This window comes from Liolophura sinensis, chromosome 3 (assembly GCF_032854445.1).
Source record: "Liolophura sinensis isolate JHLJ2023 chromosome 3, CUHK_Ljap_v2, whole genome shotgun sequence".
Lineage (NCBI taxonomy): Eukaryota > Metazoa > Mollusca > Polyplacophora > Chitonida > Chitonidae > Liolophura > Liolophura sinensis.
The window spans coordinates 4,871,399-5,015,577 of record NC_088297.1 but is presented as its reverse complement, the minus strand read 5'-3'; the positions used below and the strand labels follow the sequence as shown (position 1 = coordinate 5,015,577).

Here is a 144,179-nt window from a genome sequence, read left to right as displayed (position 1 = left end):
CTTGTTAATTACATTAACGATGTGTTTTTTTTTTTTGGAAACTTGCAGTCATGTTTTTTATTTTACCTGGAAATTATTCGCGGGCTGCCAGTTTGAAATTTGATTTAGATGTTGTGTCTCGAATATAATAATATAATAACTTGCAACATATAGAATAAAATCAGAGCAGCGACGATATTGTGATCATTTTCAATTGGTCCCACGTAACAGGTAAAAGACGGCTTCCGGTCAACTACCTCAAAACGAATTACCTTCGTTTTGTTTTCTTTGTATCTGTCGTCTTCACAGTTTCAGTCGTACGTGTTGCCAGTTTTATTTACACTATATAAGTATAGAATCACGACTATGTATATTCCTTAAAGAACCGGTGTTTGAATGTTGTTTATGAAAAGAGTTCTGTGATTATATGTTTGGAACGACATTACCATTATGATATATAAAAAAAGCACTTTTTATTGTTGTATTTTTGCAACAATATGGACATCAGACATGGATGATATGTAGTGATCGTGGTTTTATGTCTCACTAAGGAAAGGCAGTATTTGAAGTGACCATGCATTATTTGACAGATAACTGGAAGTGAGCGACAAGCTCAACAAAACAAATTGTAATGATTTAGTCAATACATAAAGACAATTAAAACGACGATTGTTGCTTTTGATGTCAATGAGGCATATATTGTATCTCTTAACGATTCTTCAATATTACTCATATTTTCTATCAATATAGTGAGAAGTTTTTGAAAACGAATTTTCTGGGATCACAAAATCAGCTTAGCGCCCCAATTCAGGCTCATATATATTATATTTTTAGTTGTTTTGACAGCTATTACCTTTGATGGTCAAATAAATCTGCTTAATATCCGCACTGACCGCTGGGGCCTTAAGGAACGTGTAGCTTAAAACCATTTTTGCTTCGCAAGGAGAAAGCTTAAACGCTTTCGTGCACTTTTATATGTTGGGATGCATCTTAAACGGCATCTGAGGGATCAAAAGGCAAACGTTTCCTATATCCTTTACGTGCAGGTGAAATGAACCTGTTCTACAAATGCTAGGCCTATATCTAGCTCATGTACTCATCCACTGACGATTTGTACCGGGGATGGATATATATGAATTCGACATGGGATATACCCGTTCATTTTTACTGGGATTACAGACATATTTTAAAGTTTTAAGTTGCACAACACAAGCTTTAAAAAAAAAGTTCGTTTTTTCCTAGATCCAAAGCTTTGCAGTTACGAGTGTCTTACCAAAATAATTCGGAGAGACTGGTGGTTATTTTAGATGGATTTTGTCCGAGATCCGAAAAGGGAATGGCTGCTGTCGGTTTGCCAATGGCACACTTGTTTCAGTGGGAAGAGACTCCAAGCTACTCATTTCCACGGGCATATAATAAAGTATTTTATCCCACGCCTTTTGCGTGGCGTCAAGTTTGACTCCTCGTTTACGGCATCTTGAGAATCCTTTACGGCGATCGGGTTATGCGCATACACCTCTTTGTGACGTCAGCGAATGACGAAGGAATTACGTGAAACAACTGGCTCAAAAAGGGTGCGTGGAATTTTGAGAACAGCTTTCACAGGCGAGAACGGATCAGCTAAAGATATCAAAGGATGAACTTTTCAATATGGACATAAAGCGGTGTAAGCTGAAAAGAGAGGAGGTTTTTACAGAATTACAGCTAAAAGCTCTTATGTCATTTCTTCACATGAGAAAAAAAAAGAGTCGCACACAGAAAGGCTATTCTTCTCCGCTGTGCTTAAATGTACCAGCCATTTTATGGAAACGTTTTGACGCAAGCATTGGAAATCTCGTTGAATCCGCTTTCATTTGTCTTTGAAGGTTATATATCGAGATAACCACACCGTATTTGTCTTTTTGACATTTTTGTAAATATCTGATTATAATTTTTCAAAAAAGAATGCGATTTGTAAATCACGAATATGATTCTCTTACATCTTTTTATCACAAACATTTACATTGAAGCATGTGACAATTTGCTTAAAAAAATCCAGTTTAAAAAATGGCTCAGTTTGTGGTTAATACTCCGCCCTTTCAATAATCCTGATCCTCTTTTAAGCTTTAGGAAGATTATAGGATTAACAAACGTCTAAGCTGAGTATTTGAAGTTTTCCTGAAAGTAAAGTCCCTCACCGCTGTTAGTTCAAGTCTGTGTCTTGGACATTTGTTTGTCATGTCGTAGCTTATGGCTGTTAGGGTGTGGCTTAATTGGTTATGACAAATACACATGTCGGATAGTCAACAACAACAACGTTGAAGGTCATAATTCTTACAGCCTGTACACTGGAAGCTTGAGCTGTTTTAGGGCACATATGTCCGACTCTTCTATCAAAAGTTGGTTTTTGGAGATGCTGAAAAACGTATATCTGAAGATTTTTTGCGTACACTTCAACTGAATTTACGGGATTTAAAAAACATAAATGCATAACCCAAGCTTTTTAAAATAATTTCCAAAGCGGAAAACATTTGGGATAAACTGTTTCGGACAGATTTATCATGTCACACGGAGAATTGACACCATGATTTATCATCAACACCCGCGAATTTCTCTTCATTGAAGAATGGATTATGTGATAGGTGTCTGGTTAAGGACACAGTCTCACATTTTTTTCTATTAGCATGGTATCTGTCCTTAGGCCGACAAGAAACCGTAAAATTATCTTCAAAGTTGTAGTTAAGTTTTTAAATGCATGTCGCCGGTTTTAATCCTGCATGCTTAGTTGATTGCATGAGCCTGAACCATTTGTACCTTTATATGTCTCCCTATATTATGTGACATGTAGCATGTATATGTATGTATTCCCCATGCCAATGCTTTGTGAACTCTGTTACGTTATATGAGTAACAATCTTGCATGTTTTTTACAGCATGTATGTGGTACCCATGAGGGTTTTTCAGTTAAGTCTTTATTTTCATGCTTGGAAATTTTGGATGGTTTATTGATTGCATGTACCTAAACATTCTGTATATGATTGCTTACATATCTACTGCATTTGACTGCTTCTTACCTTGCATGCATTGTTCCACTCCTGCCCTTGTATTGTTTGTGGCGCAAACAGTTCAGCTGAATGGAGACGCCAACAACTTCAACCAGCCAATCAACCAAACATGTGTCTTGTGTTAATAAATTTATTTAGTTATTTGCTTGGTGTTTTACGCCGTACTCAAGAATATTTCTTTTATACGACGGCGGCCAGCATTATGGTGGGTGGAAACAGGGCAGAGCCCGGGGGAAACCCACGACTATCCGCAGGGTGCTGCAAACCTTCCCACGTACGGCCGGAGAGGAAGCCAGCATGAGCTGGACTTGAACTCACAGCGACCGCACTGGTGAAAGACTTCTGGGTCATTACGCTGCGCTAACGTGCTAACCAACTGAGCCACAGAGGCCCCTCCTGCCCTAGTATTGTTTGTGGCGCCCACCATTCAGCTGAAAGGAGACGCCAATAACCAGCTAAGCAACCAAACATGCGTCTTGTATTAATAAACTGTTAACTTCAAACTCTGTATTAATAAGTTCGGTAAGATTGACGCGGTATTTTGTAGAAAGATCGATTCATGATACCTACGATTCATTTAAAAACATGGAGGACAAAGTTAAAAAATAAATATAAACAACGTTGTTTTTTTCAAGAAAAGCAATGAAAAAAAAATGATTTCGTTGAATTCTTACCTATTTTTCGTTAGCACAAGAAATACAGCGTTATATCATGCTATTTGCCGTCTTCGCGGAAAACGTTTAAAACTTGAGAGTTTTTTTCCAGTAAACACTTTCACAAATCGCGAGAATTCACGCGGCATGGCAAGATGACGTTACCGCTAACATTCGGTGTATGGCAGCGGGGTTTTAGATACGTAATTGCGGAGAGGTGTGAAATACTTTCGATTGATGACACCAGAAAAGAAATGGATGAAAAAAGCAGACGGGTTCATTTACGTTCTACTGGGATGTAAGAATCCTACACCAAATGCATGTGGACAGGGTGAGACGAGGGTGTTTCAAACGAAACATTGCACTGACAATGTTGATGCCATGTTATAGCAAACGTGACGGTGGCATGCACAGGGCTTCAAAGCGCTTCCTTATCTCGGCAAATGATACCGATGTTTGCAATGGCCCAAATAGCTTCTGTTGCCCTATGGGCCTCTGTGCGGATACCCTGACCGGCCAAAGGAGTTTCAGTCTTAGGGAAAGCCTGGGACGACGCTGCAGAAACTTCAAATATACAACACCTCGAGTGAGAGACAATGCTGTGTGTACAGCTTTTACTGATCATCAACGCTGGCGTTAAAGGCAGGGATTAAGTCTTGGTGAAATCAGATACACGTGTCACGCGATTGGAGGTCCAAAGAAGTGTAGTTAAAACGGTTAAAATTTTTCAAGGTGTCTGCGGTCAAGCGGGATCAACTCCCCCTTTTCCTACACCCATTTCCCTCCAACAAGAACTTTTGAAATATCGTCATGCACCGATGCGGCAAATTCCACATAAAATACGATATAAATTCAAAGGATACAGCTGGAAGTTTAAGACCAGAGCAGCGACAACAGTGTGATAGCTGGCAAATGTTCACACGTATCAGCGGTGAAATACGGACTACTATCAATTTACTTAACTTGTTATGTAAATGTTCAGATAGAAGCAACACACACGACATCGAGCACCGAGGCATATGTAGAATTAGGTAAAAAAAAATCAGTGAGTTTAATAGTAATGAAATAGACTTCACTGGTCTAGAATTACTCAAAATGCTCTGTTGTCATCACATTTAGCAAAGAAATGACAAGCGACCAAGAACACTTCGGTTAAAATGTCCAAAGGGATGAGCGCAAGGTTCATTTCCAGCACAACTATACATTGTCACCAATTACAATACTCACAAAAATACGCAGAGACATAACTGATTATTCTGATAGGGTATAAAAGAAAAGGCGTTATCGTTGTTCATAAATGTGAGGAAGTCGTGACTCCTACTGACAATTCTGGGCCAATGACCTCTAATGAATTGCACTTAACATCGTTGCGCATTCTTTGCCTAATTCTGCTTAAGTCATGGTGGTAGGGCTCGTGTACTTTAATATTATTTAGCAATTACCAAAAATGACCATAAATATCATCCATGACTAACTTGCCCATTTTTCCTGATTCTGAGAGTTCTATTGATTTTAGAAAGGTGTTTTGGGGTTTGCTTGGAACATGGGATGATAATCTGCAGGAAAATTGTAAGCTTCAGCGCCAAAAATAGTATTTTGTGACATTTATTTGCCTCAAAAGTACACTTTTGTAGGCGTAATTTTGGGTACGCGAACAAATGGGATAAAACCCACACGAGACCGTTTTTCACCGTGTGACTATTTGCCAACTATCTGTCGTCAATGCTCTGGATTCCGTTTCTCTGTTGTAGACCCTGAGTCCTTTATATTCCAGAAAGTGCATATTTCAGACTCGATATGCGCATAATATGTCAAAATGTGAGATTTCTAAACCACCCAACTCCGGGTTAGGCTTGTGTATTCATCGTGTTGAACAAGATTCTTTTTGGTAGTTTGTGTTGAACGTTGTTTTGGAAATTGGTCTTGCGATTGTTGATCCTGATAATCCGTTATGCTTGACGGCTGCATGCTGTTCGAATGTCTGTTTAGCTAATTGAATTCCTGGTATATTTAAGAGATACAGCTCACGTGGAGTCTTTTGGGGCATTTTGGAAAACAGCCTTCTCTGTTTTAATCCAAACCGTGAGGACTATGACAGATGAAGACTCGAAAAAAAATCTATACCAGCAAAAGTTCAGAGAAATTCTGTCACATGCAGAAAAAAAGATTTTTTCATTCACCTCCAATCCTAATCGTTTGTCAAAACGACTTCCACATACGAACCTGGTGTACGATTTGGATACTGTTTTCATTCATTTACACAAACCATTCCTTGCGCCTTTCCCTCATCACTGAAAACTGTTCAGTGCTTTCTTTATATTTTTAATACATTTTCTTAGTTCCTTTGATGGTTTGTGTGAAACGTCGTTTTTTAAGTTGGCTATTCGATTATTGACCTGGAACGTCCACTTTGGTGGACGGCTTTTATACAGATGTCTGTTTCGATGCTTAGCTTCTGATAGATCATAACGGCATAATTAGCGTCTGTAAAAGGCATACCAAAGCAATGAAACGTCAGACATCACAAGGAGATTTAATGAAGATGGTCACGCTCTTACGCAGGGCATCGATTAACAGGAAGTGACGTATAATCGCCTGCCAGATGGCTTTCTTAGCTGATTACTGCGTTCGTGCCAAAGTAACAAAGCTGTGATGAATGTGGCATTCAAAAGTTAGGCGGCCACAAAGCGGAACACAGAGCTTTCCTTTGTAAATATTTAGCTGTTGTATATATATGTTACAGCTTTTGATGTAATGCGCTCATGTCTCGTAAAATCTCGAGTTAGCGTGACCACCAACTTGGCAGATAAAGTCAACTAATCAAGAGCATGGTATCAAAACACCGAAGCCTTAACATTCCCACATCAACATTTTCTTCTGCATTTGCCTTATACTGGCAAACAGTATCCGCCAGACAAGCTGAACGACAGCTTTCAAACTCTTTCTCAAAACGCCACTATTAAACCAATTCCAAGCTCGAGCAATGCATCACTGAACGTTTCGCTATTCCTTCGTGTCGACGGTAATACTCGGTAATACTCGGTAATCTTCGACACTTCTCGATAATCATCGGTGATATGAGTATATTCTCTTTAAAGACACAATCACAACAGGATGCTACTCTTAACTAGGAAATAAAATCGCCGTTTCCGTTACCGATAAATACTGAATTCTTTGACATGCAGACCATGTTTTCGGTCATAAACCAAAAGTTTTAGTGCCAATAACGTTTGGGTGTGATATATTCCATGGCCCCTCTCCCTCCTCTTCCAAAATAGTTGTATTGGGGAAATAAGTGGCATCCAGCTTCTTTAAACCCATGTTATGTCAATGGCAAGCAGATAATACCTGCAGCTTGGTACCAATACCTATCCCAAGGTGTTAACATACGCCTGACATTTAACTTTTACTGGAATAGCATATATGAACTCTCAACATTTTAGATTTGGTAGAAGTTCTGTGTTGATAATACACTAGGGATACATTATATAGTTATGCGGGGATTTAACTGGAATTTGAAATCAAGATAAAATCAATTTTGATGCGTAGATGACTAAGTTGATGTGGACTAAGTCCAATTGAAAAAGAAAGATGTCTATCTGGTATCTGCCCCGAAAGGCTGCCGTTTAAACGGTTGCCTTTATGAACAGTTGCAATCAAAGCGCGACTGAGATACCTTGTTTAATTGTTATTTGACACGGAACTCATTCACGGACTACGAATTTGAACTTTGATATGGAATTCATGCCTGGAATATTCATTGTCTGCCCGGCATCATTGAAAACTGATGACCGCTTCTCTCTTATGTGTTACCGGTTTTGTTTCTTATTTGTATAATTTCCTTACATACCTTTGTCTTTGGGAGTTAGTGTTAAACGTTGTTTTGTAAATGGATCTTGCGATTATCGACTAGGAACGCCTTTTACGGACTACGAATGGTATATGGCTGTCGGACTTGACGCTTATAATCATTTGTTCAACACATAACTCAGTGCTTCACATTCTGCAGACATATTTACAGTTGTTGAGAATTTGTTGTGTAAATTTCTGTGGCGATGATTAGCGAAAGCGTGAGCCGTAGGGAATTTGTATACATTGGAAATAAAGTATCCGTATGGGCCGTGATAAGTGCCTTCTACTTTCTAAATTTAAAACCTTTGTATTAAGCTACTCTCACCGCCGTATTCTGGATACAATCCTGATTTTACTGTCTCCCAGCAAACCTGTTCGAGTGCTGGATGTAGCCTAGAAGCGCAAGGTGTTGCACACACACACACAAGTCGTTTGTGATAGGTTTATGCAGGTTGTTAGCGGCGTCATGCGGGAATAAAACAACGCCTTCAAGGGATTAAGGGAGTCTCATCGCTCTCATCAACGCTGCGAAATCCTCCTGTAAGACACAAAGCCACACGGGCGGGTAATAGCACAAGGGTAAATCTCGCGATTTCACGTTTGTAAACAACGATATTACACGATGAAAGACGTCGTATATGGGCAGAAGAGTAAATCGGTAAGCATCCCTTGCCGTCCCTTGCCATTAGGCAATTTCACGCGTAAAGACAAAAGCAAAAAACAAGTGTAACCCACAAAACATTCTTGAGTTTCTGCCAAGGCTTTTGAACCGGATAATACGGATTAAATTAAGGAAAACAAAGAAAAAATAACATTTTTCTCAATACACTTGTCCTTGTAGGCTCCTATAGAAGATATATAAACACAAAGTGACTTTTTGCTAATTTGCCATATTACAAGTTCTTTATTTGCTGTGCAGCAGTGACATTTTGTTGAAGTTATACTTCCGATATACACACATAATGTTCTTATTTTTCATGTATACTTCCGATATACACACATAATGTTCTTATTTTTCATGTATACTTCCGATATACACACATAATGTTCTTATTTTTCATGTATACTTCCGATATACACACATAATGTTCTTATTTTTCATGTATACTTCCGATATACACACATAATGTTCTTATTTTTCATGTATACTTCCGATATACACACATAAATGTTCTTATTTTTCATGTATACTTCCGATATACACACATAATCTTCTTTTTTTTCTTGTATACTTCCGATATACATACATAATGTTCTTATTATGATGGGAGGAAACCGGGTAGAGCCCTGGGGAAACCCGCGACCATCCGTAGGCTGCTGCCAGACCTTCCCACGTACGGCCAGAGAGGAAGCCAGCATGAGTTAGACTTGAACTCACAGCGACCGCATAAGTGAGAGACTCCTGGGTCATTACGCTGCTCTAGCGCTGAATACCACTGAGGCTGATCAGTTGAAAAATCGGATATATTTGCTAAAGCACTGCACATAAGCAAGGTCTTGACAAAAGAGACATTAGGGTCACTTGTTACTGACATAGACGACTCCGGATGACGGGGTTATGAATAACCTTTGCTGCCGAGAATCATAAAGGAAGACATCCTGTGGCTGCGATGTGAAAATTTTATCCAAAATCTTCTGTGGATAGATCAGTGAGCTTTCCATAAGGAAGTCAGTTTGTCTATCAATGCAAACAAACCTCCACCCACTCGTTATATCATTCAAAAGGCTAAATCCTCAATAGATATGAGAAAGGTAAAAACCTTATTCCATATGAAAATCCATTTGTTCTTTTATCAAAGCAAACAGATTGCTGTATCCAGAGTTGTTATCTAAGATATATGTCATTCGAAAGCCTAAATCCTGTGTATATATGTAAAGATAAATTTTTTCTTTCGAGTCACTTTGTCAATGAAAGCAAACAAAATACCACCCACGGTTTGATATGTAAAATCATTTCAGAAAATTTGCTATACAGGAAGACATCGAAGATGCGCTTTGTTTTTTTTTGTACAAAATTCACGATGAAACGTTTTGATTCGGAAGTGTCGGTTCGTACAGGGGCATCTCCCCTACTCCCTTACGGGAAAATACGTGGTCTTTTCGTCTACTAGAGGTTGGATTTTCGTCAGATCTGCCAAAGTTCACATCTGTGGCCTTGGGTTACACTCCCGCCAGGTGGTCACGTGACCCGGAAGTCAATGAGAATTCAAAACATAGCACGTGGTCAGGTCGTAATCCGAGATCAAACGCGAACTGAGAAGAAAGCATCACTCACTCACGGCGAGCATGCGTACTCTGAACATCAAAGACTAAACCGATGTGGATGATACAAGTATGTATGGCAAGAAAGTTAACATGCTTGTAAGCTTTGAACAGCAGCAGTGTGACCAATCGCTTGCCAGATCTGTCCAAAACTATTGCACATATTCTGAAGTAAGCCTACATGTGTTATATAACCAAGCGTCGTAGACTTGTTGATAATCAAGCGTCGTAGACTTGTTGATAACCAAGCGTCGTAGACTTGTTGATAATCAAGCGTCGTAGACTTGTTGATAATCAAGCGTCATAGACTTGTTGATAACCAAGCGTCGTAGACTTGTTGATAATCAAGCGTCGTAGACTTGTTGATAATCAAGCGTCGTAGACTCACAGTTGATCATTAGGCCAGCATGGAATTTTTTTTTTCACCTCTTAAAAACAAACCCCTGATCCGCCTATATTTATTTCTTGAATTGTTGAACGTCATACTCAAAAATTTTTCCCTTATACGACGGAGGTTGGGGAAACCAGTGACCCCTGGGTAAACGACCCCATTTGTTACGCGCAGATATATGTTTCTTGCCATTGGTAGAAGACAAGTCTGCTATTAAACAGTTGTAAACGAATGCCGTCGACTGCTTAAAAGTTGTTGATTTATATGATTGGTGCTTACCGTCAGTCTCAAGAATTTGTTAATACGAAGAATATACTATGGCGGTCAGATTTATGGGCTGAAGACACCAGAGTGCGCAGCGTAAACCACCAACAAAGTTAGTGCAAAACTTTTCCACACGTGACGTACATGATACCCCCATCATATTGGTGGAAGATAAATGGTCTGCAACGAACGTTAGACTGCACTTATTGTCACCAAGACTCCCCGTGCAGCGAAGGCGTCCAAGCCCGGTTTTGAACTCGTATGTCGTGTGTGCTAAGTGTCTTTAACCATGTATGAAAGAGTGAGAGAATCTACAAATTCCCTGTGCACGCAAGGCGGAATTGAACCCCCACTTCATGAGTCCTATCCATTGAAAGGCAAGTGTCTTTACCACTTTGCCACGGCTCTATTCCTGAAGCATATAATCGTGGCCTGTAAATATGTATAAGTTTATATACAGCGTAAGGCTCATAGTTGTACGTGGGTTCAATAACAATAATGACGACGAGACATCAACACGTAAATGCTACAAAGCTTTCCCAAGCTTTCGCTCCACATGCCAGGATCACTGATCCCAGCCTTTGTTACATTTACGTGGTCATGCCTTGACTTCATTGTTATGCATAACTTTACCAATCCAAGCTGAAAACTGGATACGAAAGGCGGCTAAATATATATAACGTAAATACGTAAAAAGGAATTGCAATGTTGTCCGTACTGCTTTTTCCCCAGATGACGACTTCCCGAAGAATCCTAGCTTACAAAGGATATGGCTCCTCCCTATTTATCTGACGTGCTTAAATAAATTCAAGGACTGCACGAAACAAACTAAAAATAAAGTTAAAATGTCATGTCATATAGATGAAATTCTCAAATTACGCAACCTCGCAGCGGATATATAAAGGATGTGCAATGCGGAAAATGTCACATTTGGTGGAGTGCGTCTTCATAAATATTTCAACAAGCAGCGAAGAGAGGAAGAAAAATACTCGGATAGCATACTGTTTCGCTTTGACGGCGTTAGGTATCAGGCATGAATTAAATCTAGGATGTTCGTATACAAATTCATCTATCATCGTCTTTCATCTATCAAATTGCATACCATGACGTCACAGACATTGCTACAACAATTCTTATATCATGACGTAACAGACATTTGTATACCAAATTGCATACCATGGCGTAACAGACATTGCTACAACAATTCTTGTATCATGACGTAACAGACATTTGTATACCAAATCGCATACCATGACGTAACAGACATTCGTATAACAATTCTTGTATCATGACGTAACAGACATTTGTATACCAAATCGCATACCATGGCGTAACAGACATTCGTACAGCAATTCTTGTATCATGACGTAACAGACATTTGTATACAAACTCGCATACCATAACGTAATAGACATTCGTATATCAATTCCTCTACCATAACGTGACAGAGATTTATATACCAATTCGTCTACTATGAATTAACAGACATTTGTATACCAATTTCTATACCATGGCTTTTCCGGACATTCGCGTACAAATTCGTCTACAGTAATTGACGTCCCAAATCAATTTTGGCACGACCATCTTTCAAATCAACCACAATACAATCCACCAAATAACTTATGTACGTGAGGCCCATGCTGCATGTATTTAATCACTTTTCAAATCGTCGATCATGCAACCTTATACATTTATCCAAAATATGTATTTCAATTGAACCTTCTGTTGCTATATGGAACGTCGCGATTTTAGTTTACAGCGTGCGTATACAGCCCCTAGTCCAAATGATTTCGTGATTTAGCACAGGCGTTAAGGGTTTTTTCTATAAATCGTGGCCATTTTTGTAAGTTTTCGTATATGAGGTGGCTTTATGAGACTACAACCTAAACAAAATATCTTTCGAAAAACATGTTACGAAAAAAATAATTTACGAAGTTTAGTGAAGGTGGCCTCTGCCGTATAAGAGAAATATTCTTGAGTACGGCATAAGACACCAATCAAATAAATATTTTCATCTAGAAATGCAAATATAGTTTGTATCATATAAGACTATATGCGCAGAAGCCACGAAGGGCTTTCGGGTCAGTAATCGGGAAACCAATTTTCAAAACAACGTCCGACACAAACCAACAAAGAGCTATTATTAAAGGAAGTACATAAGGTTTGAAATTAGGACGGATTTATGCAACACAAAGGATATGAGCATAGAACCAGAGCACTGACGGTAGGATGATAGTTGGCAAATGGTCACACGTAACCGGTGAAATACAGCCTCGTGTCAGTTTACGCCTCATGTTGTCAGTATATTGTTGGGGTTTCATTCTAGCTGTTAATGTAAATCGTGAGGTGGTAGAAAATCAACCTCCCACCCCATAGGACCAGAAGTAGGTAAAATATGGACCCCCCCCCCCCCACCGGGGTGATACCATTTGCAACTTATTGCACGTCACTGGTGTAGAGTTTCTCAAAATGTTGTGTTGCAATGTGTTTAATAAGCAATAACATGAAAACATCGCAAATAGATCAAACCTCGCGGGTGCTGAGTCCACTGACCGAAAGCCTGGCTTTTTGTGCCGTGCTGTATGACCGGGCCTGCACTGAGCCTTCTCTAGACTTCATGCTCTTTGTTTATTACGGCTGGTTACATACACCGAGCACGGCTCAAGCCGATGTCTTGGCGGGAAAATATTTCTCTCCGTCAACACTCAAATGCGGCCAACAAGTCAGTTTACCATTCGAACAATTTCTCTCCCTTGTTGAAAACAATACGGGGCCTGTATATCGCAGAGATATTTGTAAATCCCGCTCTGTTTTTTCACCAGGTTCGTTAGATGTCACCGTAGTTTGCAAAGAGAGACAGCTTTCGGCGTGTGTTTAAATCACTGGATTGGAATTCATCAAACCATGCATTCTCTGCCCAGTAGAAGACCGAAAAAAAAAAGAAAAAAAAAAAAGAAAAAGAAATCGCGGTAGCTGTAGATCTAAGTTACATATAAGAAAGTGTAAGGCCCCAACTTTGAGGTGATTGATGTTTATACGGTGTTAGCTCGCCTTTGTCTTCAGATAATACGGATTTGGCTAGGATCAGACGAGTGCTTTTACTTCGCTCTGTGTTTTGTTTGACGAATAAACAGAGCAATTTTGGGATCGTTCAAACGCGGACCCACTTTAGACACAAACTGTGCGCTTGCGCAGAGCCGCGATCAGCACGTGGTGAAACTGATGCGGATCAATATACGTTTTGTGTTCCCAGGGAAACACTCGCGCTGCTTTTTCAGGCCATCGAACCAATCAAATGTGGTCTTTCCAAAACCTGAGTGATTGAGGCTATATAAACTTGTGGGTGAACAGCAGGCACAATGATACTTGAGGGTTGTGCTTTGTGGAAAAGATCGAAGTGAAATTTTCGTGTGAATTGTGTTGGCGTTATTTAGGCACGCCATAAAAGTCGGCCTGGAGGGACAAGAAACCCTGTACATTGAGACTGGGATCTAGCAACATAAAGTGTTCTTTGAAGTCATGTGGTTGCGGTGGTTTGGGGTGTTTAGCGTGTTATCAATACTTGCGGTTACCGCTCAGGACATCGAGGAAGACGAAGGTAAGCGGGCTTTCTTACCTGTTAATGCCTCGTTATACATCTCCGTTTGTAGATGAAGTGAAATGCATTGATAAAAGTTGACATATTTTAAGATGTATGGTCAAGTGTTCCGTGTGCATATAGAAGAGGTGGAAACTGGTTTCGTGCGCAAAAATAATAGCTATAATTATTAATACGTCATATTTTCTTAATAATAATGTCTTTTAAGATTAGGGCATTTAAACAATAGATACGATGTAATACACAAATGAGGAGGAAGCTTAAAAATCTTTCATCAGTCGCATTGCGCTAATTGGAATAACAACACCTTGATTGCATTGATTTGAAGGACTTCAATGTATCTTGTAGAATGTAGGATGTTTTCTGCCTTTGTGGTGTTTTGTGCTGCGTTTGAGTGTATTGTTGGTTGCGATAGTATAATGTACTTTTTCCAATGCAGAGGCTATTTTCTAAAATAAGGATTATCTTTAGTTCAAATACTTTGAAGCCATTCAAGAGAAATAAACATTGGTTACAACGGTAAAATATACCGTGTCCTTCCTAAGCATTACCTGCGCTATTAAAACAGTGAATACCTTTACACTGACGTAGACTTCATTTCCACGCCAAATCTTGTTGTTTCGCTGGCAATATACGAGAGTAATATATGTTAACGTAATTGACTTATAGACATTCGTTTCCGTGATTGCACGGCAGGGTGTCGTCTCTAGCTTTTGAACCCACCCATCGTACCTCCGCCTCTTTGACCAGATAACGTTAGCAATAGATCGTAACACCACTGACGGCGCATGTATGGATCATGTAAAGAGAAAGGATAATTGTATCAAACTACAATTCCAGTGTGTTAATAATGTCCAGAAAATAACATTACTTTAAATTTATTGGACTGCTTAACAGAACAGAGCGGTAACACATGCTTTGGTTAAATGCTTTAAATACAAAAGAGATATTTTCTGGTTTCTTCTGAAGCGCTGAACTCTCGAATGCTTAAGGGGGACAATAATCATAAACTCGAAGTCAGCTTTAACGTGGAATCGAATCGAAGAAAAACTATTTAGCATCCGGTCTGACTTGACGAAAACTAGCATACTACAGAAGGGTGTGTTTCTGGTCATCCACGTTACTGTTTAAGTTCTTTCTTTTCAATATCGGCAAAGATTTTAATTTTTTTGGGATAAATATTGGATCCCTTAATATTAGTGGGCTTTGTCCGATTCCTTTCTACATGACACAGACATCTGGGTATAATTCTGGATGACGTTTCTCATCAATCAAGTTTTAGGTATTACGTGTGAAACCGCGAAATTCCGAAGGTTGTGTAGTTTGAGTAATTGATTAAGAGATTTATTTATTTGATTGGTGTTTTACGCAGTACTCAAGAACATTTCACTTATACGACAGCGGGCAGCATTATGGTGGGAGGAAACCTGGCAGAGCCCGGGGGAAACCCATGACCATCTACTGGTTGCTGGAAGACCTCTCCATGCACGGTAGGATAGGAAGCCAGCATGAGCTGGACTTAAACTCACAGCGACCGCATTGGTGAGAGGCTTCTGGGTTATTACGCTGCGCTAGCGCGCTAACCAACCGAGAAACGGAGGTCCCTTGACTAAGGCAGCTATGTAATAAATTTCCTTCTTCCGTGTATATCTTGGCATCAGGGATAAGCTATATAGGATCGCATCGAATATAGTATTGAGCTACAGTGAGAGTGCCCTGCGGAGCTGTCTCTATTATGATATTTGAAGGACTACACAGAGTAAACTGTTACAAAACCAGTCAAGAAAAGGGTTTGTTTCTGGCAAAGCATCATGTTCTTCTCCTGATCTTGACGGCCAAGTAGACCTGAAACCGAATTAGCCCAGAACCTAGTAGAATAAACTTGCCCCTCAAATTGTAAGGATATCACTGTTTGTAATTAGGGCTGATCGCTTGTAATTTATTTTACTGCCACATTAAAGACATACTAAACGATAGTTAGTGTTCCGACTTGTGGAAACACAGTTGTAAACTCGACTGAAACGTCTCAGATGAGAAGCTTTCCGAACTTTACACAGGTCTGAATTTCCGTAGACACCGCGGGTCTGCAGCTAAGGAGTCTATATGCATCTGACAAAGATTAAACAAAAAAACGAAGCGGACTTGTGGTAATTTTCACAGGGGGACTTCGGCGCTATGTGTATAACCGCTCGGTCAACAGAGTTGTCAGAAAAACCCGGACATGTATAATAGGCATCCATACACCATTAAAAGTCGAAAGCGTCCAAATTTAAGTGTATGTAAATTAATTTGTTTTGAAACAACGCAATCACGTGCCAGATCCTTGTTCTTCATAACACGGATTGCTTTTGATTTCCTGTGTTACGACTTTAAATGCTTCCCTCACGTAACGCCTTTGTTCACAGGGGACTAATTGTGTCTGAGTATAGAGTTACTTAATTCTGCACTAAGGTGCAGAAAAAACCTTTCGAGCATTAGAACACATATGACGCGGGTTCAAAACCGGTGATGCTCAATTTATAAATTCTCACACTATCACTGCTTATACGTCCATAGTGTCGACAAGTGGTAGACGTCACTTGTGTGGCTGTTTGGGTAGTTTAATGTTCGTTGAATATTACTCGTCTTCCACCAATACAGTGTCCATATCTGTACGTCACATGTGGGAAAGTTCGTCGGTGGCATGCCAAAGGTTGGTGGTTTACTCCGCCAAGGTCGAAGTGAAAATTTCTTGAGCAACACCAATCAACGAATCGATCCGACTATCTCTCCATATCTCTTTGCAATCATGGTGCCCACATCATGTTTGGCCATTGTAGCATTGCTAAAGATCAGAATACACAGAAGTAACTGTGTCATTGTGATTGTTTTTCACATATGCGAGCTATATCCGTGTTAAAACTAATGTCATCCATCTTGTGGGCACTTTGTTAGGCTTTTCCTCTTTGCCCCTTTAGTTCCCCCTCCAAATTTGTAAACCTACGAAAGTTCAATGTACCTAAGCTGTTTAGTTTTGCCGAAATCTTCTTAAATGAAAGGCCTTTCATATTGTTAAAACATTTCAACATCCGTTACCCACTTGAAACTCCCAAATGTCCCCCTAAAAAGCGAGATAACAGACTGTGACAATCGAAAAACCTCATCTATTTGGAGTAAACCGTGCAATCTGTCAGAGAATATACTTGTTATGGTCGCTCGTTATCTTGTTTTATGACTTTAATTGTCACTCGCATGTTAGCCATTCAAGCCCTATATTGTAGTTATATCACATTCTACTGAAGGATTCGGGTGGGAGTGTACTTGCCCTTTGGTGGGGAACCGCGGGGTTCTTCATTTAGCCCACTTTTCCCTCAAATAAGGGTTACAAGCCTGCGTTGAGAAAATAAATAAGGTAGAAGACATTTAACATGGTTATCTTAATCCAATAATCTCCTTCGCACTGTAGTGGTTGGTGTAAATTTAAAATAGGAGCACGGGATTGGAATCAAATATGAACCATAATAGCCCAAAAGCACGGCATCGTTTTGGATGAAAGAGGCAGGAGATAATTATTGATGAAAATACTCAGTGGATTCCGCAGTGGAGATAAAATTTGAATAATTTTAAAATCATTATCAATCACACGAAATCTGGCTTACCCTTGTGGTCAAATTCATCTGATCCGCGTTTTAATGTATCTGTGTCGATTTTAGCAATCGCCGTCTGCTCAATGAAATAAAATGCACGGTGTACGACTCTCATGAAGGAAAAAATCAGCCCCTTTAAGTCTGCTGAGGCCCAGTTTGTTCACTTGAGCAGCGCAGACGTGAGAATGTTTGTCGTCGATATGTCTTGGTTAGACAACGTGTGTGGATCGTACCTTGTCTGCGTGAACGCTTCGATCTTCTGTCGCATCTGATCAATCTCTGTATACAAGGCCAACCCATACAGTATTTACTGTTGACGTTAACCGTTTTCCCAACCAGAGTATTTTTTGCCAATTTTACAGTAATTCCTTTGCTCGGAAACAAACAAGATAATTCGAGGCAATAAATGCAATTGATTAGAAGGGAACAGTATGTTATGATACCGACAATGTTGCACTTTACACGCAATGGGGATCGTTAGCGTACGAAATCTAAGCTTCCAGGCGCATTTTCAAAATTTGTGCAATGCAATGCACACGTCAGCTTATTGAAAATGACTTTCCAGTTTCAAAAGAGCCACTCAGTGTCTATACTGTATCGCAGTAGACAAAGTGATGACGCATTCGTGAACGTTTTGTGGATTACTTTTATTTTTTTTAAAATTCAGATTAAATTTTAACAGTTAATAATTGATATGCAACTAATGCCAATTGTAATATTAAATGTTTTTAACATATACATGCAATTATACTGAAACTTTAGAATCGAAGATATCGAATTGCTGTATAGTAGTAGGTGGAGTAAAGGTATGAACGTTCTGCGGAGTAAACGCCCTTTTTAAAAATGTGGAGCAACTTTTAGCTGGTAATTTCCCGCTTAAAATAATTCTGATCCAAGCTTTGTAGTCTGTTGTTCATCCAAGTTTGTGCACTGAGGTTTGTGCTCTCCCTAACCGTTAACGTAGTACTCTTGTATTACTAGAAAACTATGGTAAATCCAGCTTGGACCCGAGTCGCCATTTCGCTGGAAATTGTATCCTATTGTCAAATTAAATGTTTTAATGTATACATGCATGGTTACTGACATCCTAGAATTGAAGATATAAAATCGCTTCCATCATGGTACGTGCTTGTTGTTTCCAGGAAACTTTAGGGCGATTAAATATCCTGGAATCAAGGAGTCTTATGTTTCTTGTTGCTGTTACTTTTCCTACGGACATTAACAGTTTACTCACCTAATTTGCTAGTTGTTGTTGCATTTTGCTGAAGATATTTGCGACCAGCTCGTTTAATTTGATTTGTCAGTGTTGTTAGCGGTGGACAAACGCTAACATTCCTGAAGTACCTCCGAGTTTGTGACGTACTACTGACGTTGGATGTCCGGCCCTCCGTTCTCCTCGTGGACACTGGACTCTTGGGCAGGATTGAAATGTTATTATGTTTACATGTTCAGGGAGACGCAAATTACTAGTAACACCTTTGTTCAAGTTTTCACAGTTTACCAGTTATTCTATACCATGTACCATCCAAAACGCCAGGTGAATGTCGCTCACATCATTCACATCGATATATAAATACCATGATCACAAAGATACAAAGCAAGTTCTATGATTGTTTTACAAATGATGTTCTACATTGTTTTACTTGAAAAGGTGATCAATTTGTCCTCCATCTTCTCGGTAGACGGCGCGCAAACGTTTCTTCCATGAACTGATTGAGTCCCGAATCTCTTTAAGAGTAATTTTTTCCCAGCAGTCCTTGATACGTGCTTTTAGTTCATCCTCAAGTAAATTTTCCCGTGCGACCCTCCTAACACCTGACAGGTGATGCAATGTTGGTCACCGGAACGTACGTTTTTGAGGCTATGTTTTCATTTTAACCCTGTGAACAGACCATTCAAGCTATGACCTTGAAAATTGGTCAGTATTAACAAAATCATGCCATTTGAATGTCTAAAGTTTGAAACGGTTGGAACAAAGGATTAGGGAGCAATGCAGCATCAAAGCACGGGCCATTTTTTATGCCCACCCGATATATAGTATGAAAAATACACTCATACTAAGGCACTGGGGCCCGTTTAACAAAGCTTTCATAATATTACGTCGAATTTAAATTTCCCGGTGACGTATACCTTCGATATGAATTGTCATGGACGTTGTGTCTGGCCCAACTTATGAGTGCTTTGTAAAATAATGTAAGACGTGCACAAAAGGGATTCAAACCCGAGCAGCGCCGGCGGTGAGATATTTGGCAAATGTAAGCGGTGAAATACGGTCTCCTGCTAACCTCATTTACGGTTTTATTCTAACTGTTTATGTGAATGCTTAAATAGTAAAAATGCCCCTTGATGAACAAGTGACTCAAGAATTCTACGTCTTGTTTCAATCGTTTGGAAACTTCATTTTTGTAAACCTTCATTAAAGCCAACCAGGCATGCCAAGACGATTGTCCACAGGAATTCACAGCATTGCGTAAAGTTTGGTTTGAAATACTTGGCGTTCTGCAAGGCGGTCCACTTGTTTGTCGACTTTTGAACAGAACCCTGCCTTTTGTGAGCGCACCATCCCCTTACGCGACAATCCACGCGTGCTGCAAATTGAAGGCTGCTGCTTGTTTTAATTGCCTCAAAGCTTCTCTCAAACATTTCCAAAGATCACGTTTAACAGAAGTTCTAAAGTCGAGACAAGTTTTTTTCTTGCCACAAGAGAAACCCCATTGTCTAGACGTACCTCGAACAATACAATTTGTGTCCAAAGAGAACGTCAGGGATTGTCGCGAAATGCATCAACTTCCTGTGAAAGCAGATGTCATTCGGCGTGGTCAGACGTGAAGACGTGTATGTCCACAGTGGCTATTTGCCCTGTATCTAGGTACAGATAGACTGGCATTAGTTTTCTCTGCACGGTAAAATAATAACATCTGGAGACAAATGTTAAAATAATAATAGCGAAAACAAGTGAGAGTAAAGGTTATGCGTGGTCAAAGTTGCATCTCATAGCCAAGTTTCTACGAGCTATTGCTGAGCTGAACGTTGAGTGTATGCCATCGTAATACTTTATTTGTTCAAAGTCTTGCGTCAATATTAACATATCAGGGAATTAAATGTAATACTAGGCTTGATGTGGGGCAGCGTTTAAATACTGTCATAAGCATTAAAGGGAGTTCGAAACAACAGTATGCGCAGACACATAAAAGCAACCCGAATCTAAGCTGTTATTCTAGTATTTAATCTCAAACAGACGTCATTGTTCAGCAGTTTGCTGAAGTTATGTAACAATATCACGCGCAGGTAAAATTGGTTAATGTAATTCTTTGCTAGCCAAATGAAACACACAAGTTGTTGATCATGTGGTAGCCACAGTCTGTAGATTTGTCACTTACAAACGTCAGTAATGAGGCCCAATACAGTTGAGATTTTAACGTAAACATCTTGCAGGTTAAATGCCCCACACCTTATCACCTTATCCCCATCCACAATTGCACGTACGTGCTCAAACGTTACATGTAGTAGGCCATATACGTTGTCTTCCATCCCTTTGTTTTAAATACATCCCATCTTGGAACATTTCACTGTTCATTTACCCAGCAATGTTCTGAACTGCAATTTCATTAAAATTTTCAGAACAAGGATCGTTTATCAAACTGTTGGGTTTTTCAAAAAAAAAAAAAAAAAAGAAATCAGTACTGTAATTTGGTATTTGAGCTAGTAACGAATTGTGGAACTCCGTTGTGACATATGCCATTTATCATGTGTGCATGGCCATTTTTTGTGTGATGGATTTGTTTAAATGCCCTCGCCCCGAGCATTTAGAACAAGACGTTGTCATTTTGCATCTCACAGGGGGTTAGATCGCCAAGATGGATAGATTCATAGCGTCTGTCCAACATCACAGAAAGCTGTGGCTTGTTATATGAATTCTCATTATATGAATCCGTCTTAATTTCGTATACTTATATAAATATTTTATACTTTGTTCGTTCTACTGTTGGTTTGTTTTGAGTGAAGTTTTGGGAATTGGCCTTGTGATTGTTTTCATTTGAAGGCTGGTATAAGAGTGTCTGTTTAAACGCCTAGATTAGTAATGTTCAAACACATCTTACAAGTTTTTTCCCATTTTTGGGACAACATACCGTCTTGCCCGTGTTGAATCTTGAAAAACATGCGCCACTATTATCTTTACACTGAAAAAATTAATTTGCTAAATTTAATTAGCATCACTCAGACAACAATTTTTTTGTTAAAAATAACAGATTAATTTTTTTTAGTGTATCATGTTACCTGGCGTAATCTGTTATTTTGCAACCTCCAGTTTCATTAAGGTCACGTTGCCTAATAATGCATCTTGAAGGTTTTTGTCAAAGGTTTAAGTGTTTCAAAAATACAGACATTTTCAGGCACGCTTGATTTCCTTAACCCGAAAGCAAAAGATATATTTAGGTCGCGAATATGTTTCACCCATAGAATTTAGAAACACCACAGAAGAAAACAAGCAGGTTTTGTTTGATTAGTATAGATGTGCAGTGAGAAATCACTGTGTGCATTTGTCCAGATATGTTCCGAATTGCAACTTTTGCTTTCCAAACAAGAATTTGTTTATCTATCCTGTCCTCTGTAACCACGATGGTTTGCGGAATAGACCCTAGATGTGTAACACGCAGGGATAGATGTGACATCCAGGCTATATGTATCATTTTTACGCATATGCCATGAGAAATATGATTTATTTCCTATCCACGATGGCTTGCAGAGCAGACTATATATGTGTAACGCACAAAGGGTGTATACCGTATGCATTATCCGAATATCATATACGCGGTGTGAAATGTTGATTCCCACGCATCATGTAGAGCGATTAAATTTTTAAATCTATCACGTGTTATGCTGCCTCACTAATCTATGGGTTACTAGGCCAAGTGGTAAGCTGAAGTCCTCATCCACTGACTTAATAAGGGATTGATGGGACAGTAGTTCAGAACTGTGGTGACAGGCTTATCGAGTGATGCGGTTAAATGACCCACAAACAAGTCCTTCATGGGAAACAAATTTCTGTGGTAAGGCGCCGCAGCCACGTGAAAGGCCATAACGAGTTTTATCCTGGGCTCTTGTGTGAAGAAAGCTGGCGGAGAGTGTGTGTGTTGCTTGCGGGTGCGTGGGGGGGGGGGGGGGCGTAGTGCACCGAGCGGTCATTTGTTGTATCTTTTGTTAGTTTCTGATGTCCAGCGCCTGTGGTCAGTCCACATGTCCAGCGTTGCCACTGCCGAAAGGGCCAAGGATTATCGGCTTTCCCGTGGGGCATCCTTTAGCCAACAATGCATGCGGATTAACCCGGATTGAAGCACTTAATGCTGATATGCCTGAGAAGAGTCACCTTTGTGTAGAAGATGATGGTTAGACCGAATGAGACAATGACGGTTCCAGTGCAAGGAAACATGTGTGCTACGTTAAAACAATACTGAAACAAAATGCAATGCTATGTGTTCAAAAATTGTTTAAAAATGTTTATGTTCTGGCTTTACTTTCCATGCCGCAGTCTATTGTCGCTTCCCTGTTTTTACTCTCCACGCTGTGGCCTCTTGTTACAGGTTTACTCTCCACGCTGTAATCTGTTTTCGCTGATCTGGTATTACTCTCCATGCTGTACTCTATTGTCGCTGCTCTGGTTTACTCTCCACGCTGTAATCTGTTTTTGCTGCTCTGGTATTACTCTCCATGCTGTAGTCTATTGTCGCTGCTCTGGTTTACTCTCCACGCTGTAATCTGTTTTCGCTGCTCTGGTATTACTCTCCATGCTGTACTCTGTTGTCGCTGCTCTGGTTTATTCTCCACGCTGTAGTCTATTGTCGCTGCTATGTTTTTACTCTCCATGCTGTAGTCTATTGTCGCTGCTCTGTTTTTACTCTCCATGCTGTACTCTATTGTCGCTGCTCTGGTTTACTCTCCACGCTGTAATCTGTTTTCGCTGCTCTGGTATTACTCTCCATGCTGTACTCTTTTGTCGCTGCTCTGGTTTATTCTCCACGCTGTAGTCTATTGTCGCTGCTATGTTTTTACTCTCCACGCTGTAGTCTATTGTCGCTGCTCTGGTTTACTCTCCACGCTGTAATCTGTTTTCGCTACTCTGGTTTTACTCTCCATGCTATACTCTGTTGTTGCTGCTCTGGCTTTACTCCCCATGCTGTCATCTCTTTTTGCTGCTCTGGTTCTACTCTCCATGCTACAATCTGTTGTCACTTCTCTGATTTTACTCTCCATACTGTAGTCTGTTGTCGCTACCCTGGCTTTACTCTCTATGCTGTTGTTGTTTATATATTAAAGGGCTTTGTTTGTATTGCATATCTGATAATTATCTGAAATATTTTGTTGTGTTTTTTTTTTTATCGGGATATCAAATATTGTCCATGGTGTGTAAATTCTACGTAGCTTTACGTGAGAGTAAAAGGTGCTTTATCAAAGGCGGCCCAGTAACCATAGCTTTGTCGTAAATGTTCCAGTGGACACTGCTCTATACTAAAGTCGATCGAGAGAGAGAGAGAGAGAGAGAGAGAGCGAGAGAGAGAGAAAGTTTAAGGATTTTAAAACATGTTTTATGTTTTAAATCAAATCTTTTACAAGGTCGCTGTACACTTTCACTGGAAATGCCAGCATATCTTTCTGAGTTTCAAAGGTTTCCCCTTAGTAGGAGGAGCATTTTTTGTGGACAGCAGCTTGGATTTTGCTGACTGGCCTTTCCTGAACATCGTGTTCAGGTGTCTTTAAAAAACGCGTAAACGTCAATGCAAAGTTATCCACGGATTTAACGCCGCGGTTACAGACCAGGTGTGAAAAATTGGTCCGCATTTCCGAAGAAGAACTTTAAAACCGTTATCTATAGACTTGGCAAAGGGCGTAATGACAAGGTATTAAGGCACTTTGAGAGGAGGGAAGGTCCTCAGAATCCGGCTTATACACCTTCTGAAGAAATGAGGTTGGGGCGTATACGGAGAGAGAAACCATTACTTGAGTGGGCAGTCGGACCTTGAACCATGTCAGTGAGGCTTGCCAAGTTTTCTCTAAGCATGTGTTCATGGGACAGGATGGTCAGAAAAAACAGCCTCGGTATTTTTTTCAGGTCTTGGCAGAAGAAAAATGTGAGAGCCTCTGCCCTTCGCGAGGGTTTTGTACAGATTTAGGCACGTTAAAGAGAAGGTAAACATAGTGATATAGGATAGTTCAATGGTACACGTATATACGAAGGAGTTTTTCTTTTACGGGCAAGATGTTTGTCTTTGTTTGTTCATTAAAGAAGAGATGGGACTGCCAACTCAGTTCTGTATGAATCACGTTGATCAACGACGGGCCAGTTTTGGTCATTTTCATAAATCACCGCCTTTTGGCAGGTTCACAATCCCTCTCACCATGACGAAAGCTGTAGGTCATATTGGTTAAAGGTACGTGATCTCAAATGGACTGCATGTAAAACCTGGCAATGCTGTCTACCCCTTACTGACACCAAAACGTCTAGAACATTGTCGGCATCAAAACAGACATTCGTATACCAGCCCTTAATCAAAATAAACGTTCTGGGTCAATAATCCCAAGAACAATTTCCAGAACAATGTTGAATTTGATTTATTTATTTATTTCATTGGATGTTCTACGCCGTAATGAAGAATATTTCACTTATACGACGGAGGCCAACATTATGGTGGGAGGAAACCAGGCAAAGCCCGGGGGAAACCCACGACCATCCGCAGGTTGCAAGAATATTGAACATAAACCATCAAAGAACCAACAAAGTATATAAAGTAAGGAAGAGCAGGAATCTCAGATATTCTCTGTTTGAGGCTGCAATTTAACCAACACCCGCATAGTATGTCCTGGCGATTGAAAAGCAAGCATCTTAACCACGGCTCCATGTCATTTAATCAAATTGCTAAAGTTAATTTGCTATGTCAACCTCCCCGAGTCTGCCATTGCAATGATTTCTATTTGACACGGCCTTGGGCAATTTAATTTTTCGATCAGCGCCACTTTTTTTGTATTTTATCAAGTGTCAAAAGTCAACATCTGCGTATCGATTATATGCGCTCTAGATCATTGTTTAAATTTTACATTATTTAAAAACGAAAAACTTCGTTATAATTCACCGGAATAAATATTCAACTTGATAAACCCTGACCTTCGGTTACCTCAAATCACAACGTCAATAAAGAGGTCAAAGGTCGAAGCCCAATTGGTCATATATAAGAGCATAACATTGATTAAGAATTTATTAACAGGTTGCCGGTATTCCTATTCAACTTTTGGCTGGAATGATTATTATTCCTGGTTAATAACCACGAGGATTATTTGTAAACCGAGACGCTAAATATATGTGATAATAAATTGTGTATAATTGCTGACAACTCTATACCGAAACTTCCACATTAGTGGTTACCCTCGTTCAATATTAGGACGAAAGTTCGTATATGTGGAGAAGAATATGGGAACATCTTAAAGTGAAAATTTCCTATTTTGTGGTTAGGTCAACCTTATCAGTGATCAGCCAATCAGATTTGATCTGGGACCGATTGTTCAAAGTGTGAAACTTATAGGCTTAGTCATGTCCACTTAAATCTTAAAATTAGTCTGCTCCCAAGAACAAACGATGCTTGAGTTCAGATTTACGTCAGTTATACCACGCTTAAATCCTGACACACTGTTGAACAACTGAGTATATTTGATTTGTAAGAGTCCATTTGATTGGTAAGAGTCCATTTGATTTGTAAGAGTCCATTTGATTCGTGTAAATAAAACTACTTTTCTCTCCGACTTTTACTCAGATAGACAAGAACTGGAACTTAGATCAAAGGCTGTCCCAGTTATGTACAATGTCTAAGCAAATAATAAACGATTTGCGATTTTCTCGTTTGCTCGAGATTTCCTGATGTCACGTACTTCTACAGAATTGGGTTTTATCCAGAAAAAAACGCGTGAAGGAGACGCCCATGGGGAAGTGCTTCATTTCGAGTCGTCGATCTGAAAACAGACAGATTTTGTTGATTAATTTCTTTGGCAGTTTTCTCTCGGCAAAGATACAAATATTTAGATGTGGATGTCCCTCGGTTTGTTCTCTGTACAAACAGAAATGGGGACTCAATTAAGGGGATCTCCCGTCAAAATAAAGGACGATTAAAACGTTTCCCTCAGAACTCCCAGCTCTTCAGGTCTCGGGGAAACCCGATGTCTCTCATTGACTGTTAGGGTTAACATTATGGACTCTACTATATCGTGTTGTCCTTGTCATCTTAAGCCGTTAATCCGCACTCTGCAAATTTACCGTTTATGGGTGGGTCAGAGTCAATTCTTTACTTCGGTAGCTGAACACATCAGTGTGTCCCATATAGCCAAACGTCAGTGTAGACATCAGGGAGTTACTGCTGGTATTGCTTAGCCTTGGTTTGTTTTTCGCAGTTGCTTAAGAAGTTGCTAAATATACAGTCTATGGGCGGAACGGAGTTAAAAGATTTTGTCCTCGATGATGCACGTTATCTCATCTATCTTATGTTATACTCATCACCTCGAATAGTCACGACAGGCTGACATACTGCCAGTGTGCCTTTAACTACATATCCGTTCACACATTTACAATATATAGGCTACATCCTTGTTCATGGACTCTGAACTGGATCGTTACAAATGGCTGAAGAAAGGCCGATGTGGCGTTAAACCATTTATTCAGTTATTCTTTCATAATGTTGCAAGCGATGCTTTGAAATTTTGGGATACAGCGGTGTGCAATAATCAAGACCTTGGTATCTAAATTTAGCAATGTTTGTGATGCTGTCATATATACGGCACTTTAAAGAATGATCTAGCGCCACTGTCATAAAGCCAGGTTTGACTTACTGGGTGAAACTTTGTCTTAAGCGCATATCTGAAACTGAGACTGAAACTGTCACAATGGTAACATATGGTACTGCAAATCTTTGATCATGTTTCTGTGCTTCTGTTGAAATGATAAAATGTAAATTAAAGTTGAAATTTGAAAGTTTAAGTTTTAAACTTCAGAAGATGGGATATGTGGACAAATCTGTAAAAACATTTTTTATGTAAATGAGGAGATATATGGTGACTGTGAACCATGATGAATAAAACTGGGTAGTTTTCGAATGACAAACTTGAAATTACAAAAGTCTCCTAGCTATCTCCGTTAAGGATATCCTCAAGCAGTGAAATGTGAATATTGCTCTCATCAGCGCTATTACTTTAGCCTTGGATTTCTACGTGAAAAGACCAAAGTACCGGTAAGGTATTTCCAGCAAGCTTGCCCTGGGAGGATAGACAGATCCGAAACAGCGGCTTACATCCGTCATAATAGCTTTCCTACCGCTGCGGACAGGAACACCGGCTTAGACAGAAGCGTGTTAAACGAATTAGTGCTCGGAAAAGTGATGAACGAGTAAATCAGCTAAAGTCTGAACAAGAATTAGAGCATGGAATTGACCCGACCCCATTGTAATGTCTGTTAATCTTAGCAGGGATTTTTTGTTGTTTACGACCTGTTGTGGAGGCCGACTAATGCTCTAATCTTTACACAACTATGTCGTTCGGCAACCCAGACTAGCCATGAGAATTACGTGTAACGGATGGAGATCGTCTCTATTATCTCTCACCTATTTCCTGGCGCAGGCATTTCTGAAACTGTGTCAATATCAGAAGCGATGACCAGATATCCGGATAAATCGTGTGAATATGCTCGTTTATATATTCACTTCTGTTAATCCAAACTCAACGCCTCGCATGCCTGCCGGAAGTGTGAAGACGCCAGGAAATACCTTTCCTTCGCGCCATTTTATATACGTTAACATGCTCGTGCAACTAAACGCCGTGCGTTTAAGACCATTTTCGCGCTTGGAATTTAACAATGTGTTCACTTCTCGGAGTAGAAGTATTTACGAAGTTTATATTACAGTCTGATATTAAGACTTACGAGTCTAAGACAATTGTTTTTACCGCTAACACATAATAGTTCAATCTTCAAACAAACAACTATTAAATACGTAATAGTTACCCTATGCTATGAATATGACAAGTATACCTTTAAATGTACTTGTATCCGAACACAATAACAAAAGAAAGTTTGTTTTGCGCAGGCACTGACAATTCTCAAATGGAACAGATGAGCAAGAACTTTAATTGGCACGTGAAATTTCCCTGAATATCATACAGAAAATTTATCTGGAATAAAACAACAATATCAAACGTATTTAACCAATTGCACATTTTAGTCAATTTAATTACATTACTGGAATAACGATCAGCTGCTCACGTGCTGGTCGGCGAGGGCAAAGAATCGAGCAACTATGGAGCTGAACGTTACAAGTGTCTGTAAGTTTAGGCTGAATTCAGAGTACACACTGAGCCACGTGGTAAAATCAATGAGCAGAGAAACCTTTTAAAATGACTTAAGTATCGACGACGTGTTAAAATAAATAATAATAATAAAGAAAGGCACGGACTTTTAATGGTGGTTGAAATGTCGACCACGTGTTATATTTAAATTAAAAGAAACGTATAAGGACTTAAGAGTCTTCTGTTGTGGTTAATGTGTCGATCACGTGTTAAAGAAGGGTCTTGTACAGTGCTTGAATGGAGAGTTGAACACGTGTTAAACGTGTTAAACTTTATACCGTTTTAAGTGTCCAGCACATGATAAACGCAAAGGACGAATTGATCTTTGTAATGGTTAAATACAAAGAACGGAGAGACCTTTATAATGGTGTAAATGTCGACAACGTGTTAAAAACAAAGTACAGCAAGGGGAACTTTTCTAGTTAGTGGCTGAACTGTGTACCACGTGTTATATAAATTCGAAGAATGGAGGCACCTTCTCAGTGGTTGGAATGTCGTCTGTGGTTTAATTACCAGCTTGTCGGGATTTATTGTGGCGCTGATCCTCACCCTTTTGCTCTGGTTTGTTTTCAAATCGGGGACCCAACTCTTTCCAAGCCGCATACAGGCATGACCTCAGTGGAACGCGCCAATCACGCAATGGATATACGCTATCGCAATCGGGTTTTTGCAAACACTCGCCGTCAAACAACTGAGCAGCGCTTTTGCAGAAACGGCAAACAAACGGCTTTCAACACCAGTGCTGGAAATCTGCCGTGGGAAAGGATTGCATCAAACGTAAACAAAGCGCCTGTTTTGCAATTCAGCGTGTGTGGGGCAACACCTGGGATTTGATCCGGTGACCCTTCATGGATTGGGTGAATATACTTTCGCCACGTGGTACTACTAAATGAGCGCTACTACAAACTTGGTTAACAAATACGTGATAAACAAACTTGAAGCTCCAAAAACGTGGAGATTCATAATAATAATCAAAACTACAGCATAGAGAGTAAATCCAGAGAAGCGACGACAGGGTGATCGCTTCGTCACTGGTGAATTAAGGCCTCCGGCCAATTACCTCATTCTGGGTTTTGTTGCAACTGTTCATGTCGATGCTTAAATAGTATTTCAACTTGCTCGTTCACATGCACGCACATGTTCAAAACAAGCAGATTAAATCATTGCCATAAAGTTAAATTTGAACTCAATTTAAATTTGAAATAGTTTGCAAAGACAAAGGAGCATTGTTTTCATTTCACCAAGTTTATTTATCATTTAAATACGAACAAACATCTCTTTTTAACCAGTGACGTTCGGTGATCTGTGGTGACAGTGTTTCATTCACAACTCAACCCGGTGCTATTTTAACAATTCAAGTTTTGGACAGGGCAGCTATTTTGCGTCCAAGTCATGAAGTCAAAGCTTTTTAGAAGAAAACTACAAAAATAAATATATGCCTCCCTAGACCATCCTACCGTACCTGGCAGTGATGGAAGAGGGAGAAAGACATAAGCAGGGGAGAAAAACATCTCCTGGTGGAATTCCGGAACTCCTACATGTAGAGGCCACAAGCATTTTTTTTCGACCCTTGTAGGCAAAATGCTCTCTGTCCTCATGGCTGTTTTGGAAGACGATCCTGAACAGCTTACCTGTAGATACCTGGAGATAATTAAGGAAATCCACAGGTGCTCAGCGTTAACAGGGGCAGGTGTGTGAAGAAGATCACCCCAGACACGACGGGCGGCTGGGATTATGTCATGAAGAAACTCATAGTTCATTTGGGATTTGGGATTTTTCAAGGTTAAATCTGGTGACCTTTCAAACAACTTTGGTTTGATCTGGCTAGACTTTGTGGCGGTTCCTGTGGCAGCTTATGCTAATCACTAGTAGACACAAAGGAAAGCCCAGAGTAACGAAAAATGAATACTCTGGAGGGACATGAAACAAAAATGGAGATCATTTATGTAAATCTTTTCATTGTTACTTTTCAATGTTTATCACGTTCATGATGGTTTTAGTTTACCGAAACCAGCGACGAGGATGCTGTCATTTCCCATATGTATACATAAGATACTGACTCTTTCGTATTCTAGCAACGTCAACAATCTCCTTCAAAACTTTGTCTGAAAAGACGCATAAGAAGCTTTGTCTCACAGCGAAATAACTGTTATTGAGAACTGATGCTAACACAAATGTTATTCACGTTTTTCTGTGCAATACACTGATCGGTACTTTAATTATTAAAAGTAATTATTTATTTAATTAATTAATTAAAATTAAAGAACGTTTCCCTCTAGTATACGATGGTAGTCAGTTTTATGTGTGGAGGAATCGGAGTGACCACAGAAACCACCGAAGGTTACTGTGTGACGAAATTTCCTAAACATGACACAGGGCCTGTATGTATGTGATATTGACAGAAAGCAAGAAGTCCACGTAGAGCTTGGTGTAAGGCCTCTAAAAAGTTTTCCACCGCCCTCGTATTGTCCCTGGTATGGCATAGAGAACAAATAAAACCAGGGTGATTTTGAAAAATTCCTGGTGCCCGAGATCGAAATTGAACCCTCGTCCCTGTGACCCAGCGATTGGAATATAATTAAGAAGTCAATATCATAATTAAGAATATAATAAATAAAAAGAAGCTCAGTCAGGGTTTTATTCTAACTGTTTATGTAATTTTATAAACAGTAGCCATTTACACGCCCCCTAGGACCATGACTTAAGCAGAATTAGGTAAAAAAAAGCAGTGATGGTAATTGTAATATATTAGACGTCACTGGTGTAGAAGTACTCAAAATGCTGGGTTGTCATCACATTTAACATTTACAATAACATTAAAATAATGCAAAGGGACCAGGCCTCGGGGATGTTTATTCCACCAGCAGAATATATAGTTAAAGACGTACGGCATAGACAGTAAAACGAGAGCGGCGATGACTGTGATGCAGTGATGTTAATTGCTATTTATTAGACGTCACTGGTGTAGAAGTACTCAAAATGCTGTGTTGTCATCACATTTAACATTTACAATCACATTAAAACAGCTCCCTCGCTGTCACCTGTAGCACAAATATGTAATGAAATTATCGATAAGGTAGCCTGGTCTAGAATGAAACATTCCAGTTTGTGTGATGTTTTGTGTAATAAACATTGTGTCATAGGTTCATGGCAACCATTTGACGATAGTTTCCGCTTACATTATACATTGAGCAAACTTTGCCCTTAGCAGCTCAATATTTAACCAGCATTAAGAATCGGTTAAATTCCCCATCCTTCCGAAACATGTTACAGATATTGTAAGGATTAAAAACGATCTACAATAATCCTGACAATGTTACAAAAAAATCAGTTTTATTTAGCGTGATAAATACCAATCACACGAAAGTCTAACAGGAACATCACGTAACGATAGACGACCTTGGTTGGTTTGACACGTAAGGTCATCTTCATCAATAACTGATTTTTGCCTGCCTTTTTTTTCTATCAGCTCCACTTAGTGACCTTTGTCGGGGCCGGACACATTATTTTTGTGCTTAAAACACAGAACCAGACGACATCAGTAAACAAATATGGAAGCCATAAATCCTGATTCGAATGAACCCTGTTTTGAACGAGTTCTACTTTTGTAAATCTTCTCCGGGTGTTTTCTCACTTCTTCTCGCCGATGTGTTAATCCAAACCTAAAGCGCAGTGTTATCCCAGGTCGATGTCCAATCTACGTATCCATTAAGAGAAGCGTAGAGCAACAACAACACTTCGAAAATTCATACGGATCGGGGCGTAGGCGTAGTAACATACACTGGTGTTTCAGTCCCTAAAAATAATGAACGGTTGAAGATCAGTAATCGCAGGGCCAGTTTCTAAAACGCTCTAGGTCTGTCGGCAACCTGCGGATGGTCGTGGGTTTCCCCCGGGCTGTGCCCGGTTTCCACCCACCATAATGCTGACCGCCGTCGTATAAGTGAAATATTCTTGAGTACGGCGTAAAACACCAATCAAAAAAAAAAAAATAAATAAAACGCTCTACATAAATCACCAAAGAACTGAGACAGAAATGAGGATGCTGTTTTTTAACCGTTGACATGAACAGTCGGAATAAAACTGAGGTAAACTGACAAAGGGCCGTGAATATCAACATTCAGACCGTCGTCAATTCTCTGGATTTTACTCTCTATACTGTAGTCTTTAATGCTTTATTATTAAACGTTTTCAATACTGTTGGCAAGGAATATTCTAAGTGTGTAGATATAATCAATATGGAAATCATCATATACCGGTACCAGGTTAGTTTGTAAGTTTTGGTTCATGAAATATTGTAAAGGCTGAGTAACAAAAACTGTCTCCGCAAATAAAAGCGTTCAGCGTAGAATATGAAAGGAATATAAAAGTCTTATAGGATAGGGAGTGAAACCAGAGCAGCGACGACAGTGTGATAGGCGCACAGCATAGAGAGGGAAACCAGAGCATCGACGACAGTGTGATAGACGTACAGCATAGAGAGGGAAACCAGAGCATCGACGACCGTTTGGTAGCTGGCAAACTGATGTTACATGAAATTTATTAGATGCCACTGGTCTAGAATTACTCAAAATGCTGTACTCTGTTCACATTTAAAAGACTATATCACGGAAAAATAACAAAGGGGCCAATTCTCGATGATTAGTTCATCAACAGAATCCTGGTCTATGTCGCAAAATAATATGAAAGATTTACAGCACAGATAGTGTGATAGAAGTACAGCGTAGAGAGTAAAACCAGAATAGCGATATTTAACTGGCAAATCCCTACTGCAATTTTGGAATGGCAACTGACCTAGATAATTCCTTCTGGAGCACCGTTTTATTACTTGACTTTATGTCATGCAATTTGTCTGTTCAAAGAACTCGAAATGATAATTGAGTTGAGCTTTAAACAGCTAATTGCTCATCTGACGGCTAAAGTGGTTCACTTGTAAACAAATACCGAAGAAAAACTTTAAGAAGATTTAAATTTACTTTAAACTTTTCCTAAAATTCAAACACCGCAGGACAAACATACAGCAGAGCTGCATTCATGGGATATGTCTCAATTGTCTTAGAGCGGAACATGCCGAATTCTTTAACGGTCTTATGCAAATGTTTACATATATTTTTAAGACATTCAGGTGAGGCTTGTTTAACCCAGAATGATTCCGCTCTCATTATACGTGCCAACTGCATATACCCAGTATCGTAGTGCTTTCTTCAAGGTCAAATCTAAGTTGTCCTTGAGGAAACTCTTATTCTCTCCATTCATTAATCACTTCACCAGTCCAAGAGGGATTACTATGGAAATCTTTGGCATGAGAACTTAAATTAGAATCCGAATACGTTCTTATTTAAGTGAATTGATCTGATTTTCCACAGAACAAGGGATATGTTGGCAATATTTCAGCCATATCGTGGGAGTCAAGCTAACGTACTGTAAGCCCTCGCAGCCAAAACCAGTTTGATTCTAGCCCGTTCCGTGTAGTTTACTGTGAAGTCTTCTGTTTCTTTTTTTTGTACTGTGTCTTTTGTATGTCATTTCCTATTGGATAAAGCAACATGGCCCCAGTTACGTACAGTCTTCCACTTAAGAAAATATTTTAAATTAAATTGAAATTAACATTATCCAACTCATCTAGTCCTCATAGAAGTGAAAGTTGAAAACCTGAAAAATGAATGTGTCCCGTTTTCAGGAGCAATTTTATGTTTGAACTATTTTACTTCTCAGTTTAGGGGTTGTTTGGACAATCAATTTGTCTTTTTTCGTTGTTCTCAGAATTTATTCTTTGAGGCTGGGCATTACATATCACAGTGTCGTTGGGTCATTTCAATACATTGTTTCGTACACAGGTATTCATTTCATAACCATATCGATTTTATCCAATAATATCGCATACCGCACGCAATCTTTTTTATATTTAGACTGACAGCCAATTTGTTGTTGTTTTTTATTTGTTTAGTAAGAAAGTGGCCTCTAACACTTGTATTCCTGAAAATCTTGAGATTCCTAATCGCATGCTATTGACACTTTCCTTCATTGTTATACACGATTTTTGCATTCTTTGGGTTTTATTGATTTTTGCGCTAACATTGTCTCGTGCGAACTGACAATATTACGTTCCGTTAAATAAGGCCAAACCTTTCTCTGAAATCAAAATTCTGCGAGAGTATGGAACCCGGCAGAAAACCGCGTATTGTTGTATTTCTGGCTTTTTTATTCCACATTTGTCGGCTGTTGAGGCAACACCCAGTTACCACCACGCTTTATTTCCAGAGAATAATATTGGAATAAGGTTTGGCGTTTTGGGAGAATAAATACTGGGGCAAATAATATGGCCTGTTCCCAAGCACAACGAGGGTTTTAATATACGGGGCTTCTCCGTGTGCAAGCGCCTGGAGCGGTCTCACGCACTACTCCTGTTTTCGACATTCATTCAAGTCCGGTATTCATTGCGGTTGGCCAAGTTCCAGAAAACAGACGGTGTAGTTTTTATATTGACCCAGCTAGAACATTAGACGTATGTATGACGACCATATCGGTATGCTTGCTGCGCCATTTCAGTTTCAACTAAATGTTTCATGGTAAATACTACTTATTTAAAGGATACACGGAACGTTTGGGTTTTTTTGTTTGTTGTAAATATGCGTCTTAAGATGTATCCTAACTTATAAAAGTATGATTGCCTTTTTTTCTTGAGACGTAAAAATAGCTTTAAACTACAGTGTTCCTAAGGCCCAAGCGGTTAGTCCGGAAGTGAGGTAGCCTGATCGCTTTAAAAACAACTTTGTTGAGCAGAAATCTCGTATCAGGGGAGCTAAGCTGGTCTCGTGTTAATATGTTATTCGATGACGTCATCTACGATCATTTGCCACGATAGGCGGAAAAGCATAAAATAGCTGGGATATTAAGAGATATAAAATACACCTCTAATGTGTTTTTTTCCGTCTTTTGGCGTAACTTTCTTAATTTCCCATTAGACCATATTATGTATGGTAGAGTTTCCTTTCATGTATCCATTAAAAACCCAATGTTCATCAAACTGACATGACAAAGATGAAAGTGGGCTGTAGATAGTTACCATGATCGCGAAATGAGAAAGCGCTGCTCTTTCAATATTTTGTCTTAGAAGCGTGTACCAGTGTTAAAACCTTAGAGCATCAGTTGACTGACAGCCGCTTTTTCTGTTCTTCAAGGTGGAAAGTTCACTTAATAGGCTTCGGTAGATTCAATACCTGTTTGAATTTAAGATAAAATTATAAGACTAAAACTTCATGTCAGACCTACTTTGAGAAATACATGTATGTGTTCTCTCAACGCTCAGTTTGTTCCAATCTAAGAGCTAACAGTCAACCAGTCTTTTACCGCAGGCATATTGTTGAAAATCAGTGGTTTTCCTTCAGTTTAATCTTGTCAGTCAGTTACATCTGTGTTTGGATATTTACCGTTGGTCAGCTCATCACCTGGTTAATAAATTAATTAACTGAATTAATACACTTTTCTGTGAAGAATGACATGCGTAGTATTAATCCAATGCTTGGCTGCAAAATGCCTGGATCCATGCATAGGGCCTACTTGACCATAACTCTTGAATGCGGCTCTTTGAACTTTGCGCTCAACTTTTTAACCATTCATTCAATCGGTCAACTGATGTGCCATTTGTTCATTCTCTATTTTTCACCCAAACGTTTGTAGTGTCGGGTACAGGGTCTCGTTTTACAGCGCAGTCACAACGTTGTGTTGCGTCTTACGACGTTGTGTTGCGTCTTACGACGTTGTGTCGCGTCTTACAACGTTGCGTTGCGTCTTGCAATGTTGTTTATGTGTTTGACACGGACGTTACGCTACGGTCTCAAATTACAGCTGTTTGTTTTTTTAAACGAGCATCTGACCTCAAACGCGTTTTGATTCATTTCTGACCCTTGATTCCGAGGAAGTAAAACTGACCTACTGATTGTCTTCTAAGGCGTTTATTGTTTATTCTAAATGTCTCTTAATCCGCCCGGATGTCCTTATTAAAGGGTCCACGCCAGATGTCCAAGATAAACATGATGTCTAAATTGCTTCACACTTCTAACGATAAACCACAAAACCGTTGCCTTGTTAACGGTTTGTTGTCACTGGCACGCGTTGCCAAGCCGCTCACAAAGTGGACATGGACACAAGCTGGGTTAATGCCGTTGTCAACTTTGCCCTGATAACAATTTGTCAGTTTTGCCTGGAATCTGAGACTTTGATCACAAACTAGTACACGGACGTTGTTTGCAAAGGGAGTTGTTCTCTCAAAATTTTTGAATTAAGGAAAAATACCGTAGTGATGTTTGACTGGTCTCCGCAAATCCGAAAGAAAACTGTTCCGTGTCGCTGTGAAACTTTAGTTTCTTATTAGTTTCCTTCCACACACTTCCTGAAAAAATAAATATCCATCATGAGAGAATTTATCACATGTGACTGTGACATGTTTGTATTTTTAGGATGAATTGATGAAATGCGTAGTTTGACCTGTGTTTGCTGTGAAATACCCCTGGATAGATATCTGAATGTGCTTGCCTCGGTCTGCAAAATGAGAGTATGTTTAATGAAAGTCAAAAAAAAAAAATGCTTGGAATACCACTATTAATTTTATCTAATTATTCATCATAGTTTGAAATTAAAGTCACGAGGCAATTTAGCCAAGTTGTTGCAAAACATGCGTCCATTTATGAAGGTGGTCATATAATCACTGCATTTCTTTATCTACTTTTGCTTTCACAATGGCGCTATGATGGTTTAAGTTGCTACTATTTAAGCGCTGTACCGTGGGAATAAAACCCTATCAGAGGTAAACTCACAAGAGCCCGCATTTCACAAGTTACGTGTAACCATTAGCTAACTACCACACTACAGCTCGTGAACTTATTTCATTTGCTATTCTGCAGTGTTTTTAACTATCAACACAAATTACATACCTTTTAATAATTCCTGTTTTAAGGATATCGGGGTTTTTTAAATGGCGCGCATAACTTTAAATTCATTTAAATGAGAAGCAAATTTTTTTTTCCGTGATACATTTGGAGTCAGTATTTCGAACGAATCATAATTATAGGCGTTAGCATTTTTGTAATGCCTAGAACCGAATTATTGAAGGGCAAGTGCATGAGCACGCGCACATGACTTTACCAACACGTGACAACATTTTAATTCGACAAATTAATGATAATCGAAGCGTCTAGTTCACTGAAGGGTCATGAAACATTTTACTACCAGTAGTATAGTATTTGGCGTGCGACCTTTCAAAATTAGGTCACGTCAAATTGATCCAACTTGATTTCACCAAACCAACTGTTTGCATGTTTTGTTGGACCTGTGTACGTCGGACAAACATGGCGGGAAGGGACCTGTTTAATGACGAGCTGGGTCGCTTGTTAGACAGGTTTTAATCCGTTCCGTAATTTCCTGAAATCAGCATGGTTTTTAACTTAACGCTGTCATCCAGTAAGATTTGGCCGGAAGTCTTGTCTGGCTAGTTGATTGTCTGTTGTGGTCAGATCGGTGCATGCTAGCCACGGGATTTGTTTTAGATCCGAACGTGGACAGACGTATATGATTGGAAATCATGCACTGGCCACACAATTGCTTATATACAGGTGAATTGCGAATCGGTGTGGATTTGCCACGGAAAGCAATATGAAAATAGATAAATGTATTAACTGTCGATTTAGAGGTTCAAAATGTTAGAAGGTGCAAAGGTTCGCCAGTATGACTTGCCAATGGTTGGTAGTTTACACCGTCCCCTCCAGTTTTTGGAGCTAATTCTGCTGGTGGACTAAGCATCCCCGATGTCCCTTTGCATTGTTTTAATGTGTTTGTATATTCAATGTGATGACAACACGGCATTTTCAGTAATTCCTCTGATATCTTGCATTTAACATGACTGCTCTTTCTTTTACCCAATTCTGCATAAGTCATGGTGCCAAGGGACAAGATTGGTTGTTCATCTGAGTAGTTGTTTCTGTCCACAAAGATACGAGTTTATGTTCAGTAAGATTTATTTACTGTATCATACAACTATAAAACCAGCCGCCAGACAAAATAGATGTTCCATATCACTAATCGCAAGGCCTTTTCCTAAAACAACGTTGAAAACAAATCACCAAAGAACTGTAATACAAATGAATACGAAATTTATTTATTTATTTATTTATTTGATTGGTGCTTTATGTCGTTCTCAAGAATATTTCACTTATACGACGGCGGCCAGCATTATGATGGGAGGAAACCAGGCAGAGCCCGGGGGAAACCTACGACCATCAGCAGGTCGGCCTCAGGAAGCCAGCATGAGCTGAACTCCGAACAACCGCGTTGGTGAGAGATTCCTCGGTCATTACCCTGCGCTAGCGCGCTAACCAACTGAGTCACTGAGGCCGCAGACCTTCGCCCAGATTTTGTACTTCTACCATTTTGCTTTGTTTGTCCTCAGGGATCCGATGTTACGATTGTAACAGTTTCAACCCCCACTGCCGGGATCAGGTCAACCAGAGCAGTCCTACAGACGGTTACGCGGTTTTCTCCCACTGCCCCAAAACCAATCGATGCTTCATCAGGAAAGATCAGGACGGCGGTAAGTACACTTGCACTTTTTACCCTTCCACCCTTCAGTTGAATGGAACACTCATCTGTCTTTTGAGTTGACAACGGAAGTTACGGAATAATATCTGGGTAAGTCATTTTCGATGTAGGTCTACCTTAAATGTGGTTACACTTCTGCCGAAGTTGGGTTAAGTAATAATTATTTACTCTAGTCTAAATATATGGCATATCTTAGCTTTGGTCATTCAAACGCAATATGACCATTATAATATAAATCATTAAGCAAACAAGGGTAATATTTTTATTTCGTTCAAGTAAGTCTTTATAAATTGAACTGATCACAATCTCTACAGATATATCGGAGTTTATAGTGTACACTTTCTTCAAAGAATGACAAATATTTATACTTAAACAAGAAGTCTTTTGTAGACTTAGATATTTCCTTGTAAAACTTGTCACAAACCTATCTAGGTGGTATTGTTTTCACCAAGCATCATGTGAAACAAAGGTAACCATGGCAACTGGAGATATTGATTCGGCTGGTGACCCTTTGAACGTCAAACGGTTCTGCCAGAACTAGGTCCTATTTTGAATTAATATAACAGTGTCTATTATGCTACTTTTTATCCCTGGACAGTTATCGTCCGTGGCTGTGCCGATGGGTGGCGCTTCAGCCTCGTCGACATCGAATACCTCGGGTGCAAAGAACAGAGCGCTGATTGGCTGGGAAACCAAGTCTGGTGTTTCTGTGACGAGGACCTTTGTAACCGGGTTCCCATGGCTCAGTTGAATCGAGGTGAATACATGCAGATGTCTGAATCTAGCGAATACCTCAGTGTGAATACAGATCTGGAAGTTGAGCATGAGTTGACGGGATGGAAGAGCATTGAACTTCTAGAAAAGCAGATAGCTACTGAAAAGACTGACAGCACGCCCTCCACTGAGACGTCAAAACAATGGACAACAAATAAACCAACAACAACGAAAACACCAACGACAACAGTTCCCATGACAACAGTTTCACAATCAACATTCACTTCGAAAAAGGTGAATAATTCTTCCATTAAAGCTACCAGAACAAGGGAGACAACTACAGTCAGGGTGACCATTCCAAAACAGACCAGTAATTTTACCACGGAGAATTTTTCGCAGCCCAAGTCCAATGTAACATCTGGTAAGCCGTCAACGTTTAAATTCACGACAAAAGCAACCACCACACCTAAATCAAGTTCTACAACTGAAGGCACATCGAAGACTTCACCTAAAACCATAACGACGATCTCCTTCTCGGAAACATCGACGACAACAAAATCCAAATCCTTCGGACAAAGCACAACGAAAGAAACGACGACGGCAATCAGAAACACGACAGCTTCCGCTACTTCACTAAAAGCATCAACGATGCGAGTAACCCCAAAGCCGTCGACTATAGCAACAGCAACAAACCAAACGGAGAAGAAAGTTGATGTTCCTTGGTGGCTGTGGCACGTGGTATCGCCGACGACCAAACCCACCCCGTCGACGACAACGTCGTCGCCTTACACACAAATTATTCGTGGTCGTGGTGGAAGGCGACGCTCGTACGTCAAGCCTAAACTGAACTTAGTGACGAAACATCCACGAGGTGACGGAATTGACAGGGCGGATATGGAGATGTCAGGCACTACACCGTCGTCAGGGAGCGAGCGGTGGACATGGAGCCCATCGTGGTGGGACAAGTGGTGGAGGCCTGGAACAAGAAGACCGCGTCGACCCAAGCGTCCCAACAGAAAGTACCCCAGGAGACCGCTTCCAACACAGGGGAGAGGTCACTACTGGTGGCTGGCTCCTGTAGGACCCACCCGAAGGACTCCTCCCACCAAGAAATATTCTTCCTCAACCAAAACGTTTTCTCCTACCACCAAAAAGTTATCGCTTATAACGAAGAAACCGACTTTCGCACGGAGACAATCCTCAACGACGACAACGACGACGATGACGACGAAAAAGCAGACAACAATGGCGAGGAAAACGCCGCCGACTTATGTCATGGCAACAAGCACGCCGCTACCAAGCAGGCTCTACCCGAAGTTTCCTAACTGGGGAAGACGACTGACGAACCCCAAAAAGTCGATATACCCGGTGATCACAACGAAGAAGCCACGCCCAACAACGCGAGTGATGAACAGGCGCCGAACCATGAAGCTTTCTAGCTACGCCACAAGACACGCGACAGCAACGGCGAAAAAGACGTCAACGGATGGTCCCCCTACCACTGTTAAGGTCACCACAAGACGACGCAGGCCAACGACGTTAGCGAGGAGAAGAAAGTATCCCAAAAACAGGCCTAAGCCAGAAATTCAGCAGAAAATCTCAGAAGGTAAGCGACAGTTGCGTGTTACAAGCGAAGTGCTTTTAGCGCTAGAAACCGCTAGGAAAGTCGTTCTATTTGTCTGTCAGTCGATGGATAGATCAAATGATTGACATGCTATCTTCCAGGACTGTCCATTCATTTAACGAAGAGCCTTAGTCCAGTTTTTAAACGCATTTAAAAAATCGCCAAAAATACACACACAAAAAAACATAAAAATATACCGAACTGTTTCACCGAACAGCGTTTAATGGTCTTCGTCTGGCATATATTTTTATATAAGTAATTTCCTTGCTGTTTAATCATCCAGATATATTAATACCAAGATGACACAATAATTCAGCTTGCATCCCCCTCACCCCATGACAGAATAATCATGTTAAAACTGTGAGCCCCTTTATACATAACTTGCAAGTCTAACCTCTATGGTTACAGCCATTGCCACTCTAAGCATTTGTATCTAAGCTTCTCTATCTGCCTGTATAATTTCTGATATCAAATCTTTTAACGTCATTCACATCAGCACATCGACTTTATGTGGGATGTCGCAGCTATTGCCAAATTTAGTCTTATTAACCGTTATAGTTATTTTCTTAATTCAGATGAGTTTACAGGTATCAAGCTTAAGACAACGATTTTAGCGTGCATGCCCTAACTTTAAGGGTTTCGATATGAAACTGATTGGTTGGGACACCGGATATTGCAAGGCTGTCCATTTTTCGTGTCCAGCGACCAACTACTGCAATTTTCACATCCATTTCCATTGTTACATTATTGCCGAATGAGACTTGTTAACCCTGTATGTGTTATCATTTCTATGTATTGTGACCGATTAATTCATACTATTATTATAACTATTTTCTCTGTGTGCAGAATTTTTTTGTTGGGATTGCTACAGCGCAAGCACAAACTGCCAGGACGTTGTGAACAGCCCATATTCCTACTACGTTGGCAGGACTCCATGTCCCTACACCAAGAAGTGCTTCGTCAGGAAAGATGCCGGAGGTGAGTAGATTACTGTTGCCCAAAAAGCCACACATTTTTGTGCCTCTCTACAGGTATATCGTTTCCGTATATGTCAGGGATATAAGACTTCTTATTTGCTTCTTAATAAACCATTCTTCATCAGTGACGGGATAGTACAAATATGACGAGTAATTTCCCTTTATCTGTAGTATGGCAATTTGTACAATTAGTTGCGGTGGAGGTTTACACTCTCATATTGCCTTTTAGCTGATTTAATTTCCATGTAAATCCCCCCTCCACACACACACACCAGCGTTGTATAGTAAGATTACACTTCAATTGAAAGGTATTCCGCGTCTGCAACTTATTTCTTCAGTGACGGTCTTTTTTTTACAACATATCCTTTTATTCAGTGATGTAAACTACATCGTCTATTCCAGTGATCTACCGTGGCTGTGCCGACGGCTGGACCAGCAGCCTGATTGAGCGGGACTATAACGGTTGTAAGGTACAATACACCTGGGGACGCCCCGTGGAATGGTGCTTCTGTGATTCTCCCCTGTGCAATGGGGAATCAATAAAACACATCAAAGCCATATACAACTCGCATATTACAGGTAAGTTTTATTAGCGGTGTTTGAAGAGTTTTCGATCTGACAGAAAAGTTGGTCATTGAAGGCACTTGAATTAACCCTGCACGCTGTTTACTATATCAATAGCACTCATTCCTCATGCTGACATCAGGGCGCGTGTCTGACGTCAGGACACGAGTCTGACGTCAGTGGTTTTGTGGCATAATGGTCATGGATCTGTCATCAGGTCGGTTAGATAGATTAATGAAACATACTTCGGTAAGATATGAGGCTGTAGAACAATTGTTTAAAGGAAGGAGTTTGCAGGTGATTCTAAAACTTCTAAAATAATAATTAGTGTTCATATTTTTGTGAGTGACGGTATATATGTAGGCGGTAATAAACTGTTCATTTTGAAAGCAGTTGAGTAATTAACAACATATTTTAACAATAAAGGGTTTAATTCTTTTTTGAATGACAAATAAGGACATTGAAGCAATTACGGAACATTGTCTTCAACTACATAACATGGTTGACCATCAGTATTTAGAGCACACGGGGTGCGGGTTCAAACCCGGTCTTGTTACACAGAGAATTCGTTGAAGCCCACACTCTCAATGTTCTCAGTGACAATAAGCGGTCGACGATTCTCACGAGACCAAGTATGCAGTCTAACGTTCGTTGAAGACCACTTGTCAGGAATTCCACCAATGTGGTTTGGGAGTTTATGTAGGAAATGTGGTGAGCGACTTGCCAAAGGTTCTACCCATAAATTTGGTATTTATCGTATAAATGAAAACAAATGAGGATGACATTAATTAACAGTGAACGTTAACAAATAATAAAACTTACGGAATACCACATGTTTGAGATAAATCCCATTCAGGATAGCGTAATCACACCGTACTTCTATATTACAGGTGATTGATTTCGTACCCTCACTGGGCCAATCACTTCGTTAAGTTAATCGGTCAGAAAAAATATCTTAGAGACCGACTGCGTGAAAAATAGCAAACACGCCTCGTTGACAACATTTGCATTCATATTTCCAAGGACCTACATCACAACGTGAAGAGCAAACAAAGCAGACGCGTTGACAAACTTTACTAGCATTCCCACTGGCTGATATGGTGGTTTGATTGACAGTGGCGTTATATCAAATAAGCGTTGTCATTGGTCAGTTGTCGTGTGGCCTTGGTTTTGGAGCTATTGACGGAATGGTTTGCGTCGTCACGGCAACGTGTACACGTCATGCTACGCTCGCTGTGTAAAACAGACCATAGCGTTGGATACGTTTTCGTGTATGTGTAACCTGCAATGTGTAAACTCGCCTGAGATATTGTTATTTTCTCTGCAAACGCCGTTGAGCCCTTTATGTGTAGAAAACAAATGTAGTTCAAATTTACTTTACTTTTCTGTCTATTGGAAATGCAAATCCGGCGGCTGAGAGTGATTCAAGCTGAGCAGGAGCAGTGGGAGCAGTGTCAAATATAGAAGTCATTCAAACCTGAAACAACTCGAAGGATATCGAATGACCTTCACCTCGGAAAGTGTATTTAAATCCTATTTGAATACATCATCGTGCATGTTTTATATCATGACAAAATCCATATGGATTAATGAGTAATGAATGAAGTTCAGACGCATTCTAAAGTCTTTTATAGCGATCGACGTTAGTTGCTCCCTTGAATGGCGCATTTAAGAATTAAGTTCACGTGCACTGAGTGGAGTGTGGTGTCTGTCGTCCGTCAGTAAGGTAACGTGGAATCAGATTAGCGTGTCTGGGTGGGATGGGTTGTTAACTTCGATGTCCTCAGCACGAGGCGTCAGTTAGGCAATCTGGTTTCAGCTTACTGTGAATGTGTGGGGTGGGGTGGGGTGTCGTGTCTGGTGTTTTTGGTGAGAAACTTCAATAAGGCATCTCGGAATCAGATTCCTGTGACTGCTGTGGAATGTCAGTGCTTGGTGTCCTTAACATGGGATTTTGATCAGTATCAGAAAACTGTGACTGGGTTGGGCACGGTACTGCGTGCTGCCTTCAGTATTTTCCTGTCTTAGATAACGGTAGACAGGTTTATGGGTGGAGCACTGCCTTTTGCCCAGCACCTGACAAACGTGTTCACTTTAACCCGCTGTCGAAGCAACCACAGCTGGAATTGAACACGCAACCTCATTAGCACAAGAGTTCCACCTAACCAGGCCTTTAACCGTCCTAACCAGCGAGAATCCAGTGCCTCGAACAAACAATAAAACAATGCCATACACGCAAATGAGGGGAATATGTCATTCTTCCATGATACAGTCTGAGCTTCACTGCTTTATTTTATTTTACACTCTATTTTGTAGCCTTTATACTACATATATATATATATATTTATATATATATATATATATATATATATATATATATATATATATATATATATATATATATATATATAGACCACTGGCTTTACCACTGACGTGCAGGAGTCACCCTCTAGTCATTGGCCTACTTCTGACAATAATCTGTCCAATCAAAATAGGACACAACAACAACAAATATGTTGGTTATGACGTGTTTGCATCCAGCTTTGTTTGCAACAATTTACAGTGAACGTACGGAACTGTGTATAAACCAGTTTGGATCACACGAGGGGGTAGAACAGCGGGACAGCAGCTGTAATCGCTTGTTGCCGTTAAAGTATTCTGTGTCGCCTTTGACGAGAAACGATCATTGATTATTGGATTATCGGATTATTGGGTAATCCGATGTCCAAATAGGACATCCCAGTCTCCGATTCAACGGATACCGTCCTACTTAATTCCCCCTTCTTCAAAATTAGCTTTTTTTCAGGGAAGTACGAATAAACGAACTTATACGTTGTCTTTCATCAATCGATTTTCATCAAGTTTGTTTTTGTCTTCTCTCCAGATGGGAACAACAACGTAAACTTGGTAAACTTGCCAATCGGAGAGGTAATGGAGAAAACAGTGTACCGATCTCCAGTAAGTGCTCTGTCTATATAGGCTTCAAGAAAACATCTTGGTCAAACGGTTCGCTTAGGTTAGATTGTGAACTTCATAAAAGATTCCTTAAACTGGATGGGAACTTTCTCAGACTGACTTGTATGTCTTCGGACAATTAATGCTGATCCACAGTATTTATTTATTTATTTGATTGGTGTTTTACGCCGTACTCAAGAATATTTCACTTGTACGACGGCAGCTAGCATTATCGTGGGAGGAAACCGGGGGAAACCCATGACCATCCGCAGGTTGCTGACAGATCTTCCCACGTACGGCCGGAGAAGAAGCCCTGGTCCACAGTACGTACGGATTGTGTACGCATGCAATTGTCATGTAAGTAATCACATATACAATAGATTTCAACACAGCATGGCCTGGTGGTCCAACTCATAGTGGCTTCCTCTCTGGCCGTTCGTGAGAAGGTCTGTCAGTAACCTGCAGATGGTCGTGGGTTCCCCCCCAGGCTCTGCCCGGTTTTCTTCCACCAAAATCCTGGCCGCCGTCGTATAAGTGAACTATTCTTGATGATGTATAGGCCTATAATTTTGATGGCTTCCCCACAATATAGTGATCCATAGTACATGTGATCTGTGTAGGGTTTCATGGCTTGGACTATTTTTTTTGAGGGCATCAACGTAATCGTTACTGTATGCCCATTGACATGTCTCGTGTGTGCTGAAACAGTACGTTTCATTTTTACGCATTTTTGTGATGTTTTGTAGATGTCCAACCAACTTCGCCAATGAGACGGTACGTTACAAACCAGGGTGATGGGTGAAACGTTGGCGTGATTTCATTGGCGTGATTTCATTGGCGTGATTTCATTGGCGTGACATTGACAGTGATATGGCGAGAATTCACAGTTTTTTCTTTGAACACTGTCACTACGTCGTAGACGTGTCATCTGCCATTCATGAACTGAATTGTTTATTCATTCTGTGCATTAAAACTGACTGTGTAAATTATAGAGTAATTATTTTATATTTCGTTTTGTACAGCGTTACTTTGTATAAACTCGGGGAGTCGATATGGGTGGGGATGAGTGGTCAAACTACAGGCTAGATCTAATATAAATAAATGGATGGCTGAGTACAGACTACATTATCAACTGGTGAAGACAACAGATGCCAGTTTGTTCATCAGTAGTTTTCTTCTGCTAAAAAAACTGACCATCACGATATTCTACAAGCAACCATTTTGGTTGCGATGAGCAGCTATATGTGATGACGGCGCTGTTGTTGCTGTTGTTGTTGGGAACGGGATAAGTTCCTCTTGTTCTTTATTTTGGTGCGCATTTTAAAATGCGCATGCGTTGCAGCTTTTGACCGCACTTTGGGTCACTTTCATTGTTTCCTGGCTTTGAGTTCCATTTTAGCTGCATGTTATGCCGCCATTTTATTTGCGGAAAAAATTTTGCCACTAAAACGTATTTATTTTCGGGAATAGATCAGATGAATTGTACAGAGGCTAATTACTGTCAGCTAGTTCTTGGGTTCATGAAGAAATGTACGAGTCAGGTAGAAGCCATTGACTATGTTTTTACATTTCTGACAGACTTGTATTTGAAACGTCTTTTGCATTTTTTTTGGTTGGTGTGCAACATGTCTCATACTTTCCACGTGACTGTTATTTAAACTTACGATTTTAAACTTGAGCATTGCTGTTTCAACGAAGAGACCATATTTACATATCTTGTGTTTGGCTCGCATTTTTTTCTAAATGACTATGAATAATCGAGCCCTTTTGAAACAACGGAGATGAGGACAATGGGGAGGGGGGGGAATGCAATTAGTAGCGGTATTTTATGTCGTACTACATGATTTCTCCACGTCAAAACACCTTGTTGTAACACAGAATATGATGCTGTACATGGCATTAGCTAGGATTGTGTACTTAATGAGATGTGTTAGGTCTTTTATATATGTATAGGACATAATAAATGAATGAACCGTTTACTACATATGTCTCTTTTATTGTTTTTTTCATGAACAACAATACTGTCATTGCTAACTGATTAATGATTTGGTACTTACAGCCATTCAGTGGTCGTGGTTTTCTTCTTCCGGGCTCTGTCCTGTTTCCTCCCACCATAATGCTGCCCGTCGTCGTATAAGCGAGATATTCTTGAGAACGGCGTAAACACCAATCAACATGAAAAAAATAACTTAAAGCGATTTAAAGGTTCATTGGTAAATGAGAGTTCCAATCTGATCGGAGATAATTTGTTTTGTGTAGCTTATATGGTGGATTATGTCCTGTAGTGGTTTCCATTATTCCTTTATACATACGGTGCACATATACCTATGTGTAGACTTAGATATACGTTTACATAAAGATTATCCATTCAATGTCTGCATCGTCACATTTCTGTGATCATGCGACGAACCTCTGGTTTTACGTGGGAAGATCGTCCAGCAACATGTGGATAGTCGCGCATGCGTTTCCCTGGAACTCTGCATAATTTGCTCCCATCATATAATGCTGGCAGCCGTCGTATAAGTGAAATGTTCTTGAGTACGGCGTAAAACTCGATTAAAAATGCCACGCGGCGATACTAATCTCTGGTACTTCAGTGGACACTACAAACTCCTCAAATATATGTAGACTAAGGACAGGTTACTAGTACTAACAGGGCAGGGGTTTGGGAGAGGGGATTCCAATCCGATGTCCAAATTGTACATATCAGGCCTTAAAACCGGCCATGCTCCTTGGGATTTCATGACTCATCAATGAACCATGAAGGTCGATCCAGTTATTTATTCGTTTGTCTGTGGTTAAGCGTGAAATTTTCACCCTTTCAGTGGAGATCAGTTTCACAGGCGGAGGAAACCGGAGTGAACCTCCCGGCCTTTGTCAAATCACTGACGAACGTTTCCACATGTGACGTACAGACATGCATATTGACACATATCATAGTGCATGGTGGGAGACAGAGTGGTCAGGCTTAACGGGATACAGAATTGACGCTGATTGGCTGACAGCGGAGATAGGTTTTCCTGGGTTAAATCCTGCAGCCTTGGTCATGCTGGAATAAAGGTACCATACCTAAAATTCAGCTTAGGCAGGGCACAGCCTGGACTTCACTGTCTCTCATACCAGCTAATCAGAATCGATTCTGTATCCCTTTAATAGACGATGGTAGTCAGCTGAAGGACCGGAGTGCCCGGGATAAACCACCCAACTTCGGCAAGTTAACTTTATGCCGTCGACAGCTTGTTAATACACGAACCAAGACCCCATGAATCACGAGGGGAGCGGAATCTAGAAATCCCTTACCCTAGTCTTTAGTGACAGGTTTCGAATAAGGCTTCTTGGATCAGTTAATCTTTAATAACTTCATAGTTTATTTTATCGCAGTTTAGCACCCCACTCCCCTCCCCTTATTTTTTTCGCTCTCTCTCTACCTATCCTCAGTTCCTTTACCATCCATCGATCCAAAATAGGACACATAGCCCTATAATCAGTTAGTAGTTACAAATCACAAAAACGTCAATTTTGCAACTGGATGAATTGACTAAAGTGGCTGGTTTGCTTGTCGATGCGTTTGTTTCTGCCGTATGGAACGTTCTTATAAAGGTGAACAGACAGTTTATTTATTTACGTATTTGATTGGTGTACTCAAGAATATTTCATTTATAGGACGGCGGCCCTGTATCAGGGTGGGAGGAAACCAGGCAATCCGTGGGAAACCCATGATCGTCCGTACGTTGCTGGAAGACCTTGCCACGTACGACAGGAGTGGACCTGAACTCACAGCGAACACGTTAGCGAGAGGCTCGCTAACCACTCGGCCACGAAGGCCCCCTTTCATTATGTCAGCCCTAAACTATAATCTAACACTAGTGAACTCATAAATAGTGAACTTGGGAATGAATATCTCTTCTCTGAATTCACGTACCGGTATATTTGACAGCAATCTCCCAGGAAACCGCCAATTGTAATCAAATGACACCCTGCAAACTGACATTAGCTGTCAATTACATCAGCCTCAATCAAAATTTGAAATGTGAATTCTGCCATTTCTTTGGAATACAACAGCTAAAATTGAGGAAACTTAAGTGCTCTTTTAAGATAAAAGTTGATGTTTTCATATCTTTACTTACGTCAAGAACGGGTTTGTGGAATAGTCCATCGTAGCTTATACTTTCTAAACACCACGTGTGAAAAGCGTATTTATATCTAAATCGGTATGGCTTCAAGCGAAGGACAGACGGATGACATTAGTCCATGGAATAGGATAGCCATGGAAATAGGTCCTATTTCTTGGGTCTCAAATATCGCTGTCAATATCTATCTGTCTGGTATTACGTAAGGCAGTGTCCCCAATTGTTGTACACCGATCTCAATACAGACAGACTTACCCCAGACAGCTACCCTCAAAGGAACGAGGGAGTAAGGGTGGTCTAGTAAGATGGTTAAAACCGCTTGCCTTTCAAGCGCTAGGACCCACGAGGTGCGGGTTCAAATCCGTCCATGGTCAGAGATTCTGAAGATTCCCGCGCTTACCCATGGTTTACAAAAAGCTGTCAACGACGCTTGAGTCCCTGTTTGCGCATAGTCAACCAGTTACCAAATGATATGGGCTGGTCAGAGTTTGCTTGTATATTTTTTCAAGTTGCTGAGTTTTCTGAAGTCTCGAAAAAACGCCAGCTTGTCACATCTGTCTACCTGGCTTTACGTCAACAGTGGCCTGAGATCAACACAAAATTGACCATCTGTGAGAGGTCTTAGTTCCTTTGTATGTGTCCAGGATACATATATGTATAAAGGCAAACACATCAGTCATTCCCTAAATCATAAACGACATAGCAGACAAAAACAGCCTTTTTTCAGAGTTTGTATATTTATTTGTTGTAAGAGATCTGTACAGGTATGTAGATGTTAGGTTTGCACATGTCATACTTGTTGAAAATCGTGGATTATGTACAGGTACAATTGTACCAAGATATTTTGAATTAACTGGAATGGAATCTTTGTGCGTTCTTATAACACATTATTCAACACAAAATTACTGAATTAAATCCACAAAACAATAAAAAAAAAAAAAAAATATGAAAGTCTTTCAAAATGTAACTCATTTAAACTTTCCCGCCACAGTTTCAAACCAAGAAATTGAAACACATTTTTCATGGGGGCAGCCATTCCTTTGGTACTTGGAGCAAATGCATACAAACCAAATACTTTCTCTATGTTTTTTTAGGAGAAGACTGATAAATGACTCATTCACGAAGTTTTGTGTATAAATGTAGTCAATATAGTGTTTCTCGGAAAAATTACTACGGCTGCATGGTCTCTGACGAACAGTACAACAGACAGGCTTGAACTCAGAATGCAATGAAAACAATATATCTCTGGTATACAGAAAGGTGAACTGTTTGTTAATGTTTGCCGTAAATTTCAAAATTATCAACTTCAAATATATAAAACAAAAAATATGATAAATATATGGAATGGATTTCACGACTGATGTTAAATCTGTTTTACAATTCAATCTTTCAGCACTATTAGCTGTCTAACAATTCTTAGTACAATGGAAGACTACACAGGAGCAATGAACACAGCATATTAATAAAACATAAACATATTTTGACTTAAAATAATGATTGACCTTTGAACTTGTTGGATAGGTACACAGAAAAACAAAATGTCTCTACAGCCATATGGCAGTTGAACTGAAACTGAGCATGTCAAAAAACACATAGCAGTTTGAACAATATCTGCAATAAAGCTATACCCATAATAGAGAGCTCAAACCACATGTCTGTTGAAAGACTTATCAAAAAATTAGACATAAGCAACCGGTTTCAACCATGAAATTGTAGCGTCATTTGTTGAGAGCTACATTCAAGATCTAGGACTTAGGAATTCAATTTTAACTGGTCATCAATTAAAACCTTGTTTCAAATCTTAATTTTCTGCAATTTTGAACAGATGAGTTTCAAAACAATAATTTCACTAAATCTACAAGATGTTTTCTACTGAACTAAAAATATATGTGATAAAATGAAGTTGTAATAAATAAAAAATACAAATAAAATCGTTAGATATTGACCTGAATTACACACAGGTGTAAAATTTGAAATTTCTGGACAAATCAAAATCACCAGGTGCACAGGAAAACAACCAATTAGCTTTCATTAAAAATTAATCTTTAATATAAATTAACATATTTTATTGAAGTGCACAAACTATTTCGGACATATACATCCTTTCCATTGAAAGTTTATTTCTTATATTAATTAGCTTTCCCATTTTGAAGGTAAATAATTCAAATCGTTACTTAAATGTATATAGTGGTGTATATATGTATATATATATATATTTGTTTATAGATCCATGTACATGAAAATGTGCTGTGTGTGCAATTTAACATATTACTTGGACAAAGTTAGTACAAGGAATAAATACAAGAGATCATGTATATTTTCACACTGCACCAAAACGACACCAGGCTCGGACAGTTTACAATCTCCATGCAAAGTAAACTAATAAATGCAAAATACGTATAATTACTAAATGACAAAGTAATAAAGAATACGCAATAAACAGATCTTTGTACCTTAAAGAGAATGTGGGACTTTTTCAAACATATCTTGGTTAAAAAAAAAAAACAAAAAAAAAATGTACACAGAATGTGGGACTTTTTCAAATATATCTTGGTTAAAAAAAAAAAAACAAAAAAAAAATGTACACAGAATGTGGGACTTTTTCAAATATATCTTGGTTAAAAAAAAAAAAACAAAAACAAAAAATGTACACAGAATGTGGGACTTTTTCAAATGTATCTTGGTAAAAAAAACAAAACATCTGTAACCATGATAACTGACCATGAATATGTATTTGCATTAGATTTTAATTTTATTTAATTATCTGATTGCTGTTTTATGCCACACTCAAGTTTAATATTTCACTTAAACCACGGCGACCAGCACTGTGGTGGGAGTGAAGCAAGAATTAGATGTACTGTGAATGAAAATTTACGCTTGTGGACATATACTTATAAAGCTTAGAACCAACTTCCTTGTATTAACCAATGAGAATCCGGCCTATGAAAATAACCAATAGAATCCTACGAATCACCTTGTTCATAACATATAAACCCCCTTCTTTTTTTTTTTAGACTAAAGAGGCCAATGGTTCAGGGGACACAACTGTGTAAGGACCTGATTGAACCTGTTGGTCCAGAAGTGTAGAAGACGTCACATTGTAGGCAAAACTATATGAAGACTTCCAATGAAGGTGTGGAATTGTTTTATCTAGCTATTAGCTACCGCTGAATATTTGTGCACACGAAAGTACCAATTTTCTGCTATGTATGGCCTGACATTTAGGATGAAAATATGAATTGTACAGTACAAGCACAATTTTAAAATTCATAACCAGATGCACTTTCTTAACAAAAAAAAAAAAGTTCTCTGAAAGGAAGAAAAAAGAAAACAAGGCCATAAAACTGCAAACATGTACTCTGTTAATTTCATCCTCTGTGACTGTCTATATTCATAATTTATACATATTTTCTTTAAAAATTCATTCTCATTACAATGTAATCTTATATGACATATGTATTGGACATAAGTCTCCATGTAGCTTAATCAATACACATTCTATGGAGGCTTATAGTTCACACAGAATTCATGCAGCATGGTACAGAACATATTCCAGGACTTCCTAGGAAATTTTCAGATAGAATTCCATGACTCATAGAACATTTTCACATAGGATATTCCCAGACTTTTCCAGGACTCTCATAACCAGTTCAATGACCCTCAGCCCTGTACAGTGCTGTTCACTGTTTTATGGATAATTTAGCCATCTACAAATTTTTCGCAATGCTATCATGTGTAAATGTTATAAACAACAGGTTAATACTTTTGCTTGACTTAATTTTGAAGAATTTTAAAGTCAAAACAAATGTCTATAAACAGTTTGGAAAGTTTTCTTGATTTCCAGAACTTCCAAAAAATCTGCCCATAAAATCCATGACTTAAACTGTCCTGAAAAAGTCAATTTCAAACTGCATGCCTTTCAAGGGATTTTCAGGGCTGCATGAACCCTGTCACAATCTGATAAAGATCCATAGCATTTAACCATGTCTGGTTACTAATACATGCGCCTGTGAAGTGCTACTTGGTTATGTGTCCATATAAATCTGACCTCATTTTCACTACATTCGATTACACACAAACAAAGGACATAGGTATACAATATAACAGGTACGTGCAGGTAAACGTTCATGTACAGGTAAATATAAATATAGACAAACATTTACACACTGACACATATGAATGAGTTATTAAATGTTAACATACACAACACTATATTCATAATGTGAAGACATACATGTACATAAACAGCAGAATTAGACAACTTTCTCTGGTATGTGTTATACATGGGTCAGAAATCCATCAAACAGAATCAGAGTACAGCTGTCAGTGAACAGATGCACAACACACTCTATCAAACCAGATCAGCTCTATTTGAGTTCTTACTCTTTCTACCGCACTCTCAGATTCAGGACTTTGTTCCTCTGGCACAAAGTGATCGTTGGCTAAGTTGATTCTAACTACCACAGCAACATATGTTTTTAACATGCATCACCATGGTAGTTACAATCAACTTGACAAACAATCACTCTGTGCAAGAGGTCGCTGCAGCCTCATTGGTCAAGAGTCCACAACAATGATGCTATTGGGCGAGAATCCTTAATTGTGTGGTTTTACACGAAGTTCTCTCGCCAACCACCAATATAATGTTTACGGCAAACACTTGTCAATAAATGGTACCTCTTCTGGTAGAACTCTGGTTTTTCCAATAGGATATCATCCTACCTTCCAAACAAATCTCAAAACACCTTTCTGAGATCCACAGAATCCTCAGACTCTGACAAAATGTGAAGCTTAGTCATGGGTAAGACTTTATGTCATGACTTGAAATAGATCCAGGATACTGTCCCCAAAGTTGCCCACTTCTGAATCACACATAAACTTGATACAGAGATGAGATAATTACGTAAAAATACTTACACAATAAAAGCAGAGAATAACATTAAACCAGACCCACATTCCTTCTCCATGTATATGACACAACAGTACCTTTGTATCAGAGGAAATATCTATGTAAAGGAAAATTTTACAATACATGTATATATATATATATATATATATATATATATATATATATATATATATATACACAAAAACACACACATATATATAAGTAATACATAATCATCACAACACATCCAATAGCATTTCCATGCAAGATCCAAATCAATTCATTTCTTTCTGATATTTGGTACATACATATACATATATATAAAGTAAATTTCACCAAGCAATGCTGTAAACATAGATTCTATCCTGAATTACAAAGTGACCGCAACATGGACATATATCATTTCCTGGCATGAAAACTTGGAAAGAGACGAAATATTTGAAAGACTGTAATGGCTGATTTAAATAGCCACATGTGACTTCAAAAATATGCATATGTACATGTACTGTGGACTCTTGCATTCTACCATGTACTAGCTGCAAGACTGCATCATGCACATTGTTTGCAGGAACTTCTTAAATTCTCTATCACAGGAGACATGTCTACTGCTGACCACTTTCACTTTCACTTTCTGCACAAATATGTATTGCTCAGTCAATCTGACACATCTTCAAAATAACCACTCTATTTCCCCTCAAAAATTGCATGGAAACTTCTTCACAGGAACATAAAAGTTCTAAACTGATAAAATATTATTTTTAGTCATGAATCTTACATTTGCCCACCAGGACTGCATATTCTACCTTCCCAACAAACTGCGACACATCCTTCGAAGACCACTGGAACTCTCGGGCTAAGAAAATTGAGTAACTTATTAAAGTCATGGATAAAATCTGAGGTATAAATTCAGTATAAATTCTGACAATCTTCACACATCATAGAAATCCTTTTTCTTAAAGGAGAAGAAAACATAAAAACATGACACTATAGGTTGAAAAGAGCACATTGTTTTCTATCTGGTGGTGCCTGTTGCATAATTTTGTGATTTTTCCTCGCCATACATGTAAAGCCTGAAAACGGCAAAGCTGGAAAAATCGCTGAGTCCATCACGTCCTACATCTTTAACACCTGTAATTTATGCTGGGGGTGTGTTACCTCTCAGCCAATGAGAGTCGCTAAAACTTTTAACGTTTGTTCGCGCACACTCGGAGCCTATCTCCAACATTCTGGTTTCCTGATCGTCAAACGGAAAACTAACTGTACTGTTCGCTACCTTCTAGGAAGAACAGTTCTACCGGAATTGTACGAACTGCACTTCGACAGTTTCCGATGGCAATTCTCCTCCTAACACAGAAGACTTCAGGACTAGTTCTTAGGCAAAATGGAGTCGCCCACAGCAGATTTTGGCACTGACTTTATTAGAATTTTTTCATGGCATGCAGCTGTCAGGGAATGCATACTCTTTTCAATGGTATTTGCTTCATATTTAAATTTTCTTCTCCTTTAAACATTGGTCCTCTATTTAAGGAGAAACATGGAGTTTTAGGAAGTAGGAACATGAACACAAGAGACAAAGTATAAAGTTGTTTGCTGAGATCATTTCACAATGACATGGCATACTGTCTGACAGATCAATTGGCAAAGTTGAAGACTTTCATTTTGAAGTTTACATCCACTTCTGAATCAGTAATTGATAAACTCATATTAAAGCCAAGTGTACATTTAACCTGAGCATGGGTGTACTGTACACAAATCTTGGGTCATCTGCTTCCACATTATTCACATTATTTCACCAAAACAGTGACAGTGGATGAGCTTCAGAGGAAATCCATCATGTGTATGATGTATTCGTATGATGGAAAACCATGGAAATGGTACTGAATAGGTGAGAAAACTAGCATAGGTTTCCAATTTTATAACTGCAGGTTAAACAAGTCTGAGAGTTTTTATGAAGTACATGTACACCACCTCAAAATTCACATGACTTAGAAAGATCTACAGATTTCAACACCAACTGACAACTTCTCATATTTCTGTGCATGACTCACTGAGATATCATGTTATTGATTTCCGTTGCAATGAGATTTCTATGTATGACCTTGAGATATTTGTTGATGATAACATAGCCTTGACATTTCATGCAATGAATAATTCTATATTGCGCTTTTGTATTAGGGAACCAAAAGGTTAATTTAAATAAAGGCATGACAATCTTACCTTTAATACCATCATTTAAACTTTGCATAATCTTTGCATTCAAAAAGTTTTGTTTAACAAAACAGCTCATGCAGATCCACACATGGCCAGCAGCGTTGACCTTGGACAATGACATGACCTTGACATAACAGAAACACACTTTTGAAAGTCAAGGTCAAAAGTTTGTATGTTTGGCCGTATCGGCTGCCCAGAGATTTGCAAACGTCATACTGTCTAAGCTGTTCAGGAAGGAATCATCATCCAGTGACATCATTTCTGCATCATAGTCCTGTTAAGAGGGCAAAGATTTATTTCAAGGTTGATGTTACAAATGCATTCATAGCAGTACATGTGCATGTTTTGAATGTAGAATTTATTTATTTATTTATTTATTTGATTGGTGTTTTACGCTGTACTCAAGAATATTTCACTTATACGACGGTGGCCAGCATTATGGTGGGCGGAAACCGGGCAGAGCCCCACGACCATCTGCAGGTTGCTGCAAGGCCTTCTCACTTACGGCCGTGAACACAGAAGCGTAACAGTATGTGTGTGTGTAAAGTGGCAAAAACGTCATGTCATGCTACTAGTTAGTATATGGCCAGAGAGCGCCACTGCAGAATCCAAAGTTTCAAACCCATTGGTTAAAATAATTCCAAAAGTAAATCAAACCATTTTCCTGGACAGCGTTTGATAGTCACTCATCTGACATATACCAGTACTCTAGTTCATCAACCTTTTACATCAGCTCTCTGATCACTATTTGGGATCATTCTGAGAGAACTATGTTGTGTAGAGAAATAATTTGCACAGTTCTGTGAAGTTTGTATCTATAGTGACACAAACAATTCACTTTAAGTGTCATTTTCATGATGATTGCGTGAAGAAATTACATCGAAAAAAAATGCTTTAGAGGTCCAAAAGGTTGACGATTTACAGTACATAGAGTTCAACACTATTATGCTTAGCCGACTGACCTTCTAAAGCTGTGGCATCAGAGTATAATGGTTGCATGTACGCATTTTTAGGAGCCTCTGTAACAATTCATACATTTATACCTTTGGGAATTCCGCATGTGAATTGATGTAGCTCAGTGTAACATTATCATCCCAGAAGTTGGAGGAATTGTGCTTGTTCCCTCGATAAGCCTTCCTCTTGAGCAGCAGTAAGATCAAACCTGAAACAGCAGGTGATAGAGTATAGTGGTGTATACACATTGTGTTAGTATTACGATGGAAGCCAGCATTACGGTGGGGGAAACAGGAGGTGATAGGGTATAGTGTGTACACACATTTTGTTAGTATTACGATGGAAGCCAGCATTATTGGTGGGCGGGAACAGCATGTGATAGGGTATAGTGTGTACACACATTTTGTTAGTATTACGATGGAAGCCAGCATTATGCTGGGAGGGAACAGCAGGTGATAGGGTATAGTGTGTATACACATTTTGTTAGCATTACGATGGGAGCCAGCATTATGGTGGGCGGAAACAGCAGGTGATACGGTATAGTGTGCATACACATTTTGTTAGTATTACGATGGAAGCCAGCATTATGGTGGGAGGGAACAGCAGGTGATAGGGTATAGTGTGTACACACATTTTGTTAGTATTACAATGGAAGCCAGCATTACAGTGGGGGAAACAGCAGGTGATAGGGTATAGTGTGTATACACATTTTGCTAGCATTACGACGGGAGCCAGCATTATGGTGGGAGGGAACAGCAGGTGATACAGTATAGTGTGTATACACATTTTGTTAGCATTACGATGGAAGCCAGCATTACGGTGGGAGGAAACAGGAAGTGATAGGGTATAGTGTGTATACACATTGTGTTAGCATTACGATGGGAGCCAGCATTACGGTGGGAGGAAACAGGAGGTGATAGGGTATAGTGTGTATACACATTGTGTTAGCATTATGGTGGGAGGAAACAGCAGGTGATAGGGTATAGTGTGTATACACATTTTGTTAGTATTATGATGGGAGCCAGCATTACGGTGGGAGGAAACAGGAGGTGATAGGGTATAGTGTGTATACACATTTTGTTAGTATTATGATGGGAGCCAGCATTATGGTGGGAGGAAACAGCAGGTGATAGGGTATAGTGTGTATACACATTTTGTTAGTATTATGATGGGAGCCAGCATTATGGTGGGGGAAACAGCAGGTGATAGGGTATAGTGTGTATACACATTTTGTTAGTATTATGATGGGAGCCAGCATTACGGTGGGGGAAACAGGAGGTGATAGGGTATAGTGTGTATACACATTTTGTTAGTATTATGATGGGAGCCAGCATTATGGTGGGAGGAAACAGCAGGTGATAGGTATAGTGTGTATACACATTTTGTTAGTATTATGATGGGAGCCAGCATTATGGTGGGGGAAACAGCAGGTGATAGGGTATAGTGTGTACACACATTTTGTTAGTATTACGATGGAAGCCAGCATTATGCTGGGAGGGAACAGCAGGGTGATAGGGTATAGTGTGTACACACATTTTGTTAGCATTACGAGGGGAGCCAGCATTATGGTGGGCGGAAACAGCAGGTGATAGGGTATAGTGTGTATACACATTTTGTTAGTATTACGATGGAAGCCAGCATTATGGTGGGAGGGAACAGCAGGTGATAGGGTATAGTGTGTACACACATTTTGTTAGTATTACGATGGGAGCCAGCATTATGGTGGGAGGAAACAGCAGGTGATAGGGTATAGTGTGTATACACATTTTGTTAGTATTACGATGGAAGCCAGCATTATGCTGGGAGGGAACAGCAGGTGATACAGTATAGTGTGTATACACATTTTGTTAGCATTACGATGGAAGCCAGCATTATGGTGGGAGGGAACAGCAGGTGATAGGGTATAGTGTGTACACACATTTTGTTAGTATTATGATGGGAGCCAGCATTATGGTGGGGGGAAACAGCAGGTGATAGGGTATAGTGTGTACACACATTTTGTTAGTATTACGATGGAAGCCAGCATTATGCTGGGAGGGAACAGCAGGTGATACAGTATAGTGTGTATACACATTTTGTTAGCATTACGATGGAAGCCAGCATTATGGTGGGAGGAAACAGCAGGTGATAGGGTATAGTGTGTAAACACATTTTGTTAGTATTACGATGGAAGCCAGCATTATGCTGGGAGGGAACAGCAGGTGATAGGGTATAGTGTGTACACACATTTTGTTAGCATTACGAGGGGAGCCAGCAATATGGTGGGCGGAAAACAGCAGGTGATAGGGTATAGTGTGTATACACATTTTGTTAGTATTACGATGGAAGCCAGCATTATGGTGGGAGGGAACAGCAGGTGATAGGGTATAGTGTGTATACACATTTTGTTAGTATTACGATGGAAGCCAGCATTATGGTGGGAGGAAACAGCAGGTGATAGGGTATAGTGTGTATACACATTTTGTTAGCATTACGATGGAGCCAGCATTATGGTGGGCGGAAACAGCAGGTGATACGGTATAGTGTGTATACACATTTTGTTAGTATTACGATGGAAGCCAGCATTATGGTGGGAGGGAACAGCAGGTGATAGGGTATAGTGTGTACACACATTTTGTTAGTATTACGATGGAAGCCAGCATTACAGTGGGGGAAACAGCAGGTGATAGGGTATAGTGTGTATACACATTTTGCTAGCATTACGACGGGAGCCAGCATTATGGTGGGAGGGAACAGCAGGTGATACAGTATAGTGTGTATACACATTTTGTTAGCATTACGATGGAAGCCAGCATTACGGTGGGAGGAAACAGGAAGTGATAGGGTATAGTGTGTATACACATTGTGTTAGCATTACGATGGGAGCCAGCATTACGGTGGGAGGAAACAGGAGGTGATAGGGTATAGTGTGTATACACATTGTGTTAGCATTACGATGGGAGCCAGCATTACGGTGGGAGGAACAGGAGGTGATAGGGTATAGTGTGTATACATATTGTGTTAGCATTACAATGGGAGCCAGCATTATGGTGGGAGGAAACAGAAGGTGATAGGGTATAGTGTGTACACACATTTTGTTAGCATTACGACGGGAGCCAGCATTATGGTGGGAGGGAACAGCAGGTGATACAGTATAGTGTGTACACACATTTTGCTAGCATTACGATGGGAGCCAGCATTATGGTGGGGGAAACAGCAGGTGATAGGGTATAGTGTGTATACACATTTTGTTAGCATTACGATGGGAGCCAGCATTATGGTGGGAGGGAACAGCAGGTGATAGGGTATAGTTTGTATACACATTTTGTTAGTATTATGATGGGAGCCAGCATTAAGGTGGGAGGAAACAGGAGGTGATAGGGTATAGTGTGTATACACATTTTGTTAGTATTATGATGGGAGCCAGCATTATGGTGGGAGGAAACAGCAGGTGATAGGGTATAGTGTGTATACACATTTTGTTAGTATTATGATGGGAGCCAGCATTACGGTGGGGGAAACAGGAGGTGATAGGGTATAGTGTGTATACATATTGTGTTAGCATTACAATGGGAGCCAGCATTATGGTGGGAGGAAACAGAAGGTGATAGGGTATAGTGTGTATACACATTTTGTTAGCATTACGATGGGAGCCAGCATTATGGTGGGAGGAAACAGAAGGTCATAGAGTATAGTGTGTATACACATTTTGTTAGTATTACGATGGAAGCCAGCATTACGGTGGGGGAAGCAGGAGGTAATAGGGTATAGTGTGTGTACACATTGTGTTAGCATTACGATGAGAGCCAGCATTATGGTGGGGGAAACAGGAGGTAATAGGGTATAGTGTGTGTACACATTTTTCTAGCATTATGATGGGAGCCTGCATTATGGTGGGAGGAAACAGGAGGTGATAGATTATCGTACGTATACACATTTTAATAAAATTATGATGGGAGCCAGCATTATGGTGGCAGGAAACAGAAGGTGATAGGGTATACTGTGTACATACACATTTTGTTAGCATTACGATGGGAGCCTGCATTATGGTGGGGAACAGGAGGTGATAGGGTATAGTGTGTATACACAGTTTTTTTTCGAATTGGAATTTTTTGTCAGGCTAGAAGAGTTAAACAAGAAATGGTCTGACTGGCCTATGATTTATCATATTTGAGCTAATTTTACATCGACAAAGAAGATACTTATTTTGCTCCAGTATGAGTCAGGGTTTTACTACACTTAGAAAGGTGGTTTGACCTTTACTTGCCTCTAAAAATAATTTTTTTTTTTGTGGGCAAATTTTTGCAAGGGACAACTGTAATTTAACTGGTTAAAATGTGAAGAAAAAATATGTATGCTCATCAAAAAAAAGGAAAACCATGAAAATAGTGGTACCAAATTTGAACAGCCTTGCTTAATCTGTTTTTGCTCATAAGATTATGCCACACGTGAAAAGATGAACAAACTGACATGAACAAACGAAAATGCCTCCATTACACTTGCTATGTGGCATTAAAATCTGATAAAAACAATTAATGATATAATGAACTCACCTATAACCACAAGAGCTGTAGCGGCTGCCCCAAACCCTATCCCAATAATAGCTGGGGTGTTGAGGGCACCCTCGTCTTGCCCCTTGTGGAGTCGGTCCCCTTCTCCTGGGGTGTTGGAGCTGTTTGTTGGGAGCTTCGTTGTGTTCACAGGTTTTCCCGGGGTTGTGTCCCTTGAGCTGGAGCCCACAGGTGATGAAGTCGGGGAGGAGGATGAATTTGATGTGACTGAAGATGTGCTTGATAACGTAACAGAACCAGATGATGTTTCATTGGAAACATTGGGTTCTGTGGATGGAATGGTAGCTGAAGACGATGGTGAAGATGAGGCTGATATTGACGCTGTTGGCATAACAGTAGTGGCGGATAATTCCACATTAGATGATGATGTTACATGAATGTGAATGAGATCTGAGTAGAATACGGACTCGGACACACTTGTAGTCACTATGGCAACATTATCAGTCCATATGAGCTCTGTGCCTCCTTGCACAAAGTCAGAGTCAGTCGAAATTGAGCTAATACTTTCTTGGAAATTTTCGTGAACTGTGTTATGCAGGGGTTTAGGGGACTGCAGCACTGTAGACAAGGGAGGTAACACAGCACTATTGGGACTAGGGAGGACGGGAGTTGTCTCCCCTGCTTGCAAACTGGGAATGTCTGTTAACAGTGAAGCTGACGGAGTCGGCTGTATGTCAACTGTCATCGACGCCGGAGATCCTGTGGAAGTTTGATTGACAGCATCAGTCCCTGAGTCACGTGACACTGAGGCAGGGCTTGTATCCATTGGAGACATATTGGAAGCCCCAGTCACACCCACATCCTTGACAGAAGTACCTGAGGGACTTGTCTTTGCCTCCTGGCAGTGTGTTATATACACATACTGTAGAGACAGCAGTAATATGCATTGTGCTGGAAAAACAACAGTTCATTTATTTATCTAATTGGTCTTTTAATATGAAACTCTATGATTCTGTCACTCATATTCAAGGGCGACTCAGTTTCATGGGTGGAGGAAACTGGAATGCGTGGAGCAAACCACTGAAGCAAAAAAGCTTTAAATCATTTCAATGTACAGATTTGCTAGTCATACATTGATGTATGACAAATGTAAGACAAATGTCAGAAAACGGCCCCATGGATGTCCATGTAAGCAATATGTGACTGCCTACTGTTATCAACAAGAAGAGTGAGGAAATCTAGAAAGGACCGGTCAAAGACTGGGATGAGGGAACCCACCACCTTTTATACAAGTGGATCAGTTTTAATTGACAGCCTGAACAAATTTATTTTCTTTAAAATAAGAAAACAAATATGTCAAATTTGGACTTTGTCTGTGGTAATTGAAGTTTGTGGAGATCTAGGGTACATGTACATAGCCTCTCCTGTTTAAAAAACAAACCAAGGTCAGATACACCTATTCTCAACTAGCACTATCCCACCCAAATACAGCACTATCCCACACAAATACAGCACTATCCCACACAGAAATTAAAAAACACTAGCCTACACATATGCATACATTCTACTATGTATCTCATATATGTAACTATCCCTGATTTCATACCTATGTGGGTTCGCAATGGACTAAATCAATCAGATTTGCACCTCAAAGGATACATTCTCTTTAGCAATGTTTAAAAACAGCACTGTTATAGCCCCCTGGGATTTTGAGTGAGTGAGTGCTTGGGGTTTAACCGTGGCATTTTGAACAGTGGGATTAAACTATTATCCGTGTGTGCTTTCCCTCGTCTAAGTATACTAACAGACAACAGAGAACAAACAAGCCTCCACGTGAAAAACAGTGATCAGTAAACAACACCGGGCTTTCTCCCATATCCCAATGATACATGGATCTCTCTCCCCTAGCCTGCCTTATGCACACACTATGAAGAAGACACACTATGTAAATGTGAGCACCCCTAAGTATCACAAAGGGCAGATAACTCTACAAAATCCACATGTTTGTTTATAGAGGGATACTGCATAGCTAAAAAGTCAGAAAGCCTGTATACATGTACTGTATGTCTTAAGAAGCTGGATAAGGAAGGCTAGGTTGCGGTTCATCTCCCCAATTCCTCCATGTATGTGGTGACGTACAGGGTATGTGCCACTAATTGTCATATCAAACTTACAGGTGTCACAGTGTATTCTGCAGGTGTCACAGTGTATTCTGCAGGTGTCACGATACATTCCACAGGTGACACAGTGTATTCTGCAGGTGTCACAGTGTATTCTGCAGGTGTCACAGTGTATTCCACAGGTGTCACAGTGTATTCCGCAGGTGTCACAGTGTATTCCACAGGTGTAACAGTGTATTCTGGTGTCACGGTGTATTCCAAAGGTGTCACAGTGTATTCCACAGGTGTCACAGTGTATTCTGCAGGTGTCACAGTGTATTCTGCAGGTGTCACAGTGTATTCTGCAGGTGTCACAGTGTATTCCACAGGTGTCACAGTGTATTCTGCAGGTGTCACAGTGTATTCTGCAGGTGTCACAGTGTATTCTGCAGGTGTCACAGTGTATTCTGCAGGTGTCACAGTGTATTCTGCAGGTGTCACAGTGTATTCTGCAGGTGTCACAGTGTATTCTGCAGGTGTCACAGTGTATTCTGCAGGTGTCACAGTGTATTCCACAGGCGTCAGTGTATTCCACAGGCGTCACAGTGTATTCTGCAGGTAACACAGTGTATTCTGCAGGTGTCACAGTGCATTCCACAGGTGTCAGAGTGTATTCTACAGGTGTCACAGTGCATTTCACAGGCGTCAGAGTGTATTCCATGGAATGCATCAAGGGATTAATTATATACACACAATTCAAAAGAGCATGTTTGAAACCCGCGCACATGAATATCCATTATTGCACTAAATACCTGAAGCTTTAATTATGAAAATAATTACCCGAGTGTAATTAAAGCTAACTAAATGGAAACAGGTTCAATACTTTAGGAAGAGGTCCATGGCCAAAATCAGAAAACATGAAAAAAGCACTATTATGCAAAATCTTAAATGGACATAATTATGAAAATAATTACCGGATTGCCTATGAAAATAATTACCTGATTGCCTATTTGCCTATGAAAATAATTACCTGATTGCCTATGAAAATAATTACCTGATTGCCTATGAAAATAATTACCTGATTGCCAATAAACGTTTACAGGCATGCACAAGTTCAGATGACAGGCAAGTTATTTTGTAAGTTTTATCAAAATGGGCATTGTAGTTTGGGAGGAGATGCAAGCAATGACTACAGAGAGACGGACAGACAGACTAATCCCAGCATACCCACTAAGACTTCACTCCACATTCATGCACTTGTAAATACACATATGTACTAAATATATGTCCCTCACTTCATACCTTTTACAAGCAAGATCCAGCGATGTTGCAGGGACATTGGTTTCCTCCTTTGGTAAACAGCACATCAAGAAGTTCTAGTGGCAGGTGTAAGTCGTAAGCCTTGTTGTAGCATCATACATGTACTGATGGTCTGCATGTATCTGCATGTTCTGCTGGAGTCATCTACAACCACTTGTTATTCCAGTTATGTCGATGATCCTCTTCTCATCTGGAGTCCAACACTGTGGACATCTCCTGGATTAGTGCTCTAGCCAGGCCTCTACTGGGAAGTAATAAAGATTCACTGTAAAAAAAAATCAACCAATTTTCCAATATAATGAAGATGGAAGCAAAAAATGTGTATACACACACAGGCAAAATGAAGAAATCTAAAGGCCAATGATAACTAATTGCTCCCTTATCATGAATGTTGTGTCCATCTGAAGGGACGTGAAATGCAGGACTGCCCTTTCTGAATGTATTTATCTTGAAGTTTACATGATTTTTTTTTGGCTTTTATTCAATGAACATAATTTAATTACTAACAATTATCAAACTTTACTAAGTGGTCTGTTTTCCCAAACAAAGCTATGAGAAACAAACAATTAACCAAAGAGACCCATTTATGCACATCAAGTAGGCATATGGTATACATGAGATGTAGGACGGAGCTGTAACTGCATGGCTTGTAGCATGTGCATGTAGCTCACAACGTGAAGGACATGACGAATATCAACCAGGTCACATGTTTAAATACAGCTTCCACTATGCTGCTTCAGCTGCTGTGCAACAAGACAGACAACAAGGGGATCGGAACGTGGACAAGATAAAACTGTCATGGCAGAATGCAGCAGTGACTACATCCAGGTCATATCAGGATTGGTCATCCACGGAGATCAGAACGTGGGCAAGATAACACTGTCATGGCAGAATGCAGCAGTGACTACATCCAGGTCATATCAGGATTGGTCATCTTATCTGTGTTTCAAACTTATAATTAAGAGAGTTCTAATTTCATGTACATGTACACCTGTACGTGTAGTTAGCAATTTGTCAGTAATGCAATGGTGGTTTAAGTCTTTTATGGATGGAGAAACCAGAAAGCCCAGCATAAACCATCGACCTTTGGCACTCTACTGATAGACTTTCCCACATGTAACATGCGGATATACAGACTATACATGACATAATGGTAGAAGCCAATTAAGTGTCTTCAACAAATGTGCTAATTGCTGTAAACATCTTGAGAAGATCGAGGGATGGCTTGGGAATTGTCCTCTAAAAGCCTTCTGAGATTGCCCTACAGTATATGTTGTACCAAGTACGTTTGTATTACCCTACATGTATATCTCCTCATTTTTGGGACATCTGATCTGTTTACTTTAGCAAATATATATGTAACTGTAGCAGGAATACTGAGTTTCTTTTTCTCTCACATGGTTAGGCCATCTAATTAAGAACTTACTAAAATCTTTTACTTTTCCAAAAGGCTCTTACAGAAATGTAACATTTTACTTTCAACACGACTAAAATCCATCCTAATAATTAGAACAATTATGTTAATCATGTATATGTGCAAAACTACTTATGAATAAACATTGAATCAGGTAAGAGAATGTGGTAATTAAATTTTAAACAGTAATGCGAGCTTGAACTGAAAAAGCACTTTGGCTCAACAATACATGTGGCCTTTGACAACCAAATTTTTTTTCATGATGTGGCTCACAAGGCAGTTTTAATATAATATGTGATCTACATAATAATGGAAAAAACTGTACATGTACATGTATAGCACAATATGGAATATTTTGAGTACATACAGGTAACCTGGATCAGTCAGTTAGGAACACTCACCAATACACGACTCTTAAAACCACATACATATACATGTATATCACAATATGGAATATTTTGAGTACATACAGGTAACCTGGATCAGTCAGTCAGGAACACTCACCAATACACGACTCTTAAAACCACATACATATACATGTATATCACAATATGGAATATTTTGAGTATATACAGGTAACCTGGATCAGTCAGTCAGCAACACTCACCAATACAAGACTCTTAAAACCACATATATGTACCTTACAATGTCTGGTATTGTTTTGAATCTATGTTGTACACATGTAAAGCTATACACAGATGGACATGCCAGCATCTGATCGCGCAATCTGATAAGAAACCGCACAAACTTTAACGTGCCCTATATCTTCTAATTTCTGGGACACCTGATCGGCTCATTTTAGCCAGTATATACATAATTGTAACAGGAATACGGGAATATTTTCCAATGAACGACATACTCATATCTTTACATTTCAAAAAGGCTGGTAAAGAAATGTAATATTCTACTTTCAACACCACTAATATCTGTCCTAATAGTTAGAAAAAGTAGGCTCACCAAAATTTTGGTTTATATGACATTTTAAGTATATCCTAAATGAACTAAACTTTTGTCCACGAAAGTGCACTTATAGTGGCAAACGAATGTCAAAAACTATTATTTTTGGTGCTGAAACTTTGAAATTTTCTAGTAGAATATCATTCCATGTTCCAAGCAAGCCTCAAAACACCTTTCTAAAATCAATAGAACTCTCAGAATCAGGAAAAATGGGCTTCTTTAATTGTCATGTATGGAATTAAAGGTCATTTAATAAAATATAATATGCCCATGCATCAGGGTGAAGTCGATTAAATGTATTTAATACAATATAACATGCCCATACATCAGGGTGAAGTTGATTAAATGTATTGAATACAATTTGCAAGTCTAGCTGACTATACGCATCATTTCCTGTAAATGCTGGCTCAAATGACCTTTCACTGGAACAATACATGTCATGTACGAGTCCAATGTGACAACAGAGAAAGACGTCAGAATCTTCACAGCAAAATGCAATGTTTAGGAGCACTGCGGGAGACTCCCTGCTTTCCTACAGACAGCCTTTGTGTGGCTCACACCTCCGGTCGTCTGAAGGATGATGTCCTGGGGAAGAGTATTTAGGTCATCACGAGGAAGTGTCTCAGAAACAGAAAACAAGGAGGAATTCAAGAATTTAACGCAGAGAGACAATTATAAATGACTTGAAAGGTAAAAAGTACATCTTTATATCGACACACACTGGTCAATGCAAACAGTGGACTGACAATGCAGAATGGGGATTAAAACTGAATCAAGAGGTTGAGCTGGATCAGAAAGGCAACACATGTATGAATGAATCCAAATGTTTCTAATTACTGTAGTTCTTTCCTCCTAATAATACCCACATGTATATATATATATTAGATATGTACATCTCTTGGTATATTGAAACATTATTTGACCTAAACAGAATTAAACACAATAATTCAATTTCTTTATCCCAGCATGTTTAAAGTTTAAAGAGTACAGGTTAAGTTTTGACTGATATACTGAGAAGCTGGACAAGGATAATGTCCGGCCTCAGCCAAACAGTATTGACAGCTGGGCCTAAAATGTCTGATACAGGACAAAAACTGCCACCAAAATAACACTGTGACAATCTAGAGTTTAATATAGGTAAAAATGCACTTTTCTGAGGCCCTTAAAGGCCTTTGCAAAAAAAAAATTGTAAGTGGGCCTATAATGTGGATGACTCAGCCATTAACAAGCCAAATGTGTCCACTGAAAAATGTAAAGCTTTACGTAAAATATCATGCTAACAATATTTTCAGTCTTGGAGGCATCCCAGGTCCATGAAAACATTACACTTACATGTTGTACACTGTACAATACATGTACACTTTGTGACGACTCTTGTTGTTGATGCAGTGATGGCCTAACCATGTTAAACAGTCAGAACATGTTAACTCGCATATAACACTTGTGTTTTGCCATAATGTGCCTGAATATGCATAACTGTCTATGAACAGTTTATAACCAGGAAAATGGAACGGCTCACTAGACCTGGGGACACATACACACACATAGGCCTATACATAATTATGTTAGGTATTAACTGGCACATGTTCTGTACATGTCAGATGTAGAAAGTCAAACACATTGCATATAATATACATCTATACCCCTGATTCTTCAATTAGATCATCATAAGGAAGCGTCCCACAGACAGAAAACAAAGAGAAATTCAAGAATTCTTCAACTTTTACCATATGAAAGAGCAACTTTTGATATCACAGACAAAACCACATTGACTAGATTGGTGGGTTTCAGAGCTTCACAAAAAGTATAATTCAATTCGTCAACACAAAATAGTGCCTTCCGAATATGCTAGAATAAACATCATACAAACATGCGAAAAGGTTGGTATGAAATGTACATATCCTGCAGATACACGTGCATATATGATGGGGGGCGGGGGTGGGGATCCCTGTCTGGCTCTGTGATGAGCTTGCTAGCACAGCACAATAATCCAGTAGCCTCTCATCAATGCAGTTGCTGTGAGTTCAAGTCCAGCTTTATAACAGTATGCTGGCTTCCCTTCTCCAGTCGTACATGGGAAGGTCTGCCATCAACCTGCGATTGGCCTGGGCTATCCCCTGGGATCTGGCCGGTTTCCTCCCACCATGATGCTGGCTGGCATGGTATACATGCATGGTATAAGTGAAATATTCTTTAGTACAGCGTAAAACTCCAATCAGATAAATAAACATATTTATATCATAATATTCCGTGTATATTATGACAGCTGCAAGACAGATCTAAAATACAGCAGTTTGTTCATATGCCGCATTGCACATCAAAGAAGAAAAAAATGTCAACATGCCTAAATCCCAAACACGGACAATGCTGTATGAAAACAGGCAATGAAGCAGTTTAGGGAGAGATCTAGCCATTTGTTACAATTATTCTATTTCCTGGAAGCCTGTGACAGACCAATGTACTGTAGCTACAGCTTCCTGGTAATGGATGTATGGTGGGTCATGAGGGCCAAATGTTCCGGCAAGTCATAAATATTCCAGGAATTCGCTGACAAGCGAGAAAGCAAACATGTCCATGACGTCCATGTAAGGCTTGCTGGTTTAATGCCGGGGAATGCAAGGGACGAGACGGTGGCTGAAGACAACAGAGGCGGAAGAGACAACATTGACCCTCCCCTCTCCAAATCTAATCACAGGCCCATTTGGTTGTTCCAGAAATGAACAAGGGCACATTCCCCGGGCCTAATTTGCTGCTTATTGATTGGGGCGAATCTCAGACCGATCTGTCCATGTCATCGCTAGCTCAAGACGCAGAAAAAGGGCTTTATGATCCCTGCCAAATTTCTCAAATTGTCTTGGTGATTTTATAACACTTCTCCTTGCCAAGACCATGATGTCTAGAATGTCCATGTGTGCTGCTGAATGCCTTAATTCTTGTTTCAGAGGCCAAATTCAACCGTATTATACAAAATGTGCATTTGTCTTTTTTAACCTTTCAGAAATAAAACGTTACATGAATAATACTATAACACCAGCTTCTATTGTAAACTTCACGTACACTGTAAAATTTCATTATGAACTTAGATCTTGAAATCACTCATGTTAACACTTTTAGTTAAAACTACTATTTATTGTTACTGCATCATGGTTATACACTTAACATTTTATGCATAAATGTATGTGACTTTCTGGAGAATTATTTAATGGTAGACAAAAAATGCCTGTTGGGTGCATTGACAACATCACAGATTTTGTAAAGTAAAAACCCTGAAAATGCATGAAGGACAACATTACAGATTTTGTAAAGTAAAAACCATGAAAACACATGAAAGATAATGAGAAACTACCTGTAGAGTATTTCGTCTACATATTACTCAAAACAAGCATACATGTACACTGTACATTGCAACATCGTACAGTCTGCATGCAGGCTGTCAAAAAAGGGATCTTCACATTGGTCAGCAATAAAGTCAGTCAGTATTTGACATAAATTATATGCTGACACTAGGTCTCAGTCTTATCAGCTGGTATCTTTTTTGGCCAATCATATTGCCTCAATTTTTCACCTTCAGCATGATAGTTTGCTTAATTAACTCCGCTGCTTCCTGTTTTGAGTATTTTGAGTTCATTCCATTTGATTATTAACCTTAAGCACTGGAGAGTTTGTCAGCAATATCTAACTTCCATTAAAGGGCACTGCGCCAACAATTTTCCAAGAGTAACTTAACTTAGACACAATGTCTGAGAGTGTTTAATCCTTGTTATGTTCATTTCCTTGGGGTTGTAAACATCGTTCTTAGTTTATGCACCAATACTTTCATTTCCTAGATACATTTAGTTGTTACTAATGCATTCTTGTCCTTTAAACTGAGTCAAGTATTGTTGTTAAAGGCATTCAAAAACTTCAATTGTGTTCGTCTTGTAATAAATATTTACAAACTGTAGATGTACGCTCAATGTTACAAATTTGTAGCACTATAATACTGTTTGAAAATGGTGGCAGTAGCTCACCAGTACTGCAATTTTGTCTTGGAGAAAGTTTTTAAAGGTGCGAATAATTTTCTGTTTCAAAATGAAGCTTGTAGGTAATCAATCTGGCAAACAAATTATCAATAATCCTGCCTGCTGTTCATCTGAGCTGTCTACATCAGCCAGATTTATTCGTGAAAACCAGTGTGGTGTACCTCCATCGAAAAATCCATAGATTTTAATAGGAAGAGATATGAAGCGCCAAGCAGAGCTTAATTTACGCCCACTGGGACTCACAGGGATGTCATTCAGGGCACTTTAGCTACCCAGGGTATGGACTGAATGTAGAAAATTATACTCACCCCTGTAGAATTGATTATGACAAGTCTCAATGTGTACATGCACATTATATGTACTGCTGAATTCAAAACATATATCTTTGACATCAACATTTCTATAGTGGACAATTATTTATAAACAAGAGTCAACAAGGTCATATACTGTAATTCAGCTAAAATTTTGACCTCCCAAAAACAATTGCATTTTTGGAGGCTAAAGAAGGTCATAAAGTATTACATTAAGCGTCAAGTGGTCGCCGTGAATTCAAGTCCAGCTTATGCTGCCTTCCCCTCCTGCCGTACGTGGGAAGGCCCCAGAACAACCTGTGGGTGGTCGTGGGTTTCCCCCGGGCTATGCCCTGTTTCCTCCAACCATAATACTGGCCACCGTTGTATAAGTGAAATATTCTTGAAGACGGTGTAAAACACCAATCAAATAAATAAATAAATTCAAACAAGCCTGAAAACACCTTTCTCAGATCAACAGAATCAGGTCAAATGAGCTGTTTAGTTATGGACAAAATTTTAGGTGGAACACAGGAATTGTAGACTTTGGCAATGATCATCCAAAATGTGGGTTAATGACTAACCTGATCTAGTTCCAAATTTGGGCACGGTCACGCACACTACACTAAAACGTGATGGACAGGATCTTCAGTCATTATCTCACTTGATTGAATCTATAGATTCATTAGCTGGCCATCTCACGTGTCTGATGCCAACTTGTTTGTTACAGACTAGACTAAGGAGCTACGTACAGTACAGTGTTTAAGTGTGTGTATATATATATATATATATATATATATATATATATACACATACATATATAATGTACTACTTTTGTAGCGCTATAATCAAGTTCTAAGCCTTTCACTCAAAATACATTACATATTGTAATTCTTCAACCATTTCGCACAAGAAACACCAAAATGCTCATTTTTAATTTGATTTTGAAGACAAACCAAAAAGACTTTACAAAAGGAATAATTTTATCAGTCTACACAGAATGCCTTCAGAATATACTTGAATAAACGCATTGCAAACGTGAAAGGTTGAAGAACTGCAGTATGAATTGTCTGTTTCAGAAGTATTTCCTCTCAGAAATAAACTTCCCTCCAATGCCCCAAACCTCTTCCTCTACCCAAAATAAAAGTACAATTAGCGTAGTAAATTGACACATACATAAACACTTCCTTACAGTACTTTTGTTGTCCTCAATCTTCATCTCAAATCATACTCACCACTTTATTATTATTTTTTTTCCTGGTGTTAATTGGTTTATATTCACTTAGTTTTATAGCCTTCTCCACACTTGTGACCACTTGAGTGGACCACCCACTGACCACTGCAAATGGCCACATCAACCCTATAAACAATTAAACCAGAGTACCAGATTAGCAGCCCACACATGTACAGACAGTACCACAGGTGGTCAGGGCATCCCACACACTCTCCAAACAAACATGACAAACCACTTTAGGCTTGAGTGACAGCTAGAAGATACCCCAGTACATGGACAGTACCACAGTAACACATAACATGCAGCTAAAAGTATCATATTACATGATCAATGTACATGTATAGCTTCATATAGGCACATAAGAAAAGGAAGTATAAAATCTACATTTACATGCACCATGTATGCACAATTTACATAATACACAATTACATGAAATTAAGTCTGCATAAACCGGTACTTTTAATAATGATCATATCATAATCTTCTAACAGTTTTTTTGTTACAATAATGTTGCAAAGCTGGATTTTACATACATTTGTATGTATTAAAGTTTACAGTAGACAGATCACCATGTTGTATGGAAGAAACCAATACAAATTAAAGGGATACAGAATCGACATTGCATGACAGGCTGACAGTGGAGATAAGTGGTTTCCTGGGTTAAACCCTCTTACTGTGGTCATGCTTGAATAAATCTATCATGTACCTAAAATTCAGCTTTGGCTCTGACATGGCCTTGACATGCCTGTGTCTTATACCAGCCAATCAGAATAGACTTTGTATCCTTTTTGAATGCTAGGTTTTACTTCTTAATATAGAATTTAGGATGTGGTTTAACATATAAAAGTACAAAAAGGCTTCTGAACTTTGTTCTCGGGGCATAGAAATGCTTTTGAACTACAGTTTTCCTAAGGCCCATCAGTCAGTCTGGAAATTAACCATCCTGCCATGGTGGTGCTAATGGTGATGACTCTGTTGGGAAGATACCTGTACCGGTACTTGTATCCTAAATTGAAGGCGCTAAGTTGGTTCTGCGTTCCCAGTATGTTTATGAATTTATTTGATTCATGTTTTACTCCGTAATAAAGAATATTTCACTTATACGACAGCCACCAGCATAATGGTGGGAAAATTGTTGCGGTCAGACCGTCCCACATACGGAGAGGTAGCCAGCATGAGCTGGACTTGAACTCACGGCGACATTGGTGAGAGGCTCCTAAGTCATTACGCTGTGCTAGCGCGCTAACCAACTGAGCCAGGGAAGATCCCTGTTCATTAATTGATTATGTCATTTCCAAATAGTCCTAAAATGCACTCTATGGTTATTAGGAAATATAAAATACAAGTATGCCTCAAAAAACAAATTTTTTTCTCATATTTTTTTATGTGGAATATCTTTATTCATTTTCCGTAAAAGGATACCTTTCCTTTCATAGTACCTTTTCATGTACCCTTTAATACATTTACACAGTCAATATACCAGTATACTACCTGTAGGCATTCATTTTCTGTAAAAGGATACCCTTTCTTTCATGTGCCCTTTAATACATTTACATAGTACATATACCAGTATACTACCTGTAGGCATTCATTTTCTGTAAAAGGATACCCTTTCTTTCATGTGCCCTTTAATACATTTACATAGTACATATACCAGTATACTATCTGTAGGTATTCATTTTCTGTAAAAGGATACCCTTCCTTTCATGTACCCTTTAATACATTTACATAGTACATATACCCGTATACTACCTGTAGGTATTCATTTTCTGTAAAAGGATACCCTTCCTTTCATGTACCCTTTAATACATTTACATAGTACATATACCAGTATACTACCTGTAGGCATTCATTTTCTGTAAAAGGATACCCTTCCTTTCATGTACCCTTTAATACATTTACATAGTCAATATACCAGTATACTACCTGTAGGTATTCATTTTCTGTAAAAGGATACCCTTCCTTTCATGTACCCTTTAATACATTTACATAGTACATATATCAGTTTACTACCTGTAGGTGTACATGACTTATTGTGATCATGAGTTAGCCATAAAACACGCTAAAGGTACAGGCAGAAACATACTGTTGTAAATTATAAGCATCACTAACGACATACATGTATACATCTATATACATGTATGTGTGTATAAGCATGGGGGTTTAGCATCCTACTGTTTTCTGTCAAACAACAACGAGGAGTCATTAGGTGTATGCCAATATACTGTGTCTTCTTGTCACAGGGCGAGTCCATACCGCCAAAGTGCTGCTGCCACTGAACTATCCATCTGAAGACACCAGGCATGACACCTCATCCAGTCACATTACACTAACACCAGTTCTGTTTCCTTTCCTTTACCTTTCAGTGCTGAGCGCCAAGTGAGGCAGCAACATGTACCATTTCTAAAGTCTTTGGCACGACGCTCAGGGATTTGAACTCATGTATATGTACATGTACATATATAAATATGTATGTGCTTTTAAGAAGGGTTCCAGATATATCTCGCATGCGTCAGAGGATAACAGAAGATTTGGGTCAACTATAGCTGGTGGGACTATAGACACCTAGTAATTAATCCCCAATTAACCTGACCATTTCTCACAACAATACCTCTGATTAATCCCACATGCCATGTACATTCACATTAGGTGTGGATGCTCTCAGCTGGTTGAACAGATACATGTATATAAGCCTATATGTATATGCCTATTTAGCATTTAGCTTTTCCCACTTTTTAATATATATACATTATAACTTGTGTAAACCGACCAAGCTCGGTACCATGAGAATATGTCAGCTTTGACAAAATGTCTGTTTATGGAGGTTCTATCTGCAACAACAACAATAGCCATTTCGTCATGTAGGTTGTACAGATGTCACTTACAACTACTGAACTACGCTGAATTAAGTTCCATTTGTCTTCAATGTAATTTCTCTAAAACATATATGCATATACAGATGCTTGAGTGCATTTCTGAACCATTGTTTATCACCTGGGGAATTTGCTTCACACTCGTTAAGGTACACTCCTTCGGTCTTAGGATATCACTACCTGCAGTTTGTCCAACACTGTACTGAAAAGTTCTGTGCCGGTTTTGAGAAAGTCTAGTAAGACTGAATGAGATCAACATCTTAAGTCTGACATTTCCACAATAAAGATTAACATGGGTTGTAAATGGATCGATATAAAAGCTTACCAACAAGTCCAGCATGGTCGGCATTGACAAGATGTCAGTGTTGGCAAGTTTTACTGTATATATGCCCAAGGGCAACATGTCAATTACACAGCTGTCTATAGGTGCTGCCGCAGTTCCAAGACAATCTATGTGCAAATATCAAAATGATGTCAAAAACAGAAAGGCAATCTATTCCATCCAAATCAGGCGGGAATTTCTTTTAACGTCTAATACCCAATCCCTGTATTTTTGGTCAAAGATTTTAATTGGGATGCTTTGAACATTCTTATTTCATTTATACCCAGGTGATCAGCTGAAAGTTCTAAGCTCAGTAGGTAATGAAGAAACCCTATCTGAAGCCATGTACATCCAGGCGTTTGCTGTTTTACTCACACCAACATGCTTACTCGCTCGCACATGGCGGTGAAATCATTGTCTAAACAACATGGGGTTCAATACAAAACTCTGCTTTATGGCCTCAAAAGTCCTAAACCTAAGTTTTCTTGACGTTTAGAATTTACATACAGAATTCTGTGCACACTTTTCTTACATACTATCATCTTTTTTGGTTATTATCAGCTGTACTTCTCTAAATATGGTCTAGTGTTGTTCACTTCCCTGTACCTTCCCATGTTATCATTCATCTTGTCTTCTGCTTGCCGCTGACTCGTATGAGCAAAGTACCCGGATATGCGGTTTCAAATGGAGCAGAGTCTTATCTAAAAAGGTTCTTCAAAAGGTTTTCTATGTACATGTAAACCACATTTCACATCAGGCCATTATTTGTTGAGAGTAGTCACCATATCAGTCCTACTGATAAATTTTTTTATGTGCTTTTTACAGATTTTTTTTAAAAATTTTTCTCTCAGTCAGATGTAAATTTCTTTACAATTTCTACATCTTTCATTGGTCAGAATACAGAATTCCATAACTGAATAACCATATTTTTTCTGATATGAGATTTTTTTTTACCCTGTTAAAAGAAAAAAAAAATTGGGGGGGGGGGGGGGGGCTGTGGGGGGGGGGGGGGGGGGTATTTTCAAATCAAAAGTAGAATGATTACGGTAGATACCATACACAGTGACAGATGTCAGAGCTATAAATCTTACTGGGTCTCGCACAGCATGGCACACCTTACAACATGATCACCGAACAACAAAATCAATGCCACCAACGTCACAGGCTGAGTGTGTTCCGGCCCACGAACAAGCCTGCAGTGAAAATAAAAATCATAACACTACTGATACGCCCTTTGGAATACCTTAAAAGGGACCCATGCTGTGAAAAATGTTTGACCTTTTCTTCTATATACACCGAGAGTGTGCTACAGTGTGGCGATCCTTACATGTACATGTAACATGTCCAACCATATGTGTTATGAAGCCACACATGGGCTGCATACCAGGATTGTTGCAAACGAATGTTGAAATGTGTATTGAATTTGGGGGGGGGGGGGGGGCAGGGCAGATTTTTAAAAGTCTCAAGTGGCAATAAATCAAAATTCTACATTATTCATGTACAGTATATATCCACAGGCCCGGGGTCAAAATGTTTGGCCATTCACACATTTCAAGAGTTTACAAAATTATAAGTTAACCTCAACTTAAGCCCAGGCAATTACAAAGATCAATTTATATCATGTAAATATACATTTTAGATGTATATGTATGAATAACTGTCTGTAGTATGATATATTATTCACTTCAATACATATTGTTTTCCAATGCAATAATTGGAATCTAATACATTTGAAATCTAAAACATTATTAATAGTTATGCTGGATATTATCCGAGTTCTTGTTGATGTCATCACTCTGACATGTCTGATTTTTTTTTTTTTTTTTTGGATTGGTGTTTTACGCCGTACTCAAGAATATTTCATTTATACGACGGCGACCAGCATTATGGTGGGTGGACACCGGGCAGAGCCCGCAGGAAACCCACGACCATCCGCAGGTTGCCGACAGACCTTCTCACCTACGGCCGGAGAGGAAGCCAGCATGAGCTGGACTTGAACTCACAGCGACCGCATACATATACTTAGGCAACATTCCAGCCATGAGGAACAGAAAATATCATTACATTACAATAGATATACATTCCCTTCTACACACATTACACATATATATATACTTAGGCAACATTCCAGCCATGGGGAACAGAAAATATCACTACATTACAATAGATATACATTCCCTTCTACACACATTACACATACATATACTTAGGCAACATTCCAGCCATGAGGAACAGAAAATATCATTACATTACAATAGATATACATTCCCTTCTACACACATTACACATATATATATACTTAGGCAACTTATTACATGTAAATTAACGAGTTTCAATTAACACAAAGATCAGTGCTTTCACATAACTTATTAATATTAAAGTGCTTAAATTTCATTGGATATACAAAATTATCCAGTATTGTAACTTCCATGTATACATGTACATTCTTGAGTTTGGCGTTAAACAACAATCCAATAAATAAATAAACAAATATGTACACTTTTCTTTTCATGTTTTACAGACATTATCATTATATCCTGTATCAATATCATGAACGAGAGCCAGCCTTGTTTGGGCGTCATACATATGTCATGTACACCAAGTGGCAATCTACTTAAATACTCAGAAGTAAAACCAAGATTTACAGAGTCATCCACTTTAGTAGGTCAAGCTGTCATGGGACACCAACATTACTGAGTAATCTACATCTGGTGCTGGTGATTTCATGCCTAAAACATGACACCTTCAGTGATATTCAATACAATACAGTAGACAAGTCACAAGTACTTTTTCCCAAATAAGGATGTGTGTGTAATAGAAAAGGAACTTTTTACCACATCTGTCATATCCTTTGCCTTTTAATCTCTCAAATGCAAGCCAGACTGATATCCCTGACTGTATTCATAAAAATGCCCTTGTAGTTAACATCAAAAGTTAATCTTAGGACAATTTTTTTAGAATTTTTTTATTTTGCTACAGTAACACATACATGTAAAAGAAATTATTCTTTTATTGAATGTGTTATTTTGTATAGAACAAATGTTCGTACAAATTTTGAACATACATGTAGCTGTATAGATTGTACTGTGCTGTACTGTTTAATGAACAGGTGAACATAGCCCATATACCCAGATTAAATTTCAAATTTGAACATAATATTGCTGTATGATAAAAATGCCTCTTCAAACTACAGCTAGACCTAGGACAGATATCAGTTCTACAGCATCCACATTTCACAGAGTAAGGAGAAAATCAATACGTCAAAAACATCTCTAACTATGTTATGACAATTAATTATACACATAGGAAATCTGTTCTATTTTGAGTGAAAAAAAAAGCTGAGGTGATCTGGCAAAAATCATCTTTCAAGCTTAGAAGGCTTGGGGTTTTTGGTGTCTACTCTAAATTATGGATAAGATTTAAATGTAGTATGACAGAAATAACAAAATAATATTATATACAAAAGCGGGAGGCCTCATCCTACATCCAATTTATTTAAATTGATAAACCAGATGAATATTTACATGGGAATTACATATATGGAAAATGTTTAATTTGCTGTCTGAATTACAACAAAATGTAAATACAAGGAAAATGTTCACATCACCAGGAAATAATAAATTTCTATATTAACATCTTTCCATCAGCTATTGTTTAAGCATGCAGAATAAAGAAAGTGTAGGACATCTCTTCAGAGCAAAGGTACATGTACTATGCAGTACATGTATTTCTAACTGCCGAATACGAATATTTATTTATTTGATTGGTGTTTTACGCAGTACTCAAGAATATCTCACTTATACGACAGCAGCCAGCTTTATGGTGGGAGAAAAACTGGGCAGAGCACACAGGACGCACACGACTATCTGCAGGTTGCTGACAAACCTTCCCACATATTAAAGGCCGGAGAGGAAGCTAATGTGAGCTGGACTTGAACTCACAGCAATCGCAATGCATGGTTAAAGGCTCCTGCGTCACTCCACTGCCCCTGGGTCACTGAGGCCTCGAATGTGAATATTATATTACCTTATAGCCCTACATTGTATGTGTCACTTTTTGTTTAAAGTAATGTCTGTATTTGAGCAGCATTAAACCATTGTGGTGATCACTACATATGCCCCCCAGAGTTCGAATTTAAGCTGACAGTGTAACTTGACACTAGGACCAGCGTAGTTCTACTGGTCTGTTCACAAGTTTACTATTCTTGACACTGAAAGAATTGTGTTGTTCTGATTTTGCATAGGACAGTACAGAATCCATTTGGAAAGGCAAATGACGAAGATTGTTTGTCATTTTCATTGGACGCAAATTTTAAATTCTGATGCCACATTCAAGTCACATTATTTCGGCATTGTAGTGAAGCAATGGCCTTTCATGAGTCTTTGATGCTTGAGAGGTTCGCGTTTGTGGTCATATTGAAGATTTCTTTCAAATTTTTGAGAATTTATACACCCTTGTTTCAACGGGTCAAAGAATTTTGAATGAAAAGTTTCATTTTCTGTTGGCCTGTCAGACCAGTACTTTACCAAATCTACTGGTCCTACAGAATTTCACTGGCCTCATACCACGAAACCAGTGCTAATTTCGAACCCTGCACCCCCCCCCCCCCCAACCCACCTAAGAACAAAAAAAAAAAAAAAAAAAAAAAAAAAAATATATGAACAAAAGTTAGTCAGATAAATGCATAATAAAAGTGGCAACCTCATCAGCCATGCCTTCTTTAGTCTGTTTAGTTTGGTTTGGTCTGGTTTCCAGAGAATTGATTTTTCATTTCTCTGGATTTGGGGGTAAATATACTGATCACACTTTTTCAGTCATATATGACGACAAGGGGTCATCAGGTTTGTGTACATATATAATTCTTGTGACAGGGTGAGTCCATGCTGTCAAAGTGCTGGCGTCACTGAAGACATCAGACATGGTACCCGACCCAGTCACATAATACCGACACCAACCAGCCCTGTTTCCTTGCTCCAACCACTCAGCTCTGAGCATCACGCTTAGTACATGTAGCAGATAACAAGTACCGTTTTTTTAAGTCTTTGGTATGACGCGACCTGGGTTTGATCCCGATTCTCTTGACTTCAAGGTGGATGTTCTAACCATTAGGCCACAGCAGCGGTCAGAAAGTTAGTCAGTAACTTGTCTAAAGTCATTGATTTACCCCATGAGCACTCAACATGATTGATCCTGTTTTCTCCACCCATAAAACTGACAATCAATGTAAAGGTGAAAAATTCGTAAGTGTGGCGTTCAAGTTTAAACAACTATGAAATAAATAAATATCTAAAAATAAATAGGCCTACATATAGGAGCCTACAACTCAATACTAATGTCGCAAGCATAAAATATCGTGTACTATAATCTATCTACAGATGGTGTTCAACTTTAACCTGTGAGAACTCTATCTCAGTAAAACAGTTGACGAAAATATCAGCCACACACGTTAAGACAAGAGTGGGAACAAAAGAACTATGGACAGCGGAATTCATGACAAACCAGTGAAGAAAGAAAGGGTATGTTAGAAAATGGATCGATGAAAATTCCCTTACCGTATCACTATGTTGGTGGTTCGTCCCGAATCATTTTCGTTCAATTTCAAACACCGTGTAGTCGATACTAAATCCAAGAACACGAGGGCAAGGTGTATTCGTGAGGTTGAGATAATGGCAGGAGGTATTTCCGTCGCACGTCGGATCGCGGCGATCTTCCACTCCTTGGGTAAAGTTGGCAGTTGGCAGACAATGCGATATCCAGGTCAACACTCTTTCATCTTCTGCCGCGAAATGCATCGTCTGTCAAAGCAAGTCGGCTACGGGCTGAATATATTATTTTCCATCTAATTACCAAAAAATCTCAGCAGTTGTATTAGAAATAAGTTAAGATTTATTTAACCAGCATATTTTTAATTAGTTTGTCACTTTAATATTATCAAATGGATGTTCTGATTTTATTCAGCCCGACAACGACTGGCCTATTGCATAAAAATCTCTCGGCCGCAGTATTACGAAAACAGGCCTCAAAATGTCAAGTTTAGCAAAGTTGTCTGGAGCTTTGCGCCACTCCATTGGTAATGATCAAAAGAAGTTTAAATTTAGCTTGAAATGTCTTAATTGTTTTCTGATGTGCATTCCAAGAAGATGTTGTCAAAGCTGTCAAGACCAAGTCTTTTTTCCGACAAGTTTTGTTGTTGTTGTAAAATGTTGAAGGTTGACTGATTGTTTGTAAATATTTATCTATAATATCATTTCTCTCTCGCGGTTGTTTATCGTAAGTTGTTATCATTATGAAAATGATCCTCCGTCGGAAGTGATCGGATTAAATCTATTTACAGAAGTGTTCATGTAATAATGTTAAGGTATTGTTCGGAAATAGGTTTTGTGCAATGATTAATGCTTTAGCCTAGGCCTACAAATTACAGATTTCAGCAGATAAGATAGCCCTAGTTCACCGGTCAAAAGATCCACTGCTGTTAGTCCGACTAAGGTCAAAGGCTAGCAATTTTACCTTTGACAGAAGTGCAGCGATTCCCAGTTGCTACTTCAGTCTCAAGGGAAAGCCAGAAATATTAAAATGATATGAAGGATACCCAATGGAACAGAGCTAACACCACAGTTCGGAAAGATTTACGGTTATTAACATCTTAAACAAATCTTCAGTAGGTCTTTAATGAAGGTACAACTTGAAGGTTAAAGTGAATAATGCTGTAAGCAGAGCAAAAAGGTATTCAGGCTGGGTATAGGTGATACAAAAATCGACAACATTATGTAATCTTTATGACATTACCTAAAATCTCAAAGTTCAAAATATGGTGAGTGAAGAGTAGAAAACATTCATTATCTTTGTTTCTGTTTCTTGTATGCAGCTCGTCCCCAGTCTACAGCTGCAGTTATCTGTTGTATTCGATCCAACACAACCGCTGCGGAAAAGAAACCAGAAAAGGTAAGTATCTTGTTGAGTGGATGTTCTCCTGGGAATCAACTATTGAATGACCACACTCACTGCCGGTTAAACCTGGCACTGGACAAGGATTTTGTAGGTCTCCACAAAGGCTTTTGGGGATCTGCCCTTTGATAACTATTGTACTGTGTAGAACAAGTAAGTGGAACGTTTTGACCCCTGTCTACATAGTACAGCTGTTGTTGAAGGGCACTTGTCTTCCGGCAATATTGTGTGTGAATGTTTGGGAATGTTTGTCAGTAATTTAGCAGAAATCAGTATTTTTTTAAACCCAGACAGTCTGGTTTCCTCAACCTATAATACTGACTTCTGTCGTAGAAGTGACAGCTGACTTCTGGCTCCTAGCTCCTGTCCAGCTGGAACAGGAGCTGGGGACTTTATTTTGGTTGTATTATAAGCACTCTTGTCATCTGTTCCCATATCATTTACAGCCAGTTGAAAACTTGATCGTTTATAGGGCGTTTTTCATGTATTTATTGTTGTAATTTTTTTAACATTGTTTTTCAGACCAAGTTTGGTCCATTAAAAGATGAAGATCGTATCTTCACCAACTTATACGGTCGTCATGACTGGAAGCTCAAGGGGGCCATGTCAAGGGTAAGTTTATTTTCTCAAATTGAAGTATATATTTTATTTATTTGATCAGAGTTTTATGCCGTAGAATATTTCATTTATACGACGGCAGCCAGCATTATGGTGGGAGGAAACCGGGCAGAGCCTGGGGGAAACCCACGACCATCTGAAGGTTGCTGGCTGACCTTCCCACGTATGGCAGGAGAGGAAGCCAGCATGAGCTGGACTTGCAAAAAAATTGAAGTAACCTTCAAATGAGGTAGACCCAAATTTTGGTATGTAAAAATGTAGTTTCAGTAGCATTTTAATGGCCTTAAAATTATAGTTTTGATGCCAACACTTATATTTGTCTGAGAAGAAATTAATCAAACTTTACAAAAAAAACCCCCTCTTAAATGGCTTATAAGTTCAAGTGAAATACAGTAAGTGAAAACTTCTTGAGTATGATGTTGAACACCAAATTGTGGTCAAATGTGTATAGAACTGCTGCTTTGGCAGATTCTGACAGTTCCTTGATCTTAGAAAGATGGTTGAGATTTGTTTGGATAGACTTTATACTGCAGTTTCAGCATTAAAAGTAATTTTTTTGCCTCAAAAAAATGCTATTTGTGGGGGGCACAATTGTAGGGGTTTTACCATATTTTAAGACCTCATAGGTTGTCTTACCGGACCACGTATCCTTGCTTTTTTTAACTAAAGAAGTAGCTTTGTTTATTTGCTAGGGTGACTGGTACAAGACAAAGGAAATCATTCTGAAGGGTAATGAGTGGATCCTTAAGGAGATTGTGACGTCTGGTTTGAGGGGGCGGGGCGGCGCAGGCTTCCCCACGGGCATGAAGTGGGGCTTCATGAACAAACCAGATGACGGAAGGTACTCCAGATGCTGTTTACCAAACGCAAAAACTGTGTACATATGTGTTGTAAGGAATATATGAAGTTGGGATAAAATGTATGCAACTCTTCCCCTTTGCTGGAAGTTCAAATTCAAAACGTGGCAGATGATTGAGAAGTTTAAATGACTGGATTACTGTTACAAGATGATTTATGATGCTGGTTTTGGCACTTCAGATGGCTTTGGAAATTAGTGTCTTCCAAATATGATTTATCTATTTATTTGATTGGTGTTTTACGCCGTACTCAAGAATATTTCACTTATACGACGGCGACCGGTATTATGGTAGGAGGAAACTGGGCAGAGCCTGGTGGAAACCCCACGACCATCCGTAGGTTGCTGGGTGCCTTCCTACGTACGGCTGGAAGGGAAGCAAACATGAAGCAAATATGAGGAGGGGTGTGAGTTTTTAGAGTGAAATTGTTTACCTGCAGGCAGATTGGACTGATGCTGAATGCTTGAGGTAACTAAATACATGTACCACAATCATTCATGTGTACCATGTTATTTTAAAACAGACAGGTGATTAATATTTTTGTAAGATTCCAGTGATTGGATGGTGTTTCTAGTATGAGTCACTACCTTGCTGTGTAACATTACTTACGTAGTTTGTCGTCATATGGCTGAAAATTTTATGAAGTATGACGTTAAACCCTAAGCATACATACATATTTCATGGTTACTCAGTGACAGGATACAGAAATATACGGAGTCAGTAACCCTCATAATGAGTGAGGCGTTGGCGGTACTGGCTAGTCCTCAGCTGAGCCCAGTATAACGGTTACTGACAGCATATATTATTTGTCACTTGAGTAACCATGTAACAGTTTTTTCCCGCAAAAGACTCGTCAAATTCAGCGCAAAGGGAAGTTCAATTAAATTAGATGTTGAGGTCTATTCTCAACAATTTCTGTCGTTTACCTGCCTCAACGTGTCTCGCAAGGCATTTTGTGGAACGAAGTGGGCCTGTACATCCACTCTAAAACAGCTGCACATGTCAATTTCTGTGGAGGATTGAAGAGAAAAAGACGCTTTCAATCACTCATACACATAAAATTCGTTTTATTTAACTGCAAAAAATCTGATCACAGAAAAATTCTTCTGTGGCAGCGATAAGTAGGCTCAGTAAAGTTCACAATCATGTTTAAGTCAATATCCATGCATGTCTATGTTTGTGAAGTCTATATATTCACTTGGCATTCCCATTATCAAAATGTTATTGCAAGATTTCGTCATTTACAGCCCGAGCAAGTCAATACTGTTAGAACATCATTTAGTGAACAAGGCCGTCATCAGCGAACCTATCGTATTTACTCTTTCAGTTCCGAGGTGAAAAGTAGCTTCAACATTGTAAAATGCCCTTCGGTTATCACAGCAACGGTAAAATAAGATCTTCTAGAAGCCATTTTCTAGAGTGTCAACAAGTGCCAGTCAACGTGAACTAGAGAACAGTCAACGCAGATTAGTGAATCAATCAAAAATGGAAGTGTCACGCACGACTAAGGATCTAGTCTCTCACCATTTCATTTACAGTCCGTGCGAGTTGCTGGCCCCCTTCAAAAAATAACATCTTCTTCAGTACAGCGTGAAACACCAGTCAAATAAACAAGTAATAAAATGTGAAGTTAATATTTATAGTCCCGACCTCTTCCTGTCCCCTAAAAGTGTACAGCTTCAGTACTGCGTTGCTAACTTTTGTCGGTCGAGGCTCGAACTAAGCGTGGCGTCAGGTGTAAAGGGGAGCAACTCTAGAAACACACATATAAATCGGAAAGCACACAGAGCGGAAGCTTGTCCTCAGTTGTTTCCTTTGATTGGGAAGTGCATGTATACACCAGTACAAACTGAACTCCCGCAAGTAAGTTTTGTATTGAAGATCAATTGTGCAGAAGCTTCTGTCCCGACAGAAAATTGAAGAAAAAGCAAAATGCTACTGAAACCGAACATTCTTGTAACAGGATAGACTGATATTCCTGCACCAAGGTGGCGATGTTGAGGGAAAATAATTTCGCCAAACTGAGATCATTTATTCACAAAATGCGACAGTGGTGATCGGTAGCGCTAGCGCAGAATAATTTATATACTGTTTAAAATCCAGATTGATACGAACAGGTAGATACCTGTAGGTGACAGGTACAAAAAAAATCTACCTGTCTCTGTGACAGGAGTTTTTAAAAATCATTTCTACCCCTAATATGACAGCCACAAGCCTTGACTGGGACCTCTAGAATTAATTGATGAGAACATGGCTGAAATTGTCTTTTAAAACTGGTTGCATTGTCTTGTCTTGTTAGGTTGATTTCCGTATATTTTGCCGTGGTTTAGAGATTTTAGTAAACCCGACTCACCATGACAGCACATAGTTAGTTTGACAACGGAAAAGGAAATATTTGTGTGGATTTCAACAGCATTTCGACGCGGAAATGGATTTACACTTGCAGGCGTGGTAATGAAGGTCCTATTCTCTTTAATGCACACCAGAAATCTGCCAACTTTGTTTTTCAGTGTGCCTTGCAAAATGGACCAACTGCGTTTTTTAATTCAACGAGTAAACGTGGAGTCGGGTAAATATTAGAAATTATTGAGCTAGACAAAAGGCTGATCACTCTAGCCACATCACTGTTTTCACGCCTGAATCAAGGGAGATAACCTAGTTAACAGGCATGGCATGGCTGCAGGATACAGAAATATACACATATGGCCCATTGAAAATAAGAGAAGTTTGTTTGATAGGAGATAAAACAACCGGCTTTGAACAAGAAATTAATAGATTTCCATGTTTTTACTGCTTAGGGGATTTTGATGACAACAAGTGATCAATGGCTGGTGTTACCATTTACGCAATCTAATATCCATTGAAAACCATTTGTCTTCCACCAATATCGTGTGCAAGTCTGTATGTAACATGTGGTAAAGTCTGTTGCCAAAGGGGTCGGTTGTTCACACTGGGCATTTTTGTGTCCTCTACCTATAACACTGGTGTTCATTTTGACAGAATAGGACGTCTGAGGGCACCCCCTGCATAAACCTTTGATGTATGTATGTATGATTGGGGTTTAACGTCGTACTTAACAATTTTTCAGTCATATGATGACTGCGAGTCACTGGGTGTGAGTGCCTATATTGTGTCTTCTTGTGGGTGGGAGACTCCATGCTGCCACTGAAATATCTTGCCGAAGACACCAGACATGACACCCCATCCAGCCACATTTCCTTTGCTCTAACCTCTTGATGCTGAGTGCTAAGCAAGGCAGCAGCAAGTACTTTTAAAGTCTTTGCTATGACCCGACCCCGGGGGTTGCCCACTTCGTGGCCGACGTTCTAAAACCTGTGATGAGTATGGTGTTTAACGACAATCAAATGAATAAATGTGAAGTAAATGTTGCTGTTTGTGTGTAGGCCCAAGTACCTGGTTGTGAACGCTGATGAGGGGGAGCCAGGCACTTGTAAGGACAGGGAGATCATGAGACACGACCCACACAAGCTGATCGAGGGCTGCCTTGTGGCGGGCAGAGCCATGGGAGCAAGGGCAGGTAACTCTACCGTTCTTGTGTATTCTCGACCCTTCTGTTTCAGCCCAGTTGTTGTTGTAGGAAACTGGAGGTAGTTGTGACTCCGCACATAACAGCAGACAATTAGATAGTGGCTTTGAATTTAGAAATGAAAACAGGTCTTTTTAATATTCATAGAACTGGGATGTGATACCTTTGTGAAATAAGTACAAAGGTCAGGAACAGTTTACCTTAAGAAGGCTCTGCCAAGCAGTTTGAATTTTTACCTGATAGTGTCATAGATCATGTACTTTTCTTCATCTGTTGGTCAAACATATGGATCTTAATTTTCTTGAAATAGTGGTCGCAAAACGAAATAAACAATTTCTTGCTTTTTAATTTATTTGTGTTATCACAAATGCCCACTTATTGAGCCACACTAACCCTTCAGCTGACCATGAGGCTGATAGTGGAATGCTAAAACCCAGCAAGTTACCAGCGTGAAGCAGGTTTTTTTTGAGAGCTTTCACCCTTGTTGATGACATACATGAAATCATTGTCTTGACTGTCTACTTGTTTTACCCCTCTTGATAATTTGTGTGTGTTTTCTATCCCCAGCATACATCTACATCAGAGGGGAGTTTTACAATGAAGCTTCAAACCTTCAGGTGGCCATCAATGAGGTAAGGATTGACTAAAAACAAAATTGAACTTTTATTTTGGAGAAACCTGCTCCTGATTTAAGCTCACTCCAATGAATTACAATAATTAAATCTATTTTCGGAAGGTCACATAAAGATGAAGTGATAAGGTATGAACTTTTCATGAAGGTTCAAATATAATAAACATAATTTCAGGCGTACGAGGCGGGTTTCCTGGGGAAGGACTCGTGTGGATCAGGCTACCCCTTTGATGTGTTTGTGCACAGAGGAGCTGGAGCGTACATCTGTGGAGAGGAAACGGTAAGTTACTGTTACAAATGTCTTTGTGTACAGTTGGTGTATTTCTGATACTCTATGTTAGGAAACGTCTTTGTTTACAGTTGGTGTATTTCTGATACTCTATGTTAGGAAACCTCTGTGTGTACAGTTGGTGTATTTCTGATACTCTATGTTAGGAAACCTCTTTGTGTACAGTTGGTGTATTTCTGATACTCTATGTTAGGAAACCTCTTTGTGTACAGTTGGTGTATTTCTGATACTCTATGTTAGGAAACCTCTGTGTGTACAGTTGGTGTATTTCTGATACTCTATGTTAGGAAACCTCTTTGTGTACAATTGGTGTATTTCTGAAACTCTATGTTAGGAAACCTCTTTGTGTACAATTTCTGATAGTCTATGTTAGGAAACCCCTTTGAGTACAATTAGTGTATTTCTGATAGTCTATGTTAGGAAACCCCTTTGAGTACAATTAGTGTATTTCTGATAGTCTGTGTGACAAGGCAGTTTTGGTTTCAACCTAGATTTTTAGTTTCTTAATGTCATGAAATAGATCTATAGAGTAAAACAGTGAGCAAATGCGTTTGAATATAATTGGGTTGTATTAAATGAAATTTTCGTTTTCTTCGTGTATAGCTTTAAGTGTGGAAGAAGTGTAAATACTCAGTCTTTTTCCCCGCCTCCTGACAGGCCCTGATAGAATCTCTAGAGGGTAAACAAGGCAAACCACGCCTGAAGCCTCCATTCCCTGCAGATGTGGGCGTGTTTGGCTGCCCGACAACAGTTGCTAACGTAGAGACAGTCGCCGTTGCTCCGGTGAGTACTTCTAAAAATAATTCACCAATCAAATGATGTGATGTGTACCTAGAACATTGTGAAAGAGCTGCTTTGGTGTCAAAACATCTGTGTCTTAAAAGCAAGGTGAATTGATTAAGACTGGGGTAGTCTTAATTGCTTTCCTAAATTGTGAAGATATTGCCGTGAATTAAAACCGGTAGTGTACGTTTCGTCAGAGTACACGGAAACAAAATATTTCTGTCCCTTCCACTTTGCCTGGTGTGATGTCACCCATGAACATATGACGTCATCAATCGCTGACATGTATTCACAAATGATGCTGCCCTTTCAAGTGCTCTTGACATTATCCCAGCATAAATGCCTTACTCAGCGTCACATCTGCCTGATTCGAGGTCATACAGGGAATATTTTCATGTCACATTAGGAAAATTTTACGTACACAGCCGAAGATTTTGTTTTTCAAGTAATCTTCAGTTATATGGGTTAAATAGTGATACTCATCAGAATTCTGTTGAAACATAGTGTTAGGCTTACCCCATAGGATGGCTTTCATATCATTGTAATATTTCTACGCAAGTTGTATTCTGACCAGAGTGGCACTTTAAGTAAAATGATGATGAGCGAGATGTATTTGAGTGGCAGTTTTGCTCTTGTCATCGTTTCATCCCATATTACTTTGTCATTAAAATATGCTTTTAATGACATTCGTCTCAGTGGAAAAGGTTGAATTAGCTTTTTTGAGGTGCCGGAGGGGGGGGGGGATCTGGATCTGGTGTGAGAAGTGAGGGGTTGGCTTAATTGTGGAAAGACTGCATAATGATTGCTTTGTTTTTGACTCTTGCCAGGCTATCTGTAGACGAGGAGGGGAATGGTTTGCTTCGTTTGGACGTGAGAGAAACAGAGGCACAAAGGTAACATGATTTGACATTGTTCGTAGCATTAATTAGTTAATTAGTAATTTTAATTACATTTCATAAAATAGTTTATCATAAATTCATTAAAAACATGAAATAATAATGCACCAAATCTAGTGAACGTGATTTGATATTGTGGTAGCATAAATTGGTTACTTGAAAATTAAATTATGTTTAGAAAGATATGGATGTTTGAAATTGGAGAAAACACAGAAATGACATAAAGCTCAGATGAAAAGTGCGAAAAGTTATTCCTAAATTCCTTCAATATTTTTCTGATTTTTCCTGAAGGAGAAAAAGACACTTGAAAATAATTTTTTGTGTGGTAGGTATTTGGCACCAACTTTTGGTATTTATAGTCTTTGTTTCATAATGTCATAAAAAAAGATGTAACACTGGTTTAATAAATATTTTTGTACTAGAATTTGTTCTTTTCAGCTAACAAATGCATTAAACTTCTATTTGGATCATATTTATATTTTTGATATGTTCATAAATATTATTTTAATTTATGTTAAATGCATATGTTTCAATATAAACAATAAATTTACATTCAAATAAATTTATTTTTCATTTTATGTGACAAGCATCACATCCTTATGTAGAACATTATTATGTAACAACGATAAATACCAAAAGTTGGTCCCAAATACCCACCATACAAAAATATTTTCAAATACCCTTTCAAAAAAAAAAAAAAAAAATCCCCAAAAGTATTAAAGGTAATATTTGCAAATAACTTTTGACGCTCTTTCATCTGATTTTGGCATCATTTTTATGTTTTCTTCTCCTTTAAGAAATTAATATGGGGAGAAAATTGAAAATAAAACTGTATCAGTATCCTGTTTTGGAGTCTCCGTTGTGTTGTTGTGACATTTTTAATGGTGCAGGAATCAATTTTGTGCAATGAAAATTTTACTTTTTCACTTTACAAAAAATATTTGTATTTTTTGTTTCAGTTATTCAACATTTCAGGTCATGTGAACAACCCTATGACAGTAGAGGAGGAAATGTCGATTCCTCTGAAGGAATTGATTGAGAGACATGCTGGGGGTGTCATCGGGGGTTGGGATAACCTGTTAGCTGTAATCCCTGGTGGATCCTCCACACCTCTTATCCCCAAAAGGTAAATAGTGTCAAGTAAAGAGAGTTGATTGAGAGACATGCTGGGGGTGTCATCGGGGGCTGGGATAACCTGTTAGCTGTAATCCCTGGTGGATCCTCCACACCTCTTATCCCCAAAAGGTAAATATTGTCAAGTAAAGAGAGTTGATTGAGAGACATGCTGGGGGTGTCATCGAGGGTTGGGATAACCTGTTAGCTGTAATCCCTGGTGGATCCTCCACACCCCTTATCCCCAAAAGGTAAATATTGTCAAGTAAAGAGAGTTGATTGAGAGACATGCCAGGGGTGTCATCGGGGGTTGGGATAACCTGTTAGCTGTAATCCCTGGTGGATCCTCCACACCTCTTATCCCCAAAAGGTAAATAGTGTAAAGTAAAGAGAGTTGATTGAGAGACATGCTGGGGGTGTCATCGGGGGTTGGGATAACCTGTTAGCTGTAATCCCTGGTGGATCCTCCACACCTGTTATCCCCAAAAGGTAAATATTGTCAAGTAAAGAGAATTGATTGAGAGACATGCTGGGGGTGTCATTGGGGGTTGGGATAACCTGTTAGCTGTAATCCCTGGTGGATCCTCCACACCCCTTATCCCCAAAAGGTAAATATTGTCAGGTAAAGAGAGTTGATTGAGAGACATGCTGGGGGTGTCATCGGGGGTTGGGATAACCTGTTAGCTGTAATCCCTGGTGGATCCTCCACACCTCTTATCCCTAAAAGGTAAATATTGTCAGGTAAAGAGAATTGATTGAGAGACATGCTGGGGGTGTCATCGGGGGCTGGGATAACCTGTTAGCTGTAATCCCTGGTGGATCCTCCACACCCCTTATCCCCAAAAGGTAAATAGTGTCAAGTAAAGAGAATTGATTGAGAGACATGCTGGGGGTGTCATCGGGGGTTGGGATAACCTGTTAGCTGTAATCCCTGGTGGATCCTCCACACCTCTTATCCCCAAAAGGTAAATATTGTCGAGTAAAGAGAGTTGATTGAGAGACATGTCGGGGGTGTCATCGGGGGTTGGGATAACCGGTTAGCTGTAATCCCTGGTGGATCCTCCACACCCCTTGTCCCCAAAAGGTAAATATTGTCAGGTAAAGAGAGTTGATTGAGAGACATGTCGGGGGTGTCATCGGGGGCTGGGATAACCTGTTAGCTGTAATCCCTGGTGGATCCTCCACACCCCTTATCCCCAAAAGGTAAATTTTGTCAGGTAAAGAGAATTGATTGAGAGACATTCCGGGGGTGTCATCGGGGGCTGGGATAACCTGTTAGCTGTAATCCCTGGTGGATCCTCCACACCCCTTATCCCCAAAAGGTAAATATTGTCAGGTAAAGAGAATTGATTGAGAGACATGCCGGGGGTGTCATCGGGGGCTGGGATAACCTGTTAGCTGTAAATCCCTGGTGGATCCTCCACACCCCTTATCCCCAAAAGGTAAATATTGTCAGGTAAAGAGAATTGATTGAGAGACATGCCGAGGGTGTCATCGGGGGCTGAGATAACCTGTTAGCTGTAATCCCTGGTGGATCCTCCACACCTCTTATCCCCAAAAGGTAAATATTGTCAGGTAAAGAGAATTGATTGAGAGACATGCCGGGGGTGTCATCGGGGGCTGGGATAACCTGTTAGCTGTAAATCCCTGGTGGATCCTCCACACCCGTTATCCCCAAAAGGTAAATATTGTCAGGTAAAGAGAATTGATTGAGAGACATGCCGGGGGTGTCATCGGGGGCTGGGATAACCTGTTAGCTGTAAATCCCTGGTGGATCCTCCACACCCCTTATCCCCAGAAGGTAAATATTGTCAGGTAAAGAGAATTGAATGTGAGACATGCCGGGGGTGTCATCGGGGGCTGGGATAACCTGTTAGCTGTAATCCCTGGTGGATCCTCCACACCCCTTATCCCCAAAAGGTAAATTTTGTCAGGTAAAGAGAATTGATTGAGAGACATGCCGGGGGTGTCATCGGGGGCTGGGATAACCTGTTAGCTATAATCCCCAGTGGCTCCTCCACATCTCATGTTCCCAAAAAGTAAATTGTTTCAAGTGAAGCATTGGCTCATTGCCACTGATTAGGTTGACTGTTTAAGTGCAGTACTTGATGTTTCAGATGTGGCTTTTATTCAGTACCTTTGTCATGTTCCTAGCAGGAGTTAATAATTATCTGCAGGCTCATTCTGGTTGTCTCAGTCCGTAAACCTGACTGTCATCATCCAAGTGACAACAGATAAGACAACAAAAGATAAGACAACACTAGACCAAATGTACGGGTACATGGACAAAGTATCCCACAGGAAGTTTAAAAAGTTTATCTTATTGTGATGTAGCATAACCAAGACATTGCTATTCAGATGCAGCTAAATCAGGCACATTGAAATAATCAAAAGCGACGCCGTGCTATTAGTTGTACCCAATCAGACGTGAGTCGTGAACATAACCCAAGGAAGCAGCTGTTTCAACTAATGTCATCTGAACCTTGTTTTTGCCTTTTATCAGGTTGTCACATGTGAGAGAGTTTATCAGAAACTTGCCAGAGGTCAGCTGTTTATTCAGGGCGGTGGTTTCCTCCCCAAATAAAGCTCATAGCTATTGTGGAAGTCAAAAAACCTTGAGCATGACGTTAAGGAACAATGAGCTGTATTAAATCATTGTTTTCTTATGTGTGTTTCAGTGTGTGTGATGACGTGCCCATGGACTTTGATGGGCTTATCCAGGCTCAGACTGGGCTGGGGACAGCCGCTGTGATTGTTATGAACAAGTCAGCCGATGTGGTCAAGTGTATAGCCAGACTGATGGACTTCTATAAACACGAGAGCTGTGGACAGGTAAGTGTTACAAAGCTTGTCTCTCCACCACCTACCCGCTTATAAACATGTCTACCTTGAGACAAGCGGAGTACGACAACACTAATGCAAAGGTTTTCCATTACATAGCAATCCTAGTGGTGGTTTTACACTGGGCACACAGGTTTTCACCATCCATAAATGTGACTGCCATTGTACGAATGGAAATTTTAATGAGGATGGGCTTTTGACACCAATGAAATAAATAATTTTTGCAGGAGTGTTGGCTTGAAACTTCTGCCTTATCACAATGCTACTGATGGTCAGAGGCACATGGGGAGCTGATTATGGCTTAAGTGGTTTTAATGGGATAATGAATGAATGATTATGGCTTAACGCCACATCGGCAATATTTCAGCCATATCGTGGCGTAATAAGATAATGTTTTTGTGATGACAAGAACACACAGGGTGCGAGCTCAGTCACAGACTTGCACAGAGAATCCATGGATTCCTTCATCATGGTTTTCAGTTTAAGGAGACGGAGGTCATTTTAAGGAGAAGGAGATCAAGGAGTTCAAAAGTAGACGGCTGAATTGAAAGTAGTTATGTCACAGTTACTATTGATTTAAAAAGTCAGTTATGGCTAAGTGGTTACTTGTGCACTCTAACATTTGTTGAAGACAACTCGTCCTTTGCCAATACGATCTGAATGTCTTTTATGTCATGTGTGGGAAAGTTTGTCAGTACCTTGCCAAATGTCAGTGGTTTAAACCAGGAACTTCTGGTTCCTTTCACCCTCAGTTGTGTAAGGGAAACATTCTTGTGTGGAGCATTTAACAACGAGGGAATAAAACAAAACCACATCCATGTTCCCATGATGTAATCTGCTGTGTGTGAATTGCTGCGTTAAAAAATTACAAGGACCAGATCATGTCCTAATTGCATTCCAACTAGTCGTTTTTCCAAACAGTATCTTGTGAAGCCTTTCATCATTGCATGTATTTATTTTTATTTATTTATTTCATTGGTGTTTTACGTCGTACTCAAGAATATTTCACTTATACAACGGCGGCCAGCATTATGGTGGGAGGAAACCGGGCGCAGCCTGATGCAAATCCACGACCATCCGCAGGTTGCTGGCAGACCTTCCCACGTACGGCATCATTGCATGTAGGAGCTGATAATAACCAAATGGTTCCATATTGGAGATGTCAGTGTTAACAATCAGATGATGTACCGTTATCTTGTGTTATCTTCAGTGTACACCGTGCAGAGAAGGTACTGGCTGGATGATGAACATGACAAATCGCTTTGGTGAGTATGTCGTAGGAAATCCTGTAACCTTTCTTTCCTGCCCACCCAGCTAATTTACTGTTTCGGTGGCCTAAGGATAAGAGTGTTGGCATCAAAGCCGGGAGACTTGGGATCAAACCTCTGTCATGTCATACCAAATACTTTAAACAATGGTACTTGTTGCTGCCTCGTTCGGCACTCAGCACTAAGAGATTAGAGCAAGGAAACAGAACTCGTTGGCCTGGTGTCAGTATTATGTGACTGGGTGGGTGTCATGTCTGGTGTCTTCAGCATGATACTTCTGTGGCGGTAGTGCTTTGGTGGTCCTGTAACAAGAAGACACACACGTTATAACTCGTCATGGTCGTATGACTGAGAAAGTGCGACTGTTTTGTGTATAGGATAGGTTATTCATGAGTACATGATGCAGCACAAAACTGTGCTGTTCTGAGAACCAACCTGATTAGTAAAGGGATTTTGCCGACTGGTTTCGTACATATAACAACGGCTGGATAGAGCATTGGACCTCAGCGGACACCTCTTTGTGCGAAGCTATTGTGATATCCCCCTGCGGATGGTGAAACCACAGTACACAGATGACAGCGCTAAAATCCGACCCTCCTCCACCTGCCCAATAGGATGGAAAGTTAGGATTGCACTGTACCTTTTAAATATGCGGAGTTTGTGTGTAGCTTTAGCTCCATGGCACAAGGGGTTTCATCGTTGATGCGATGTGTGCATGTTAATAACTGTAAGAAAACAAATTCATGACTTTGTGTATTGTGTATAGGGTTGGTGACTCATTAGTACTGGATCTACTGAGCAGAGGTTTATTTGTTAAGCACAAGGGCGCCAGGGGGATGTTCCGTTGCTGATGCTCTGTGAGGATATTGTTTATGCAAATTACAAAATTCACGATTCCAGCTCATGCTGGCTTCCTTTCCAGCCGTAAATGGGAAGGTCTGCCAGCAACCTGTGGATGGTCGTGCGTTTCCCCGGGCTGTGCCCGGTTTCCTCCCACCATAATGCTGGCCACAGTCGTATAGGTGAAATATTCTTGAGTACGGTGTAAAACACCAATGAAATAAATAAATAAAATTCACAATTTCAGTACTTCATGTACGAGGTGAAGTTTTGCATTCATGTGTCTCCTTCAGTCCAGTGTTACTTGCAGATCTGATGTTAATGTCAATTTTTTCTCCTATAGTGACCGGACAAGCCCAGAGAGATGAGATCGACATGCTGTGGGAGCTTAGTAAGCAGATTGAAGGACACACTATTTGTGCTCTGGGAGATGGAGCTGCCTGGCCTGCACAGGTGAGTCAAAACAAAAGTTTGCTGTAATCTTTTGTAGAAATCTTCCTTCATCTGACAGTCATACGATCAAACCACACAAGAACGACACCTCCCCCCTCCTCACTCCCTAAACCCATTCGGGTTTGAAATACCACGATCACTTATCGACAGCCTAAGGACCTGGTACAAAAACCTGTGTCTTGTCTGGACAAAGTGTATGAAGACCATTAGTTTTGCCCTTGGTGTCCTGCCAGAGGTGTCCACCAGCGATCTTATAAATGCTGGCTTGTGTGAGCGATGTATTACCACAGGACTTGACTGACTTTCAAAAAATGCTTGTAAATGTCTGAGTTGGCCCCTAGAAAATCTAGCATCTGGCTGGAAGTCGGGAGATTTGAGATCAAACCAGGCTCAGGTCAAACTAAAGACTTTAAAAATGATACCTCTTGTTGCCTCGTTTGGCACTCAGCACAGAGAGGTTAGAGCAATGAGACCGGACAGATTGGCCCAGTGTCAGTATAATGCCTATAAGTGACTGGATGAGGTGTCCTATCTGGTGTCTTCGGCTTGATGCTTCATTGGCGGCAGCACTTTGGCGACATGGATTCGCTCTGTCACAAGAAAACACAATATATGTACACGCACTTAATTACTCATCGTCGTCATGGGACGGAATAATTGGTAAGTAGGACATAAAACCTAAGCATACACACATACATTCCTAAAAAGATTTACAGTCTGTGTTAAATCTTAACCCTTGCAACATGTAAACAGACTTTTTTTATTTCTATTGGCTGAAGGGATTCATAGTTGCAACTGGCTTCATTTGTTTATTTTCTGTTTCAGGGTTTAATTCGACATTTCCGGCCCGAATTGGAGCGTAGAATACAAGAATTTAAGGAAAAAGAACAGAAGAAGGCAACAGCATGAAAAATAGTAATACCTAGAAATGAATTTTTGTAATATTTGAAGCTTGACATGAAAATGCGTGGGAGTCATTTCTGTTCAAACTTTCCTGAAGCTGGGAAAAGTATCAAGCATTTGATGTGTGAAAATACAACTGGAGCACGCTGGACTGAATGAAGTGTTCTTAAGCCTATTACATGCAAGTCTCCTTTACCAATGTACAAGGAATTCTCAATAATGATGTCGGCATTTAATACTCTTAAGTATGAAGGTATCGTTTTTTTTCGTGTATTGGCAAGATGTAAACATAGCAAGACAAGTGCTGAAAAAAAATTCCACTTATTTGCAAAGCTAGAAATACTGTTTAAGTATGAATGTTCAGGATACTGTAGGTGTAGGAAGGTGTATGTGTTGCTTGCTATTGTCAGCTTACGTGCATATTAAGATCGTTTTGGACTTAACGTCCTGCCTGTCTCAACCTGAAGTATTTAGGAAAGCGTCTTTTCGAATTTTGGCATTGGAGATAAACTGACAGTAGTTGATTGGCGATTGACAACCTCATGAAAAATATGAAGATATGTAAATAGTCCTTCAGTTTTTCATTTTCAAACTGTATATAATGTGTGATGTAGATGGATACGAATGTTCACGAACACTCTGCTAGGTAGTCTCAGAAATTCCTGTGGGGTGAAATTACTCTGGGGTGGCATGAAACGTAAGCATACAGGTCTCCATGTGTGATGAAAGTTTGTGAAAACAGCTGACGAAGAGCTCTGAAGTTTTCACAGCCGGTTTAGTGGGTTCTAGTACAAATGAACTAACATGTAACATATTTTCCTGGTTGTATTGTTGTAGCTCGTTCGTTGACAATAAATGTGTGAATGATTTTGTGTCACTTTGCTTCCCTTGAGCCATCATTGTGTAACAACTCTGGAGGCTCATTCTGACTTTGCTAGAGGTTCTCCCAAAACTGTTAGCATTGTGAAAATGTTTTACTTGGACAAGTCAAGTTCTGCCTAAAGGAACTTGAGAAATCAACTCTTGGAACAACTTCTTTTTGGTCGGCAAGCTACTGACCCACCCTGTGGGACTTTATGTCTAGTGTCTTTGGCACGCCACTGAGGCATCTCTCTCTCTATATATACATACACCCATAGGCCATCCGCCTACATGTCTACGTGGGGCCTCCGTGACCGAGAGGTTAGCATGCCAGCGCGGCGCAATGTCTCAGAAGCCTCTCGCCAATGTGATTGTTGTGAGTTCAGGTCTAGTTCTTGTTGACTTCCTCTCCGGTCGTAATTAGTGAGATGGTCGTGGGTTTCCCCGAGCCCAGTTCTCTTCCTTCAGAATGCTAGCCGCCGTCGCATAATTGAAATGTTCTTGACACACCAATTAAATAACTAATATATATCTGCGTAGTTCAGTTCAGTTAGCTCTGGAACTAGCTCTGTTCAGTTGACCAGTTTAAGGCTGCTTGGGATTATACGTCAAGCAGTAAATCTAACATTTGATTCGCCTACAGTGGGGCACGAACTTGTACCTGTCACATCCGGAATTAGTAGGCACCTGAGCCGGCAATTGCCGTTTTACGTTAACTCGGACGAAAACTCGGGCCAAGCCGAGCCACTCTAATTTAGACCAGTCGGAATGGCGGATCACAAAACCGTGGCATGAACGGAGCCGGCTTAATTTAGGCCACCTTTTTTCGCTGGGGTAATCGTCAGAGCCGATCTCGAACCACCAGTTTTTCCTGGTGTATAACCAGGGATTATAAGACACCCAAAAGGGTAATCTCTCAATTTTAACAGAAAATGATGTCTGAGTGATGCTAGAATGTATTCTATTAGTGCAGCAGATTGTTCTGTTGCATATCTGTATTCTGTTAATTTAAGATATAGATTCTATACCAATGCAGTCACTGTGAGGTTAAGTCCAGCTCATGCTGGCTGGGAAGGTCTGAGAGCAACCTGCGAATGGTCGTGGGTTTCCCCCGGGCTCTGCCCGGTTTCCAGCCACTATAATGCTAGCCGCCGTCGTCGTATAAGTGAAATATTCTTGAGTACGGCGTAAAACACCAATCAAATAAATAAATAAATAAATCAAATAAATATTCTATTATGCAAACGGGAAGTTATGTTGAATATGACACAATATCATGTCATAAGAGCAGAATACATTCTAGCATCACTCAGGTAACAGTGAGTGAGTGCTTGGGGTTTAACGTCCCAGGTAACAGACTTTCTGTTAAAATGAACAGATTAATTTTTTGATTTTTTTTTTTTTTTTTTTTTTTTTGATTGGTGTTTTACGCCGTACTCAAGAATATTTCACTTATACGACGGCGGCCAGCATTATGGTGGGTGGAAACCGGGCAGAGCCCGGGGGAAACCCACGACCATCCGCAGGTTGCTGGCAGACCTTCCCACTTACGGCCGGAGAGAAAGCCAGCATGAGCTGGACTTGAACTCACAGCGACCGCATTGGTGAGAGGCTCCTGGGTCATTACGCTGCGCTAGCGCGCTAACCGACTGAGCCACGGAGGCCCCTTAATTTTTTGAGTGGACATTGTAGTGGTCTTACGGTTGAAAGAAAGGGAAGGTAAATTCCTCAAGTTAAAAGCGCTTCATTCCCCGGCTATCTTCCCAATGAAAATATTACAACTCCACAAAACAGTGTATAACAATTAATAAAATAGCTTTATTATTCAAAAAATATAACATTGGTTTGCTCATTGCAGTGCCCCTTTCTAACTTTGCACGCTTCTTTGTTGCTTGCAGATGACGTATCAGTCAAGTAGGCCTAGACCTTTTTCTATTATTGATAACGAAAAGATCGAAGTTCAAACTGCTTCTGAATATCGATAATAAAAGCTAAAAATGCTAGACGAGTTACAAGTCGTCCTATTTAGCAGTGTGCGGATGCCCTGGGGCAGATACATGTGCTGTTGGGAAAAGGAGCTCTTTAGAGAAAAAACGTTTAACTTGGAAGATGCCATACCTTATTGCATTGTCACGAAAGTATACTGCGTGTTGTCAGGCGTTGTACGTCTAGATGTTTGCTACAGTAGGATTTAAACTCAGGAAAACATATTATCAGATTTAGATAATCGTCTTTCGAGTAATGCAGCTGCGAAAGTCATTGAACGCTTGACTCTAATACTGCCATTAGCCGTTATGGATGAGGAAAGTCTCAAAAGAGACCTAGTATGAATGGATCCAACATTTCCGATGTCCCGTTCTCCCTTCCGTGACGTCACTTTTTTTTCCGATCCAGTGAAAGCAAATGACGTCACAGAAATACTGAACATTTGTAACCAATGTATGGGACATCCGGTTGACCTGTTTGCAATAATATTGCTTACATTTAGTGTAAGGGGACTTTCAATTGCATTTGTTTGATTGGCAGTTCATAAAGGTCTTTTAGCGGTGTGAGGAACGCTGTTTGTCGTCATTGGTATTTTTTTTTGTCGTACCATGACTAGCAGTAACTCACGGCCCCTTACACTAAATGTACTTTGAATTTCTCATCATAAGTCGAAACATTTGTAAGAATGAATGAAACTTTTTGATGGTTTAGGCCTATGGTACACTTCCTCAGGTTATTAGGCTTATAAGGCTAGTCTGTGTCAACAACCAAATCTGTGTCTTCTCTCAGATAGTTCTGTTATACTTGAGAATATTTATTTATTTGATTGGTGTTTTACGCCGTACTCAAGAATATTTCACTTATACGACGGCGGCCAGCATTATGGTGGGAGGAAACCGGGCAGAGCCCGGGGGAAACCCACGACCATCCGCAGGTTGCTGGCACACCTTCCCACTTACGGCCGGAGAGGAAGCCAGCATGAGCTGGACTTGAACTCACAGCGACCGCATTGGTGAGAGGCTTCTGGGTCATTACGCTGCGCTAGCGCGCTAACCGACTGAGCCACGGAGGCCCCTTACTTGAGAATATCGTATACCTCTGATATACCAGTGGGAAACGTCCAGCCTGCAGTATTCCTGCCTTCGACATGACGTTTTGTGGGCAGACTGATATAACGCACGTATTTCTCAAGTACTGCAAGAGAGTAACTGCCGTCCAGCTTGGACCCGAATTATCATTGCACGGGAAAATGTAACCTATTGCAAATAGTGGTAATTTAAGCAAAAACAATCTGGAATATTGAGATGAAACTCCTTTTAAAGCTCACATAATCATTAAGGATAGCTCCCAATAAGCCCATTGGCCTTTACAATTCGCTGTAAGTTGCTACTAACAGGTGGATCTGAGTAATGGGTCATGTCTTTTATAATAAAAAATATGTATTGCCTAGACAACAAACATACAAATAAAGACCTGTAAATGTACCTGCTAAATACTGGTATCATTACACGTGGTATAACCACACGTAATATGCGTCTGATTCATGGGGCATAACTCTGGTGGTAATACTGAGGCCCACGTCAGGGGTAACAACTCTGTGTGTACAGTGCTTTTGCCTGAATGTCTTTTTGATCGGGAGTTTCAAGTCATTTTTCAATTTCGACAGATCAATGCATTTCTTGAGTTATTTTCGTGTTATTCAACTGGCGTAAATAATCACAAACAGACACATGTGTATACATTGGCCAAATATAAGTATCAGCAATTATTAACTCTTGATTGAAGCATATCTCGTCAAGAACGAAAAACAACAAAAAAATGATTCTGGCAGTAGCTTTTGTTAGTTGGTATACACTGAGTATCCTTCAATACACCATTTTGTCCTTTTCGTTTGCATTTTGTTTTTCAATTATTTGGATAAATTATGCTAATAGCTTTAACAACACATTATAACTGCTATAAATATTTAGACTTAAGTAGGTTCGTACACTTAATACTATAGTTCACATTCATTAGACAACAACAACCTTCACAAAGGCTTCCATTAGCAGCAGGGTCTATTTTTTGGAAGAGTATTACACATGCGATGATCCAAAATAGCTCTCCCTCGAAGTACTGACTTGAAGCGGTTATAAACAATTACTTCTTATATATCACAAATATTCACATACACCCGGATGCATATTCATTAAATGCAGACTAATAAAACGCACGTATTTCTCAAGTGCTGCAAGAGAATAACTGCCGATCCAGCTTGGACCCGAGTTATCATTGCAGGGATGCATATTCATTAAATGCTCATCAATATTATGATTATGTATGATTTGTCTTCATTTGAATTAAGCAAACATGTATATATCCATACGAAAAGTTTTGTTTTTCTTCCTAACCCATCATGTCAGTAACTGATTCATCCCTTGGATTCCTTAACATAAACAGATCACGGTCAAAACGGCAAGCTATAATCGACCGAAAATTCAGAACTGAGGCCGCCATGTTTTGTAAATGATTGAATTCTGCCGTACTGAAGAACACTCCTCTTCTGATTCTGTATTCCATGTGGAGGTACCGGAAATTTAGCACACTCACATAAAAACAATCCGTTTAAAGCAACTTGACACAAGGACTTCTGACTGATATAATTTTACCTTTGTTATCACTATTCACAAGGTTCGGATACAATTCCAACGTTTTCTTGTATCCATGACAACGTCACGTTGGCACGATAAACACAAAACAGAAGCCATATAACGTTGGCATTCTATTATTTATATTGGGCTATTTGTTCACTGCCGTGACGTCACACACTGATCTTTGTCTCCTGCATTGGCATTGTCATCCGGAAGCCATTTTTTGTCCTTTGTTGCTGTTGTTGTTGTAGTTTTTTAAGTTCCTGTGATGCACCACTTTTCCGAGAATCCAACGAAAGTCCAAACTCTTGTTCGTATTGAGCTTCAAACTCTGTGGGAGAAAAGAAAAAAGAAGACCTGAATAACATTCTCAAGAAGTTAATGTGTATAGTTCAAAAAAAAAAAAAAAAAAGCACAGCATGGAATTATCAGATTTAAGACAGAAGCAGCACAAATTAGCGTTCGTGACAGACCCATAGTATGTATACTCCAAACACTCACCGTCTCACGCCTCTAACGGCGCACGCACCTCAACCTGTGCACACTCATGCACCCACACATGTATTAGGTGATATATTTGCCTTAACATGATAAATTATTAATTTGCGCACTCTTTATTTCTGACTTAGCCCAAAACTGTGTCGTGAAAATCGCAAAATGGAACAAAGCTACTAACGGCAAAATGGAACAAAGCCACTAACAATAAAATGGAACAAAGCCACTAACGGCAAAATAGAACAAAGCCACTAATGGCAAAATGGAACAAAGCCACTAACGGCAAAATGGAACAAAGCCACTAACGACAAAATGAAACAAAGCCACTAACGACAAAATGGAAGAAAGCCACCAGCGCCAAAATGAAACAACCACATTTAAGAACCGATCAGTAGAGACTGAGAAACTCAGAGCTGAATTGGTCCACGGAGAAAGCATTCCTTATTCGCTGTTAGTTAGCGTTTGGCGCCTATTCTATCCTGTGACCATGCATGTGACACTAAATGAGGGGCCTGCTGATGTGATCTGACCATGCATACATATTGGCAGGTATTTCTATTGACACACACATCCTCACACACTATAGCACAAATAAAAACCAATACAGGCCACTGATCGATAAAACAAACAATTCCGCTCACGAAAAGATCGCACGTACGTTTGTTGTATAAGGTATGTACGCACCATATTGTCGTTAGCTTAGTTATTAAATCCGCTCTCTAGTTCGACAAGGGCAAAATGAAGTGGATATAGACGCCTGGGTCTACACAGATAATCACAAACGGTTTCTGCTTATTATGTGTTTGTCTGTTATGTCATGTCTTTGCGTTAAACGCTATTTTGTCAAAAAAATATATAACTCCGGGCACTCCGGTTTCCTCCGCGTATTCAGGTTTCTTCTGGGTGCTCAGATTTCCTCTGCGTACTCAAGTTTCTTCCGGGTGCTCGGGTTTCTTCTGCGTACTCAGGTTTCTTCTGGGTGCTCGGGTTTCTTCCGCATGGTCAAATTTCCTCCAGATACTCAGGTTTGCTCTGGGTGCTCAAGTTTCCTCCGCGTGCCCAGGTTTCTTCCAAATGGCCACGTTTCTTCCGCTTACTCAGATTTCTGTTGACTGCTCAGGTTTCCTCCGGATGTTCAGGTTTCCTCCAGGCACTCCGGTTTTCTCCTCTCATAAACTTGACTGCCGCCATAAAAGTGAACAAGTCTTGAGCACGGCGTTAAACGTCAATCAAATTATGCAAGCTGAGAGAGCTTGTAGGATTGATTTCAAACGAACAATATTGCTGTCGTGGGGTTGAACATGCCTGTGCTTGTCACGCGTCAGGGAACCCCTCAGGAATTTCATATAGGTTGTATCCTCCATAATAAAATTATTGATTATTCAAAACGCTCATAAACCAAGATGAAGCAGCGCTAGAGCTGACGCTATATGTGTCTGAACACAAAACCCTGAGATAATGAGACAGGTTTTCCGTGGTTGCCATGGAAAAATATATTGGAAAAATACGTCAGCTTTATGTAAATATCACTGTTACATTTTGACATCCTATCCCCTTAAACACGGGAGTGGTCGATAGAATCAAAATCGGTATAGAATTGGGTAGGAGTTATTTATTCAAAATTATGTAGGTTTATGTATTGATTGATCTTACAATTTCTACACAGCGAATTGGCCTGAATTCTCGGAAATACTGTATCTGTATCAATATATAAAAACGTAGGGCATGGAGAGTAAAACAAGAGCAGCGACGACAATGTGACAGATGGCAAATGGTCACTCGCAACCGGTAAAAGACATTTCGGATACAGTAGAAGGCATTACGCGACATATAGAACGTCAATAGTACGTGTACATGTACTTGTACACGTGTTCTACGGGCCATTCTAATGTTTTCAATGACTAAAGCTCCGTCCAGACTATTCAACATCGTTCAACTTGTGCTGACTCAACAGCAAGTTGAATACTGTTGAGGTAAGTTGAGTGTCCCGTCCACACTACAAATCAGATAGGTCAACATTGTCCACCACTGTTGTTTTGTGAGACCAATTTCACTCTTTATCCTTTGGCGCCGTCATTTTGCCCAGGTCACGTCCCTTAAGACGGCCATGTTATTCTACACGCCCCTTGATTGGTCACATTCATTCAACTTGACTGAACTTGTTGACAAAAATTACACATGCGCATTTCAGATTCAACTGTTGGATGGTGCTGAGTGCTGTTGAAAGAAGTCGAAGAACCCGTCCAGATTACTCAACACGACTCAACACGACTCAACACGACTCAACACGACTCAGCTTGTTGACTCAACTTTCAAGCTGATTCTTGTTGAGTGATTTTGGGTAGTCTGGACGGGGCTTAAGAAGGCCGACAGAATTGGCGCAATGTGCTGATAATGGCAATATAACAGTATATAAAATCCTCAGATAGTCAAAACACTCCCGCCCATATTGTCACATTAAAAAGCGACCGCTGGTGGGCCTTGAGTCGATTACTTCAATGAAAGGTCTTTTCCAGAATAAAAACTATCCTATCATTTTTAGGCTATATCATGGCTATATGTTTTTAACTCACAGTCAAATGTTTTTTGTGTTGTTTTTTTAGGTGCCCTGTAAAACACAATATAATGCTATAATAATGACATACTACGCAAACGGCCATACTATGGTGACCGACCGCTTGTTGCCACCCAGTGAGAACGGGTCAGGTGTAGTCCCTGTGAAATGCCGGGCTTGAACCCACGCCCCGTGTCTACTAACGACAGAAAGACAGACATCTTTAGTCCCTCGTTAACCGCGCGATCCCCGTTGTGCGTAAAGAGTTACCTCACCTTGGATCTCCCAATCTTCCCAGTGTTCCTCGTTCTCGTCGACGTCAGTTTCGACAGACAGCGACCTTCTGCGCTTGCGCACTTCCTCTCGTTCCTTCTTGATGACATCAATCATCGTTTGAACTTGCTGGAACTGCGCCTCTAATAATTTGTCGTGGATGCGTAATAACTCCTGGTGATGAAAAGAAAAAAACAATGAATGCAATACTGACATCTCCATGATCGCCATCTGAATGTGTCTGTAAGTAAAATCGTGAATTCTGAATATGCCAGCCATTTTTCACCCATAAAAACGTGTTCTGTGTCAGTGATAACTAAATTCTGAAAACGAAAGAAAAGTAGCAACGATTTCAAATGTAAACAGCATGCTCAATTTCAGCCAGTTCTGCCCCATTGACAATGTGTTAAAGGCATAGACGTTGGTTTATTTCACCTGTCATGCAGTTTTAACGAGCATAAAAGTAACCGACTGATCAGTTTTCGCTGATGAAATGTGGGGCCGAAGTCGATTTTCCGGACTGAAATTCACAAACAGGTAATCTTTCCTGCCAAACGAAATTCGGATTTGTGTGTAGTCCGTTGATCATTCCTGTAATGGGGAGGCGGCATATTTTTTTAATCCCGTGAGGTGGCGCTAGTGTGAAGAAGGTCTTCGAGCCATTGCTTCGTCAAAAATGGATTATAGGGTAACGTCTACACTGTTGCAATGTATCAGTTTCTACTGTAACGTTGTACTGTCTGTAATGTGACGTCATCATCATCAGCTGAGAAAGGAACAGTTGACGTCAATAAAATGACGTCAAGGTCCTGCTACCGGGCGTTTGACATGTCCCCATTGTGATGAGGTTTGTTTGTTTTTTTGCACAACTATGCATTGCCAGAGAACTATGGCCAGTCCACCTTGGACCATACTCGTCACGCACTGCGTGTGAAAAGAAACTCCATTATTGTCAAATACATAGTGGGTCATGATCTACATGTATATGTATGTCAATCAGCCAGTCACGCTTTTGATGTAACTAAGCTCACGTGAAGTTTGAGGTCTATTTATGTAAAAAGCAGTGAAACTTCCATACATCCCGCAATTACAGTAAACTGGTGTGCAAAACAAATTTGAAGGTTCATAGTTAGGCGTGCTATACAGGTTGTGCAAGAACCTTGCAATAAAAGCACTGGTAGGAGAACGGTCGAGATTCTAGCTCGCCATAAACCAACTGCCATCAGTACACAGGGTGCAGAAACTTTACAATAAAAGTGCTTGGATGAGCATATAGACGTAACAAAATTTGTTTGTAACTGTTTATACATGTTTTCTGACCTTTGACTTTTGACCTTTGAGTTTCGCTTTTACCAAAACTCCAGGCACAAACTTGATATCATATCAGGTGAAAAGATGAATGAATTATGCTTCGATATACTGATTCATGAGATTTACAGGAAGGTCTAGTATTTTACACCACCACCTCCAACCGAACGCTTAATTCGACTCAGGTACAGGTCTATCCAGAGCTGGATTCGAACTCACGGCCTCGTTTTACGGATTGAGTACTTTAAATAGTCCCCGAGACCCTCCATCGTGAAGTCAGTGTAAAAAATTAGCACAATTTGGGCGTGAGATGAAATGGAGCTATCTTCTGAGTCACTCTCTCCGAACATGGTGACTTCCGCAGTCTTGCTGTGCAAAGAACAATAAATACCGTGTGTTATCAATAACAAAACCCCTGCTGGGGAGATGTAGAACATGTGTGGCGAGCACGTGGAATTGAGGATGTAGTTTTGAACCACGTGTCTGTGTGTGTGATATTAATAAATCGTGGTACATCACGCCATACGGACGGATGCATGCACTGACTAGAAGAACTAGCTACCTAGTGAAAAAGTTATTTATTTTTCTGAGTTGGATTCTTTTGTCCTAAAGCTTTCCAGGCGTGATGTTTTCTGGTTTCGGCTGAGGCCTGTCATCTTTTTTTTCTAACAAGGTTTCATGGTTTCCTTCTCGTTTTACTATGTTTCCTTCGGGCTCTATCCGGTTTCCCCTATTCATAAACCTGATTGATCATCAAAAAAATTTTAGTAGCAGTTTTCATGATAACGTGCACGTGGATATTTATGTCCACTGTATATATAAAGGCAAAGAAAACACTAAAATGAAATATGTATGATATATAATATATAAAAGGCCATTTAATATATTGTCTAGTAAAATAGTTCTATTTTTCTAACTAAATCAACTAAATGTAGCTTTAAAACATCAGATTCTACAGCGGTCTGTATTCACCCAGAGGATATCAATGACGTCACTTCCTTATTTTTGGCTTCGTTTCAAGGGTCATGTCTATATGTATATGCATTTTGAATGGCGAATGCTAGCAGACTGTGTGTGTAAAGTGGCAAAAACCTCATGTGATGTCATGTGACGTCACTGGTCCCAATATGGTTAGAAAAAGCCACCGTAAAATCCAAAGTTTCAAATGCAATTTACGATTTGAGCTCAATTCTAAAACAATAAATCGAACTATTTTTATGGGCAGTGATCTTTCATCTGACATATATTTCGCGTTAGTGTTTTATTTGCCTATAAAAGAATTGGGCTCTGCCCGGTTTCCTCTCACCATAATGCTGGCCGCCGTCGTATAAGTGAAATATTCTTCAGTACGGCGTAAAACACCAATCAAATAAATAAATAATGTCAATGCCTACGGAAAGAAGGAACGTACTAAAGAACAGAATGTCATGAACGACAAACACATCGCTGTCACACATAAGGCTAGCCTATAAAGTCTGACATGATCAAGCTATAACCATTTAATTCGGTTAAAAGCAAAATATTGCCATGTTACAAGGACTTTATACCATTATTTCGCCAATTCCTCCATTAGAACTGCATTCATTCGTTCTTACATTCATTTATCCAATCACTTCTCCTTGTCATTTGTTTCTTAATTGATTCATACATCATTCCCTTCATATTTTCATTTTCTGATGATCTATCGTTGTATCCTCTTCTATTATTTCGTTTTTACTTTCACTTTCAAATTCAAGTTCAAACATGTAGCAACGTCCAACAGCACACGTGGGCTGATAACAATTTTAAGACAGATAAAAATGAAATGAATAATGATATCAAAAGATTGAAAGGTTAAGTACAATCAAACAAAAGTAGGTCATCAGGTATGTTAAAATTACATGTCAGTTAAAGAAAAGTAAATAATTTCTCAAAGCAGAATAATAAATATGGTTCGTGAGCGATAATTAAACCAACGAATAAACGAACAAGGATTTATATAATTATATCACATACCGAGTATGCATAATAAAACGTTTAATACCTAAACACTTTATGCAAGTACTTAAAGTATAACCCTATGCTTCTAGTCGTCGGCCACACATTCCGCATACCGCAAGGATTACCCCTTTATTACCTGTTAATTGCAGATAAAAATACCTGACTTGATTCAAGGCAAAGTTATACGTCTTTATGTGAAAAAGTTTACAGCAATGTCAAACGATGTCAGCTCATTCAAAAACAGTATCTGATAGGTCACTGAGATTATGAATTAATCGATTATCGATGGCTGGTTGAGTGGCGTGTATGGGAAAAAAAGTTGTCAAGGCCGGTAATAAAGCGATCATGAAATGAACATTGAACATGGTTAATTGACGAGTAAAAAATGCTCAACCCCCAACAATAGCGTTGGCGCGGCATTAGTCAGTTCCGCATAAAAACGCAGCAACAATCAGCCTAGGTGTCACTTTTTTAAAAACCAAATCATAATTTTTATAAAGGAAATTCATCAATCCATTACCGAACCTGGTGTCAAAATACGTCAACTACTAAGCGGTTTTTCGGCTAAATGCTTTTTGTCTTCGTATTTTGTGGTATAAATAAATCAAAAGCTGTTTTTTTTTTTTTTGGACTTGACACTAGCTAATCAGCCTATAAGGCACATGCCTTTTCTTGTTTCACGCAAACGACGAGGTTTAAATGTATCGGTAAATTCATCAATAATAAAAAAGTAAATTTTCAGGTCGGAACAAAATACTCTTGATTAGCGAATCATCGTAATGTCTCTGTGAATTGGGTTGTTAATTCGACCAATGCCCCCATACCGGTACAACTGTTAACACATTTAATTCATAAATACCTTTTTAACACATTACGTTTTCCATACGCTAATAGAATAAGTATTACAGCTAAAACAATTTAGCACAATGGATTTACAACCTCAAATTACCAGTTTTTAATTTACAATGTTTAAAATTTTAATTTAGGATGTCATTAAATCACACATTATTCGTCGTCATATGACTGAAAAATTGTTAAGTACGACGTTAAACCCTAAGCACTCACTCACTCACTCACTACATCCCATGCTAAGTATTTTAAAGTTTAAAATGAGAATAAATTTTGTTAATAAAATAGATAATGAAATGGACGACGATTATAGTACTAATACATAGAGCTTGTAGAGGGAAAATAGGGTATACAATACCTAAATCTTTTGTAGTTTTCAAAAAATATAGGATCGACACTGGGCTACATTTATTCTTGTCCGCTAAATTAGGGACTCCAGCAAGTATGTGGACAGAGAGGTTTTTATGTATACACAGTTATTTTAAATCTCCATTTCCCTGATTACTAATTAAAACTAAACGATTCTTTGTATGGAAGTAATGAGAATGGATAAGTTGGTATATGCAGACTGATTTAAATACTGCTCTCTTTTTACTCATGAAGCCCCATGAAGGTCAATTCGTTCATACCAGCCAACAATTGAACCTTATTTTTTATGTATAAATCACATTTATATGTGGGGTAGACCAACCGTTGTAAATATCGATATAAAATGGGAGATTGGTAATAGAATCATACATGAAGTATACATGTTTTACATATCTTTGGTGTATATATAGATATACAATAGTATTATTGCACTAACACCACTCTGTTATGATTACTGGACAAATATAACTATAAGCTAATGTTGTAAAAGACCGTTCAATGCTAAAAAGTCAGAAAAATATCATGCGGAATTTTTCAGAATTCTATTGCGTTCCCATGTGTGTGGAGTGTTACAAAATAACCGTTCATACCGACATTTGCAATGGATCAAAATTTGGGAGACTCGAGCAGTTTAAATTACATCTTTCATCTAAACTGCACGTTCAAGCAAGTGTTTTCATTATTTATTTGATTGGGGTTTTACGTCGTATACTCAAGAATATTTCACTTATACGATGGTGGCCAACAGTATGGTCATGACGGTGGAAGGAAGCCATGAAGCGTATTGTATGATATAATAGTATACATGAGTTTGAAACTTTGGTACAAATGATTCAGTAAAGCAATTACTGGGTTTTAATTATCCTCTTCTGAGAAAGAGAAACTGTTTAAAAATATTTTCAGTGGATTGCAACTAATAAATAATTCGAATAAATTAATTCCATATCACTGCTCCAAATGTTTAAACTTTTAGCAAGCTTTGGTCATAATCCATGATTCTTGGGAACGTGTAAGTATCTACTATTAAAGCTACTAATGAATTTACATGAACAGATTAATTAAATCCCGAACTGCGGTGACTTGACAAGAGGCTTGGATTTCACCAGATACATGTGGCTATTTGCCGACTACTACTCTGTCGTCGGTGCCCTGGTTAAGCATTCCAAGCTGTATGTTATGCTAGTATATCAATAATGTCTGTCATTTATTTGAATTTCGATTGAGTCTTAACCCTGTCTCGTGGTCAGCATATATCTCCATATCCGTACCATTCACACCACAACCTACTTCTGCACCAAAACAGTTATTTTTTATACTATTAGATTAAACGATACAGTTATTATTGGCTTTCTCTGCATCTCTTTTTCGTTAAAAAAACTGCATAATTGTAACACCTAAACCTTTCGGTCAAACCTCTGTAAGGCTCAGCCTTATTAGCTATCCTAGCCAAAGTTCACACGGTACAAGATAATCGATCGCAGTGAGTATTTCATCGCGTGCAACGTCATTAACCAATAAAATACCGTCATTTTTATCGCTTGGAATTTCCGCCGCGTCTGTCCGAAGGGAAAACAGATGTAACGGTTTCATCTTGTATTTCGTTTTTATCTCATTACTAATTAAATGTACAAAAGGTTGTATTTTTTTTTCATATTAGCCTCACAAAGCAGTCTTTGATGTACATGTATATACAGGAAATGGCGATGGATAACAGCATTGTGATATAATGCGCTGTGGTTACCTTTCCACATTACATACGTCCTCGGGGCCGTTCAAGAGCAGTCTGATCAAATCTATGAAACCCAAAATGAGCAAGTAGATTAAGGTCGTAACGTTGCAATGCTGAACATTTTCTGCATCGGTCTGATTTTGATCTACAGATTAATCACAGATGAACTTCTTATTTTTAAAGAAAAGCTATACCGACGCTGATTGTATTTGCAGGTTGCATTTTGTCTTTGTTTAAACGTCCAGATGTCAACCGCCAGGTAATTGTTTGTAGCGTGTGACTAAGAGACAAATACGGACATTGTTACTAAATATACAATATTCGTACTGAGTTTGAAACCAATCCCCGGTTTCATGAAGCGCGTTTAGCTAAGTAAGCCGTGACAACGTGCGTTGTGGAGATAGGAAGCGCACTTAGCTGAGTAAGCCGTGACAACGTAGGAAGTAGAGATAGGAAGTGCACTTAGCTAAGTAAGCCGTGTCAACGTAAGTAGTAGAGATAGGAAGTGCACTTAGCTAAGTAAGCGGTGTCAACGTGAGTTGTGGAGATAGGAAGCGCACTTAGCTGAGTAAGCCGTGTCAACGTAGGTAGTAGAGATAGGAAGTGCACTTAGCTAAGTAAGTCGTGTCAACGTGCGTTGTGGAGATAGGAAGTGCACTTAGCTGAGTAAGCCGTGACAACGTGGGTAGTAGAGATAGGAAGTGCACTTAGCTGAGTAAGCCGTGACAACGTGCGTTGTGGAGATAGGAAGTGCACTTAGCTGAGTAAGCCGTGACAACGTGGGTAGTAGAGATAGGCAGTGCACTTAGCTAAGTAAGCCGTGACAGCGTAGGTTGAATAGATAGGAAGTGCACTTAGCTGAGTAAGCCGTGACAACGTGCGTTGTAGAGATAGGAAGTGCACTTAGATAAGTAAGCCGTTAACTAACATGGCAATGTTGTGTAAATAGATGTATGAAGTGTACTTAACTAAGGCAAACCCCAAACACTCACTCACTTAACTAAGGGCTATATAACACTAGGAGAGCACACAAAAAACACTTTTGTTGTATAAACACAAACTTGCGTTCTTTCCAACAAAAGCCTTGTGTTATATTTGAACAGCTCTACCTTGTGCTGAATTAACACAAGGTCTTGTCTCTGTTTCATTATTTTGTAACACAAACGTGTACTTCACATTTATTTAACACATGTTTGTGTTGTTGTAACACAGTTCTGTGTTGAATAAAACAGCAGAAGTTGTTGTGTTAGATTTCAACACAAGCGTATTTTGTTTCAGTGTTGAGTAACTCGGACCAGGTGAGAATCTCTCCGTAAAATTATTTTAAACAACACAATACTATTAGCAGTAGCTTTTACTTAGGACTCTTGCTAGATGTGTATGATCAAATAAAAATAATTATCTTATCTCACGAAATAACAATTTATATCTTGATGGAAATGACAGGGTCAGCGAGCTCGAAAATATACGTCTTATACAGACATGACTATATTGACTGACTGACTGGCTGATTGATTTATTCATTGACAGGGTTGTAACACTGTTATCAAGAATCTTTTACCTGTTGACGATTTACATCATGAGACCCATGCCAAGATATACATTACGTGTGGTAAACCAGACAAGTAGATTTATTACTAGTCCTCATCAATACATAATCCACATATCACGAGGTTTTAAGACCTTAATATCAGAATTAGGCCAATGTGGGTTGTCTGTGAGGCAGGAAAATTAACGACCAACCCAGTCGTGCCCAGGAGATTAGATCGCTCAGAACCCCAGGTATGTGTGGGTACACGTGTTGACGAACGTCTGTACGAGAGATCAAAATTCCGCTCATGTCATGCTAACTGTATGACACAAAGTGGTGTATTAGACATTTGAAATTCCTTGCTATTTTACTATTTCACCTATGATGTTGACATTTTCAAACGTTGTCAGGTATTTGCGAAATGATTGATGTGAGAGCGTTAAGAGATTTACTCCCACTATTAGTTTATTTAATCATGATGTAACCCATATTCCATTATTACTGAATAAATAAATAAACAAATAAACAAATAAATAAATAAATTAATAAATCAATAAATCAAATGTCAAAGTTGTATGTTTTTGAATTGCAAATTTAGGTAAATAATAAACTTAAGAAAATGCAGACCGACAGTGTGACAGCTGGCAAATGGTCGTACGTAACCGGTGAAATATGGCCTCTTGTCAATTTACTTCACTCAGGGTTTTATTGCTGTTCATGTAAATGCTTAACTATAGCAGCAAATTACACGTGCTCTAGCATCCTGATTTAAGCAGAATTAGGTAAAACAAAATGTTGCAGTGATTTTAATTGCATTTTATTAGACGTCACTGGTCTCGACAAGGCCACGGATCAGGCCTCGGGGATGCTTAATTCACCTACAGGATCCTGGTTTAAGCAGGAATACAATCGCTATTCCTGCAACCCCACCCCATATATCTAGCAACTCGCCTACATTTCCACTGCGGCTTTATTGGGTGCCAATAAACCTCACAGTCGCAATATAAGCCAACAATTCTCGAGGACGGCGTTAAAGACTGTTGCCTTCGGTAAGTCGTCTCAGTGAAGCAGCACTAGATAAAAGAGTGGTGAAAATCCGTCCTGCAACAAAGAGGCATATTACATGCACTCTAAGGACTCCTTCGTCGTCATATGACTGAAAAAGTGTTAAGTATGACGTTAAACCCCAAGCACTCACTCATTCACTCGCTCACTCAAACAGCACTGAATCCAAAAAGAGCTACAGGCCTAGCTATCACGCTGTCAACTCAATCCGTGTCGTCACGATATGATCAAAATGTGTTAAATCTTACCCATTCATCCAGCCCATGCATAATGCACATACTAATATTGTTCCTGCTCATAACACTACATATTAGGTTTCTTTTTCATGTGGAATTGCCTTCTTACGTTTTTCATCGCCAGAAACTTAATAATTTAAGCTTTTTTAAACGCCGGTAACTTAATTCCTTTTGATTAACACAAGTATACTACCTTATGTACCCCTCTGTCACAAAAGAGCGCACTGTCGTTGTTATAGATGTTCGTTTATTGGTATTTATATACGGGTTTGACATATCCTCGCATGTACGCATGGTAGCTATATGGTAATGTCAACATAGGCTGATTTCTACACATATCGATTTATATTGACCAATACATGACTGACTGAAAGGCAATTCACCTGAAAAGGCATCAGCCCGGTTTCCTCCCACCATAATGCTTGCCGCCGTCGTATAAGTGAAATATTCTTGAGTACGGCGTAAAACACTAATCAAATAAATAAATAAATCAAAGAGCATCACTCTGCATAACTGTTTTACATGCGGAAAAGGAACGGGAATGTAATGTACCATCTGAATGTGGCAGTGCTCGGGCGGGTATATACCGGTACACACCATGGGCCATGTGGTATGATGTATGCTAAGCCAGTATGGTATGTACAACTCAGTATGGTGCTGCACCACAAACACTGTACGAGCCATTTGGCACGATGCACGTATCGCAAATAGGCAGGTCCCCTACACCAAAAATAATCTGTTAATTTTACCAGAAAGTTTGTTGCCTGATACTAGATTGTATTCTGTGATTATAACATAATACTGTATTATATTAAACGTAATATCCCGTTAGTCTAATTCAGTTTTTATGATAATTTAACAGAACAGATGTGTTATATTTAACAAACTAATGTTCCGATACTGCAATAAAAAAATTATCCGCTGCGATAACAGAATACATTCGGGTTAAATTTACCAGGCGATATTACTGGGGAGTGGTATTTGCTATGAGTCATGGTGCATACGGCACCACTTTACAAAAATATCATAGGCCATGTCTTGAACATAACAAAACTGTACATCGTGACCTTTTTAATGTTTGCAGTTGTGTGTCATTATTTTAACGGAAAGCCTATACTTCTGCATAAGAGTCCTTCAAGTTTGTAAAGGGCTATACACGCTTTCTCACAACCACATAACGGCAATATTGCCGAGGACGCAAAGTTGCAATACTACTTCATTCATGCATTCATTTTATAAATATGTTGATTCATGGACCGGTCTTCCAGATATGGTAACAGCATCGAGATATGCGCGACATGTGGAAGGATATACTAACTGAGGCGAATAAACAAACAAACAAATAAGCAAACTGCTAATTGTCGGTGTTCAGTGGTACTGGTGCAGATGTACTGAGTGACTTATGTTGCGTGCGAGTAAAGCTTACCGCGGACAAGAGCGCCATGTTTGTTATTCCACGCACCTAAACAGTATTCAATTCATACAGCCTCATATAATGTTGTCAACAACAGAAAACGTCGGTCATTCAGTGCACGACAAAATCAGTCGATAAACTAGCACTTGCGCACGCGCAAGTCAATGGCCTATGACTTCTGTCTACAATGGAATTTCCGATAAATATACAGCTTGAACAGCGTTACTTTTCGTGATTTTTGATACCATCCCTTTAGACTCACTAAAAATACTCCTTTCAAAAATGGGCATGGGAAAACATTGCAAGACAGTGAAAACAAATGTACCTGTATCAACATATTTATACAGGCTTGAAATAGAAGATTTACGGCATGGCAGTTGATTTTCATTTTCAGTTTAGGCTTAGCATATATATTAGCAGCAGCAGGCCTAAGGCTTGTCTTCCAGCTGATCTCTGAGAACAGAGGAAATGTATTGATCTTTGTAGAAGGTGTGTGTATGTCGCGAGACGTCTGCTGTTGTAGCCTACATTCCTGGCATACTAACATACCACAGAGCAGACTAGTTTTTCGGTTTGCAAGTGCATGCATGCTGAATACTGGACCTTGATACACCGTCGTCACAACATTACACGCCCTTGGCGTAACGTCCATGACAACACATATAGTGAAGATGTGTGACTTGCACTTTTATGGAAATTTACACTTTTATGGAAAGTCTATATAAAAATTATGCTTATTTTTGTCCTGCTTTTATTTCTTTCTGCCCTATCTTTTAGAAAACGAGATAAGCCACAGTTTTCTTTTGGCTTGGAATCCCATTTAACAGCCGATTCGAATGTGAAGAGATTTGAGTAACCCGGAAGCTACTTTGAGTGACGACCATTTTTACTTCCTTTCCATTAAGTTAGAGAGTTGTTACGATCACCTCTGACCTTGCATTCTAAGGCTACTGCTTTGTCTTCAGGGTTGTGGATTGTTAGTTAAAGACCAACCGCGACATGAACCTGGCTACCTTTACCGACGTTTGCTTTCTTAGTTTAAATTATTTCTGATGACTTATTAAACATACATCAGAATCAAGCCTCAATCCGTTTAGAAGTGTAAGCTATTTTTTTTTTCAGTCTTACCATACACTTAGTAAAGTTACATGTACACCTACACGCTAGGGCATGCCACCATGGGATCCTCGCACCAGAATATTGGCGGCCGTCATATAAGTGAAATATTCTTGAGTAAGACGTAAAAACACTAATCAAATAAATCAAGATATCACGATGGTAGCCAATAGCTGAGGAAATTGCATTTCGTGACTAACGTTCAAAACCTGTTGCAAACAAACAACAGTATCTATGCATTCTACTAGTTTTAATTTTCATCTAATAATTTTGTTTTGGTAGCCCGTAAGTGTTCCGGTAAACGTGTCCTTTCTATAACAGATGCATGCAGTGTAGCTGTCACCTATAGTCGTGGCATAACTATACGTTTGTCGATGCCTTTAATAATCATAACGGTAAGAGGATATGTAAATGGCGTGCACAAGCATCTGTAAATTCTGGTGTTTTGTCTTATTGAGACACTTGTCACAGGGTTATTTACAAGCATAAAGGTATCAGAGGCAAGTAAACAAAATACATCTCCCAGTTCAAATCCCTAATCTCAATATGCAATCTTGATGTCAGAAATCCCAAAGATAATCAAAGATACTTTTTTATGGCTCTATTGGTGAGAATCGCCAAATGCTCACTGTTGAGGCAAGAAAAAAACTGCCGGAGGTCGTTTCACCCAAGTACGGACGGCCACGTGCACTTGAAGAAACAGATTGTGTGTTATGGTCAAATATTAGCTTCCCTTCGTGATGCTTTCTTCATTGTTTGTTGAGATTTATGATTATCAATAGAATAAAAATTTTAATTGTGCTTGGAGATTTATTGTTCGTTTAGTTTTATGTCACGAAAGGTTGTCGAATGTGCTGGGGTTATTTTGAGGATCGTGACGTTAAATGTCGCTTACAAGTCGGTACCTTGATTGCCTGTGATAGAGTATGTAGCGAAAAGATTTACACCATGCAACGCACGTCTACGTTCATGTATTTAACAACTCCTTATAATACTTAGACCTACCTTACGGCAATCGAGCGCTTTGTTAGCCACCAAAATGGTGAAAATAACCAATGTGTATGTTATCAGACGGCAGGCATGCCATTTGACCTTGACCCCAGTGCTACGGATAGGGGGCGTGAAGGCGTAAATGTGCTTAAAAATTAGATGATACGTTTCTAAAATTAAAACAGAGCGTACAGAATACGCATGACGATTTGTGTGTATGCCTAAATTCCTGAAAACTATAGCGTACGTGTGAGACTTAAAGCAAAGAGTATTGTCAAAATCGAAAGTAGATCTCTAAAGTAGCTACATTTGGGTTTAGCATAACAAGCGTATCATGTTTTGATCCCAAAACGGCAGTTGTTCGTGTGTACAGAAATGCTTCAACATGTAAAAAAAAACAAAAAAAAAAAAAACAAACAAAATTACCTGTCGCATTAGGCAAGTTACCATAGAATGAAATAATACAGCAACCCCTGCTATCGACACAAAATGAAAAGGCAAAGTTGTCAGTGAGAGAGTTATTGGAATAAACCCAGTAGGCCTACAAGTTGAGGTGTAATAAATAAATAAATGTAGGCTCATGAGCCTCGCTGAGATTCATTCGTCGTGAGGAAGAGCTGAAATAATTAATTTATTCTAGAATGTTATGACAAGTCGTAATTTTGGGCAATTAACGTGTACATACATATTTAAGGGCGGGGGGCGGGGGGCGGGGGGCGGGGGGCGGGGGGCTACTTTTAGTCCTATATATGTGACTACAAGAATCTCTGTACTGGTAGGTCTATGTAGTCCTATATGTAACTACAAGAATCTCTGTACCAGTAGGCCTATGTAGTCCTATATGTAACTACAAGAATCTCTGTACCGGTAGGTCTATGTAGTCCTATATGTAACTACAAGAATCTCTGCACTGGTAGGTCTATGTAGTCCTGTATGTAACAACAAGAATCTGTGTACCGGTAGGTCTATGTAGTCCTATATGTAACTACAAGAATCTCTGTACCAGTAGGTCTGTGTAGGCCTATATGTAACTACAAGAATCTCTGTACCAGTAGGTCTGTGTAGGCCTATATGTAACTACAAGAATCTCTGTACCGGTGTGTCTGTGTAGTACTATATGTAACTACAAGAATCTGTGTACCGGTAGGTCTATGTAGGCCTATATGTAACTACAAGAATCTCTGCACTGGTAGGTCTATGTAGTCCTATATGTAACTACAAGAATCTCTGTACCAGTAGGCCTATGTAGTCCTATATGTAACTACAAGAATCTCTGTACCGGTAGGTCTATGTAGTCCTATATGTAACTAAAAGAATCTCTGTACCAGTAGGTCTGTGTAGGCCTATATGTAACTACAAGAATCTCTGTACCGGTAGGTCTATGTAGGCCCATATGTAACTACAAGAATCTCTGTACCGGTGTGTCTATGTGGTACTATATGTAACTACAAGAATCTGTGTACCGGTAGGTCTATGTAGTCCTATATGTAACTACAAGAATCTCTGTACTGGCAGGTCTATGTAGGCCTATATGTAACTACAAGAATCTCTGCACTGGTAGGTCTATGTAGTCCTATATGTAACAACAAGAATCTCTGTACCGGTAGGTCTATGTAGTCCTATATGTAACTACAAGAATCTCTGTACTGGTAGGTCTATGTAGTCCTATATGTAACTACAAGAATCTCTGTACTGGTAGGTCTATGTAGGCCTATATGTAACTACAAGAATCTCTGTACTGGTAGGTCTATGTAGGCCTATATGTAACTACAAGAATCTCTGTACCGGTAGGTCTATGTAGTCATATATGTAACTACAAGAATCTGTGTACCGGTAGTCGCTATGCAGGCCTCTACGTGTATTCATACGTTTTCACATGTATATCTTTCGATTTTCTAAACCCTCTTCACTCAATCAACTTCACACTTTCCAGGTATTGCTGGGGATTTTCAAACAATCTGTACTGCGGTAGGCTTACCCAGTACTCCCTCTTGTGAAAAATAGAGAGTACCGCACTACCCCTAAAATTATCTGTAGCACTGCTTGACCCCTTGGATTAGTACTCAATAGCTGACCTTCCCCTTGCGTGAAAGCCAACAAACTTATTATACAAAGTTTTTCATGCTCCGTTGAAAATTTATCTGTTAAATTGTGGAATGAGCTTTGAATTACGTTTGCTATATGTGATGAACATTTGGATATAATTTTGAAAAGATCGAAAAAAAGGTTGACAGATGTCAAAATACGTGTATTTTATGTCTTCTGGCCATATTTGCACCCTTGAGATACAACTATACCATGTAAGGACCAAAACGTATTGTATTACGATATGTTGCCTAGATTTGTTGCCTTGATCTGTTGCCTCATACAATTAATGAAGATTTTCATGCTCACACTAACTAAACAAATAGAAATGGTAACGACTTAGTTGCAAAAAAAAAAAAAAAATTGGGTAAAATGTCTACAATTTTAGATGCAGCATATCATAATATGACCTTCTGGTGCAATGCATTCTCTTTAAAGTCATGTCATGATGAGGGGTTGGGCCAGGTCCTCCATTACTGACAGAATAACTGATAGGCCCTTTGTGGGTAGAGAAGACCAATGAATTCGTCATTAGTTATAGAAGAAAAATAAAAATAGAAGAAGAGCAATAGACCCATTTCACACTTAAACTTATTGGGTAGAAATTTATACGTACAGCTCAAGTGTCAGGAGCAAAATCTGACATGTTGATGTCAATATGTATTGCATGAATAAAGACTCAAATGCCATGTATGCAGAAAAAAAAACTCAAAACAAAAACAAAACAATGGCTTCACTGAAATTCGCTTTAACAAAACACCTGTGTACTCTTTACGTAAATTGACCTACATATCCTGACTGTTCAATATTATCCGTTTGTTCAGACAGGTAAGTACTTAGATCTAGGCCATCATCGTATCCAAGCAAACCGCTGTGCATGTCTCTGTCCAGGTAAATCGAAATTAACACCGCCTGAGGGTTAACATTGTACGTCTTGTACGGACAAAAATAGCGAGGTGAAAAAAATCCCGCTCAGCCCAATTTCATCACAAAGTCCAGGTTTGTTAAAGTTTTGGCCAGGGCTACAGAGTCAAGGTTAAGTGTGTACGTTAAGGTGTTAATGACATAAGATAGATGTTAAGCCTAGCTATACCTGCGGCTAGGAAACCACAAATATTGCCCCAGGGATTAACCTTCAGGCCCCTGTGTTGTTAACGTTAGACTTGCTGTGTATCGAGACACCAGTCTTAACAATGAGTACTTTACCATGCTATATATAAACCCACCGAAACTCCGAAATAAGTACCCATCAGTAACTGATTTGATTTATTTATTTACTTGATTGGTGTTTCACGCCGTACTCAAGAATATTTCACTTATACGACGGCGGCCAGCATTATGGTGGATGGAAACCGGGCACAGCCCGGGGGAAACCCACGACCATCCGCAGGTTGCTGACACACCTTCCCACGTACGGCCGGAGAGGAAGCCAGCATGAGCTGGAGTTGAACTCACAGCGACCGCATTGGTGGGAGACTCCTGGGTCATTACGCTGCGCTAGCGCGCTAACCAACTGAGCCACGGAGGCCCCCAGAAACTGATTTGAACTCGCTCTGCTACAAGAAGTCGCAGTACATGCCCGCCCACCCACCCAGTGACTATAGTCGTCGTCAAATAACTAAAAACCTTCTACGACGTAAAAACCCAAGCCTTCATTCATTCAGAACCTGATTAAAAACAATCTTCAAGATTTAATTTGCCAATGTATACCTGTCAGATTACTACAGTTATTCTTGCAGATTTAATTTGACAAAAATTTGGACTCTCAATAGACGTTGCCGCAATGAACACATTCTGAGCTCTCCTTAGCTTTTGAGCGCGTAGATACGATGAGTTAATTTGTCATTAGTGATATTCTTGTGCTACCAAGCATATTTTACCTCAGATCTGAACTCGAGCCAGAATATTAAAATGAAGAGTTTTCTTTCTTATCGCGTTCATCTAATCATACCTCAGCCAATGTCAGTCCGCTGACCCGTTAATGGCTAGCGTTGTTAAGTATGTTACAATAATGTTAAGAATTCCCACACAGGAATGCAAGCTTAACACTTATACAGAGAGCAATTGATTGTACATTGTCCGCAGTGTATGAACGTTGTGAGTGCGGCAGACCCTTTTGACTTATTGTTTTTAATGACAAGACCTCTTTACACTTTATACAAATATCCCAGGAATATATAATCCATGTAACATTCATTCTAAAGAATAAAGAAGAGTAGATTTTCACTTAAACAATCGAACCTAAAATACTCTTGACGAAACTCAAAACAGGCTCACCCGTGCAAACGACTCCAAAGCCCTAGGTACTGTTTCTTAGTGGATCTAGTCAAACGACCTAATTAAGAATTTTTTCTCAAGGACACTACCAATTGCCCCTGTTACTATATTTATACCTACCCAATATGCCGTAGGTTATATTAAGGGTACTATATTACGCTATACACATATATACGCAGTTTTCCAATTGCATCGTATCTGTAAGATTTCATAAATTGGGTTCAAAATAGCCACATCCAAATATACACTCTACATTATTCTATCCATCATCCTTTTTTTAATCATGCAAAACAGATCATTAGGCTTTTCTTTGTCTCTGTAACGTATACAAAAGTCTATAATGACAAAACTTCTGCGTTTTTTTTTCGATAGCTCGTGAATTGTGGATTATAACCGTTTTTGCTGTCTTATTTGATTGCAAACATACACACTTCCGGTAGGCCCCCTATGCACAGTTTGTATTTACAATTACATGTACTTCTAATACTGAACGTGTTTTGTGGCGAGGTCAGTTTTCGATTAGTCACTGTTTCCAAGCTGATCACTCATCACACTGATACATGCTGTATACAGTTATCTTTTTTTTCTAAGCCCTGTTTACGTTTCAAGACCATGCGCATAATCTATATATATATATACATATATATCCAGCGCACCGACATGTATAGACCGACAGCATGGATAGGATCGTGCAGCATGACTTAGCTGGCAATACTCAGGGCTTGGACTGATGCCAAATTTACATGTAATACAAAAAATATGAAGTCAGTACTTCTCTTATCGGCCCATTGCGTAAGCGTAAACATTTGGATATTTTGTGGGTGTGTGTTTTTTTTTTTCGCGCAGAAGTAACCTTGTAGGCCTAACCTGAAAACACACCGAACGTAAAATAAGACGGCACCATGAAAAAATATACGGGCTAGACGACCTGTATTATATAAATGCATCAGCTGTGGAGGTGGGGGGTGGGGGTGGGGGGTGGGGGGTGGTTGGTGGGGGGTGGGGGGTCGGGTCATGTGCAGCAAATGTTCTGTTACTTAATTTGTTGTTAAAGATACCTTGGTCGGAATTAAGATCATCCTGAGTGGCTTGATTAGCAACGTATAACTCAAAATTATCATTTGTGATGTTCATTGTGGAAAAGTTATAATGATAGGTGCAATGATCCATGAGCCTCTCACCAATGGCAACGCTGTGAGTTCAAACCCAGCTCATGCTGGGTTCCTCTCCGGGAAGGTCTGCTGGTCGCCGCCGTATAAGTGAAATGTTATTGAGCATTCTAAATAAACATTACGATAGGCAATGAAACCACGGTATTGAAACATACCGCTATATTACTTATTTGCTCATCGGATAGATTCATTCTTCATGAAATACATGTCAGAAACTGTTATACTTTCAGAGAGCCCTTCTGGAGATCTGATGTATGAAGGGTCTTCTGTACTGAAAACTGATTTTCCCTCAGTTTCCAGAAATTCCCCGGCAAATGGGAAGTCGATTCGATGAACAGTTGTGGGGAAAATGACACATACGGACATACAAACATAAATATACACACAGACAGATATACAGACAGATAGATATGCACACAGACAGATATACACACAGACAGATATACACACACAGACAGATATACATACAGACAGATACACACAAAAACAGCGAATCCGTCATGCATAGTTGATATATACATAGAAACAAGTTGGCTCTGTCTAACGTCTGCTACTATGTGTTAGAACTGTGTATTTATACATCTGATGGTAATACACCTAAATATACACACATCCATGACGTTACACACATCCATGACGGTACTCGCCACGTAACTGAGGATCACATGTGCTCGAAGTAAACAGCCGTCACGCTGTACACATGTTGTGTATTCGCAATGATTCAGTCCAGCGTTTAGTTCCAACCATACACGTGCAAGGAACCGAGAAGCTGTCTTGGAACTCGGTCAAATTAACGCTGACTTATCTCTAAAGCGCATGTTCGGCTGTTGCCCGCTGTGTTTACTTATTTTGATAAATGTTTTAGTATATTTGGTACTTAAGTGTACTAGGCTTCCACGACGGAAATAAATGAATGATTATCGCCTAACACTACATCGTCAGTATTGCTGCCATATCATGGCGAGAACATGTGTACAAGAGGAAAACAGTAAATGGTTTTCGTCGAGATAATGGGAACTTTCAAACTCAAACCAGAAAACGGAACCTTAAGATAACGATTCGTAGACTGCATTGGAGTATTTTAAAAATATACAATGTTCAAAACTGTATATAATAATGTTTAGAACCTATATTTTTGGATGTAGAACTTTGAGTCGTGAATAAGAGGAAGATCATGGACGATGTATGGCGGATGGTCGTGGGTTTCCCTCGTACTCTGTCCAGTTTCCTCCCACCATAATACCGGCCGCCGTCGTATAAATGAAATATTCTTGAGTACGGTGCAAAAGACCAATCAAATAAATAAATAAATGAACGATGTCTAGCAACTGATAAATCGAATTACTTTGTAGAATCTTTGTCGAATGTCCACGGCGTCCACACAGTCAAGTAGAAGATACTTCAGACATAAACCGGCGTTACATCGTACGTACACCCGGTGGTTGTCGTAATGGTGAGATTCGCTGGTACATGGGATGATGGCCATGGTGAGGTTTTGTCCAACGACTTTTGGCATGCCAAATGAAAATACTTACACTGACTGTACTGATTGGTGGCTGATGACTTACTGACTGACAATCTGGTTGGTTGATAAGCTGACATGGTGCGCAGCCTGACTGACAGATTAAATAATTAACTACCTGACTAACCAACTGACTGGCGTACATGGCATGAATGACATAATAACTGACTGACTAACTGACTAAATAGTTGATTAACTGGTTGTAAACTGACAATGTCAATGGCCCGACTAACAGACTAACTGTCTGACTAATTAACTTATCATTTGACTAACTAACTTACTGACTGACTAACTGACATACACAGAACTGGTTGTAAGCTGACAGTGTAAATGGCCTAATTTACAGACAAACTGACTGACTGACCAAATGACTGACTTATATCTGAATAACTAACTGACAAACCAACCGAGTGATTGACAGGACACACACACTCTCTTGGTATGACATGGCATGAATGACAAAATAAGTGACTGACTGACTGACTTACCAGTTGACTAACTAACTAACTGACTGACTAATGTCATACACACGACTGGTTGTAAGGTGACGTGGTGAATGGCCTGACTAACAGACTAACAGTCTGACTAATTGAGTTACCTGTTGACTAACTAACTCATGGGCTAATTGACATACACAGAACTGGTTGTAAGCTGACAATGTGAATGGCCTCACTAACAGATTAACTGTCTGACTAATTGAGTTACCAGTTGACTAACTAACTGATGGACTAATTGGCATACACAGAACTGGTTGTAAGCTGACGTGGTGAATGGCCTAATTTACTGACAAACTGACTGACTGACTGGCTGAGTGAATGCCTAACTGACCAGTACAATGACTGGTTGACAGTATGGGATGTATACCTGGTTGATTGAATTACCTGCTGACTGTTTGAGTGGTTGATTTATGATGCCTAGCTGGGTGGTAGATGTCTGACTGACTGACTATCTGACTGACTGGATATAGGTCCGATGTAAAAGATGCACAGCATAGAGAGTAAAACCAGAGCGTCGACGACAGTGTGATAGTTGGCTAGTGACCACACTTAAACGGTGAAATATGTCTTCTTGTCAGTTTACCTCAGTTAGGGGTTTTATTTATGTAAATGTTTTAAATAGTAGCAACTTACACGACACGACTACCCAAACCAATGCGTATCAAACTGACCCAATTATCGGTGGATTATTATTCCACGTTCCAGAACAAAAAAAAGAAAAAAAGAAAAAAAAAGAAAATCATTTGCACGAAGAATATTACATAGAAAAGCCTACACATATTCTTCCGTGGTTTCATAATCATTCTGTAGCAAATTCCTGACGAACTTTCTCACGAAAATTAGCAATGGTGAACCGTGATATCGCATATTTCAAAGCAAAAAATGCCGAACAATATACCTGCTGTATCAAAGTGACCTCAGGTGAGAATTAAGCGAAGCTAAACACGTACAGATGATGCTCTGCTGTGGGTTTAATTGATTCTCAATAGGGATGTCGATGCCCTGTGTGAGCTTATACGACACGGCGTGCTTTGTGGGATTTGGAACGGGAGTAATATAGCCACAACACACTATATACCGTCTTCTTGTAACAGCTGTGGCTATAGCCGGCATATTTTAACATACGCCTTATAGCCTGTTAATGCACTTACATATGTATGTATACAGCCTTTATAGATACCTGTACAGGGCGTGTCAAGGATTCACCACCGTACTATTTTATCGATTTCGACCACTATGTATTTCCATCGATTCCATCGTATTTCCAGTGTATCCCGTTAAACACTAAATTCTTAATTTCTTCTCAACTATTCTGTGTGACACACATTTTTCATAACAACTAAAACGTATCCTGTTTATAGAGGTACGCTTCGCTTTGATGCAACATTCTCATGTTAGATATAAGGCACAGAGTATCTAACTATCAGGCCACCCTATTGCATCCACAGTTATATTGCTAAAGGCTTTGTTTGGTTATTTGGTTGGTGTTATTTACGCCTGACTCATGACACGACTTTGGTAGAGATAACGATTGGGAAACACGAGTCGGAGACCTGGAATAACCACTGCATATCACCCGAAAAAAAACCCCGGAAAACAACGTGATTAAAAGCAACTTGCCAACGAGATGGAGTTGAATTTAAAAAACACATTCACTTCTACTGAGTGTTTGTATGTAAGAAGAACACTTTTAACCGCTCGGCCAGCGAAAGATTATACGTTAGAGGCTGGATGTGGACCATTTGACAACCAGGCCTATCCCACTATCGTCGCTGCTCTGATGTTAATCCCCATGTTGCAGTTATCTAAATAGCTCACAGGTTTCATAACGTATAGGAATAGTGAACAGTGAAAGGTACTTTTACTTTCGTGTTGTTAGGAGGTTTTATTTGCAGCATAATGCAAACATACTGTCACCCCCCACCCCCCCACCAAGGCATATCGGTGGTTAACCCGTGTATCATAGTGTTCTATCAGAAGAAGCATCAACCGAGGCACCTATCTCCCGCCCAGATGACGTTATAGCGTATATAAGAGGCAATAAGTAAGAAAAAACGTCAATAGAACAAAGGTTAGTAGATTCCCTTAGATATAGAAGCGTTCACGCTTAATAACATATATATATATATATATATATATATATATATATATATATATATATATATATATATATATCTAACGAGTGGAGCTTCTCTTTATATACGACAAGTTAAGTTAAGTTTGTACGAAGGGAATATCCCGAGGTGACATACAAGACAAGACATACAAGACTTGACGTGTGTACGGTCTCGTTTTGTTACGAATAAAAACACAAAGTCTCGTGCGTTTGATTCGGCCCTGCATCTCAGGTCCCTATCTAAAAACAGTGTTTAATAGGCTTTATATAGGCCCAGTATAGATGCTGCATAAATGTAGATCCTCAAAGTCCTCACTACAAAATGTAGAGGACTATATTGTTGAAGAAGTACATAATTCCAAACTGAGAATAAATACACAGGCTGGGTTAAACCACAATGGACACTATGGAAACAGGGTTTGATATTATGATGTAATGACAGATATCAAATGGCGGACAAAAGCTGAAGACGAACAACCCTACATGATATGACATCTCACATGACACCTCAATTACGCCTGTATAGATGTGGTAGAATTTCAGACGTCGTGAATACATCGGATTCCAAATGAACAGATCGAAATGAACAGAGAAATAGCAGTGAATTAGAATATAAATGTGCTGTAAATATTCACGTTTTTATTGAGATATATACATACCATTTCTGACTTCAACCACGCAAGAGCGCTGTCCATCCGAGCCTTCCTCTGCGACCATGGCACTGAATCCGGGCGGTGCGAAAATCCGTTTGGTGGCATTTTATGATTGTCTGGTTTAGGGGGTTTTGGAGGTTTTGGAGGTTTTGGGGGTTTGGGGGGCTTAGCTGGAGCGGAAGTCTGGAATGACCTTGAGGGGTCCACCCCGGGGGGTGGGGCCGATAGGTGGACCCCTTGAAGGTCCACCATTTCGCTGTGGCGACCCAGTACCGTTGAGCAGTGAACCCCGGAAATGGGTTTTGGGGACAACCCCACAAGTACAGGTGTGTCAAACGACCCGCAAATCTTGACCCCTTAGGTAAGTCCACTGACACGGTGTGTGGATGAGTGCCAAGATAAAGTGCAAGCAAGCCCACAATTATGGGGCCACAATTCTGGGGTACTATTTTCTTTTGTCCTCCACAGGGAATAACAACCTATCGCATGTGTATCCACAGATCCACAAGTCTCAGCTCATTCCGGGCACTGTACTTCCACGATCAGCCTTGATGGGAAAGTACAATCAATGGTAGAGTATTGGACATCAGAAGTGACAATGTGACTGTCCCGTTTCAACACAAAGTTCCTTGGAACGGAACGAAATTCTACGTGTCCTCCAAGAATAAATATGGACGTCAATGGTAGCAAACTGCCCCTTCACCGTTTCCTGGGAAGGAAACGTATGCGTAACTATACGCGTTCCTCCAGAAACGGATCACATTTCGAAACACTCTTCACTCGGACGTTCCTCCAATGAGTTGGTTTCTAAGCCTACTGCCTGAAGTTAAACATGCCACCCCAAAAATGTCCGTGTTATTTCGAAACACACTCGTCGCCCTAATGGATTGACTCAAACAGCGCATGTAGGCTATACCTCCACTCCAATGACACCGATAGGGGGATTGTATGTACCACGAGGGCTATACCACTTCCTGTTAGAACACCAAGAGATATAACGTAGATCCAGATGTGGAGAAATGGTAAGAAACCCGACGAAATAAAAAAAAATGCAGGGTTCGGAACTTCTGTGTATCGTGACTCCCAGCTGCGGTTGGTTAGAAAGATCAGCTTCTAACCTCCCAGGTATTAACAGTAGGTTATCGGTCACACCGTCTGCCAGCCCATTCTTCTCAGGGTACAAACACAGGTATGTGAAATCTGACACACTGCCACATATTTACACGACACAACAACAATACTGCTCGATACTTTTTTTTTTAGATCTGGCGCGAGCTGGTAACAATAATTTTAACTGACCTACACACGCCGAGTGATGCTTGAATGACTCCCGTGTTATTATGGCCTGGATGAGTAAGAATGGGCCTTGTTAGAAACGATTGCTAAATGGCCATTCACGTGTTCCACACCTGGGTTACCGTGTAGAGCTGAGCTATTTTTGATATACATGTAATTTCGTTATTGCCACTTCATTTGGCCCAAGCATTGCGGTATATTTGCTTCCGCTGTATAAATGCCAAACGTAGGTATGTAACGCCCACACATATTACGTAGATTCCGAAATTCAGAAGTCCTTATACCCCACAGAGGGCTTATATTCTCTGGAATTCCACTAAATTAGCTCGAAATAATGGAATGTCCGTGAATAATTCGGAATCCACTGGAATATTTTCCAACCATTGGCAGCAGTGTTACGTCGATATGGCCTGGTTCTATCAGCTGCCTGTAATATCCGTATGCTATATCAGTATGCATTCCGTAACTACCTTGCCGGCAAATCTAACACGATTACCTTGCCGTCGGTGTGAACTGTTCTGTAGTATGTATGTACATATATACGTGTAACACACAGTCTCTTGTTGGTGCCCGCTTGAATAATAGGCGGGCCGAGTAACATAAACACAGCTGCCGTGGCGGGTCGATTCATTAAATATATACGGTAGCTAGCGCACTCTCCACGGGGTATATAACCCGGACTTACACAGTCGCAGCGATAGTAGCAAGGACTGTCAAGCAGGCGTATGTACCTCCACACACGCGCACACGTGGCCGGTAACCCAAGCCGTATGTCATGACACCACCATTCGATACAATCTGTCTTTTTAAATCTGGGGCCCCTCACGAAAGAAAGCTGTAACAGCACCCGAAACCTGACTGTAACAGCCCCGGCAGCTTTACAGGTACTAGGCCTACATCAGACAGGCTGCAGGCTTACATTAGGCTATGTACAGACCTGAATGCACGCGCGCGAATAGAACCAATAAGCAACCCACTGTTCGTAGTTGGTGAGCCAGTTTCGTGCATGTTAACTTGCTATAAGTAGCTCGCCGTAACGAAATGATATCGGATCATCTGTGCAGTAAGACGGGCAGCTATTTTTACCCTACAAATATATAGTGCTCTTTGTGCATACAAGTATGTGTTATACCGAGAGGTATAAAATACCCAGATCTCGTATAGAAGAGTGTATCAGTGAAAATGGGTGTCGTCCTTTGCTTCTACACGTATTGTATTATATGCCTTAAATAACATCTAGCCCGAACGCGAAGCCACGTATATGTAAAATACATCAGACCCCAAACAATGTAAGCAATATAATCCCATTTATTACAATCTTTATTATAAGGTTACATAAAGTTATTATTTACTGTTATACCAGCGAAGCGAAGCCAGTATGTGGCCTATATATAGGTGTTCGTATGTAACAGAGTATTTCGCAACAAACGGGCGCAGCCGTTGGTATATAGGGCTCCCTTTAATGTAACAAACTTACCGGCTATTTAAACACTAGGCTGTCTAGTGTGTACACATATATACTTGTATATTTAAATTGTTCACTGACAGTGTTCAGCCTGTGTTTGCTGGTTAATATTAACGCATGTAAGTACAGTGTATCGTGACATGTGCATTTCATCTTCCACACAAAATCTGTACTCGGCCAAGCAGACATTCGCAGGACCATTGTCAGTTGTATTGGACGTTCCATGTAAATAACAACAACACCAATTTCCAAACTAAAATTGTTCCTAACAGCAATACAGTTGGCCAAGCATCAAGGCCCAACTGAATGTCAAATCAGAAAGCACTATGAAAGTAATGCACTGAACTAATTTGCCATGATAAAAAAAACCCTAAGCTTTGGAAAACATGTGATTACCAGCAGATGCTAACACACATAAAGACGAATAGCTTTATTCAACTGTCGAAGTACACAGACAACGGAAAATTCAACACATTCAACTCCCATGTACAAATTGTAACAGTATTTACAAAAACAGGCAACATGGAGAAAAGGCATGATAAAAATGAAAAATAATTAACTGGGTTTAAACCCCACACAGCCAGATATCATATACAATGCCTCTAGTGCTGAAAACCACGACAGCGTCTTGCCGTGTCAGGCCTTTGCGATCACTGCACCTGGTTAAGTATGTACATTTCAGGTTGCGCGACATATGGTGTGCGATCACCTTACTCTAGTGTCCTGTCTCGTTTGCCTGGCCTCAGTTTTGAGAGTGGGTGAGGACAGAGTGCATGCAGGTGACAGGAAATGTTAGGAGACTGTAAACGTATGAAATTTTGGTATAAATAATTAGAAGGAATAAGCGTTGTTGTGTGTTGTTTTCTTTAAGAAAAACCCTCAGTCCAAAGACATGGCATACGGTTTGGTAGTTACTTTTCGGTGCGGCATCCTAAAGCCTGTCACCTAAAGCCTCACCTTACTGTCACGTAAGGTCCAGACCTGAATAGAATCTGGAAACCGCAATGTTCCTTTAACGGTTGAATTTCACCTAATAAAAGTAAAATGTTTTGGGCTCGTCATGAACCAAGGTACATGTGTGGATAGATATTTTTCGTAGATTTCACCATGGCATATTTTCCTGATAGCACGGGGGTATGGGGGAATGACGTCGGGATTGTGGAGAATTAACCATGATGCATTGCGAACAGGGCTGGTTTTACAACAAATATTTTGCAGACATTGAAAATTGTCCGTTGATAGCTATGGAGGGGAGGGAAAGTTGTTAACTTCTCGGCCTAGGGGGCAGGTTACCTGCAGCACATGTATAGTAATAAACACTGAATTTCAAAGCCCATGTTAAATGCACAGGCTTACATTTCCCGTTTCTGAAGTAGGGTGGTATCATTTAAATATTTCCAGCGAGAAAACTATAGATCGTAGCTCAAATCCGTTGGCAAGCATCAGAAACTACATGTCATTTGCTACAGTTTGGCGCAAGTCTCAGATCTGCAGCATTCGTAGTTCTCGGTTTACAGGCCATTGAAATTACGTGACTGAAATAAGTTTTTGACCATATCTCAACAAGTTACAAAGATAGGCAAAATCCGAAAGCAGATTCGGAATCAGCGTTGCCAAATACACCAGAATAGATGAAAAATTCTCAAACTTAGACACTTTTTATGGCGTCATAAGTTGACGAATTGCGAGCTTGCAAAGGTTTTCAATGCATGTTCAAGATTTGTCCAAACTTGTTCTAAGTGTACGATTGTCCATATACGACATTTTCCTTTTTTCTTAACTTTTGTAGCTTTTTCTTAGGTTTCCACTTGAGTGAAACGGTTCTCACCCGGGTGAAAACTCACGTGATGCAGGAAGCCTCGTTCTCGTTTTCGTGGGGAGCGGAACTTTAGGACGGGTTATTAATGGAAGATGAAATCATTTTGACTACAGATAAAATTTTGGGGACACTCTGTAGGGAGGTGGTGTGTAATTCCATGTGACTTTTGTTACCCACGCCTTTCTCCGTCATGCTGAAGTTCTGACATGTTGTAGTTCATCATCATTCTGCCCACGGAAACGAGAACGAGGCTTCTTGCATCACGTGAGTTTCCACCTGGGTGAGAACCGTTTCCAGCCAGGTGAAAACGTAAGAAAAAGTAACAAAAACTAAGAAAAAAGGAAAGTGTCGTATATGGGCCACCGTATAAGTGAGATCATTCTACAAGTATGTCAAATTTCGAAGAATCCGTTGGTTGGCTCTTGCGAAGAAAATTTTTAAGGTTTTGATCAAAACTCAAGATGGCTGCCATGTCACGTGACCAAAGTTAACCAAAAAAACCGGCCAAAATTTGCCTCGTAACCTTCTTCCTAAAAGAAAACAAGAAAAAAACAAAACAAAACAAAAACAAAAAAAAAAACAAAAACAAAAAAAAAAAAAAAAAAAAAGAACGGTAGAAAAATAATAAAAATCCGAATGATTTCAATACAATAGGTACCCCTGCTTGGCCACCTAATAACGTTGAACGCCAAATCACAAAAAGCTACTTAGAAACAACATAGTAAGAAATTAGGACCGAGCCTTGTGACACAGGGCAGTCAGTAGTATTCAGTCTTACTAGAAGGACAACATCAAGGAATGTTCAAAGCACTTCGGGTTAAGAGGAATTAGTCACTGTTATTCAGCAGAATTGTTCTCTTTCGTAATACGATAATAATTTCCAGGTTGATCAAATAGTCATACACGTACAGACTAGATGTATCATAGTCTCGTTATAATGTCACGTGATCAAGTATTATGACGTGACGTGACACAGTCGTATACAGGCCGGTGGATTTGGAATATTATTGGTTTATTTATTTCAGTATTGAATAGGGGTATATTCAACCATTTTTCACTAACACCATGATGGTCACTTTTCTTGTAGAGGAAACCGAAGTGTCTGGGGTAAACCACAACCCTTTGGCAAGTTTCTGACAAACCTTCCCACGTAAGACGGACGGATACAAACAATGCTTGTGGAAGATAAATGGTCTTCAACGAACACTTAGCTACGAAGATAAAAGAAGGATGTTGACCAGTTTATTGTTACCATATTGTAATCTCCAAAAATGTGAGAGCGGGGAATTCTTCACATTTTTGTTTATTTATTTTTTTGATTGGTGATTTGATTTGAATATTTCATTTATTCGATGGCGGTCAGCATTCATAGTGGGAGGAAACCGGGTAGAGCCGGGGGGAACCGGGTAAAACCCACGACCATCCACAAATTGCTGGTAGACCTGTATGAGCAGGACTTGAACTCACAGCAGGCACATTGGTGAGAGGTTCCTGGGTCATTGTGCCGCGCTCACGTGCTAACCCCTCGGCCACGGAGGCCCCACAAATTTTGTATCTTAATGTTTAACCCACGCCTCGTGTGGAATAGCGATTTAAAGCGTCTTAAAACACTTGGACGGGATTCATATCCAGGTGAGGTATTAAACACAATGAGACACAAGTGGAACAAAACGTCAGCCGCTTTCTCAAGCGAAATGCGATGCTGGCATTTAGCAGTCAGAACTGAACATCGCCTTTTTGAATATTTGGGATCTTTCTCGTGACTTTTCTTGTCAGAACGCGACGAAAACAGATTTGATCTGACGACCATGCCTACACAGAGCTTGTATCTCGCAAAGTGGCTATCAAATTTCAAGATGGAAGATAACAAGAGCGGAAGATAGGTTCGAACTCATTTATGGGTTGCCAAAGTGTTTTGGTGTATGGAGTGTGAAGTCAAATCTTATTATCGACTAATTTATTAACTCATGCCTCATGCCATACCCAAAGAACATTTTACTTGCACGCCGGCTGTTACTTTTAATTGCAGCGATGTGCCTGTAGTGAACCACCGACTTTTGGCAAGCAATCATATGACGACGAGGTGCCATTAGGTATCTGTGTCTTCTTGTGGCGGGACGAGTCCATGCCGCCAAAGAGCTGCCTCCACTGCCAAAGACACCAAACGCGACACCCAACCAAATTATACTGACACCGGGCCAACCAGCCTCGTTTCTTTACTCTAGCCTCTCAGTACTGAGCGCCAAGCGAGACAGCAACCAGTACCATTTTTAAAAAGTCTTTGGTATAACCCGTATTGATAGAAGGCAAGTGATCCGATATGAACTGCATGTATACATACATGTATATGTTCTGTCTTTCTGGCAGCAAGGTTTCAATAACACTGCACGTAGATGGGATCCCGAAAATTCGGTGTCCAAGGAATTGAATTGGCACCCAGTGCATCATGTAATGACTGAGAGATCTTCTTAGCTCCACGCTGACAACTCCGGCCCTGTGTTAAGATTTGAACCCGGACGTGCTGATTACATCGCATGATAAACACAGCTGTAAATGTTTGTTCTCTAGCCCAAGTCAACCCGGCACATCTTGACCTGATAAGATCATTATTTCACCCGTGGGTTCACACAACACAGAATTAACAGCGTGTCCTCTTGCGATTTGATCAGTCAACCAATGTAGCAGTAAATCAATCATATCGGTATTGGGCGACTGTTGATATAGAAATACATCAATCACAATGCCGTCAGTCCGCGCAGCTACTGTAACTACAATCGATCTATCCAAAAAATAAGAGATGTTCTCTTAGGTTATCTTTGTGACACTGCGACATTCAAGTACAAGATTCCTTTTTTTTATTTCAGCGTAAGATAAGGGATAAGATATCAATGTATTTTATAACCCTTGACTGGAGTTTAAAGCACTGACTTCCTGTTACAGCATGACTTGGTTTTATCAGTCTCACTAACCTGAATTTGTGTTATCAGGCCTACAGTATCAACGTTTTTAACCGGCCCCGCTAGCACAGTAGGTACGGTGTCCCCTTCGGGAGCGGTAGATCCAGGGTCAATCCTGGGTCGAGTCACACCTATGGCTTTCAAAGGGGAATAGTGCAAGGACTGGTTGACCCGTATCAGTTTAATGGCTCGGGTGTAGCGGCTTACTTGCCTTCAGTAAGTCGTTTCAGTGAAGCAGTACGAGATAAAAGAGCGGCGGAAATCCGTCCTGCAACAAGGGTGTACATTACATGCATTCTAGGGATTCCTTCGTCGTCATATGACTGAAAAATTGTTCAGTACAGCGTTAAACCCAAGCACTCATTCACTCACCCTCAGTTTTTTTTTGCGCGCGTGTGTTTTGTATCAAACGCGGCCCTGCGACAGGTAACTACAGCCCACAAAATATTCCAGTATGTCATTTAGAGTTACCTCCCTTGGACGTAACCCACTAAAACTGCCTGAACGAGACACTAATCACCATACTCCTTGCAGCGCACGTGCCGCTCTCTATGCTCCTTTTATATCACTGCCACCACTAGACAAGCTTGACCTTTGGAGCCTGTGCATCGCATTAAGCATTGGTTAGAATCATGTTGCGCATGCGTTAGATAACGAGAATGCATTTATATACAGCATTATTAGAGCAAAAATTGAGGCAGACCGTGACGCCAGTGAACTAGACACTGTTCGAGATTTCTGTACAAATTTCGCTTGTGGTGGCAGTGGTGTAACGCGAACACAGAAAGCGGCGCATGCCCTGCAAGGAGTATACATAACAACACTTTCAAAATTATGGATTGAACCCGGCTCTCCAATCAGAGGGTAACAATGCGCTCCCGCTTTTACCCGAGGCGAAACGGCGAGGGAAAAGAATGGACACCTGAAAGTTAAATCTATAAACATCTCAAAGATATAACGAAATTTAAAGACAATGGACAAGATATGTTTATTTCAATATCACCTAGAGACAAAACATTTTGTGAAAAGTAAGGAATTTGAGGTAAATCCCCCGTACTCATCTTGATACATGTATGATTAAGGGGAAATTACAACCAGCCATGCTGAACCAATGGTTGTAGCCAAAAACCGAAATATGTTAAAGTACGCATTTAAAAATGGGTTACACTTTATAAATATAATGACAGTTTTGCTAGATATATAGACGAGTCCAAAAATAATACAAATATTAAAACTACTTATGATATGCACCCAAAATTCCTGACTTGACATTGACCTTTATTACATTGACCTTCATACAAACATTATAAACATAAAATATAAGCACAGCGATGAAAGTTAATGTTTTCATTTTTGTTTGCCCACTATAACATGTACTTCTACCTGTATACCGTATTTTCACAACGCAAAACACTGTCTTTCGTTTGTTTATGTTTTCATAGTTTTAAAAGAAGAAAAGCATTTAATTCAATCACCAGGAGAAAGGCAATTAAAAACTGAAAAAGCATCTGAAAATCTACTTACTTTTTTGCAGATTATTTTGTACAGATTTAAAAACTGTCAGCTGTTGGCATGGTAAGGAGAAAGTTACGGACCGTACTGATAAGGTAAGTCGCCACTGAGGTCATACAACTTTGTCTACACCTTTATGTTCAGGTCTGAGCAAAATTCTCGAGAAATTTACTCGTGTAATACACACCTTTGCACAAAAAGGAGAATCTCAGATTAAATTCTTCGTTTAGCGATAGAGAAAGTTGATGTGACGACATATATTTGCCATGTGGTCCAGAAATTTTAGTTGCTTGCTTTTAATTCTGTGTAACCAAAATACTAGTGGAGTAACAGAAGGTATTTTCATACACAGTTTTTGATGGTCTTTTTAATGACGCTTAATTCAATATAAATGTTTCTTTCCCTTTACGTAAGCATCCCTGCAGGTCAATTTCAGATTAGCTCAACAATGTACTTCGAAAGTTTGCAACCAATTTGCAATGCTGTGCGAAAGTTTGCAACCAATTTACAATGCCGTACGAAAGTTTGCAACACATCTGCAATGCCGTACAGAGGTTTGCAACCCATTTGCAAAGCCGTACCATATGCAATAAAATACGTACCGAAAATGTTAGTTGTCTTACCTTTTTATGATAGGAGCAAAACTAACATAGAAGACTCATCAACTGTACAGAAAATTTAACATCAAATGTGTATGGCATTTAACATCAAATGTGTATGGCATTTAACATCCAATGTACAGAACATTTACCATCAAATTTACAGAGCAGTTAACATCAAATGTATAGAAAATTTAACATCCAATGTACAGAGCATTTAACATCAAATGTATAGAACATTTAACATCAAATGTACAGAGCATTTAACATCAAATGTGCAGAGCATTTAACATTAAATGTATAAAACATTTAAAAGACTTTCTTTTGTAGGTAATTTTACATGAGATAAGATCTGAGAAACGTTATAGGAGAATATACGGATTCTGAAGTATAACTTTCAGAAAAACAGTAATTGCTGATGGACAATATGAGTGTATGCTTAAGAAACGCAGTAACGGTTTTAGACATATATTACAGGTTCATAATCACAGTAATGTTTAGTAAAACGGAAAAAGTACCGTAGATTTCAGATAGGGAGTAGTTTCAGAAAGACGATGTGCGGAAGACTGTAAATTTCAGATTTACGGTAACTTTCAGAAAGACGGTAAGTTTTCAGGCGGACAGTAATTGTTCAGTAAGACAGTCACTTTTCTATAAAAAAAACAGTAACTCTTCCTGAAGACGGTAAAGTTTCAGGAAGATGATAATACTTCAGAAAGATAATAAAGTTTTAGAACGAAGGTAATTTTTCTGAAAGACCATAATGCTTCAGAAAGACGGTAACACTTTAAAAAGACGGTAATATCTAGCAACACAGTAATGTTTCAGAAATACAGTATTATGTCCCAAGAAGACAGTAAAGCGTCACAACCTTGGAAAAGTCTGGGAAGACAATACAAATTTTCATAGTATCACAAGGACACAAGTATCTGAAAGACATTAATGTTTCAGGAAGACTTTAACCTTTCAGAAAGAAGGTAAGATGTCAGAAATACGGTGAAGAGAGAAACGAAGGACGACATGATACAAATGAATAAATAATCATAGCAACCATCTCATACAGCATCGGCGCCATGGACAATAGTTCTCGAATGTGGCAAGTTTACTTCTTTCAAACCTTCCACAGTTAAATGTTAACAATAAACTTTGTTCTATTAAAGGTATGTAACTCCGTCAGACCCATTTCTTTTGACATCTGTAAAGTTCGATAACTCTGTATGTTACTGATTGTAGTAGCCATAGTAACGACTGTACCACTGATAGTACTGATCCGTCATGCACCACTCCCTTCGTATCTTGTGTCCTGGGCAACAGTATGGTCCTGACTCGTACCTTGTCTCACACATCATGTACCTGTTTGAAAAAAAAAATAAAATAAAAAAACAACATAAAAGTTCCGTTGCTTGCATCAAGGAAAGGAAGACATGGCCATCGGGAACTATTGCGTCAAACAAATACCGAAGATATTCTCACGCATAAAATCATAGTGATATAATTATTTATTTGATGTGGGTCAGTTTCACGAGTGGAGCGGACGGAGTGATCTGGGTAAAACCGTGCTCACACTAGAGCTCCTCTGCCACGACGAGGAGTATTTAACAGAAGTGCATTAAGAGTAGTTAAGACACAGTTGTCAGCCATTGTAAAAAATTCCATTCTGCATCTCACCAAATAACAATAATGCAGACAACTCCCTTGTTTTGAAATAAAAGAAAGGTTAGCCTCTCCAAACAACTACAAAAATGAAATAAAACCCCAGATTTCTCCCTTGTGTCACTTGGCACCAGTGGACACCTATTTGTAACTTTTTCACAGAAGAGTGCGCAATGTCACCCCGTACTTACGCTAAACATTTTCCAGATGCATCCTTGTAAATAGAGTCCTTTTCACCCACTGCAGAGCCTCGCACTGGCCTCCCTTCGTATGTAGATCCAGCTTGAATGTTGATGTTGTACGTTCCAGTTTGGTGAGGTGAAGACCTTTGATCTGGATATCGTTTCAGGTCGTAGGCTGCCCGCCGTTTGCGCGTGACCGGATAGGCGTATGGGTTTGCCATTCTGGAATACGCCTGATCCGGGTAAGACGTTGCACCGGGATAGGGGATACCTGTTCTTAACACGATATGACCCCGGGTATTTTGTCCTTGGGCACTCCACGGGCTTGTAACAGTAGTGTTTGGATGAAACGATTCGGCTAGGACACGGGCTCAGTCCGCATTTTCTGAGTCTGTTCGCTCTTGCTGTAAAGACAAGACGACAAAATCCCTGAACATTCGCAAAACGCCATTAAATGAAAGAATAATAATTATAAATGAAGCGAGCATCAGTAGAAAGACAATTAAAAACTAATGAAATAATTAAATATTAGTACGTTCATTTATCTTTTAGATTTCCACGCAGCAAATTAAAACCCAATCTAAGATAAATTGACAAGAGATCGGATTTCACCGGTTATGTGACCACTTGCCGGCTCTTGTTTTAGACTGTATGTTGTAAAGTTTTACTATCGGATGATTCTTTGGTTGAATACAGTACTACTATTTTCCGGCAAATGTGCCTCAGCTGCAGACTCACCTACATCCCTCCACAGAGCAATCCCGAAATCGTTTCCGAATCCCACAGGCTCCACAAGACGCTGAACAAGAGCTCCATTCACCCCACTCGCCCTGAAACGGGAAACCCCACAGAATATTTAAGTCAAACCCGTTACAATCGGGAAACTCCGCAAATTGTTTCACTCAAACCCCTTACAATCGGGAAACTCCGCTAATTGTTTCACTCAAACCCTTACAGTCGGGAAACTCCGCAAATTGTTTCACTCAAACCTCTTACAAACGGGAAACTCCGCAAATTGTTTCACTCAAACCTCTTACAATCGGGAAACTCTGCCGATTATTCAAGTCAAACTCCTTACAAACGGGAAAGTACGCAGATTATTCAAATCCAACCACTTACAAACGGGGAAACTTCACAGATTATTCCTGTCAACCCGTTACGAACGGGAAACTCCGCAGATTAACCCCTTACAAACGGGAAACGCCGCTGATTATTCATATCGAACCCGTTACAAACGGGAAACTTCGCAGATTATTCAGGTCAGATCCGTTACCACATTAGTCCAGTACGTGAACCTTTGTTACATACCCCTATTTTACAAACATAGGGTAG

General features: G+C 39.6%; 4 protein-coding genes across 5 annotated transcripts; 2 read left to right on the top strand and 2 right to left on the bottom strand.

Moving 5' to 3' along the window:
• Window positions 1-57,585: 57,585 nt before the first annotated feature.
• LOC135464122 (uncharacterized) lies at window positions 57,586-83,437 on the bottom strand. 2 transcript variants are annotated; one of them, XM_064741615.1, is made up of 5 exons: window positions 83,225-83,437; window positions 66,543-66,825; window positions 63,184-64,092; window positions 58,741-58,859; window positions 57,586-57,971 (listed from the first exon to the last, which is right to left on the bottom strand). In XM_064741615.1, exons 2-5 carry the CDS (start codon window positions 66,577-66,579, stop codon window positions 57,858-57,860), a joined length of 1,179 nt encoding a protein of 392 aa, XP_064597685.1. In that variant the 5' UTR covers window positions 66,580-66,825; window positions 83,225-83,437; the 3' UTR covers window positions 57,586-57,857. The 2 variants fall into 2 exon arrangements, with proteins under 2 accessions (XP_064597685.1, XP_064597686.1); XM_064741616.1 differs by having other exon boundaries at window positions 66,543-66,801.
• Window positions 83,438-83,648: 211 nt separating this feature from the next.
• Window positions 83,649-100,520, top strand: LOC135463291 (NADH dehydrogenase [ubiquinone] flavoprotein 1, mitochondrial-like). The gene is given in 15 exon segments (XM_064740545.1): window positions 83,649-83,742; window positions 84,538-84,614; window positions 85,140-85,229; window positions 85,928-86,076; window positions 89,497-89,630; window positions 90,207-90,271; window positions 90,446-90,550; window positions 91,217-91,342; window positions 92,170-92,235; window positions 93,198-93,360; window positions 93,363-93,483; window positions 96,030-96,183; window positions 97,403-97,457; window positions 98,644-98,753; window positions 99,579-100,520. Coding segments are annotated over 15 exon segments (1,545 nt in total). The 5' UTR covers window positions 83,649-83,696; the 3' UTR covers window positions 99,663-100,520.
• On the top strand, window positions 94,354-95,430 carry LOC135463906 (uncharacterized). The gene is given in 3 exon segments (XM_064741370.1): window positions 94,354-94,374; window positions 94,827-94,912; window positions 95,292-95,430. Coding segments are annotated over 3 exon segments (246 nt in total).
• A 1,795-nt stretch (window positions 100,521-102,315) lies between the features above and the next one.
• LOC135463610 (F-actin-monooxygenase MICAL2-like) lies at window positions 102,316-133,434 on the bottom strand. The gene is made up of 3 exons (XM_064740947.1): window positions 131,371-133,434; window positions 108,458-108,629; window positions 102,316-105,464 (listed from the first exon to the last, which is right to left on the bottom strand). The coding sequence occupies exons 1-3, from the start codon at window positions 131,614-131,616 to the stop codon at window positions 105,304-105,306; spliced, it is 579 nt and encodes a 192-aa protein (XP_064597017.1). The 5' UTR covers window positions 131,617-133,434; the 3' UTR covers window positions 102,316-105,303.
• Window positions 133,435-144,179: the final 10,745 nt, after the last annotated feature.

Excerpts from the sequence above, each read along its gene's own strand:
- LOC135464122 (XM_064741615.1), bottom strand. The coding sequence starts at position 66,579 with ATGTCCCTGCAACATCGCTGGATCTTGCTTGTAAAAG. Across the intron at positions 64,093-66,542 it reads CTGGATCTTGCTTGTAAAAG|CACAATGCATATTACTGCTG; the intron begins GTATGAAGTGAG and ends TTGTTTTTCCAG. Across the intron at positions 58,860-63,183 it reads TACAGCTCTTGTGGTTATAG|GTTTGATCTTACTGCTGCTC; the intron begins GTGAGTTCATTA and ends CTGCTGTTTCAG.
- LOC135463610 (XM_064740947.1), bottom strand. The coding sequence starts at position 131,616 with ATGGTGGACCTTCAAGGGGTCCACCTATCGGCCCCACCCCCCGGGGTG. Across the intron at positions 108,630-131,370 it reads CGTGGTTGAAGTCAGAAATG|GAGTTATTACGCATCCACGA; the intron begins GTATGTATATAT and ends TTTCATCACCAG. Across the intron at positions 105,465-108,457 it reads GGAAGATTGGGAGATCCAAG|AGTTTGAAGCTCAATACGAA; the intron begins GTGAGGTAACTC and ends TTTCTCCCACAG.